Source organism: Pantherophis guttatus, chromosome 1 (assembly GCF_059756535.1).
Source record: "Pantherophis guttatus breed Tessera chromosome 1, ASM5975653v1, whole genome shotgun sequence".
Classification (NCBI taxonomy): Eukaryota; Metazoa; Chordata; class Lepidosauria; order Squamata; family Colubridae; genus Pantherophis; species Pantherophis guttatus.
Genome location: NC_142063.1, coordinates 79,511,977 through 79,656,155, shown reverse-complemented (window position 1 = coordinate 79,656,155; position 144,179 = coordinate 79,511,977). Strand labels below are relative to the sequence as shown.

The 144,179-nt window shown below is 40.6% G+C and overlaps 4 protein-coding genes across 12 annotated transcripts; 3 read left to right on the top strand and 1 right to left on the bottom strand.

Moving 5' to 3' along the window:
* Window positions 1–3,108: 3,108 nt before the first annotated feature.
* On the top strand, window positions 3,109–3,791 carry C1H11orf96 (chromosome 1 C11orf96 homolog). Its single transcript, XM_034417407.3, has one exon. It carries the CDS (start codon window positions 3,262–3,264, stop codon window positions 3,646–3,648), a length of 387 nt encoding a protein of 128 aa, XP_034273298.1. The 5' UTR covers window positions 3,109–3,261; the 3' UTR covers window positions 3,649–3,791.
* Window positions 3,792–59,617: 55,826 nt separating this feature from the next.
* Window positions 59,618–105,333, bottom strand: LOC148116464 (uncharacterized). Of its 9 annotated transcripts, none has more exons than XR_015729550.1 (5): window positions 105,144–105,330; window positions 85,207–85,274; window positions 80,452–80,832; window positions 79,344–79,411; window positions 59,618–61,012 (listed from the first exon to the last, which is right to left on the bottom strand). XR_015729550.1 is itself a non-coding variant. In XM_087876947.1 (5 exons), the coding sequence occupies exons 2-5, from the start codon at window positions 85,259–85,261 to the stop codon at window positions 69,797–69,799; spliced, it is 423 nt and encodes a 140-aa protein (XP_087733073.1). In that variant the 5' UTR covers window positions 85,262–85,274; window positions 105,144–105,280; the 3' UTR covers window positions 69,264–69,796. The 9 variants fall into 9 exon arrangements, 4 of the variants coding, with proteins under 4 accessions (XP_087733065.1, XP_087733067.1, XP_087733073.1 ...); XR_015729549.1 differs by having other exon boundaries at window positions 59,618–60,017; window positions 105,144–105,303; XR_015729548.1 differs by lacking the exon at window positions 59,618–61,012 and adding an exon at window positions 69,264–69,903 and having other exon boundaries at window positions 105,144–105,333.
* Window positions 105,239–142,664, top strand: LOC117665489 (1-aminocyclopropane-1-carboxylate synthase-like protein 1). The gene is made up of 15 exons (XM_034417408.3): window positions 105,239–106,364; window positions 109,274–109,887; window positions 114,121–114,180; window positions 115,327–115,397; window positions 115,529–115,598; window positions 118,153–118,219; window positions 126,849–126,946; window positions 127,846–127,923; window positions 134,954–135,054; window positions 136,089–136,178; window positions 137,806–137,851; window positions 137,983–138,124; window positions 138,641–138,783; window positions 139,562–139,715; window positions 140,354–142,664. The coding sequence occupies exons 1-15, from the start codon at window positions 105,707–105,709 to the stop codon at window positions 140,650–140,652; spliced, it is 2,691 nt and encodes an 896-aa protein (XP_034273299.2). The 5' UTR covers window positions 105,239–105,706; the 3' UTR covers window positions 140,653–142,664.
* LOC148116463 (uncharacterized) lies at window positions 129,371–133,370 on the top strand. The gene has a single exon (XM_087876916.1). It carries the CDS (start codon window positions 129,764–129,766, stop codon window positions 133,250–133,252), a length of 3,489 nt encoding a protein of 1,162 aa, XP_087733042.1. The 5' UTR covers window positions 129,371–129,763; the 3' UTR covers window positions 133,253–133,370.
* Window positions 142,665–144,179: the final 1,515 nt, after the last annotated feature.

Below are 144,179 nucleotides of genomic sequence, written 5' to 3'. Positions count from 1 at the left end.
GGTTACATTCCACTGGCAGAACAGAAAAAACAGAAGTGAGTTTTGGGGGAAATTATGTAACTTTCTCCAACTTGAATAATGGATTGGAGTTCAACTCCAATAATCCTTAAATCAGAGAGAGAACAGAAAAATTGGTGGGCTATTGAGAAATTCAAAAATGAATTAACAACTGGTAACTGTTTACAGAAAAATGTATATTAGTTTCCAATACACTATTTAAACATAAACCTATTCATATGCAATAAAATAAAGAAATCAATGAAAAAAAATTATAAATAAAAAAACATAATTGATTTCATTGTTTATTATAAGACATTGAGATAATTAGTAAAGGAAGCAAGAAGGTTCTGGGAGGTTTTGAATGTGAAACAGACCAATGTTTAGTTTTGGATCTTGGAGAGAAAATGGACATGGATTAAATAACAACTAAGTCACCAGTATGAAATACAATGCAATGGTTTGATCATATAGACAGAATTAATGAGAAGCAAATAGCAAAATAAATGTAGGAAGAAAAGACAATGGGACCAAAAGGAAGAGAAGAAGGAGAAAGTTTTGGTTGGATGAAACTGAGGAATTCTTCAAAAAGAGACTTGTGTGAAGTTTAAAGAATAAAAACCCTCATTTAAAGAGGTGTTGTGGATCATAGCAATAGCACTTAGACTTATACAGTATATTGCTTCATAGTTCTTTACAGCCTTCTCTAAGCAGTTTACAGAGTCAGCATATTGCCCGCAGCGATCTGGGTCTTCATTTTACCAACCTCAGAAGGATGGAAGGCTGACCCAGTCAGGATCGAACCCCTGACAGTGAGCAGAGCCAGCATGCAATACCGCATTCTAACCACTGCACCACCATGATTTGCAAGGATGGAAAGGTATGGTAGTATAACATATTATAAATCTAGCTATATTTTTTTTCTCTTTTACCTCATGATTTAATTTGTCTTTTTATTTTTACTCATTTTCTGTCTTTTGCACAATGTTTTTGAAAAGGAATCATACAGTGCATATATATGTATGTACTTAGTGCCTTGCACCACTGCTGAGCTGATTCCTGAGCAGAAAACTGCAGCATGTGAGATTTGACACTGTCTGCAGTGTCAAATCTCATCCTGTCTGAATTACCTGTTGCAGATAATCTGATTTCCCGCCAAGTCAATGGATGACAAAGGCCATTCTTCACCTGGGATTTTCAGATCATCATCATAGCATCATTTGTCTGCCATTGCTGGGTCACTATATTAGTAATGAAAACAAACTTTATGTCACTGATATGGCAGGATAAAGTTATAAATCATTAATGAGGAATGTATACCCCTTGAGGCTCCCTTTGGATGGCAATGGGCTAAGGTGGTAAATATTTGTACAACACAGTTTTTAGTTAAGGACAATGTACACTTGTCTCACTCCTGGGTTTATTTATTATTTATTTAAATAAATAAATAACTCCTGGGCTGAGAACAAGATGAAAACAACATTGTCAGACATGGCCTAAAAATGTTGCCAGCAGGGTATGCTTGTATGGTCTTTACATGCAAATATGACAGCACTGCCTGTGGTCCTGAGATTTGTGGAATACAATAGAAAACAACATGCACAGCATGTACACTTCTGAAACCAGCTTATTACAGTCAAGTAATAGTAACAGGTGTAATAGTAACATAGTTGGAAGGGATCTTGGAGGTCATCTAGTCCAACCCCCTGCTCCATATGGTTGTGTTTATTTTCACTTGAGTGCTTTTTAGTCACTTGAAATGTTTTTAACTAACCCAATTTATCTAGCTTTTCTACGATGCACCTATAAAACAGGTACTATAATGGATGTTCCTTTTCTTGCACATTGTAACAAATTACCCGAATCCCTTCTCCCATAAACTTGCCAAACTTCTTCTTCCGCAGAATGATTACGAAGCAACCATCGCCATCAACATAGACTCGCGGGACTGGCATGGGACTTCTTGCGGTCTTGTAGATGCCAGCAAAACAAAACCAGAGATGGGAGGGTGAGCCCAAAGAAACCGACACCACCTTCCTACCTTTAGACAAGGCTTAAACTTCGATTTTTCAGCGACCATGAGCAACAAATGAGAAAAATTTAAAAACAGTTTCTCTTTCACACATTTCGTAGGCTTAAATACACGGTCGTTGTTGATTGCAATCGGGGTAACAACATGAGTCGCTGGAAGGGGACGAGCGAGATTAGAAATTTGGGCTCGGGAAAATGGATGGATGGATGGATGGATAGATGGATGGATGGATGGATGGATGGATAGATAGATAGATAGATAGATAGATAGATAGATAGATAGATAGATAGATAGATAGATAGATAGATAGATTAGATAGATAGATAGATAGATAGATAGATAGATAGATAGATAGATAGATAGATAGATAGATAGATAGATAGATAGATAGATAGATGTCCCCGCCACCGAGCCAGGTTTTAAAAAGTCCCGTCCAATCGAGAGCGGCTATAGGGTGCAAAAGCAAATCGCCGCCTCGGGGGCTTCGTCAAAGTTGTTTAAATCGGTGTTAGAAGTTGGGGATCCCACCGCGCAGCTTCCAGGTTGATACGCCCGCCTAGGTTTCAGCACGAGCGTCTCCGAAGCTGCGTTTCTGGCTGCTGGAGAGGGCACCCCCACATCTCCCCCCCACCCCTCCTCGGTCTATCTCCGCCGCCTGAAAAAGGGGTGTGTGTGTGTGTGTGTGTGTGTGTGTGTGTGTAGGCGATGCAGAAGCGCACCCTCCTCTTCCTCCGACTCCACAGCGGGGGATCGCGGGGGCTGTCCCCGTTACTTTGTTATTGTTGCTTTTTTTTTTTTTAAGAGAGAGAGAGAGAGCCGTGGAGACCTCAGGCGGAAGGAAAGCAGCCTCATCGCCTTTAAATGGCATTGCGTGTCATCTGAGCATGCTCCTGAGTGGGCCGGCGAGGGGTATAAAAAAGGCTGGGACGCAACGCGGAGCTCTCAAGCAAAGAGCCGGCGCGAGCGTTCGGGAGCCTCGCGCGCGCCTTGCTCCTTTTCGGCGGAGTCCTCGGCGCTAAACCAAAACCAAAACCAAAACAAAGAGGCGGCTGAGTCCCGGGCGGCTTTTCCCGCGCAATTTCTGCTCCTTCCCGGGGAGTATACTTTCAAGCGGCACGGAGCAGCGGAGCCAGAGTCCCCTGAGGGGGAGCAGCCACAACCGGCCGGTGCCAAACGCGAGCGGGAGTTTCGCGCCTCGACCCTGCGCGGAAGGGGGGATCGAAGGCAGCAGGATGGCAGCCGCCACCGCCGCCGCCGCCAAGCCCGCCGAGTTAATGGGCATCTGCTCGAGCTACCAGGCGGTAATGCCGCACTTCTTGTGCATCGCCGAGGAATTCCCTCAACCGATCCGGCCCGCCAAGCTGGCCAAAGGCAAGTTGCGGAGACCCCGCCAGTCCCGCTTCAAGACGCAGCCGGTGACCTTCGACGAGATCCAAGAGGTGGAGGAGGAAGGGGTCTCCCCCATGGAGGAGGAGAAAGCCAAAAAGTCTTTCCTGCAGTCCCTCGAGTGCCTCCGCCGCAGCACCCAGAACCTCAGCTTGCAGAAGGAGAAGAAGCTGAGCAGCTGCAGCCGTCTGAGGAACAGCCTGGACTCCTCCGACTCCGACTCGGCCCTCTGAAGACGGGAGCTGCGCCTCGGCTGGGCTCGGTCGCGCCTCACCCACAGGCGTGGGGGGAGAAGCGGATCTGCCGCCTGGACTTGTGTGCCCGCCCCACCGCACCCCCGGCTCTCTGCTTCATACTGAAGTTGGCGGAGGAACTCTGTGGAAGGGCATCCTAAAAGGAGGGGGGCGGGAGAGAAATAAAACGGACAGTTTCTGAAAAAGACTTGGTTAGAAATAAACCTTCATTTCGGCTTTCCCTCCTCGCACAAAAATAGCCTTTGGGGCGCTCCGGTTTATTTTGTATGATAAATCTAAGTCCTTGCAAGGAGACTTGACGGGATGGAATCCCATTCCTTCCTCCACTTTCTATTTTCTTTTTTTCTTTTTCTTTTCTTCTTTATCGACAATAAGATCCAGTATGAATGTGGTAGATTCGAAGAGCAGTCTGCAAATCTGCAGCAGTCTGGAAAGAAAAATATTTTGTTTGGGGAAAAAATGCTTGTATGTTTCTAGCTTGGCTGTTTGAGGTTTTTTTTTCTTTCTTTGCAATATGAAGAAAATATTTTAAAAATTGCACATCTTTTTCTATAAACGTTGAAGGGGAAAATGAAGTTTTATGAATGCAATCAGCTGCTGAACTTTATATTTATTTTTGCATTAAACTCTAGACTGCATTAATTTAATATGTTTCTACCTGAATGCCTGTAATTATTTCCACAAAAGAGAAATAAAGCTGATATATTTGCACAATGCACTTAGACTGGTTGATGTGGATGGTGCTCCTTGGTGGTTTTCAATCATGGTATTGCATGGAAACAGTGATCTGGAGTGGAGCCAGGACACTGTAGAGTTTTATCATAAATAATTGCTATAAACATAAAAGTATGTTAAAAACAAATGTTTCTGTGTTAAACAAGTAGTTGACTGCCTATTCCATCAACTCTAAGATACTGTGTTTCTAAATCTACCATTTGTATATGGAAGGCTTTGGATATTTTAATTGTTTTTTTTTTTCAAAATAGTCTCTTAAGGCTTGGCATACCCCCCCCCCACGCACACTTCTGGCAATCAAATAGTTTTCAGAGTAGAAGTAGTGATGCTGTTTATTATGCAAGGCGCACAAGAATTTGGATGAGAAATCAGCAATATTTTATAAGAAGGGCATTTCGATCTTTTTCCCTTTCCCTAGTTACAGTATTTTATAACATGTTCAGAACTGAAGAAATACTGTTGCTAGTTTCTAGTAAGCATCAGAATATTAATAAACTCTTTGCTTATATATTATTTCATCTGCCACATAAACATCCTTGCCATAATGTATATCTACAGTATTCTACTTTATTCTGCCAGATTTGATCATCTAATTGCAAGAGGTAGTATATTTGGGGAAATTTCTGGAAAGGCCTTGGCTAATCTGGATGCTTACTGAATTAATTGAAATATCAGGGCAGATTTTTCTGGGAACAAATGTAAATTAAAAAGACTTGCTGAAACCTATAGGGTCAGCAAATCCAAATGCACTACGACTTGAACACTAAATGTGGTAAATTCGGTTGTTTATACCTTTCTTCTGCTCCAGTGTCTCTGTGTAAGAAGGATTGGTAGGCAACATTGAAAAGCACTACTGAAATGACATTTAAACTACAGCTGTGCTAATATATATATTTTTCTAATGGAATTTTTTTAAAAAAATTCCATTGATTTAATATACAGGAGGATAAGCCAGGAAAGTACTACTTTCATGATCAATAATAAAAACCTTCAATATCCAGAAAAAAAGTTTACTTAAGAGAGCATGCCAAGCTGGAAGCTACTAATCCAAGCTTAAATGGAACAATCTTATGTCTTAAGATCTTTTATATTATTTAGTAGTTAACCTAGTTAGCAGATTTTTTCCATAATTTGTACTGTAAGAAACCAGTAGAGATTATTTATTGTATTGGTTTGGAGATTCAAAGATGGCTATTTTTTGACACAATTTTATATACAGTAATGTAATATAACTGCAGCTGGGTATAATGACTGGGCCATGGGTAATATTCACAGCAAAGAATAGGCTTGAAATGCTTCCACCCTAGTGTTTCAGGAAATTTGGCTTTGCAGGGTTACTCAGAAAATGAAGCATTTATAGAGTTGGGAATTATCTCAGTTTGTTATAATCATAATCCTTAGTTTTCCAGTGTGCTCTGTACACTGGCATTGACTTTTTGCTACTGATAAAGATTATTCTTGCCTTATAAATGCCATCGTGAACTGATTAGAAAAGTCTGCACAGTGTCAGGGAGCTGTTAGAAACCAACAGACATCCTGTAAAGGAATAAGATTTACTGAATATATGCTTCAAAGTTCCAGTTTGGGAATTCGATCAGGAATGATAGATAATTTCAGCTCTTGAGATAATGCAAATTAGTCCAATAAATTGCTCCATTTTATTTAAATAAAACATTTCCCAACAGAACGGCTACTTTGAAAGCAGCTAAACTGGTTTACATTTTTTAGGAATATACTATGTATCCTTCTATTTTAGTCTTCATATAGAAAATAGCATGGATACAGCACTATAAAATAATTCCAACAACATGTAAATATTTATCCAGAATGCAGAGAACATGGCCACTGGTGAAATATACTGTGAATGATAGTTCTACATCTGAAGGATGTAGAGGATATTCCCAGTGCTTGATTTAAGTGTCAATAATACATATGAGGATTTTCAATTACAACTGAGACTGAATCCAAACCAGAGAATTTAACTGATTTGTACAGACATGAAAGTCCCAGCAAGCTCCATTTCACAATATTGCCAGAAATGACTGATTCTTAAATGTGAAATAATACTCAAAATGTAACTTGCAAATGTCAATCTACAACCAAGATGTTCAGTAATAGCTGGCAATTGTATCCAGTTGTCTTCTTTTTCTGTATTCCAAAGAGTTCACTTGAGTGTTTAAAAGGAGCCATTAAACAATTTATGTAATTGTTTAAATACAGTCTACATTGTAATGTTACTGAGTTAGGGTATATTATTCACAGATAATTCTAATGATGTTTCAGAAATAAGATGCCAGTACTAGGAGCCAATAAAGGATAGTATTTAAATGACAAATCCGTGTTACCAAGCAGCTGAGATCTAATTTGGCAGAAATGTCCAACATAAAAAGAAGCAGAAAACTTTAGACCATTTGGGAAAGTCCTCAATAGCAGATCACGAGATGACTAGAACATTGTTCAGGCATGATCTAAACTGAAGTATGTTACAATAAAAGTTCTGGTACAGCCTCCCCCACCTCCACCCAATTCCACTTAAGTGATATTAGTTTCCTTGCAATGTTTGTGCACACTCAGCATAACTGTCAGAAAAAAGAGAATCCACATACAGTGTACATGGCCATATGCCCATTGGCATCTATCTTTCAGTCTTTGTTCTAAATAACTCAGGGATTCAGAGCCCTCACATGGAGAGTATGCTGATATAGATCAGAGGACTTATTGGTAAGCATTCTGAGTCAAATTCTGGATATATTTCTTTTAAGTATAGCAAGGGAAGGACAGAAAAAGCCCAAAACAAATGTATAGTTTTGGCACAATGGCCTGCAACAGGGTTCTAGACAATAGAAATCTTTCGTATGAAGAGGACAGTCATTGGCTAAGAAGGATGTGATTTGCTTTATTAAAAGAACCCAATCTTCATGTAATTTATGACAGTGTAGAAAATAGGTTAAAATATTATTTGGCTTTGGTACAGGAATTTAATGGAATATTTCATGCAAAGTTAGGGAGGAAATTTGGCCTGTACTTAGATCAAAAATGCTACATTCTCAGCCAACCCTCTGTCACAACCCTTGTGCAGTTTTTGTTAGTCATTAGGCAAAATTATACAAATATCATTTGAAATTATTCTCTTGATGTGGTCTTGCTACCTATATACTTTTAATTTTTTTTTAAAAAAAATTAATTAGTCTATTATACCAACATTCACTAACTTCTTGTCCAAAATTTAAGTTTTGATTTTCAATTTCTTCTCTCTTGGGGAAAAATGGGAATAGTAAATATTTGAAAATAAATTAAAGCATATCTTGAATGCCTCAAAGCAGTGGTCGGTTTCTACCGGTTCGCTCCGGATCGTGGGAACCAGTAGTAGCAGTGGCAAGAGGCTCTACCCATCTGCCTGGACGTCATCACGGATGCTCTGCGCATGTGCAGAAGGGCCGCGCGCGAGTGCTCCTGGTTGTAAACCAGTAGCGAAGGTAAGTGGAACCCCTCACTGCCTCAAAGGAGTAAAGTTCCATATCCTTGACCTCAAATGTGAAATCTTTGCTCTTCTAAAAAAAAATTGCAACGTATACTTAAGATAAGTCTCTGTACTAAAGTCCTGTAAATGAATTCTCACAAAGGTACCAAAAGGGAATTCAGGAAAAAAGAAGTCAGGGAATAGTACTAATAATATATAATTACAATAATTATATTGGAATTATATTATTTTATAATTATAATTATATATTTAAGTATAATTAGATTATGTATTGTACACTATATAATATTTTTTTAAAAAGAATAGATAAGAAATTCATCTGTTATACTGTTCATGACTAGAGTCCTCGGCGGGATATCTAAAGGACAACCTCAGTATCTGGAAATCTTAAATTTATCAGACCTGAATAGTCCTGGGTTCATGGTAGATGATATGGTGAATGAATCGATCCAATAGGTAGCTGGAAAAAAAGAGGCAATATTGAGAATCATTAGGAAGAGAAGACAAAATAACTGTCAATATTAGAATGTTACAATGGCCACAAGCCATGTTGATGTCAGCAGCCATGGGAAGAAGTTGCTAAGAAACCCAAATTTGGAAGCCCTTGTATTGCAATTACTGCTGAATCTTTTATTGGACAGCTGGTTTTTAATTTTGAGAGCACAATAGGCCTGATCAAGATGCCGTTTCTTATTTGCTTACAAATTGCCATTTTCACAGTTGAAAATGATTATAGTATTTTAAATTATCATTTAACCATTGCTATGGCAATATGAAACTGGTCTTCGTTAGTAGTATATCGTCACAGTGATAATTGGATAACTATATATTTTATAGCTGATGGCAACTCCTACTCTACCTAAATAAATTGCCTCAGCTCCTGCCCATCTAGCAGTTTGAAAGTATGCAAATGTGAGTAGATTAATAGGTACCACTTTGGTGGGAAGGTAACAGTGTTCTGTGCAGGTTTGGCATATCACCATGCTGACCACATGACCACAGAAAATGTCTTCAGACAATGCTGGAGACCAAGAAATGGAGATGAGCACTGCCCCCTAGAGTCAGACACGATTGGACAGAAAATCCTTTACATTTACCTTATAGGTCTCAAAGGTCCGAGCTCCAGACCGAACTCACAAACAGGACGCCACTCACTTTGAGTTCCAAGTGGTTTATTAAGCTGGATTCTTGGCACACAGTGAGTTCCGAAAAAATAAGGACTAAAGTTTGCACTGGGAGCCTTTTGTTTGTTTGTTTTTTCATTTTTTTTTATTTTTATTTTTCATAAACATATTTAAGTATACAGTCTCTTATCCATCATTAATCATTTATCAGTCATCTTATCCTTTAACTTTCATTTTTATTTGTTCGGGGCTGCTCTTTTACCATTTCCTCTTCTTTGTTTTACCACAACCTTTCCTCTTCTTCCCTCCTCTTTCTTCTTCTGTCCCTTTCTACTTTCTTCATTCCTCCTCTCCTCCCCTTCTACTTCCCCTCCCTCCTCCCCCCGCTCCTCTCTTCTTCCTCTTTCTAACCCTCTCTCCTACTCTTCTTTCCTCTCCCTTTTCTTCCTCTCCTTTTCCCTCTCTTCTATCCCTCTCTCTCCTTTCCTCTCTCCCACTCCTTTGTTGTATCTATTTTCAATTTTAATCTAGAATGGTATTGCAGCTTTGGGTTTGGGATGCCGTTTGCAGCTGCGGGTTTGACAGGTGGTCTTCCCACCACACACCTCCTGTGCTGGGGTCCCTCCCCCAGGTATGGCAAACCCCAGGCTGGGGTTGGACAATGGGAGCCATGGTGGCGCAGTGGTTAGAATACAGCATTGCAGGCTAATTCAGCTCACAGCCAGCAGTTCGATCCTGACAGGCTCAGGCTTCCATTCTTCTGAGGTCAGTAAAATGAGGTCCCGATTGTTAGGGGCAATATGATGACTCTGTAAATTGCTTAAAGAGTGCTGTAAAGCACTTTGAAGCAGTATATAAATCTAAATGCTATTGCTATAGCTACCTTTACTTACATAAACTGTAGAAACCCAGATATAGAAACATCAACTCTTGGTGCCACCTACTAGTTCTCTATACTTTTGCAAATCAGGTATGGTATGGTAACTTTGATCCTCCAAAAGCTAATCATGACTTGACTTTCCTGGTTAGTAGTAGTGTGGGAAACCATTAGGAGAGCCCAGGACTCTAAGCTAGATAAGGATTTTGGGAGAAAATATTCTAGAAGAAAAGGCAGTGGTAAATCACTTGTATACTTCTGCTAAAAAAAGGCTACATGGATGCACTGGTGAAATCACCAGGAATCAACTCAAGGGAACCTTCATATGGTTCTCTGGTGCCTATGGTATCACCTATGATCCAGTTCCATTACTCTCTCTGACAACTAAGCTGCGTCTCTTGCTGAGAAAGAAGTTGCCCAGGAATTTTTAGATTCCTGTATTGAATATATGAGGCCAACTTTTCTGAGTTCATATGCTGGTTACCCAACTTTTTCTTTTTTTAAAGAAAAATGGAACAGATCACCTACCTTCCCTTTGTATCTATTTCTTTCATAGGTCTATCTTTCAAAAGCTAAAATGCAGAAGATACCCATACAGATAATCTAGACAAATGTTTTAGAGATGAATGCTAAAATGAATCAAGAGTCATAAGGAGATGTTTAATATTTTTCTGGATTATTACCATAATTTGTACATATTTAAAAAGATAGAGTTGTGGGCTGGGTTTTTTTGCCTTTTCTTTCTCCTCTGCAAGCTCAGATAAATTAAGCTGGATGCTGAATGCAAAAAAAAAAAGGTATGATTTTCCTTAGTAATGCATGGCTTTCCCTCAACAGAGATAGCTTTTGCCCTCCCACCTCCTAACATTAACAAAAAAATGTCCATGGGAGAGGCTGAAGATATTTGTTGAAATTTGGCTGAAAAGGATGTTTTCTTTCAGATGTTAAGCCTTATTCATACTTAAGTGAGAGTGAAAACAGATGGGAGAGAAAAACAGAGATGAGATTTGAGTGTTTCAGCTGTCTCCCAAAACTTCAGAAGTTGCCAGACTAGGAAAGGTAGATCCATATTAGGGTTATGCAGAAACCACTATAATTTTTCATCTGAAAGTCTTAAAAGTATGCAAAATAAGAAAGCACCTTTCCTTAAATCCTTAAAAGATAAGCAAGATAGTTATTTTATTTTAACGAGCTTTTATTCTCATCAGGGTTAGACAGTAACTTATCTTCTTTTCCATCTTGAACTCCAAAGATCTGATGTGTGAGTCAAAATTATCAAACAGAGGAAATATTTGCAGGGGACAAAAATCATCCTGAAATGAAGAGCTGATACATTTAGATAAATGTCACCAAGATTATGTATCATAGGAAGCCATTTTGCGATTTGTTTGGTTTTTTAGCCATGATTTTAGGTCTGACATGTGGCACAGATCCAGCTAATTGTGATTTAATCAATAATTAAGGCATGGTTTTATGGAATGTTTGAATAAAATTTGTATGTCAAGATATTTTCTCTACCATAAAAAGTTCAAACTTTTAACAATGGCTATTATAAGACTGCCAGTAGAGCTAAGTAGGAAAGTGATGAAGATAAATGGCTTGATAAACTCTTGTACTTTTAAAGGCAATTTAATATTCATAACACAGGAAGTAAATGGTGATTGCATGATCTCTTTAACAACTGGTGCTGGATTTTTACAATACACACATAATTTAATTACTTATTTTTGGGTCCACCAAATATATTAGATCATAAAATAACTAAGAGATGGATTCTCAGAACATATTAAGTCACACACACACAAGGAAACACCTAAACAAAATTAAAATTAAAACTAACATAGCATAGCCTGTTGTTCAAAGGTATTTACTGTTTTACTGTTTTTTTAAAATTGACTTCATTATGTCTATTACAAGAAGCAAACTATTGTAAGGAGCTGAGATAGCAAGACAAACTCCTTCTCCTGTTTCAGTGCATTGTGAGAAGAAAGGATTGTAACCCTTTAATAATCAAATATTGCATATTAAAATAACATTAAGAAAGAGCTATAGAACCTGGCTGAAATTTTGTTAACTCTAGGTTATGGTTAACAAAGAACCAAGAAGCCTTATTTCAGAAAATAAATACATAAATTAGCAGATAATGCTGTTTTAAAACTAATTCCAAGGAACCAAGGCAAATAATCTGGTCTGAATTCAGAAAAGCTGCTGGGATTCAATATTTTCAGGAGGATGGGAGGAAAAGAAAACCAAGATGAATGAGATTTTTAAATTACTAAGTACCTGAATAAAATTATAAATTATATATAATGAGCGATGTATGTTTATACCTGGAATTGAATTTAACCTTCTTTATCTCTTGTGGAATATATTAACTCTTCAGCTATATACAAGCAACACACAAAATCAGAACCATGGTTCATCTCATTAACCAAATTGCTTGGATTCATACATGTTAAATGATAAACTAACCAGATTTCTTCCTGCCTTGGTACCACATACACTAAATCACATTTTAATCTAGTACATAATTTAAACACAATATGCTTACACTGTGCAAGCCCAGTCTTGGTAGTACAGTACTCTAATGGCATTAACCCTAATAAATAAAAATGAGGTACACTCTGTTGACACAGCCTGTATAGTCAATTTAGTTATTGGGTTTAGCGAATTGCATGAAGTCATAATTTTGCGTTATATAGTGATAGGTAAGCATGATAGACACACTGCCAAACCAAAGCAATCTCCTGCCATTTTGCCCCTCTTCTACAGTCTCTGCCAATGGCATTGCTGTTTCTCAGGACCAACCATTCTTTGCAGGAAGGAGAATGATTTGGTCAAGAAAAGGCACATCTAATCTTGTACTTTTAATAGCACCTTGTTGCATAGGAAATGGGGCTATTTTGAACTATAGCTTCTTCAACAAATTGCAGTGATGAAAACCATCTATATTTATGCAGTGTGATAAAGCATGATGAAAAGAACACTGTGCACTCAGTTAGTCCAACTGCCTGAATTCACACAACACATAAACTAACCACAGTGATTGAATTGGCATAACCCTGACCGCCCAATTTGCCAACTACTTTTTAGTCTGGCTTGTTGACCAAATCCAATGTTCCTTTTCTCTGGCACTCTTGGAAAAAGATGACATGTATCCCATTATATATTCCTATTTTTTTTTCTGACCACTACAATTTTTTTTCTTTGCAGTTGTACTGTTACGTAATGTAACTCAGTTCTAAGGAAATGAGTATACAGTAATCTCTCCTGTTGACTGTCTGCAAGGAAGCACAGACAGTGCACTCTATTCCAGCCGGTTGTTAAAATCAGGGTGATTATTCTATCCCATATTTTATCGTCATGTTGTTATTTTTTCCCATTTTGTGAGCAGAGAGATTTCATCCTTACTAAGTGTTGTTTATCACTGCATATCAAATTTGTAAACCTCTATGATAGTTTATGTAATGCAGTAAGTAAACATCTTAAATATTTAGAATCAGTCTAGGTTTCCACTGTCAGGATAAAGATTGTAACAGCTAACTTCCATACTGAATTGCTAATAGCACAGAGCTGCTTAGTTGAGAAGCTGGCAAGATTTATCTTGTATAACACAGGAATTTGATTCGAAAATCAGACCTATATTATGCAACCCTTACATATAAGCAGTCTGGAAAGATGATCCAAATATTATTTAAATATATTGATTAAATAGAATTCAGGGCTTCTCTTGTGTAGTTTTCCATCTATGCACTCACCAAACTAACACAATATGTTTTTCTGAATCACATGTTTTATACCATGCAATGGAAAGCGGATATTTATCATGGGGTTAGGTAAGCGGATGCCCCTCTTTTATTACCAAACATGGAAGATCTTGTTTTATAAACTGATTATATTCAAAGAAAAGAGTACTCTGTAATATGGACACTCCTGAAGAATAATCCTGCCAAGCAGTAAATTGAAAAATTTGCCTTTTTAACTCATAAAATGCTTAGAGAAGTAAACTGTCTTGCTACTAAAGTTATGAGAAGATATATTCTCTTGTTAGCAGCTATGATTCTGGTAAAAATATAAAGGATGCTCCCTTTGCACCATATTTTCTTTCAAAACCTCTATATCTATTTTTTCCCTTATCCATTTTCTTTTTAGGTAATGGAAATATGCCATCCATCTCTCCATTGAACTATTCTTAGCTTGTATTTACTGGGTTTCTCTGCCTTGATATTATTATAATTTTTAAAGTCTTTAGTGGGTCAGTGAACTGGAATGTCCTTAATGTAATAAACAAAATCCTCTCCATGAAGTGAATTTGAAGCAAAGCTAACCAGAATGTTATTTTGTGAATTGTTTGACATACATTCCATGATGGCAGTGCCTGTAAATATATCAAAAGAGTCCTTTTATTTTCTTAAGGTATCCCCAAGACCTCCTTTTTTCAGTCATTGTTTTCTCCTGATGCCTGCTTGAATTAGTCTCTGCAGTTTTCTTGGCAAAGCTACTTCAAATGGTTTGCCATTGTCTTCTTCACAGGGTTGAAAGAGAATGAGTGGCCCATATCACCTAGCTAACTTTATGCCTAAGGTGGAAGTGGAACTCGTGGTCTCTTAGTTAGTAAGAGTTAGTAGTCTGATATCTTCATTGCTACAGCATAATGGCTCTTCCAGCCCAATCATACATATTATGATTAAAAGGAAAGTTGCTTTTTCCTATATTGAATATTCAAATATCCACTAGAACACAGTGCCAGGTTCCAAGTAACACCCCCAACGAAAGAAGACTGAGGCTTGAAGTTCCTCAAAATTCCATTTTATTAGAGATTTCATGTTGGCACATCTGGAGAAACCCAAATCTGAAAGTTTCCAGGTTTTCCCCACCCAAAGGAAAGTTCAAGTCTCTGGCCACCCACATGTCCATCACATGGTCCAATCATTGCACCGTCCCAACTGGAGATGCTTCCTAGTCACACCCCTCCAGGTACAGGACAAGTTGTTCTTGACTCTCTGAGAAAGGAATATTATTATGACTATATATATTACCCCTGCTCCATACAATCCCTCCGCCCAGTTTCCCAGAGCAGTAAATGTGTCAGGCCTGAAGGCCCAATGTAAAAGATAGCTTCCAGGCCTGACACACAGATGTCAAACTCACCGCATCACATTGCAGTCATGTGATGTTTCGCAATGTTTTTCTGGGGTGGGCGTAACCTGCGTGTAACGCATCCGGACCGTGGGCCGCCAGTTTGATACTCCTGCACTAGAAGAATGGAATTATATCAAACTACTTTTGTTCAAAGATCTGATGAACAATCCTTAGGACTTCAGTTAAACAGCCATGAAAAATTGGAAATGTCCAACTCTGATTTAAATCCTAAATTGCTACTTCCCCTCAAAATGGGCAGAAACTGTTTTTTTAATTGTGCTAAATCCATAAATTGGCTTGTTTGACTTTAACCTAATCGGCCCATAAGCCCTATCCCTTGTAAATTGTATTCTATAATTAATGGTTTGGTATTACATATAAAGAAAGCCACTATGGCTTCTTCAACAAGCTGTGGTTAAAGTAAACTATGTCATAGCCTGGTGACATAGTGTCAGTTCCAGGGTGACCTGGGTTATGAGAGCTTCTCTTATTCTTAAAATATAATTATACCCATCTCCTCCTTCACCTCTATTAGGATAAATTTTGTATTTAGACAAGCAGTGTGATGCTCTTTACAATGTGTATGCAGCAGGTATGTTTTGCTATTTATTTACATATTTATTTATTAAATTACCCATCTCAATTCCAAGCAACTTTGTCAATATTATTGAAAGGCAGCTGGGAAGGGTGGGATCATATACTCTCTGTTGAAGTCAACATGTAGCTCTAACTTAAAGCACAACATCCTGAGATTATAGCAGCTGAGCCAGGGGAGATGAAGGAGTCAACACCCCTTTTCCTTGGAAGAAAATGTTGCTGAAAGACAACCTTCTACTAACTGCTTTGCCATCAACTTTCAGAGTCTGTGTAACGTATAGAAAAAAAAGGAAGGGAAAATCCTCTTTTCTCAAGAAAGATTCCTAATGACTGTAGGAATGTATTCATGCAAGTTGTAAAAGTACAGAAGAGTTTTCCTAATGCATTTTTCTGGATTGTTTTCAAGTTCCCAGCCCAGCATACAGTTTTGGGATTTATTTTTTTATAGTCTCCCATCCAAGTACTACCAGATCTTTCTATATTTAGCATTTTCAAGCTAAATCAAGGCCATCCAGGTTTTGTTAAATTTCAGAGATCACCTATATGGAATTGGAGAAAGGTAAATATCCATGTTACAGTCCCAATATATATACAGCAAAAGGGGGAGTTGGCTCGATGTCACAGGTTTTATCAGAGTTTGCAGCAGGACACACAGGTAACTGATTCATTCATTCATTTATTATTTATTTATTAGTTCGATTTATATGCCGCCCTTTTCTGGAGACTCAGGGCAGCTTACAATGCATTAAGCAATAGCCTTCATATTTTTGTATATACCTGCTTAGTAGGGCTTTTTTTGCCCCCCCTAAGTGGTGTTCTTTTTTATACAAAATCAGCTTATTGCACAATCCGGGTCCTCATTTTACCTACCTCAAAAGGATGGAAGGCTGAATCAACCTTGAGCCTGGTGAGATTTGAACTTGCAGTAATTGCAGGCAGCTGGCAGCTAAGTACTACTTTAACAGCACTTAGTCCACTGTGCCACCAAAGCAGGATTCACTAACTTCTCTTTATATACATAACACATAAGCAGGGGTGGATTCTACTTACCTTTACCACAACGGGATCATGCACACGATTAATTAGGATATTAGAGTTGTGTTTATGGATTAATTAGGATATTAGAGTAGTAATCAGTACAGGAAGAGAGCTGTGTTAGTCAACAGTGGCAAAAAATCAGGACTCTGGTAGCATCTGTCCTGCATAAAGCACTTTATTAAAAGGCATAACTTTTCCCAAATTCATAAAAGCTTATGCCTTTTAATAAAATGTATTAGGAAAGATGCTGCCGGATTGCTGATAGGTTTACAGTTTTAATTATAGAAATCTGAATAGAAATAAATTCAATTGAAATTGCATGGGAAACTATAATCTGGTCAACATTTTGAAACTACTAATGCTAGTAGTATTAATAATGCTGGATTTTGTTTTCCATTATGATCATCACCACTTCAGTATATTGGCAAATTATCATCATATATCTCTCTGCCTCTGCCTCTGCCTCTGCCTCTCTCTCTCTCTCACACACACACACACAGCGTATTAGCATGTCAGGCTGTGAGAAGCCCATCTCTCTCAGAAGTCAGTATTAAGGGTTGGAAGCCAAATGGAGGAATTTCCTTGCTCCAAAAAGGGTAGGTAGTGGTGAAAGAAATTACTGTATAACAAGACTCTAAACCAAGGCAGGTAAGATCTAAGGTCAAGGTTGGATTGATTGAGAGGGTCCCATCACTTATCAATATGACTACTTTTTTCTTTGGCTGTATTCTATAGTGTCTTACAAAATTAGAGATTGTCTTACAAAGAAGAGATTGTGCTCCTATTAATTTCTGATCTCATCTTGTTTCGTCTTGTGTCGGAAATGTAGGAACTGGAAAGTGAAAAATTATTAATTTCAATTTTAAAAGATTAAACACTTTAATCAAAACTCAAATTTTTGATCTAGTTGATGATGCTATGTTCCCATACAGATGTAGTTAGACTCTTGCCCCAGTGTTCTCAAGTCTTCTGAGTTTTAATTAAGGTTGATGAGATCCAGTCACAAATCTTCACTTAGATACCGAATAACCTTTTGCCAGTCACAAGCTCTGAGACCAACATTCTTTTAAGGGCTGTTGTGAGGGCAAGATGGAGAGGATGTATATGTAAGATCCTTTGACGAAAGGCAGCACTTATCTCTTTCTAAATTCACTGAGCTCCACTGTCATAGTTGATCAAGCTCAGCCCCATATTACTGTTCTGGAGCAAAGCCGTCCTGTGTTTTGTAGAGAAAAGTTACAGCATAATGCATATTATTGCCCCGATGAAGTGGTAGATTTTATAATTCTGTGTTTATTTCTAGAATTGGTCAAAGTTTAAAGCTTCGACAAGGTAAGACCAGCCCTCTTAGTCCAGCAAGATCCAGAATTGTTAGAACTTGTTGACTGGAATACTGGAATGTACATACTTGGCAACATCTGCACAGTTATCAGACACGAGAAGATAGCTTTAGCGCCATTCTTTCTTATTAGCATTAGAATTTTAATCTGACAGAATTAATATTACTGAACTTCTCTGGAGAAAACTCTGCATTAATACAATTGCAATTATTCCAATGAATGGGAATAGGAATGCACAGATCATTTCACAGCAGAGGGGCAAATATTATTAATATCATTATTCAATAAATATGGTTATAGTTTTTACAAAGATGTTTATCACTTAGTACTTCATTTAAGTTACACTGCCTTAGCTTTCCCTCTTTTCACTGATCATTTACGATATAAATTTTGTAGGTGTCTTTCATATGATTTGTGATCTTGTGAGGAGACAGTACTGAAGTCTTACAACTTCATGACATATGTTTATTTCCAGACTGCAGCAGCCTTTAAACAGTACAAATTCCTTAAAAGCATGCCCCTGGCATCTGTTATAGTTATTCCTTGCCAGCAATTTACTTAATAAGCATTAACTGGTTAAAATGTTTCTTTCCTATCTTCCGTACTGTCATCATTCTGTTAGCAGAAGATGGGTTCCAATATCCACCATAGAGATGGCTGTGACCTACACTTCTGCTTCTGGGATTATCAATCAGCCATCAAAATACAGCTAGTTCTATAGTCCTATAGGATTAGGAAGTGTTTTCTGGTGAGACCCATCTATCAGGGCAACCTGGTCTACCCAAATATGGGATGGAACATACTGCTTCCGCTTTTGCCTTTCAGCCCCAATCCAGGACCCTGTGCAGGCAGTTGCTTTTGTAACAAACTATTTTTGTGTTGAATTTATATTTACCAACAAAGAAATAAAGGGAGAGTAGTCTAGATCTATTTCAAGCTGTTTAGCTCTCATCAGCTAGCCATACCCTTTTGGGATTTGAACCCAAAATATAGGGTTAGGATTAGGACTTTTCTAAAACACTTACCTATAAGATTCATGTAGTAACAAAGAGTGATTGGCCTGCTGGAAATTGGTTTCTGTACAGTTTTGGCAGACATGATGCACCAAGATTACTATAGCCATTCATGTATGTAAAGAGTGTGACAGTTGGCTAAACCTGCTAGTCTATCTATGAAAACTCTCCTCTGCTCTCAGTCTCAGCCCATGTTAGGGGATTTCTCAAGGTCAGAGAAACACCCACCAGTTGCTGAATCTTGACTTCTCCCACATTGGAATGTCAGGAAAGAACCACTAACAAGGTTGAATAGAATACCATATTTTTCAGAGTATAAGACACACTGGAGTATAAGACGCACCTTAGTTTTTGGAGAGGAAAATAAAAAAAAGCTGATTGGCAGGTGGATCGGCCTCCCGGAATACCCCCAATCAGCTGTTCCCAGAGGTGAATTTTAGCAACTTTGATTGTGAGTTCTGTGCCTTGCTTTTTTTTTTTTTTTGCTTTTTTTTCCTGCCTCTGAAACTTCTGAAACTTCTGAAACTCTGTTTCAGAAAAAACTTTTTTTTCCTACCTCTGAAAGCCTCCGAAACAGAGCTTCAGAAAAAAAGCCTCTGAAGCTCTGTTTGGGGGCTTCTTTTCTGAAACTTCTTTTCTGATGCTTTTTTCAGCCACTGAAACCTCCGTTTGAGAAGCTGAGCTAAATTCAGAGTATAAGACGCATCCAGATTTTCACCTTCTTTTTGGGGGGAAAAAGGTGCATCTTATTCTCTGAAAAATATGGTAGCTATGGGAGCAGAGCAAATTTATGCTGGCATCCTTAGTGCCTCTTCACAGAGTGGAGGAAAACCCATTAAACAAGTTTTCTGAATGCATCCTACACTAAGAGCATCTACACCACCGTTACGAACAACCAGGAAGAAAACCAATTGATAAAATGTGTAATCTTTATTATCATTGCACCAAGGCTTGAAGAAATAAATGGTTATCATCTCAAAGTGTCATTACAGAACGGCAAATATAATTTAATAGATATGATTAAAACATTGGTCTGATTCTTATGACTGCAATATAATAACAATAGGTAGGTCAGAGGCGTTGCACTGTATGTTAAAAGATTTCCACATCTGCAGAGAAATCCAAGGAAATGAACTTGGCAGTGGTATTGAGAGAATCAGAGTTAACATGGGTAAGAGAGAATAAAAGAAGCAACGCTGTTAGCAATTACCCAACCAAAGAGAAAATGGAGATTATGTTTTTCAAACGTAAATTGCAGCTGCTTCAAAGAGACATAAAGTAGCAGTAATGAGGGAATTTAATTATCCTGATATCTGTTGGTAGAAAAAGCAGGAGGTAGGCTAGCATGGTCCTTCCAGGAAATTCCTGACTGTCTTTCTCACAATCTTCTCTTCCAGAAGATGGAGGAATATCAAAGATCTCATGATTAGAATGTCAGGAAAGAACCACTAACAAGGTTGAATAGAATACCATATTTTTCAGAGTATAAGGCACACCGGAGTATAAGATGCACCTTAGTTTTTGGGGACAAAAATAAGAAAAAAGCTGATTGTCAGGTGGATCTGCCTCCCGGAATACCCCCAATCAGCTGTTCCCAGAGGTGAATTTTAGCAACAGGTTCCTTGGTTGTGAGTTCTGTGCCTTGCTTTTTTTTTTGCTTTTTTTAATCTTGTTAGTCTGTTATGAAGCTAGAACAGTATGGGCTGGGTGGCATGTGTATCAGGCATAGCAACAGTTCACTTGAAATAAGTAGAAATCCACGGTCTGGTTCCAGTTTCCTCATTCCCTTTTCTCTGTCAGAATCCAGTGGTTCTGGGGTATGGGTAATCATATTTTCCAGATGTGATTATTCTGGAGCAGGAAGTAATTGACTGCATTCCAGATAAGGCTGTAAAATTCTAAAATTCTGCTATTGGACCTCAGAAATTTGCATGCTACTTTTTGAAAACTAGATTTAGATATTCATCAATCAAATTGGTGTAAACTATCAAGTGGGCTAAAACAGGTTTGGTTCTAGATCTACCATGTTTGGTCTATCAAACATAGAATCTATTAAACATGAGAGCCAGTTTGGTTTAGTGATTAAGGCATCAGGCTAGAAAACGGGAGGCTTGTGAGTTCAAGTCCTGCCTTAGCCATGAAAGCCAACTGGGTGACTTTCTCTCAGTCCAACTAACCTCACAGGGTTGTTGTGAGGGAAAATAGGAGGAGGAAGGAGCATTATGTAACCTTGGGTTATTTGTAAAAATAATAAGGGTGGGAGAAACAAACAAACATAAATAAGTGGTTCAAATAATACATGGTAGCAGAGATAATTACAAAGTGAAGTTCAAAATAATCTTGATAGGCTAAAATTTAATAAATAAAATGTATTACCCAAAAAAATAACAGGCTGTGATTAAATTGAGAATAATCAGTATTCCTCCTTTAGGAAAAGAATTCAAGTATAGGTTGAAGGATTCTTGGCTTGGGAATAGCAGGTATTAAAAAAGGTTCTTGAAACTATAGTTAATTCCACCTTGAATATTAATGTATGGTGTGACTGGAAGTCATCAAACTATCCTAAAACTATTTTAGGATAGTTTATCAGCACTATAATCTTCATTGGTCAGATCACTTATTTTGATTCAGTCCAATTCAGCACCATTTTAAGAAAAAAAATATTGGATAGATGTTGAGAAGTGCAACATCTCAACGAGATGTTTACGAAAGTAAAAAGGGGGACTAGAAATAAAGTTTTACCAAGAAGGACTAAGAAGAATATATCAGTATTTTTGAGAAAAAATGTCTGAGGTGAAATAAGAGCAATGTTCAAGTACTAGAAAGCATCTCACACAGATGAAGACCAAGACTTGAGCTGTCTCATTTTGGAACATATAGGATAGTTCCATGGGAACTATTGACCAATGATAGGTTTTATCATTGGGACAGCATAGACATTCTATGAAATAATCAAACTAAGTTAACTAACAACAGACAGATTCTGGTTAAATGTTAAGAAAACTTCCTTACAGTAAAAGCAGTTTGACAGTGGAACCCAGAGAGTTAATGGGCTCTCTCCTTCACTGAATGTGTCCAAATAGAGGTTGGTCAATCATCCATTGTAGATGCTTTAATTTGGATTTTACACTGATGCTGAACAGGTAGGTGAGTTCAAAGGTCTAAATGATTTTTTTTCAACTCTGTCATTATATGAAATTAGAACTTGCATCATATAGTTCAGGGGTGTCAAACTTGCATTGTCATGGCAGTGTCATGTGATGTATCTCAACTTTTTTCCCTTCGGTAAACCGGGTGTGGGTGTGGCCAGTGTATGATGCATCCAGCCCGTGGGCCACGAGTTTGACAGCCCTGATATAGTTTGCAAAACATCATATCCTGTTTCAATTTTTCCTTAGTCAGGAGTCCAATACTGTAGTTCAGGGGTGTCAAACTAGTGGCCCATGGTCTGGATGCATCAAGCACAGGCCACACCCACCCCAGCTCCACAAAGGCAAAAAACATCACAAAACATTACATGAAGGCAACCTGACGTGGTGAGTTTGACACCTGTGCTGTAGTTCTTCTACAGTATGTGCTTCATCACCATCCCCTCCACCCTTACTATTCAGCTGGTATACCTGAAGCACATTTGAGCATCCTAGAGCACTTAGTTTAATTTAGTTTATTTGATTTGTATACCGCCCTACTCCCGAAGGACTCAGGGCGGTGAACAGCCAACAATAAAATACATAAATACACAAAATTTAAAAACCCGATAAAATCAAATTAAATTATTTGGCCCAGACAAATTAAAATACCCCAATAATTTAAAAACAGATTAAAATTTACATATTTAAAAAGGGAAGAGATTAGGCCAAGCCCGCTTGATGGAATAAAAAGGTCTTCTTAGTGCTTAGTGCTTAGTGCTTATTCATTTGTCATTACATCTCGAAGTATGCTTTTCTTGCAATTTATGTCTTGGAGTAAAACATGAAATTACCCCTTATTGCTGCCTGACTTTCAGAGTATTATGATGATCTCATTATTTCTGGATTAATCTATATATGAATTAGAAGGGGATGAATCAGTAGTATTCATGCAATAAACAATCTAGCTTTGGAAAGAGAACATAGAATTATTAACCTATTTAAGTTTAATTTAATTTAATTTAATTTAATTAATTCAATTTATATGCCGCCCCTCTCCGAAGACTCAGGGCGGCTAAGTTTATATCTTGGCACTGTTATTCAAAAAGAAAAAGAAGCTACCTGTGGTTACAAATTGATAAATTGGTCTAAGTTTAGTCATTGCTGAGCATGAAAAATCTGAGAGACAGATTGAGTAGGAAGGGTATATGTAGATCAGGATAGAAGCACATTTTCAAGGTTGAGTTATAATTGAAGGAATATGGAAGAGATAATTTGATGTGGGATCTCACAGGTCTATAACCACTTTATATGGAACTAAACTTTAAAACATTATACTCATTTGTCTGTAAATGCAGAGGTGAAAATGATGTTGGGATAATTTCTCCAGCCCAATGCATCTCTGACAGATGGATGTTCAACCTCTGATTATAAATCACTAGTGGAGAACCGACTACTTCCTGAGACTTCAGCATTTAGGAGGTTTCCTAATGTGTTTACTTGAAACCTGCCTCCTATGAGTAGTTATAGTCTAATTTATAAAAGTAACATTGACTTAGTCTGTTACACTTTTTTCAATAGTCTCTGCTCCAGAATAAACAAGTATAACCTTTTTTTTTTTTTTTTAATTTGATTTATATGCCGCCCTTCTCCGGAGACTCAGGGCGGCTTACAATGCGTTAAGCAATAGCCTTCATTCTTTTGTATATTTTATACAAAGTCAGCTTATTGCCCCCACAAACTGGGTCCTCATTTCACCTACCTTAGAAAGGATGGAAGGCTGAGTCAACCTTGAGCCTTGGAGAGATTCGAACTAGCAGAAATTGCAGGCAGCTGTGTTAATAACAGGGCGCATTAAACCACTTTACTATCAAGGCTCAAGTATAACCTTGAATGACTTAGTTTGCACCAGTGGTGAAATCCAAATTTTTTTACTACTGGTTTTGTGGGCGTGGCTTGGTGGGCGTGGCGTGGCTTGGTGGGCATGGCAGGAGAAGGATACTGCAAAATATTCATTCCCACCCCACTCCAGGGGAAGGATACTGCAAAATTCCCATTTCCTCCCCACTCCTGAGGGAAGGATATTGCAAAATCTCCATTCCTACCCTACTCTGGGGCCAGCCAGAGGTGTATTTGCTGGTTCTCCGAACTACTCAAAATTTCCGCTACTGCTTCTCCAGAACCTGTCAGGACCTTCTGGATTTCACCCCTAGTTTGCACCTTTTTTATCATCCTAACCATTCTCCACTTGATATGCAATACTATGTCCTTCTTAAATTGTGGCACACAAGACAATGCAGAATATTTCAAAGACAGCCTGACCAGAGATCTAGATGCAATGTTTCTCTAACATAGCATTGGCTTTTTTTTTTTTTTTTGCAATTTAGCAAAAAAGATTAGCAATTTTTCAGCATGCAGCTAGTTCATTTTCAGTTTGCAATCAGCTGTCCCAAAGCTGTCACCTGAGGGAGCGGGCAGGTCTAGAAATATAAATGAATGAATGAATCAATAAATAAATGTGACTTATATTAAGTGATTTACTGAAACCAAGATACTGTATAATATTCAATATCCATGAGTTCCCCTTGATTTTCCCCAAATCAATTATGCATACATTTGGAAAGATACATATTCATTCTAAAAAGCTGGAGGGTTTTCTAGTCATTTTCTACAAATTTATCCTTACATATTTTTTTAAATATTGTATATGGAACAAATTTCTGTTTTTGTGGAAGAAGTCTTAACTAATATGCTAATTGAGTGATTCTCTTAATCATATGTTAACATTTCTTCCAAGCACTGGAACTGCCTTATTTTTCTTCTTTGCCTTCCTTGCACCTTAACCTAATATTCCTTTTTCATTTAATTTTAGCCATCTTTTGCAAGCCTTTGCACATTCTAAGCTGCACTGTTCCTGATATCATCCTTGCTATATATGAGTTAGAACATTTTTTCATCATTTCAAAATGCTCCTTGTTCCTATCTCCTGTGCTTACCCTTTTAAAAAGCTCAGCTCACCAAAGTGTTCCTTGTGCAAGTACATTCATTTTCTTAGATGCCTCTCAGTTTTCTTTCATTTGTGCCCTCTAAATGTTATTTTCCCCCCTTCTTCCTCTTTGGAAAAAAACCCCTTTTCTCTGAGTTCTTTGAAACAACTTCGTGAAGGATCCATATGAAGGTTTTACAAAATTTTTAGAACGATACCATGGCCCTTCCTCCTCCCCACCGGATAATTACCCTGTTTCCCTGAAAATAAGACCCAACCAGAAAATAAGCTCTAGCATGGTTTCTCAGGATGCTTGTAATATAAGCCCTACCCCCCAAATAAGCCCCAGTTAAGATTGTCAGCCAGATGGGTGCATTTAGTACTGTACTTCCCCATAAATAAGACCTAACTGGAAAAGTAAGCCCTAATGCCTCTTTTGGAGCAAAAATTAATATAAGACCCAGGTTTATTTTCAGGGAAACATGGTATTTCCAGGGCCGGATTTTCCTATAGGCTAACTAGGCTTCAGCCTAGGGCCTCAAGATCCAGAGGGGCCTACACAGTGTGGGATTCTGGGGGTTCTAGGTGGCTCGGCCGAACCCTTTGTTAAATTGCTGGCTCCCCCGCCCCTCCGCACCACTATTTATTGCCAATAAATAGTGGTGGGCGAGGGGCGGGGGAGCCAGCAATTTAACAAAGGGTTCGGTGTTTTTTTTTGTAATTTTATTGCCCCCCCCCCCCCCAGCTTCAGCATAGGCTAATTGGCCTCCCGGCTCTCAGCTGATTTGTCTCCGCTATTTTGCTTCCTTCCAAAGAGTGCTGATTTTTTTCCCCTAGCTATACTGAGAAACGAAAGTGAAACTGCTTTGCTGTTGCTGCAAGGTTGGAAAATTAGGCAGGCAGAATTCTTTTCTTTTTCCTCACCAAAAAAGGTACGTGCAAACAATGGGAAATTTAGGGAAAAAGAGAAGAGTTAAGGATTTTAAAACACAAAAGAAAAAAAAGCTGTATTTAACTAGGGAATTGTAATAATTGAGATACTATTAATTGTATATTTCTGAAAGCAGAAATGGTTAAGTTGTGGTTTGGAGGAATATATGGGGGAAATTATTTGGTTTATTATTATTGGTAAATATAATTAATGGATTTGTAAGAAATTGGATTGCATGGAAATAATTGGAATATTCATGTTCATATTGATTAATATACAAAAAAGGTAGTTATATAACTAATTGATTTATATTAAAATGTTGAATTTATATTAAACAACTAATATTACATAATTAACCAATGTGAGGATGGATATAAAAATAGATGACAATGGGAAGGGGTATAATATAGAATAGAAGGGAAAAATTGAATTTGATTAAGATTAGAGATGAGGATGAGGGTAATATTGGTTTTTTACAAAAATAGATGAGGAATAAATATGGCAAAAAGGAAATATAGAAATTGTAAATTTAATTGAAATGACTAAACACTGTTTAAATTTGTGAACCGGCCAAATACTCTGTTCAAAGAAAATACATTGTATGTTTGTATGTGTGTTTCTAATTATTGTTATTTATTCATATTTGTTCTCTTTTATTCTTTAAAGTTTAACAATTCATTCTTTATCTTAATATCTTTATACTTGTTTGGGGTTGGCTTTCTTCCCTTTCATCTTTTTTATTGTATAGCAATCTTTCTCCTCAAACCTACCACCTCTCTTTTCTTTCCTTCTTACTTTCTCTTCCTCCCCCTCTTCTTCTCCTCCCTACTTCCTCTTCCTTTCTCCTTCTCCTCCTCTCTTCCTCCCTCTCTCTCCTACTCTAATTTCCCTTCCCTTCCTTCATCCCTCTCTATTGCTGTATCCTTTTATGCATATGGACTACTCAGAGGGCTGAAAAAGTTATTTCTGACTGGTCCTTGCACTTTTGACCAGTCCTCGAACTTACGACTGTCCTCACATTTTACGTTTTTGCCCTATCTTGTCACCATGGTGAAGAGAAGCAGTTGTGAAATGAGTGACATGGTTGTTAAGAAAGCTGCACGGGCATAAATGTGAGGATGGTCATAACTGTGAGAACCGGTCAAAAGTGCGAGGCCCAGTCAGAAATGACTTTTTTCAGCCCTCTGGGTAGTCCTTTTGTGCATATGGACTACTCAGAGAGCTGAAAAAGTTATTTCTGACTGGTCCTCGCACTTTTGACCAGTCCTCGAACTTACGACTGTCATCACATTTTACGTTTTTGCCCTATCTTGTCACCATGGTGAAGAGAAGCAGTTGTGAAATGAGTGACATGGTTGTTAAGAAAGCTGCACGGGCATAAATGTGAGGATGGTCATAACTGTGAGGACCGGTCAAAAGTGCGAGGCCCAGTCAGAAATGACTTTTTTCAGCCCTCTGAAAAAAGTCTATGCACATAGCCACGCCCACCCGGTCATATGACAAGCTACCCACGCCTACACAGTCACGTGACCAGCTAGCCACGCCCACCCAGTCACATGATTGTCAAGCCACACCCCCAACTAAGCCACGCCCACAGAACCTGTTGTTAAAAAATTGAATCCCACCACTGGTGAAAGGGCCTCATAAGTGGAATAGCCTAGGGCCTCTTTCAATCTAAATCCGGCCCTGGGTATTTCTTTCATTTAATCAGTCAGCTATTTCCAGTAAAGTCAGGACTGATGCCAGGATATCAGATAGTTTCTCCATCTTCTGCAGAATTATAAGCATCCTTCAGTTATGGGCTTGAATTATGAACAATCTGAATTAATTAATACTCCTTGAAAATTTTCCCCATGTTAGCCAACTATTCACCTGCCCAATAGTCTTTGAAAAGGATTGCTTGAAGGTCTTAATAAAAGACATGAATGCCGCTTTTTCATGTCATTCTGTAATATGACGTATAAGCATTTCAGTTGCCCTACAGATGGTTGCACTTGCCCTGACCATTCTGGAATATCAATATTCTGAGGTTCTGTGCTTGAATTCCAAATGAAGTCCCAGACCTTTTACTGCCCTGAGATGAAAGACAGGAAGGTGCTTCCTTCCCTAGATCCACAAACAAAAGTTGACTAAACAGGCATATTTCAACATGGGCTACTTCTATTCCATTGGAAGATATCAGACTATTTTAGGGCCACAATATATGCTATATATCACCTGCAGATGTGGTACATCAGTTGAGCTAAGCAGCAATGTTTGGCTTATTGAATAAACCATTATTGACGGGGTATTGATGGACAAACGAAACTATCAATAAGTATGGACACTTGGCAACCAGCAGGTACTTTCAATGTTTGTAGTATCCTGGGGTCATGTGATCACCATTTGTAACCTTCCCAGCCAGATTCCAACAAGCAAAGTCAATGAGAGAAGCTGAATTCGGTTAACTGCAGTGATTTGCTTATCAGCCATGGCAAAAAAAGTTTGTAAAATCAGATGTGACTCACTTAACCGTCTTGTTTAGCAATGGAAATTCTGATCTCGCTTGTCATCATAAGTCAAAGGCTACCTATAAATAATTACAGTCAATTGTGATGTCTTCAGTAGATCATGGTTAAGCAGTGATGTATAAATTTGGTCAATCTCTATGGAGATTCTCAATCATCCAGGTCATGGTTGTCCCAAAGGTGCTTTTCCAATGGGACTTTCTTTCTTTTTTTTTTTTTTTTTTACTTTTCTTGGGACATATGAATCAGGTCATGCAGCTCATTCTTCCACCTTCTCTCCATTTGTTGTCCATGTTGTGTGTCTTACTAAGCCTAACAGTAGAGTTAGCTCAGGAATGTAGGCTCAACCAGGATAATAAATAGATCGATGTAGGCCAGGGGTGTCAAACACGCAGCCTGCAACCAGATCTGGCTTGCAATAGGTCCAGAGTTGTCCTGCGGAGCTGTCCCGGAGATGGCAAGGGACCGGCCTGTGCTGCCCTTGCCCCACCCACCCAGTCAGCCATAAGGACCAGGCTATACCCCCCCTCCCCTCCCCAGGGCAAACAAAATCCTGATACGACCCCTGATGGGATCGAGTTTGACACTCCTGAAGTAGACAATAATGTAAAGTCCAAGGGTAATTGTAAAATGCTGTATCATTACTTCAGTTCTTAACTGACATTTAGATTGAGAAACTATGGAGGGGACAGATTTCAATACTTTCAATTTGCAACTATGGTAGATGGGGTTTTTTTTGTAATTGTATTTAATAACAAATGGGGGGAGGGAAGATATTCATTGTTTTATGCTAAGGAAAAGTGTTTTTCAACATCCCGTGGTGTATAGAAAACTGTATCTGATTTTCTTCAGGGTTGCTTCTGAGCAGTTAGGTTTCTCAAACATAAAAAAAAAAAAATTCCTAAAATAGAAAAGTAAAATTGAGTTGAAGAAGGCTATTTTTATCCTGTTCAACCTCTGTATCCTTTCTGAGAACTTTTTCCCTTACCACAGTTTTTCCCAATCTTGCAAACATGCTGGCTGCAGAATTCTGGGAGTTGAAGTCTACAAGTCTTAAAGTTGCCAAATTTGAGAAACACTGTCATACTGTAACTCTGCCTAAAGCTCATGCCAACAGCTCACTCTCTGCTGTACCCTGTGCACTACCGTGTTTCCCTGAAAATAAGACCCTGTCTTATATTTTTTTGAACCCCCAAATAAGTGCTTGGTCTTATTTTGGGGGAGGTCTTATCATTTTGGGGCGCATGGAGCAAGATGGGACTCCTCTTGCTGTCTTACCTGATTTCCAGCTCTGTGTTTAAATATTTTCATGGAGAGCTTATTTTCGGGGAGAGGTTTACTTTAGTGCATGGCCTCAAAAGCCCGATTGGTCTTATTATCAGGGGATGTCTTATTTTCAGGGAAACAGGATATTTGATTTACAATTTAAAAACAAAATAATCCCCACTTCATAATCCTAGATCATTCACATTTTCCACTTGCCTACTGCTCTTTAACTGGATACAGGCAGGACTGGATATTCAGAATGGTTGGAGCTCTAAAGCAATAGTTTTTAAAGCATTTCCCATTGCAGAAATTGCTATATTACTGTAAATTTAAATTAACTAAGTTTAAATTATGTAGCTGACTTTGGGAGATCTTAAATATGAACAAGTATTCAGCAGACAGTTCTATTTAATCTTGAAACCATTGGTACCTGGCTGATTAAATCAAAATATTCTGGACAGGAAAGACATTTTCCATACTCCCTTCCAAATGTGTCTGATTTTGATGATCTTCCATTAGTACATATGCTAATGTACTGGCACTCTTCTCAGCACATTCCATAAGCCCTGAAATCTGAGTGAAATGCAAACTTTTTTTTTCATTTCTATTCTAGCCATGTAGCGGTACATTTAAGAACAAATGGGGATATAGCATCAGCACCCTGTATGACCTGCAATAAGCAGGCCTTTCCTACAGATTGCTCTCAATTTTTTTCTCCTTTAAAACAGAGTCCAGCTGTATAGACAGTACTTAACTTTTCCAAAAATACAAGCCTCAGTATAGGCAAAACTATTATTTGAGTAACATATTGAGTATAAAGCCCTAGTAAGATCACACCTGGAATACTGCAACCAATTATGGTCACCACACGACAAAAAAAAGATTTTGAGATTTTGGAAAAAATTCAGAGAAGAGCAACTAAGATGATCAAAGGCCTGGAGACTAAAACATATGAAGAACAGTTGTAGGATTTGGGTTTGGCTAGTCTAGAGAAAAGAAGAATTAGGGGTGACATGATGGCAGTATTCCAATATATGAGGGGCTGACACAAAGAAGTGGGGGCCAATTTATTGTCCAATGCATCAGAAGGCAGGACAAAACATAATGGTTGGAAACTGATCAAAGAGAGAAGCAACCTGGAACTGAGAAGAAACTTCCTAACAGAGAGGACAATTAACCAGCTTGCCCTCAGAAATCATGGGCGCTTCATTACTGGAAGTTTTTAAGAAGAGACTGGACAGCCACTTGTCTGAAATGGTATAGGGTCTCCTGCCAGAGCAGGGGGCTGGACTAGAAGACCTCCAAGATCCCTTCCAACTCTATTCTATCCTAACAGCTGGAAAATCAAATGACTAAAAAGAGCGTTGAGAAGAGAGTTCAAGTTCCACTTTTTGCCACACAGGGTCTGTATCGCAGTCTCAGTTTCACATCTATCTGTCACTAAACTGAATTGTCAAGTTGTTTAAATTACAATGAAATTTATCCACCACATCAGGAATAGTATTGTACAGGGATAGCAGGCGTTTTGAAATCAGGGCACTATGGCACAAGCACTTATTATCAGTCATCTCAAATATCGAGCTGACAATATTATTGATTGGTTTTCTGAAGAGTAGGATTTTGATGTAGGATCAAGCATAGAACAAGATCTGACAAATTTGACTTGATTTTTGTGCGGTGCGGAATTCAGCGGTCTAGAAATATAAGTTTTAGGGAGTGTTGTGTTTGCGTGTGTGCATTTGTGCCTTTGAGTCAGTGATGACTCCTGATGATTGCCTGGGGAAGCCCTGCATTGAACACAATCTAGATATATACAATTTCATTTTTTTTAAAAAAATAAGGACAAATCTAAGATCCACTAATATAAATTTAGGGTAAAATGCAAAAGTAAAGAATTTTGTTTAGCATCAGAACTAACTGCAAACTTGCTACACAAACATCTATTTCCAATTAACCTAAAGATTTCTAAAACTTTAAGATAAATAATTAGGGTAGGATTCATTCCCCCCCCATTGTTGCTATGATGATTGATTACTGATAACTGATTGATGGCCAAAATTTATTTCTGATTTACAGCAGATTAGCTAGATTAACCACTAGATGAGAGCTTGTTTCAACCCAGCCTTGTCTGAATTATTTTCAACTTGCCTGAATCTGATTGTCTGTAAAGAATGACTATCAATAACCTCAGTGGCCCAACTAAATGGGAGTGGATTGAATACATAGATACCACGTTCATGAATTGTGAACAGCCCTGGATGGCCAAATGCAAAATAGGGTGCAGCTTAATCACAAAAGGAAAATTAAGTGGTTTATTTCCATGACAATTTTTCTCTTCCTATATGGGTATAAGACAGGGATGAAATCCAGCAGGTTCTGACAGTTTCTGGAGAACCAGTAGCGGAAATTTTGAGCAGTTTGGAGAACCAGTAGTGGAAATTTTGAGTAGTTCGGAGAACCAGCAAATACCACCTCTGGCTGGCCTCAGAGTGGGGTGGGAATGGAGATTTTGCAATATCCTTCCCCCGGGAGTGGAGAGGGAATGGGGATTTTGCAGTATCCTTCCCCTGGAGATGGGTGGGAATGGAGATTTTGCAGTATCCTTCCTCTGCCACGCCCACCAAGCCACGCCCACAGAACTGGTAGTAAAAATATGGATTTCACCACTGGTATAAGAGACTTTTCTTCTTGTGTAACTTTGCTAGCAAACTCTACCTACAGGATTTATTTTTTAACATTTCCCAGCTGAATGGTAAGCAACTCTGATACTATGGCTAGGAGAGCAACTTATAAAGATGCTCCCTAAATAGTGGAGTGGACCAAACAACACAGCAGTAATTCATTCTCAAATAAGCAATGCTTCTTCTATTGATAGTCCCTTTTCCATCTCCATCTATTTTCAACTCCTTCCAATCATACCTATTTAATGTAAGATCTAGAATTAAGCTGCCTCCATCCCTCTTCCCAGTAATACTTGGGTGGTAAATGGAATAAAGAATAAAATATAAAGACAAATGGTTTGTGTAAGCCATATTTTTAGGTTCTGGAAGGAGAATTTTATACCTGTTACTTTATTTAAGAGCCGATGGTTCTCTGTCTGCACAGTGTCTCCCAGAGATAAACTCATAAATCATTAGTTTAGCATACAGTTCCTAATAAAGGCAATCCAAAAAGGATAATAGACATGAGGTTTCTGCTCAATAACAGTACATTTAATGAGAAAAGAAAAGAAATAACCATTTATGCAGAGCTATTCTGCACCTAGCATTCCTGCAGGGTAGAGTGGGGTTGTCACACACACTGCTTCCAATCCCTGGATAAAAGAAGAAATCCAAGAAGAAGCAGCATGGAAGATTAGAGAATCCCGTTGGTTAAATCAGAGGTTAAAAACTCTGCAGGAGCCCAAACTTACACTAGGTTAAAGCTCCCTGGATCACAATTCTGATTGGTTCCAGCAAGAATGGCAGATGCCCGGATGTTTATAAACTGGTACATGTAGACGGTCTCTTAAGAAGGGCTGTTTCAGAGTATTTAGAAAAGCAAAGTATTTGATGATACTGCTGCTAGACCACAATTAATCTTAGGTTTTTGAGATGTCCTTCCCCTCCTCTCCAGTTGTCAGACGGCTGCTTCTGAAGATGGAATATCTTCCTCTTGACCCTTTTTCCCTTGGCCAGTATTATCAGATTCCATGGCTTTGTAAGATCAGCTTGTATTGAATCAGCAACAAGGTCGAGCTGTTTCAAGGGCAAGAGACTCTGTGCATAGGTCTATGTTATTACAGCTTTTTGGTAAAGCACATGGAGAGGAATCCTAAATCAAGTTTTCCTATTGCTAGTCTGCTGAGAGAAGACAGATAATGCTTCATAACTTTTAGAGAGACTAGAGTAAGGATGGTAGACTTGTGGTTTAGAGAAGCAACACTGTACCATCCTGATTGAATTCAAGATATGACACCCTCTTACATTTCTGCAAGCAAGCTTTGCAAGGGAAATAATCCATGCTGAATTCCTCAATTGAAAGTTATCATTTCCCATGCTGGCAGGTTGTTTTCATCTGATGGAGACAAATTTGTGAAAACAAGTAACCTTCTATAGCCGTGATGGCGAACCTATGGCATGCGTGCCACAGGTGGCACACGGAGCCATATCTGTGGGCAGATGAGCATTGCCCTAGCTCAGCTCTAGGTGCATGTGCGCACTGGCCAGCTGATTTTTAGGCCTTCCAGGCTCACTGGAAATCGGGAAACAGGCCGTTTCTGGCCTCCAGAGGACCTTCGGGGGGGGTAGGCCGTTTTTGCCCTCCCCAGGCTCCTAGAAAGATTCTGGAGCCTAGGGAGGGTGAAAAATGGGCCTACCGGTCCCACCGTGCCATCATGTGCCAAAAGCGGGGGGCATGCAGGGGGGGCATGGGGGGGCTGGATGCATTGAATTATGGGTGTGGGCACACAGGCATGTGATCCCCCTGCGCTCCCCCCCACTTTTGGCACGCAAAAGCAAAAAGGTTAGCCATCACTGTTCTATAGGATAATCTCATTATAAAGTTCCCTGTAAAATAAGGCCTGGGTTTAATGATATCAATTTCTGTGGTGACTCATCACTGACCAATTGAGACCACTAACTCGAAATGGGAGCTCCATGAATGGAACTAATGTGTAGTGGTTAGTGATTCAGTAGTTGATCACCTTGTATGGTGACAGATGTTACCATTCAATGTGTGTGAACTCATCCTTGGGATGTTTGTTCCCAGTAATAAGTCATTAATCCATGATGAGTCACTATGTTGTGGCTGAGACCTGATTCACATTGTTATGTTTTGAGGATGAAGTCAGTTTACAAAGTACTCAGAGCTTGTATTTCATTTGTTTCAATTTAAATGTGTATTCATGTGTGTGCACATATGTCCACGTACACTGTGGACTCCATGAATGCAAAAAACCTCTAAAACAGAATGTGAGAATTTAAATGAGCCAGCATATGCTGCAATATGGAATTAAATTCATAATGGCAATGCATTAGATACAAAATCTGAGCAAGACATGCTGTTCAGGAATAATTATCCATATTCATTTGATAACAGATGCCTCTATTTAGTGATGGAGAAGAGGAAGCTATAAAATTCAATTAGTCAGGCAGTTACATTAGAGAGCTGAGAATGGCATAGGAATCATGGAGATATGAAAGTGCATTTGATCTATAGGTGACAGAAACTTGGGGGCAACATGGAGAAGCTTTGATGGGCTGAAAGTTCTACAATAATTCATCTACGGTCTAATTAGTTTCAGCAAACACAACTGAGGACTGATGTTCTAAAGCAGTGTTGTTCAAACTTGACAACACTAAGATCTGTGGACTTCAACTCCCAGCATGCTGGCTGGGGAATTCTGGGAGTTGAAGCCCATATATCTTCAAGCTACCAAGTTTGAAAAAAAAACATAACTCTAGAACCTTGATAAAATTATGCTGAAGAAATTTCAGGTCAGAACATGTTAGCATGCAGGGATGGTATACTGTAAGTCCTTGCTCTGCCCAAAACTATCCTTTCAAGATGCAGATTCTCTCCAGCACTTAAGCATTTAGTTGAGGGCCCAAATATATATCAATTGGTCTGGCAACTTTGGCTAATTAAATTTTTATTTGTTTGCATCTTTGAGTGGATCTTGATTCCTGATGACTGCCTGGACAAGTCCCTGCAAGTTTTTTGACATTTCAGACATGTTTTACTATTTTTTATTCCTAGGGCTGAGAGAGAGAGAGAGAGACTGGTCCAAAGCCACTCTCTGATTTATAGTCCAGTGCCTTTGACCATTACACCAAACTGGCTCTCAATTAAAACTTTAGTTTACTCGTTTTTTTCCTAGGGCAATTCTCAATGTCCAATCAACCATAACACAATCCTATAAATTAGGGGTGGGCAAATGTGGCCCTTTTACAACCTGTGGACTTCAACTTCCAGAATTCCTGAGACAGCTTGGCTGTCTCAGGAATTCTGGGAGTTGAAGTTCACAGGTTGTAAAAGGGCCACATTTGCCCACCCCTGCTATAAGTCTCTTTTTTCCTGCCATGTCCTTATGTTACTCTCTGGTTAGTTGATTGATATGATTTACATGTCTGTCCAGCCTGCCGATAGCAACTCTGGGTGGCTAACATAGGGTTTAAAACATAAAACACAGTTCAATACAGAGAACTGGGGTCAAGCCAGGGGTGAAATGCTACTGGTTCAGACTGGTTCGGCTGGACCAGTAGCGATGATTGCCATTGGTTCGTCGAACTGGTAGCAATAATCCCTGGCCCTGTCCATCCCTGTCCAGCGTCTATGAGAATAATGAAGTTTTCCTGTCAGTTAGTGAAAAAGGAAGAAACAGAACCAGGAAAGTCCACCAACTTCCCTGGTTCTTCTTAACACACAACCTTAGACTGTGTCCTGTAGACCTCACTCCATTTCTAAGAGTGTGCATTAGCGTCCCTGTCCTAATGTTCCCTTTTATTTTATTCATTTCATGTATTCATAATCATGTTTATACTTGTATCTGTTATCTAATACATGCTTGATGAAATAAAAAAATAAAATAAAATAATCAAATCAAATCAAATCAAACAAACCAACCTCATCAGGTCCTTTACTCCTTCCTGTCTGCAAATTGGATTCAATCCAGCTCAGACTTTTGGAAAGGGAGAAGAACTGGAAAGGGTTTCATCCAAACTCTGTCGCAATATTTGAGTTTTTCAAAGGACTGATAACTTAATCAGGCAAAATATAATCTCATGACCTGTTTTAATATATTGAGATGTTGCGCATTCTGTCACATAGAGTTGCTGATTCAAAAGAGGGGGGGGAAAGCTAAAAAAGTTACATTGGCAGAGGTTATTATGAGGAAAAAATATCTCTGTGTTTGGCAGAAGGGCTTAAACGAATATTGTTTCCTCGATCCTGGGCCTTATGTCTTAAAAAAGCTCCGATCTACCATCATTATTGCCTGCTGATTATTTGCTTATTTCTTGCTGCTAAAAGAAAGTCAATATTGTTTAATTTCTGTGAAACGTGACTAGACATTTCCCTAGGCAAAGATCAGAGTTTTGGGAACATAATACTATTTCCTGTTATTCCTCACACATTTTATTTCTCAGTCACGACTGTAATAAAGATAGGTTTACTAGTTTCAGGCCACACAGAAACCCAGGAATTGGAGGAGGGAGGGCGTGTGTATATATATGTATGCAGTGTTGATTTCACAGCTTTTCTTGCATATTCCAAATGTTAAGATACAGAAGGGCCTGTGTGTAACAGAACCTGTACGTCACCAGTTGTTATTAAAGCTCCATGATAAAGGGGGACATGCAGCTGGTTTTCCCCAAATAAAAGAAGATTGGTGAGAGGGGATTTATAGTGACAAAGGACTGAGGATAAGAAACAGAACTTGAAAGAAGGAAATTACGGGAAGGAAAAAAAGTGGGATAAAAACCTCATTGAAGGAAGGCTAAACAATTTATTTCCTTTTCAACAGACTTTCTTACTTACTTCTTTCCTTTGTGAAACTAACTTGACACAATCATTTGTTGGTTGTCTTCCTTTAGCTGGAGGCCTCCACACTAAAGAGTTAGTAAAGTTAGTAAAGCACATCTTACTATGGAGTGATTCAATCTTGTTATCCAGCACAGACATTCTAATAATATTAGTGTTTTTTATTCCTCTATGCTTTCCGTCACACAAAACCATTCCTGTTTTGAGACCACAGTCTTAACTACCTTCACTCAAGGATAAACTATGGTCATATCTGCATTTAATGAGCAACAAAGATGATTAGGGGACTGGACTGGAGGCTAAAACATATAAAGAATGGTTGCTGGAATTGGGTATGTCTAGTTTAATGAAAAGAAGGACATGTCCTAGAAGGACTAGGACATGATAGCACTGTTCCGATATATCAAGGGTTGCCACAAAGAAGTGGAAGTCAAGGTATTGAGGGCAGGACAAGAAGCAATGGGTGGAAACTAGAACTAAGAAGAAACTTCCTGACAGTTATAACAATTAATCAATGGAACAACTTGCCTCCAGAAGTTGTGAATGCTCCAACACTGGAAGTTTTTAAGAAGAGATAGGACAACTATTTTTCTGAAATGATATAGGGTTTCCTGCCTAAGCAGGGGGTTGGACTAGAAGACCTCCAAGATCCCTTCCAACTCTGATATTCTAATGTTTAACCAATGCCACCTTGACTGTAAGTTGCCTCAAGAACATCCTGCTAGACTGAGAAACTTTGGCAATAGCTTGCAAGGAATTCAGTCCAAAATGCATACTACCACAGCAACCTATGTGTGCCTCTCTCCCTCTCTCTCTCATCTATCTATCACATGCATATTCATGTACACATAAAATACAGATGGGTGTGCACACAGCACACACAAGCTTAAATTGAATGTATGCATACTAGGTATCAAAGAGTACATGCATACAAACACAAGCAGATTTTTTTTTAAAAATCTTTTCTTACTGCCCTTTTCTCTTTCCAGTGTCTTTTAGATCTGTCCTTCTCATGTGTATTATAACTGCCCAATGACTGTGTTATTTTATAAGTAAAAGTATATTTGAAACCCACTAGCATTTTCCTTTAATATGTTCCATGATCTTCCTTCCTCTGTAATAGGAGGATTTAATCTCCAGGTCCCAAATGGCTTATAGGTTATCTGGGTGATGATGAATGAGTAAAGTGGGGCTTCCTAATTCTTGTTCAACACTTTAATACTGGGTTGACTTTAGATTTTCCTCATCATTTCTTCCATATAATTAACTTATGAATTGGATTAGTGTTGCCTATGCCAAGCTGCTCCATTTTAGATGGGTTTCCAGAAGTTATTTTAATCATGCTTATTCTCAACGGGCTTGCTTTCTCATTTTTCTTTGTAATGACTGCCCGGAAAGGAGAAGTCTTCCAGAAACAACCAGTCTTCATGTGCTTTCAGTTTTCCCCAAGGAACTGGAAGGGATGAACAGGAAGCAATAATCAGAAGAGAGGAGATTCCAGGATCTACTGTTTATTTGAACAAGTATTTCTCCATTGAGAGTGGAGACAGCAGCCAGCGTGGGTAGTGCCCATCCAATCAGCTTGAAGGACTGAGCCTGTCAATTTTTCTTAGTCCCGCCCTGTTGCCGGGCATGCCCAGTTTTTGGCTCAGTCCTTCAGCGCTGGCTGGTGTGTGGGACTTCTCTCTAGCTAAAATTCTCTCTTTATCTCTTCGTGTTAAAAATCTCCGTTTTTCCTGACCTGGACTGTTTGACTGTGCTCTGGCAATTCGATTTGAACCTTATCTGTTTTTCTCCGGCTGACTTGGACCGTCCTGACCTCGAGTTTGCGAGTCGTGAGTAAGAAAGTGGGCCCTTGTTAACTTCGTTTTTCCCCTGGCTCTGCCAGGGGCGTGGGGATTCCTGCCCTAGATTCCCCTTAAGGGAGAGCCTATTTAGACATCGGATCTTCGAGGGACAATTCCTGGCTGTTGCGCCCTCCTCTCTCTCCCTAGTAAAATCCTTCTTTCGCCCAGCGTAGTTTCGGCGGGCATTCTATCAGCGGCGCCCGCCATTTTGGGCTGCAAAGTTCCCGCCGTTGGGGGGGGGAGCACCAGATTAGCGGCCTGCAATTCTCCATTTCTGCTGGAACGAGCCTTTTACGGCCGCTCACCACAGAGGTTTAATTTGAATGTGAAGAGTGGCGGGCTGAAGTTTTTCTGCTGAGGAGCCTCGCGCCCCCGCCCCTGTAATCCGGTAGCCGGCAACTGCGGCTCCTTTTAGACTGCCTCGTGGCCGCTCTGCACAGCCTTATCAGATTGCTGGCTGCGTCCTTGCAGCTGAGGAGCTTCGCGCCCCCCCCCTGCCTAGTTTCGCTGCAGTGGCCTGAATCCGGTGGTTCTCAAGTTACGCCCAGTGGAGCTTCACGCCCCCCCCTTTACTCTGTTGCAGATAATTGGGTTTAAGCACTAGCCACCATCAATTTAGTGGAGCTTCACGCCCCCACAAGTGCTGTTACTTTCAACGGTCACAGGACTGTGGCCTTAATTTGTTTTTGCTGGATTGACGGATTGCCTCTCCTCCAGCAACGCCTTGCAAGACCCCCCCCCCACCTCACTTTCCAGTTAGTGGAGTTTTTTACGCTCCCAACTTATTCTGTCTGGCCTTGATTGTATTATTTCAGTGACTATTCTCTAGGATTATCTCCTGTGGAGTTCCTCTCGCTCCCTTCATATATTCAGAGTTGAATTATTGAGGCACAGTCTGGTGTGTGTGGGGTTACGCTTCCAACCTTGTTTTCTGCCATGCCTAAGGCCCTTTCAAAGTCTAAGCACGGCCGGAAGGCCAGTGCAGGTGAAGTTGGCCAATCAGACTCCACGTCTGTTACCCAGCAATCTACCTTGGAAGATTCCAGGTCTCGTTCCAGGTCTTCCCAACTCTCACGTTCCCATCACAAATCTTCCACACGTGGCTTGTCCTCTTCTTCTTCTAAAGTGGAACAACGTAGAGACAAAGTTTTGACCAGATTATGTGACAAGGCCTGCGCTCAGTTGCCTCCTCCCACTCTGCAACCACCTGTCCCTTCTAATCCATCCACAGCCCCTATACCTCGTTCTCCTACTCCTGACCAGCTCTCTCTCCAAGATTGTCCAGTGACTATTTCCGAGGAAGATTTGTGGGGCCCTGAGTCAGTTTCTCAACAGCCAGTCCCTGATCCGGCAACAGTACCGGGGGCTCCTTCTTCTGATCCTGTACCTGTCTCTTCCTTGAATTCAGTTGTTCCTCCTGATCAGCTGCAACAAATGATTGAGGCGGCGGTTCAACGGTCCTTGGCCACCCGTTCTGCCTCCTTCGGTCAACATGGATCGGCCAGAGACACCTCTCCTTTTTCAGCGGACCACGGTGAAGAAGGATGTTCACATTCTGTTCGATCCGCCTCCCCTACGTCATCTCACTACAGTCATCCTTCAGTCTTGATCGATGAGGGAGATCCTGATTCTGACCTATCAGAAGATGAGAACCTTCCTCCTGATCAGCCTGCTTTCACAGGCCTCTTTCCTCAGGCCTTATTCAAATCGTTGCTGTTCAAGGCTGTCAACACGGCTCGTTTATCCTCTCCAAACGCTGATCCAGTACCCCCTTCTTCCTCCTCTGCATCGTTGGACCCGATGTTCGCGGAACCAGCTAGACCTATAACTTCCGTTCCTACTCCTCCTCTCTTTCTGGATGTAGTGAAACGACAGTGGGAGTCCCCAGCTTCTGCTCCCCTCCCTTCGTCTAACGACAAAAGGAACTTTCAAGTATCCTCGGACCTCGAAGCTCTTCTTCAAATCCCTTCGGTAGATGCTCCAGTGGCAGCGCTTCTTCCTAACTCCAATGTTCCGGGCGAGCCGGACGAAGGACTCCGCCCTGATGAACGCAGATCGGATCAGGTTCTTCAAAAGGCTTTTCAAAGTTCTTCCTGGGCGATTAAAGCTACCACCACAGCATCCTTCTTCAATCGGACAACTTTGCTGTGGTTGCGTCAATTACAAGACAAGCTAGCTCCAGGAGATGCTCGTATCAGGCAAGACCTGAATAAAATTGTGGCTGCCGTGCAATTTTCAGCCGATTCTACTCTGAATGCTGCCAGGTTCTCCGCTAAATCTTTGGCTTCGGCGGTCACGGCTCGTCGTCTGCTGTACCTCCGTCACTGGCAGGCGGATGCCAGACACAAGTGGCGTTTGGCTTCGGTGCCCTTCAAGGGCACGAAACTCTTCGGAGATGCTTTAGAGCCTTTCCTCACAGAAACCAGGGACAAAAAGAAGGTTTTAGCTGCTGCTTTCCGGAGAGGAGCTCCCCGTTTCTCGCCTTATCCTTCTCGCTCCTTCTCTCGAGGTGCGGATGGGGGGTCCTCTTCCTCTTCTCCTTTTCCCACATTTAGGAGAGATGGGTCTTTCAGCAGACAGCGGGGTTCTTCCGATAGATCATTTAGAGGGCGCTCTTTTAATTTCAAGCGGCCCTTTCGAGGGGGAGGAGGTCGTTTCGCCCGTCGCCGTCGCTGATTGCCCTTTGAATCCTCCCATTGGTGGTAGATTGGGTCTCTTTGCCACTGTCTGGGAAGAATCCACTTCGGATAAGTGGGTCCACGCCACCTTAAGATCTGGGTTGGCCATTGAGTTTATTGCCCCCCCCCCTCGTGCCTTTGTTTGCTGCCCGATTTCTCGTAATCCCGCCAGGAGATCCCTCATGGATTCTTCGATTCAGCATCTCCTATCTATCAGGGCAATTCAACCTGTACCTCCGGGTCAGGAAGGATCGGGATTCTATTCAAGGGTGTTTCTGGTCCCCAAATCCTCGGGGGGGTGGCGCCCTATCCTGGACCTCAAACGTTTAAACAGATACGTTGTGTATCGAAGATTCAAAATGCAATCATTGAAGTCTATTCTAGACGGTGTGCGGAGGGGCGATCTCCTCTCTTCCATTGACCTAACAGAGGCTTACCTTCATATTCCTATCCTCCCATCCCATAGACAGTTTTTGAGATTTTGTTATAACGGAACTCACTACCAATATAGGGCCCTTCCATTTGGCCTATCTTCTGCCCCTCGCACTTTTACGAAGGTGCTGGCTGCATTGGCGGCTCGACTCCGTCTCTGTTCCGTCCGCCTAATGTGTTATTTAGATGATATCCTTCTGCTGTCCCCTTCTGTACAACAGGCTGCCCTGGATATTCGCCTGACGGTTGAGACACTAGCAGCTCACGGCTTCTCTGTTAACTTGGAGAAGAGCCACCTTTCCCCCTCCACTAGATTAGTACACTTGGGTGCCCTGATTGACTCCCTTCAGGGCAAGGTTTTTCTTTCTCCCGATAGGCAAGCTAGTCTGAGGCAGTTAATTTACCAGGTTGAAGGGAGTCGGGTGGTTTCCCCCTATGTCTTATCTCAACTCTTAGGTAAGATGATATCTGCGATAGCTATTGTGCCATGGGCCCAACTCCATGCCAGGGAACTCCAATGGTTTCTCTTACCTTTGCAGAAGGCTGGCAGAGGCACTTCATTGAAGCCGATCCCACTTCCTCCGGCGGTACGAAGATCCCTCCGGTGGTGGCGCTCCCCTGCTCTTTCGGCGGGGTGTTCCTTCCTCGAAACCTCGAGGGTAGTGGTGACGACAGATGCCAGTCTCCTGGGTTGGGGGGCCCATTGTCAGGGTCAACTGGCTCAAGGGACTTGGACAACCTCGGAAGCTCGTCATCCCATCAATTGGCTGGAATTGAAGGCGGTTTTTCTCGCTCTAAGGGCATTCCGTCACCTGGTCTCCGGAGCCCACGTCCTCGTCCTCACCGACAACGTCGCAGCAAAGGCTCATTTGAACAAACTGGGGGGCACCAGATCGAAGTCTCTTCTGACTCTGACAGTCATGTTGGGTGTATGGTCAGAGCGCCACCTGTGTTCCCTTCGGGCGGAACACATATCCGGGGTACAGAATGTTCAAGCGGACTGGTTGAGTCGCCAGCGGATAGACAATGCGGAATGGCATCTCCTTCCACTTCTCTTCCAGGAGCTGTCTCGTCGCTTCGGCCGCCCAGTAATCGACCTGTTCGCAACTCACGAGAACGCTCAACTTCCGCTGTTCCTTTCTCGGTATCCACATCCTCGAGCGGCCGGTGTCGACGCTCTTCGAACTCCATGGCCGTCGGGCCTTCTGTACGCATTTCCTCCGACGACCCTCCTTCCCAGGGTCATCCGCAAGATTCTATCCGAGCGAGCGGAAGTGATCCTTGTTGCTCCTCATTGGCCTCGGAGACCCTGGTTTGCGGACCTCGTGTCCCTATCGGTGACCCCATCGTGGCGCATTCCTCTCTCAGACAATATGCTTTCGCAGGGCGCTCTGAAGCACCCAGACCCGGCCTGGCTCAATCTAACCGCTTGGAGATTGAGCGGTGCACTTTGAGGGAGGTTCAAGTCCCGGCAGATGTTGTACATACCTTATTATCCTCCCGTCGACCTTCTACAGAACGCATTTACTCTGCCACCTGGAGGAGTTTCTGTAACTGGTGTGATCAAGTCGGTGTTATACCTCTACAACCGTCTATTATACATATTCTGATGTTTTTGCAGAAAGGCCTTTCCCAAGGCCTCTCCCCTAACACTCTCCGCCGACACATTGCAGCCTTATCTTCGGTACTCACCTGCGGCTCCTTGTCGTCTCTCGCTCATCATCCATTGATCCGTCGGTTCCTTCGGGGAGCAAAGAACTTGTGCCCCCCTGTTCTGCATCGCTACCCTACCTGGGACCTTCCTCTGGTCTTACAATCTCTTACGAGTCCTCCATACGAGCCTCTTCAGACTACCAGCCTCAGACTTCTCACCTGCAAGGTTGCTTTCCTGGTGGCCATTACTTCGGCTCGCCGCATTTCTGAGCTCGCCGCCTTGTCTACTCGTCCGGATCTTTGCGTTTTCCACACAGACCGGGTGGTGCTCCGTTTGGACCCGACCTTCGTGCCAAAGATCAACTCCGTGTTCCACCGTGCCCAGGAGCTTATCCTGCCTAATTTCTGTCCCCGGCCGACTCACCCTCGGGAACGTCGTTGGCACTCTCTCGATGTCCGACGGGCACTGCGGGTTTACCTGAAGAGGACGGCTCCCTTCCGTCGTTCGGAGTCTCTCTTTGTATCCTTCTTACCTACTTCTCAAGGCAGTAAGGTCTCGTCTTCAACCATCGGTCGTTGGATTCGCCAGACTATCGCCACGGCCTATGATGTTAGATCCCTTCCACGACCTTCAGGATTGACAGCTCACTCCACCCGCAGCGCAGCTACGACGGCAGCTTGGGCGACGCAGGCTTCGTTGCTGGAAATTTGTAGGGCTGCCACGTGGTCTTCTCCTAGCCCCTTCATCAGACACTACAAACTCGACCAGTTTGCGTCAGCTGAAGCCTCGTTTGGTCGCCGGGTTCTGCAGGGAGTTGTTGCCGGAGAGAACAATGCGGTCCAGCGTGATCCCCCCCTATCATCGGGACAGTGAACTTGGGTATGTCCCACGCTGGCTGCTGTCTCCACTCTCAATGGAGAAGGATCGTTGGTCTTACCTGATACGTTCCTTCTCGTTGAGTGGAGACAGCAGCCAGACCCTTCCCTCTTTTTTTGCACGCTGGACTTAAAAAAACTTTTCTGCATTTCTGTCTTGTTTCCTTTGTCCCACACACCGAGTCTGTCTTCCAGTCTTCGCCAAAACTGGGCATGCCCGGCAACAGGGCGGGACTAAGAAAAATTGACAGGCTCAGTCCTTCAAGCTGATTGGATGGGCACTACCCACGCTGGCTGCTGTCTCCACTCAACGAGAAGGAACGTATCAGGTAAGACCAACGATCCTTTTGTCAAGGGCATTAGTTTCCAGGGGTCTAAATTAGTTAGTCTTGTCTACAGCCTTCTTCAGTAGCTACATACCAGAGGTGGGTTTCAGCAGGTTCTGACCAGTTCTGGAGAACCGGTAGCGGAAATTTTGAGTAGTTCAGAGAACCAGTGGAAAAAATTCTGACTGGTCCGATCCCCATCTATTCTCTGCCTCCTGAGTCCCAACTGATTGGGGCGGGGGGAATGCAGTAACCTTCCCTTGGAGTAGGGTGGGAATGGAGATTTTACAGTATCCTTCCCATGCCACCCCCAACAAGCCACCCCCAACAAGCCACACCCACAGAACCAGTAGTAAAAATTTTGAAACTTGCCACTGCTACATACTACATATCAAAGTGTTATTGTGTTTTGCTATCAGGTTTCTTTGAATATGTAGGACTGCCACTATAATTTACTTAGAAGCAATCTTTAGACAAAACTTTGACCTTTACAAAGAAATATTAATAATCTGATTGTTAAGGTGATATATTCAAAGTTGGAAGATTCCTGCTTGATAGAGGACCATCCTTTGATGTTCTGAACAGGGATAAAAATGAATAAAAACATGGACAGGAGGAAAGGTTTTATATCCAGTCTTAGCTAATATCAATTTTTTCTAGGAAATGGAACAAACTTCAACTTAGAGAAACAGAGGTCTGAACTGAGCAGAGAAAAAAGGTTTGCAAGGAAATGTCATCCAAGTTTGGTGAGGTATGTCTCCTACAAATTTGATGTGAGAAAATAGTCTTTCTTGTCTGCTTATTCAGAAATAAATCTAGTACTACAAATTAAAACAAATCTTCAGTGCCCACCTCTCCTAAGAAAGCCAAACCTGGTTAATTCTTTTCAGTGAAATTTCCTATGATTTGAAAAACTGTACTATACTGTATTCAATTTTCCTTGCTCAGCAATGGGTATTTCCAATGATATGTTAGCATATTTAATGTAGAATAATTTAACAATTATAGCTGCCAGTATGAAATAGTAAGCATAAGTGATGGTTTACAAAATGTTTTGTCTGACGTACATTTGAAAAAATAAGCCAGATTGGCATAAAATTATGGCTTGATATTGCATCCACAAAGTTTTTGCTTGATCTTGCTTAAAATAGACTAGGACACTGCTTATATGTGGCTTTATAAGTAAGGCCCACTGAATTCTGTGAGACTTGTTTTTAAGTCAAAGGACTATAAGACTGCAAAATAGATCCCACCACACATCGTATTTGCTTCAGTCTAACATCTGCAGTGCACCATTGGGTTCAACAAAATCATCTCAAACAGCTAAGCTTTCAATCAGAATAGAACTGGAAGAGACCTTCGAGGACTCCTATTCCAACCTTTTGCTCAAACAGGAGATCCTATACCATTTCAGACAAGTGACTTTCCAGTCTCTTCTTAAAAACCTCCAGTGATGAAGCACCCACAACTTTTGATGGCAAGCTATTCCATTGGTTAATTGTTCTCACTGTTAGGAAGTTTCTCCTTAATTCCAGGTTGCTTCTCTCCTTGATTAGTTTCCATCCATTGCTTCTTGTCCTGACCTCTGGTGCTTTGGAAAATAACTTGATCCTCTCCTCTTTGTGGCAATCTCACAAATACTGGAAAACTGCTATAATGTCCCCCCTAGTCTTTCTTTTCTTTAGAGTAGTCAAACCCAACTCAACTTTATATGTTTAATCATCTTCAGGACTTTAATCATCTTAGTTGCTCTTCTTTGCACTTTTTCCAGAGCCTCAACATCAGCTTCCCACGCCCTGTTTTGGCCAGCAAATTGCTTCAGGAGGCATCCGTCCTGTTTCCCCTCTGCCCCCTGGAGGAGAATTTACAATGTTGATCCAACCCTCGAAGAAATCCAGTTTGACACCCCTGATCTAGCAGGAGGTTGTCTGTTTGAATGCTCGGAGAACTTTAGCTTCTTCATGTTCTACTACTTTATTTATTTTCTGGTTTATTTTGTGGTCCTACCAATTCTTGCTTGCAGGCAAATGATATTTCTTGCAAATTGTCCAATGAACCATTGTTGCAACTTTGTCATGCCATTGTTTGTAGTCAATCTGTGCAATCTTCTTGCCGCAGCTAACTAGGTGGTTCACTGTTCCTTGGGCTTCTTTGCAGAGGTGGCATTTACTTTATGTTGCTGTCTTCTCAATTATGGTTTTATATTTTATTTCCTGTCCTTGAATATAAGCCAACCAGAGTTTTTTTGAGAGTTGGGTGCTCCCCAATTATAATTAATTAATTTATTTCTGCCCATCCTATCTGACAATATTAAAAAACAGAGGAAAAAGTTGGTATAGAAAAGCAACTCATCATCAGGAATTTGGGGACATCTCTGTTATGTTTAAAGCTTTGAGGCTCTTTAAGTTAGAACCAAAACATGATGGCTAAGAGGGATGGGGAAAAACAAAGTTTCAAAGCATGTTATGAAAGGAGGGTTTCACCTTCTTTAATATTTGAACTTCAGGCACTGCCAATTTTTCATTCAGTCCCCAAGGTTGTGCCTTTAATAGCAGCTTTGTTTGCTGACTTTGGCAGATGGTTAGACTTCTCTTCTTTCTGTAAAAAGTTAGTTGGACATATTTTTTTTAACCCTAATCAGTTAGAACCCCTAATGTCACTGCACTGGCATGCATATGAGCAAATCCAATATTGCATCAGTATTAGCTTGCTTATCAGGATTGCATAGTTTAACATTGCTTAATTCCTTTTGTGGCATAAGGAAAGGGCCCTTTATTTAGCTGAAGGTATGCCAGCACTACCAAAATTAGTTGCAAAGATCCATATGGTTGCTAGGTGGCAGCAGTGAGCACCAGAAAACTACAGGCATCATGAGTTAATGATAGAATTAACACCAGTGGTTATCTCAGGTTTGGCACCCTGGATTTGGTAGCTCTAATTGCCTTCCAAGAATGCTGGATTCACAGAAGCATAGAAAAGATAAAAATGACAAAACAATTAAAACACCTGTACAGAAAGCCAAAAGTATGAATCTTATTGTTTTATTTAAAATACCTGGGGGCCACAGGTCTGCAGATTTAAGGCAGCTAGTGAAATTCTAGAATTCAAACTGAGAATATATGGCATGAATAGCTGATATAACTTTAAGGGAAACAAGAAAATGCAAAATCTAGTCAAGGGCCAGGCGAAGGAAAAAGAGACTAAATCCATTCTCCCACAATGCATGCTCTAAATGTATGGTCCCATAGGGTTTTAAAAGTGAGGGAGGATTTATCACTTCCTTCCTTACCCACACATCCACTTAGGATTGTTGTGAAACATGCCAGAAGGATCAAAATCCACACAGCGGATGAATGTTTAGGAGTGGGGTTTTGGTTTTTAAAAATGGTTTGCTCTTTGAACGTGCCATAAGTACACGAGTACACCCCCATTATTTCAAAATGTTCTGTCTGTGAGTCCAGAAGAACCATTTTGGATGGCTTTTTCATCCCAATGTTCAGAACGTCTGACCTATAATTTATGTACCAGTTCTAAAAAACAAATACATAAATGTTAACATCCATTTTCAGAATAAGTAGTGTTTCATACCAATAAATCAGGACACGATTGCTCCAAAGAGAGAAATTTTTAAAAATATTGTGCCCAATTAATGTTTTACCTACATGTATAATAATGGCCAATAATAAACATTAGCTAATGGGAGGCAGCAGATTAATAGTTACGAAGGAGATGTGTTAATGTAGACAACATTATTGGATTTGTAGGCACATTTGGACAAAATAGCCCAAATAGCTGCCCTGAATTACAAAATGACTATCTTTGGATTGTGGCCATTCACAAAATATGTATAAATCCCTCTTTAAATGCAATTAATTGTTTTCCCAGCCAAGAACCACACCTCCTATCATGAAAAATACTTGTAAATTATCACCTTGCCAAAAACTGGTTTGGCACATGGAACCGGCCTTCCACCAAGTCAGCATTATTTTAAAGATCTTTGATAACGGGATAGTTTTCAGTTTAAACTACAGTGGATTTCTAATAGCAGAGTATCTCCCCAACCCTCTTGCATACGGTCACTTAAGGCACTCGGATGCAGAAAGATTGACTGGTAAATGCCAGACAAATAAAAGCAGGTACTGGTAAATAGCAGGGTAGATACTATGGTGAGTATCCATGCTATTGTTTTAGCCCCAGAGCTATTGGCTTATAATTTTTAAAGCTTTTCATATTTGACTATTAAAAAAGGCTTTGAAAATTAAGGATTTTGAAGAGCATTTTTGAACTGCTTTCAGTTTTCTCTCAGCTGGTTATATTGCAGTGGAAAAATTTAACCTTGCAAGTTCATTGCTTTTGCAGTATTATGGACACATGTGGGGAATTCCAATGCCTTTTTTCCAGAATGCTGTACTCTGGATGGAAAGGGTTCACAATAATAGCTGTCATAATTCCTGGATATTTTGTACATTACACCATTGAGTAATGTTCTGTCCATGACTACCGGGCTCTTTCTAGGCTCGACAGAAGCTTAATGGATGCCGATGAAAATCCCAGGGGAAAAGAGAAGAAAAGTGAGGCACATACTATTATAGCATGTTCAGTTAAATTAAAGATGGTAATCTTCCTATTTTTCAAACTTGGGACTGGTTTTTAACTTCAAACATGTTGTAAGATGGAATCTGTTGTGTGCAAATTATAGTATGTTTTGGATATTAGTAAGATTGATAACACAGATATAATTCAACAAAAGCAGCTATTAGAAAAAACAAACAATTCTCCAGTGCTTGGTTACAGAGACAAACATTTCCCTTGCAGAACTGTCAATATCAGAATGGCCATTGGTCCTACCTGATACGCCCTTTCTCTCATGGATGGAAACGGCAGTCAGCGATGAGGTAGACTCCATCAGCTAGCCAATCAGGACCAAGTCTGCACTTTGCTTAGGCCCCGCCCTTCCTTCCTATCTCCAGTTTGTTGGCGAGGACCTCAATGCAGACTGTCGTGTCTCCAACTGAAACGAGAAAGAATTAGTGAACCCGACCTCCCCAATGGTAGGTGGGTCGGCCCTGGACAGGGAGGGGCTGACTGCCATTTCCATCCATGAGAGAAAGGGTGTATCAGGTAGGACCAACGCCCATTCTCCTCCTTGATGGAAACGTCAGTCAGCGATGGACATACCAAAGCTTGATGTCCGGATGGGAGGGGAGAATAGCAGCCGAACCCACCTCAGGAGGGAAGAACTTGCTGCAACACGCGCCGGCCAAAAGAAGCATCCGATGATGCATAGACATCCAGACGGTAGTGACGAATAAAAGGTGTCGGAGTAGAGCAGGTAGCAGCCTTGCAGACCTCATCCAGTGATGCTTGGGTTGCCCAGGCGGCCGAAGTGGCCGCACTCCAAGTAGAATGCGTGGTCACATTGCGAGGCACCCTCAGAGACTGCGCCTCATAGGCAGGGGAAATAGTGGCTCTGATCCAGTGCCCCAGAGTTAGAGCAGACACCTTGGACCCCATGGTGCCCGGCTGAAATGAAATGAATAAGGCATCCATGCGACGAAAGGAGGCCGTATGCGTGATGTAAACCTTCAAGGCTCTGCTCACGTCAAGAGTATGCCAACTTTTTTTGAAGTGATGGACCGGCTTCGGGCAGAAGGAAGGCAAAACGAGCTCTTGAGAGCGATGAAAAACGGAGTTAATTTTGGGAAGAAAGATTGGATCCATTCAGAGTACTACCTTGTCAAGATGGAGCACACACAACTCATGGCGGACTGACAGGGTGGTCATTTCGGAAATACGACAAGCTGAGGTGACGGCAACCAGGAACGCCACCTTAAGGGAGAGATAACGAAGAGAGACCTCCCAGAGAGGTTCGAAGGGAGCCTTGGTAAGGGCCACCAAAACCTTGATGAGGTCCCAAGTAGGGAAGTGGTGGATGACTGGCGGTCGCAGATTGGTGGCTCCTCATAAAAACTTACGCACCAAGGGATCCTTGGCAATGGTGGCGAGAGAATCACAGGCTAGGACAGAAGAAATAGCCGCCGCCTGACGCTTCAGAGTGGATGGAGCGAGACCAGCATCGAAACCCTCTTGTAGGAAGCCGATGATATGGGCCACCAAAGGCGATGTGGGAACCACCCCCCGATTGACGCACCATAGGGAAAAAACATGCCACATAGCCTCATAAATGTGGGTAGTAGACGCCCGCTGGGCGGACTGAATGATAAGAATGGCTCTAGGAGGAATGTTAGCCCTGGTCAACAACTCCCGCTCAGTCTCCAGACGGTTAATTGCAACCACTGGGGCTCGGGGTGGGTCAGGTCTCCTTGGAGGAGGCACATTTGGTCGTCGGGGATCCTCCAAGGGGGCGTTACCAACAGGGCAATCAGGTCCGAGAACCAAGGCCTCCTGGGCCAATGCGGGGCGAGTAGGATCAGTTCCGCTCTTTCCTGCAGCAATTTGCGTAGAACTTTTGCAATGAGGGGCAGGGGAGGGAAAGCATAGAGGAGCAGGCCTTTGGGCCAGGGAACTAGGAGAGCATCCACTGCTTCTGCACCTGGAGATGGGTACCTAGAAAAGAAACGTGGTACCTGATGATTGACGTGAGAGGTGAACAAATCAACTGCCGAGGATCTGAAGCGGAGAGCGAGGGTACGGAAGAGCTGCAGGTGAAGAGTCCATTCGGCGTGATCAACGCAATGACGACTGAGGGAATCTGCCATAACATTTGACTTTCCGGAGATGTGGGATGCCCGCAAGGATGCCAGGTTATCCTCCGCCCAGAGCCTTAGGCGAAGAGCCTCATAGAAAAGAGACTGATAAAAAAGATCCTCCTCCGGTAGACATTAAAAACTATAGACCAATATCTCTTCTAAATTCAGATTATAAAATTTTTACAGGAATCTTAGCAAATAGATTAAAGGGTTTTCTAAATGAATTTATACATACCGATCAAAATGGGTTTTTGCCGTCACGACAAATATGAGATAATTTGAGAGTCATGTTAAATGTACTTGAATATTATGAAGATCACCCAGGTAAACAGGTTGCATTAGTTTTTATAGATGCCCAGAAGGCATTTGATAGGGTCAATTGGGAGTTTATATTATTACAGTTAGAATACATGGGCTTTGGACAAAGATTTATAAACGCAGTTAAAGCCATTGATTCCAAACAAACGGCGAGATTACTGATAAATGGGAACTTGACGGAAGAATTTTCTATTGGCAAAGGCACAAGACAGGGTTGTCCTCTATCCCTCTTACTTTTTATATTATCGTTAGAAACACTACTGCGTAAAATAAGAAACGAGGAAAAAATAAAAGGTCTTGAAATTGGACACCAGGTATATAAAACTCAGGCCTTTGCAGATGACATGGCTTTTATTTTGGAAGATCCCATAAAATCTGGTTTATCCCTGTTAGAGACAATTGAAGAATTTGGGGTGGTAGCAGGCCTATTAATTAACAAAAAGAAAACAAATATATTAACCAAGAACATTTCAAAGGAAGATAAGAAGAGTTTACAGGAAGCAATTGGATTAAGAGTAGTCAATAAAATTAAATATTTGGGAATTTGGTTAACCGGCAGATGCTCGAGCATACAAGAGGATAATTATAATAAATTATTAACCCAAATAAGAAAAGACCTTGACAAATGGGGTAAAATTCAACTATCACTTTTGGAACAAGTAACAACAATAAAATCTTACGTTTTACCGAAGTTTAATTTTTTGTTTCAAACTGCCCCAGCGAATCTATCAAAAAAATTCTTTATGGATCTAAATCAAACAATAACCAAATTTATTTGGCAGGGGAAAAAACCCCGGATTAAAAAAAAATGATGCAGGAGATAAAAGAAAGGGGAGGCCTGGGCTTACCATGTTGGGAGAACTACTATTCAGCCGCTCTGTTAGTCTGGGTAAAAGAATGGATCACCTTAGGCAATAGCCGTCTTCTCAAGATAGAAGGCCATGATTTACAATAGGGCTGGCATATGGCACTCTGGCGGGATAACACTCCACAAAGCAAATGGTTTACCCGGCATTATATAAGGAATATCTTAATTCGAAATTGGGAGAAGATCAGTAAGAAATACTATATTAAAACACTGTGCTGGATATCACCTCCAGAAGCGTTGATATATCCAAAATTATATAACCCTGTGAAAAAATTAATGTACAAAGACTTGCTGAATGCACGAGGAGAGCTAAAGCCAAAACAGGAGTTGAATTCCCAGGGATTACAATTGGATTGGTGGACCTATCTACAGATTCAATCAAAATATAAAAAAGACAGAGATAGGAAAGGTATAAGTGTTGACTTGCAGGAGTTAGACAAAATCTTGATGGGCCAGGAAAAAGGCATGATTTCTAAAAGCTATAAACTGTTGATGAGGTTAGAGATTGGCGACGAGATAATAAAGGATACAATGATTGCCTGGGGGAAAAATCTTGGCTACTCAATTCATCTGGAAAAATGGCAAGAGATTTGGTGGGGGAATATGAAGCTAGTAGTTTCTACGGCATATAAAGAAAATATTTACAAGATGCTATATAGATGGCATCTCTCCCCCGATAGATTGGCTAAAATGTTTACTGGACAGTCCGCTGAATGCTGGAAGTGGGGGGTTTGAGCGTGGCACTTATTATCACCAATGGTGGACGTGCCCAGAAGCAGTAAAACTTTGGGGAAAAATAAAAAAGTGGCTCAACGAGATCTTAAACCAAGAGATTGAATGGCGACCAGAGACATGCTTGCTCGGCTCCAAACCGGAAAATATTAAAAAAGGTTCATGGTACCTTGCATTACATATTATCACAGCAGCGAGATTAACATATGCTCAATTCTGGAAAGATAAAAATACCCCATCAGAGGAAGCAATCATAAAGAAGATTTTGGATTGTGTGGAAGCAGATAAATTGACTAAAAAAACTGAAAGATAGAGACCAAACACAAACATGTTTATCTTGGGAAAAACTATATATTTGGCTATCAAAGAGAAAACTATAATCCCAAACTAGATTAGGAGTCATATTTATTGAAGAATTTATATTATACAAGTAAAGTGAGGTCAGATAGACCTAACTGATTTATAAATGTAAATTAAGTTGTTCTTCCTCCCCCGGAATGTAACATAGATATATTGTACAGAATACTAAGTTATTAAGGTACTACTTATAGGCATGTATGTTATTTGTTTTGTTTTGTTTGTCATTTATCTGGTGTGTTATCTTCTTTTTTAATGACAAATGTAAATAAAGATTATTTTTTTTAAAAAAAGAAAAGGGACTGAGAGTGAGTACCACTCTGTCTGTTAACGTGAGCCTTGGCGGAAGTATTGTCAGTTCGCACAAGGACATGTTGGCCTTCAAGCAAATGGTGAAAATGCCGCAATGCGAAATAAATCGCTCGTAACTCCAAGTGGTTAATATTGAACTGCTTTTCCTGCTCTGACCAGCAACCCTGGACCATGTGGGTGTCTATGTGAGCACCCCAAAGAGAAAGACTAGCGTCCGTGGTGAGCACTAACCTGGACGGCTCCCTAAATCCACTGCCCTTGGAAATGGAGGGGGAAGCCCACCATGCCAGAGAGTCCAGGACCTCAGAGGGAAGGGAAACCTTTACTAGAGAGGTAACGGAGAGGGACCGTTGAAACGGGAGTAGAAACCATTGTAACTGGCGACTATGGAGACAGGACCAGGGAACGATGCCAAAAGTGGACACCATTTTACCTAACAACCAGGAGAGGGTAAGTAAGGGAACAGAATGGTCCTTAATACACCTAGAAGCCAGGGCAGATAAGCTGGACTGGCGTGCAGGAGAGAGGAAGACCTGGGATAAGTTACTATCTATGATAGAGCCTAAGACCAGCCTCTGCCCACCAGGCAGTGCCTCAGGCAGCCACCAGAACTTCTCTCTCTCCTGATGGAGTCTACCCCATCGCTGACTGACGTTTCCATCAAGGAGAAGAAAGGCAAATTCTTCTGCTTTTATGATCTGTACATGCAGTTCTAGTGGGGGGGGGGGAGATGCATATTACCATAAAACACCTACTGGGTCTAGAAAATAGACAAAAACTCCTGATACTTTGAAACTTCTGAGGCCATCAAGCTCTCTGATTATATTCTGTGTTTTACTGACCATGTTTTTGTAATTGCCAGGACTTGCTACTAGTTCTTTTTAAATATAGCTAGCTATTTCCCCACAAGTAGGCTTGTCTTTCTGAGTTCAACAAAAGGATGTTGGAATTGTTTGCTTGTTTGGAAGGTTTTCTTCCTTTCTCTTCCCTCAAGCTAGCTCACATTAGCCAGGATGAGGTGGTCACCCCTAGTGAGAGATGCTGCATCATGGAATTGTTTGCTTGCCTTTAGACTGCATCCCTTCCTGTCCCACTGTATGGTCAGGGATGAAGATTCCATTGCTGGCTACTATCCATGACATAGAAAATGGACATCTTGTTTGATCTTCGAGCACCAACAGAGTTTGATTTAACCTGGACTTCCCACATCTTTCCATTTCAGAGGAAATAATTCAGCTAATTGAGTTGTTTTGTAACTGCTTGACACCTGGGGAGTTTAGCTGACTCAGGAAAAGCACTTCTCCACTTCAGAGACCACGTCATCTGAAGCAGCGGGTGTTTTCTAGTGTCAAGTTTGGAATTATTTGTTCTTAGAATTTCATCGACACTTCCTGCTGTTAATGTCACTTGTTAGTGCTCACCTGGTGGCTGATGCACTGTTAGGCTACACAGATGCCTGAAGAGTCAGATCTTAATGCAGGAAAATGTGGTGTCTCTCTTATAATTTTCAACTGGGAAGTTGCAACGTGATATTTGAACTCATTTGTTACTTTCAAACAAGATGTCATAAACTAAGTGAAATTAAAAACTGCCCATGTCCTCAGATCTACAGTTAAATGGACAATGATAGGAAAGGAAGAGAAAAGGCAACAGGAGGAAAGGAAGAACTAATAAGTGAAAAGTGTGTTTGGGAGAGAAACGTCTGCTTAGTAATATTGCTTAAAAGGTGCTTAAGATGCACTTGTTTATGTTAATATAATTATCCAATAGAGTAATCAGTTTTATCTCACCTTCTAAAATAGATATGTTTTGTTTCTGGTTTTAGTATTTGTTCATTCTCCCCAAAAGAGAGGTGCTTTTTTCTTCTTTCGCAAGAATAATTTATAGCAATAGTAATAGCACTTAGACTTATATCCCGCTTCATATTGCTTTACAGCTCTCTCTAAGCAGTTTACAGAGTCAACATATTGCTCCCAACCACGGGTGAAATCCAGCAGGTACTGATAGGTTCTGGAGAACCAGTAGCAGAAATGTTGAGTAGTTCAGAGAACCGACAAATACCACCTCTGGCTGGCCCCAGAGTGGGATGGGAATGGAGATTTTGCAATATCCTTCCCCTGCCACACCACACCACCAAGCCACGCCCACAGAACCATAGTAAAAAAATTTGGATTTCACCACTGCCCCCGACATTTTGTGTCCTCTTTTTACCAATCTCAGAAGGATGGAAGGCTGAGCCAAGCTTGAGCTGGTCAGGATTAAACTCCTGACTGTGAGCAGTTAGCCTGCAGTACTGCATTCTAACCACTGCGCCGCCACCAAATATTTTGTAATATTTATTAATGCGTGAATGGGTAGAGATGTAAGAAGAAAAGGGTTGCCATTAATGCTAAAGTAGCATCACATAACAGGATTCCTACTGACTTGCTTCAAGTGTCTGTTCTAATAACATGGCAAACAATTATTGGTAGATAAGTAAGCAAATATTGCTCACAGCAACTTTGATGTCTTTCCTGAATTTTAGAAAAGGCATTTCTTATTTCTTGGATTGGGACAACGTAGGATTATAGCAATCAGTCTTTGGACCATTTAACTCAGTATTATAGGCTCTGGTTTTCTGTATTTTGATTTAAATTTGGAGTTTTCAAAAAGGAACCTTCTGATTACCAAAAATACTGTAGAATGCCTAATATGCTAATATTATTAGATTCAGAATTACGTAACTCTCTAAGGTTACATCTGCACTGCCAGGTTGCCCTGACATGACTATGGTCAATCATGAGTTTCTGCAGGAAAGGAACTCTATTATGTTATTTTCTACTCATCAAGCTCACTGTGATTATGACCTGAGTTGAATTGAAAATAGACATGTCCTCATTGTACAGGCTCAAATATTCCTGTCCATTTACTGGCTATGCTTTACTTTGTTCTAGGAAACCCCTGCAGTTTGGTTAACTAAATATTGGGCAGAGGATAGCATACCCCTTACCGGGTTCAATACACCAATTTGAAACACAACATAAACTTTTTCTAATTACTGTTTTTCTTTCCATATTTTCCACTGGGCTTTTTTTAAAAAAAGTTTATCAATGCACAATTTCATAAATTTTCTGGTTATCTGAGGTAGAAAGGTAACCACAATAGAAAAATAAGGTGGAGATACATACACACATACATACATACTGTACACAGATATATACATGCATAAACATATACATACTTATGAACACACATGCACAAACAGATGTGTGCGCACGTGCACACACAATCTCCAGAAAGAGAGAAAGGAGAGTTATGAGCAACTGATTTCTTGAATGGAAAGTTTTGAGGGCTGTTTTTTTAGTGGTCGACCATAACAGCCTACATTCTAAACTGGATCCTTTGCCAAAAATTTCAGTCTGGACATAGTTTTTGTAAGCTCTTTTAGAATTAAGCCATCTTCAGCTCAAATCAGAAGCAGCTTAAAGAAACAGTTTTCTAAAACACTAAAATTTACATGTTTAGTGACTTTAGGCCAGTCATTTTCTCAAACAAACCTACTCCATAGGGATTTTATTGTGAAGATAAATTAAAAAGGGATCCCATAGAAGCTGCCCTGAGCTCTCAAGAAAAATGCAATGTAACAATCAAATCAATAACAATTACCGGTAAATGTAGAAATGTAATATATCAGAATATACCTGTAGGGAATTCATGCCTAATCTGATATAATATTAAAGTAGATATCATATATATAGCTTATTGATAATATTAACTCCTTGTGGGAAAGCTTTTTTGTTAAACTGAAGTTAAATAATTGTGTCAGTATTTTGTAGAATTGTAAATAATATTTACAGTATTTATAGACAAAAGATCAGAAAAGCAGCAGGCCCAGATGGAGTAACTCTTTCCTGCTTGAAAGCCTGTGCTGAACAATTGCCCCCCCCCCATTTGCACCATGCATAGGGCCCTGGAGATTCAAAATGTTGCAAGGTGTAGTGCATTGCCATACTGACAGCATCATCTGCTGAACTATTTCTTTGGTAGGTAACCATGATTTTCAGGTGCACCAGTACTAACCTTTCAAAGGTCTTCATAACTACAGATGTCAGAGCAACTGGTCTGTAGTCATTCAGCTCCTTGATAGAGGGTTTCTGGAGAACCAGGATGATAGTTGAACATTTGAAGCAAAAAGGGACAGCACAACTCTAGTGATGTATTAAAGATGCGGGTGAAGATGAGGGCCAATTGTTCAGCACAAGCTTTCAAGCAGGAAGAAGTTACTTCTTGTGCTTTTCTGATCTTTTGACTATGAAACAGACCTCACATGTCTTTTTCTAAGATTACCAGATGTGGGGGCCCCAGAGATGGAGATAGGTATAGGACAGGGGTGTCAAATTCAATTTCATTGAGGGCCACATCAAGGCTGTGGTTGACCTCGGGGGGCTGGGCAGGCCTGGCTGATTGGGTGAGCGTGGCCAGCTTGGCGCCACTCACTGGGCGCAGCCGACTGGGTGGGCGTGGCCGACTGGGTGGGTGTGGCCAGCTTGACACCATTCCCCAAACTGCTGGCATGTTTCCTCTTCACATTAGGTAGACTGGGCCGAAGCCATGCTGGCCTGATATTTCCTCTTCGCATTGGGTAGACTGTGCTGAAGCGACGCGGGCCGGCCCCTTACATTTTCCAGGATGGCTCTGCAGGCTGGATCCAACCACAACGTTGGCCAGATGCAGCCCACGGATCTTGTGTTTGACAACCCTGGTATAGGAGATTTGGCTACTACTGGTGTATCTGAGGAGGGGAAGGTAGCAGTAGATGACAGTGATCTCCTCTGAAGCCTAAATAAAATGAAACAATAACTACACCAAAATATCTTGATTCTTCCCCAGAACTAAACTATAGCTCTGCTCTGCTCTGCTCTGCTTTCCTATCCTATCCTATGTAGGTTACAAAGACTTAATGGGGTATATTGTGCAAAGAGCAAAACTGCAGCAAGGATGCCCATTGTGTATTTGCCACCCTCTGAGTTAAAGACAACCTTTCTGAGGATGAAAACAGTGTCGCTGAAAGGAATAAGGAAGAAAATGTCATTGCAAAGACATTTCAGTTACTGAGACTTCAAGCAAATGTTTATAGACAGAGAGACAGAAAGATAGATTTGATCTCCTGGAAGTGTAATATAATCCTTGAAGCATGACACCTCAGTTTTACTGGTATACAGATTACCAACAAAATGGGAAAGTACTTTGTACATTAAAAATATAATAAAACGACTGAATAATACAGGCTTGAGTCACATTCATGCAACATTAGAATTTCAGCACTTCTTTAGAACTCCTGTCGTTTACAAATGATTAATAGGCAACACTGTTTATAAAGTCATGTTGCTCTCAGCCTTTTGTTTCTATTGTGGGTGCAGTTGTTTGAACTGTGTTGGCAGAAAAAAAAATTGGGTATATGGATCTCAGTACATTTTGTTCCTTCAGCAAGTTTGGTTTACTCTCCTTGGTATGCTTTTAATTGTCAGCTGGGTTTATAATAATTTTCCTTCTTCTGAAGCAGGAGTACTGGCTCTGAAAAAAAGATGGAGAATGGTATTGTGTGCTGCTCATGATATATGCAGAAAGGTACTTCAGGACTTTATTGTGAATTTTATATTCCAAATTCCAGATGTGCATGGATTGCAATGAGATAGGTCACAATGACCATTAGAATCCTTTTCAGCTCTATTATTCTTGACTCTAAGATATCTGGGAGTAATTTCTTTTAGTTTTTATTGATTTATTTATATCCCACCATTATTATTTTTTATAAACAATCAAGGCAGCAAACATATATAATAATCCTTCCTCCTCCTATTTACCCCACAACCACCACCTTGTGAGATGAGTTGGGCTGAGAAAGAGAGTCACCCAGCTGACTTTCATGGCTTAGGTGAGACTTGAGCTCAGAGTCTCCTGGTTTCTAAACCACTAGACCAAACTGGTTGTCCCACTGCATAAAAGCAATAACACTGACAAAAGATAATTGATAAGATGGGGATCAGCTTCACTGGCAATTTTGAATAGACCGAAGAAGAGTAAGTGCTGGGCAAATATGACTTATTTTGCCCACATGCAAATATAAACATGTGAGGAGACCTCTGTAAATTGTCATTTGGCTCAGTGGTGGGTTTTTACTGGTTGGCCCCGATTTGGGCAAATCAGTAGTGGTGGCTGTGGGAGGCTCTGCCCACCCACCCGGATATCATCATGGATGCTCTGTGCACACGTAGAAGTGCCGTGCATGAGCGCTCCCAATTCCGAACTGGTAGCGATGGTAAGTAGAACCCACTACTGATTTGGCTATTAACACAGCCAATCTACATCTGAAATTTCTCTTACAAGCAAATAGAAACTAATTCAAAAGACATGTTGTCTATTGTGCTTTATTTTGGCTACTAAAATCACTTCTGACTGAGTTCATCAAGCTCTTCTTTTAAGGATGGCCTCCTGCTTAGGATGAAACTAAAAGAAAGGTGTACAAATATATTCACATCCATCCTCCTATGTGACAGTTCAGCATGAATCTGAATAAGAACAAAGAGAAGAGTGTTAAGAATGCATATACAACTGAAATCACTAGCTTGTGCTATAACAACTCAGCTCACAATAGATGAATTTGTTTGTTTCAACAGTTGTTTCTCTTGCAGGAGGAAGCTGTGTACTTTGCAGGAGATTTTCTTCTGTGATTTTTGTAGAACAGGAGTGAATTGCCATACTTCAACTGAGAAACACAACAAGTGAATATTCTGGATATTCTTTTCTGGCCATCCTGACCATTCAGAGCAATTCATCCCAACAGTGATTTCCATCTTGGCTGAGAAATGATTCAGCAGTTCTGCCCATGACAAAAACAAAGAGCCTGGGAGAATACAAAAACTGAAGGTGGGAGTGAAAGCAGCAGACACTGTGTTCTTTCACAATATGAGAAGAACACTGAATTATATGCAACCTGCATCTGAATCATTCCTTATGATAGCTATTAATAATCCAGGTTAGTCTTGCAGCTCAAAAGACTAACATGTCTCTATGGGGAAAAAGGGACCCATCTCTCTGAATGGAAGGTTACAGTTCAGACTAGCATACTCTTGTTCTTACAGTTGGCAAGGCTCGGGAGCCTTTGCAAGAGTGATTTTTAAAATCCTAATTGCAAGAAAGAGGCAGCCATTTCATTCAGAACCCAAGATCCTCATTAGGTAGAACATTCCACTGTCAAGGATCCAATCTGGGTCAATCACCGGGACCAAAGATTTAGTCTTCTGAGCCTTCAGACTTATGCTGGAGCTCATTCTTAGGGAACTTCTCTCTGTGCTTTGGGATATTCTATGTGTGGTATTTTTATGGTGCTTGTTGTGTGTGGTTTTTAGATGTCAGTTGGGGTGTTGATGGCTGGCTATTAAGTCATTGGCTGTTGTCCAGTAGATTACATTAGGGAGGGAAAGGAAGAAACAAGGTACAAGACCCTGGCACACCCTGTCATACATCAAAAACATTTTGGAAGCAATAGAATGCACCAACCAGAGCGCTACCATATGAGGACAAATTAGGCATTGTAAAGATCATTTGGAGGTGGGAGATACTTCCAGTGTAAATCCAATGTAAATTGAAATAATTCCAATGTAAATCCCCTGCATGTATTGCCCCTGTGACTATATAGGACACACAGTGAGGAAGCTAACCATCAGACTGCAAGAATACAAGCAAGCGGTCAGACAAGGAAACCCAAACTCATTGGTAGCTTCACATTGCAATAAACAAGGACATACATTCAATTTTGCAGCTATTAAGATTGTTGGATGAGCAGGCACAAAAAGAGCCAGGAAAGTGATTGAAGCCTGGAAAATCCCTTGTCAGTCAAAGGGATTGTTGATTTATCACCAGCTTATCAAGTACTTAAGAGGCGAGGCCTTGGCAGCATAAGGAAACAACAGCCAATGACTTAATATCCAGCCATCAACACAAACAACATCTAAAAACCACACACAACAGGCACCATATAAATACCACACACAGAATAGTCCAAAGCACACGCTCCATTAGAGAGACACTTGCTTTTTCAAGAGACAACTGGATTTTCTGGTTTTTCTTTGAAGCTGTTTTGCTTCTCATCCAAAAAGCTTCTTCAGCTCTGAGTGCATAACTAAATGTCTAAGGAGTTTCTCAGTCATCCAGGTCATAGTTGTCCCAAAGGTGTTTTTTCAAGACGCAACTAGACTTTCCAGTTTTTCTTTGAAGATGTTTCACTTCTCATCCAAGAAGCTTCTTCAGCTGATGTACATCTGATCCGAAGAAGCTTCTTGGATGAGAAACAAAACATCTTCAAAGAAAAACCAAGCCTCTTGAAAAAGCACCTTTGGGACAACCATGACCTGGATGACTGAGAATCTCCATAGATTACCAGGTTTCCTGAGGATGATTTCCAGTATGAGTCCGAAAGCTCGGAAGAGTAAACCTCTGGTCCTGGTGACTGACCCAGATTGGATCCTGCAACATTATCCTGGGACATGTATATTCACCTTCATTCCATTGTCAACTTTGTTGTGCCAATGTAGGAAGCATACTCTGTGAAGGTCTAGGCAACAGTGGGAAAACCTGAATTTATTTCTCCATTCAGATGACATTTTGGAGTTCAGATACTAGACAATGATGGCATGGAATGTACTAATTGGGCATTTGTTGATTTACGGAACAGTTTAGCAGCTCACTGAGCCAAGCATCTTGATTGAAGCACAGAATAGACAGAGAGAGAGAGAGAGACAGCAACCACTGTCCCTGCTTTGACTGCCAAAACCCAAGAAATGTTGAGGAGGGTTTGGGAGGCAGGAAAAACTCTTCCAAAACATTGAAAAATGGAAGAATGGGATAGAATGAAATGGCTAAAATGTTGAATCATCCATATATTGGTTGTCAAAGGATTGCCCTCTGTTTGAAGGGATGCCTTGTCTGGATCTGATTTAAAGAGAATCCTCATAGAGAAGAGCAAGAAACTTGATATTGCCTCTCAGCACTTAATAGACCAACTAAGTAGACAGGTCACCTGGCTTTTATTTCCTCTAGTACTATGAGCCATATTGTATTCCTGGTTTTTTTCCCCGCATTCCGAATGTGTGTCAATACACAGCATGCATCTTAGTTGGTGGGATGAGAGCAGACTAGAGTGATATTATCTAGTAAAAATCCAAGCTTGCAAAAAACCATCATAGCTTTGTAAGGGGCAAAACTAAGTTTTGATTGCCTGCCAAACTTACTGGTATTGCATTATTCTGAATGTGATTCTAAGACAAAATTATTTTCAGAGTTTACATGTATGAATGGTTGAGAATAGGCAAAATAATACTGAAAAATTATAGGTTTATTTGAGGGTTCAAGAATTAATAAGAGCGGTGTCTGATGAGCTTGTTATGGGTTGTATGTATGCAGGGGTGGGTTCTAAATTTTTTTACTACCGGTTCTGTGGGTGTGGCTTATTTTGTGGCCGTGGCTTGATGGTCATGTGACAATTATTTAGGATTTAGCAGAGGTACTGGTCTACCAAGCTTTTAACTACTTGCAGAGCTGTACTGATCTACCCATTTATTTTTGCAGGCACTGGTCTACCCATTTGTTTTCTTTTAACACTGATCAGCTGTAGGGCGGCCCTTTGAAGCCCCGGGGCAAGAGTTTAAACAGTTTTTTTCCCTCTAGCCATCAGCTGGGACTCAGGAGGCAGTAATAGATTGGGGGTGGGGGCCAAATAAAAGGTAAGAATAACGTGGGTGGGTGGGTGGGGGCGGGGGGCCAGAACTGGTTCGGTGACATCATATCGTCACCGCTACTGGCTCGGCTGAACCGGGCTGAACCCACCACTGTATGTGTGTGTGTGTGTATGTATACAGAGCATTAGCCAAGGAAATAAGGATGATGAAAGATTATGAATGTTGCGCAAACAGTTATTTTGTAAGGTCAAGCATGGATTTTGGAGAAATGGACATGAAGGGAAAGAAGTGGGAAAACAAGAAAGCAGAATGCAGGAAGAGAATCGACAGAATGTGTACTATCTGAAAAGGTATTAGAATACAGATTAACTTTCCAACAGAATGATTTGAAAGTGGAAGCCAATGAAAGGAAGCAAAAGAAAGAAGATGGAGAAGCTATTTGGTTATATAGAAGTGAAGATTGGATGTGTCAGGAGAAACATATGAGTAAGTTAAACGCCATGGGAATGGCATATTTAAGAAGTGTTAAGATATAGAGGAGATTGGGTCAAGAATGAATGAACTGAGCAGAAGGGAAAAAACAAGAAACAAGAAAGTTGTGTTGGATAGAATTGATGAGATCTTAAAAAAAAAGAAAAGAAAAAGAAAGAAAAATGAGATGTTTAAAAAGCAAAAGGCAAAAGGTGTATTCATATAGTGGGATTTATTTATTACATTTATTATAATCATGCAGGTTTGTAAGGATAAAAGCATATGGAGAGATGTATAAAAGCATATGTAAGAGCCTGGTGGTGCAGTGGACTAAACTACTGTTAAAGTAGTATTTAGCTGCCAGCTGCCTGCAATTACTGTGAGTTTAATTCTCACCAGGCTCAAGGTTGACTCAGCCTTCCATCCTTCTGAGGTAGGTAAAATGAGGACCCGGTTTGTGGGGGCAATAAGCTGACTTTGTATAAAATAGAACACCATTTAGGGGGGGCCCAAAAGCCCTACTAAGCAGGTATATACAAAAGTATGAAGGCTATTGCTTAAAAGCATTGTAAGCCGCCCTGAGTCTCCGGAGAAGGGCGGCATATAAATCAAACTAATAAAAATAAAATCAAACTAATAAATAAAATATTGCATGGTGTTGGTATAAAATATGTTTAGCTATTTTTCTTTTTGTTTTATAGATCATTACTTTTGCTTGTTATATCTTACTCTGCACTTTGCATGATAATAGTATGTGCCATCAAGTTGGTGTTGACTTTTAGTGACTGCATAGATAAGATTTTTTTCCAAGATGATCTATTCCCAATGTGGTTTTTCTTCTAACAGTGATCCCATTACTGCTGTAATTGAATCCATCTGCCTTAATGTTAGCAGACTCTTTTTCTTTTTCCTTCCACATTTCCCAGCATTATAGATTTCTCAGGAGAATTAAATCTTTTCACAATGTATCTAAAATAAGATGATTTGAGCCTGGTGTTTTGCACCTTCGGTAAGAACTCTGAATTGATTAGTCCCATGATCGATTTATTTGCTTTCTTAGTATTTCTCAGGAGTTTTTTCCTAACACCAATGTGCAGAAATATCAACACTTTCCCCACCCTATTGTTCAAACTCTATTGGAGTAGGGCAGCTAATAAATTTAAATAAACAAACAAATAAATAATAGTCCCATTTTAGGCATAAAAGTCAGAGTGTCTTGTCTTTGTTTAAGTCAGAGTGGGTCAGTCACTCTCTCCCAGCCCAGCCCAGCCCACACCACCAGTTGTTGTTGTGAAGAAAAGAAAAAGAGGAAGGACTTAGGAAGGAATATTAAGTATATTCACTGTCTGAATTACTTACGAAGTAATAAAAGCAGGATTTTAAAATTTCAAATAAATACGGTAAATAATAAGTCAATTTTATGTTCCATAGCGCATTATAGGGGAAACCATTGCTTCACGATTTCTGTAACTTGCAACATGATTGCAAGGATACAGATTTCCAGATACTGTGTGTGTGTGTGTGTGAAGGAAATGCCTCTTGTTGAAAAAGAAGTCTTCCTTCTTCCTCTCCTCCTTCTCCATGTCAGATTATCCAGTAGCTTCTCAAACTTTATTCCTTTACACATGAAGTTATTCAACATGCTGCGATGATGAATTCTCATTGCAAAAGCCAGTCAATGTTCCCATACTTAAGGTTTTTCCACAATTTCCCATTTTCAAATTTCCATTTCATATGATTAATTGGCAGTGATACAAAGAGGAAACTGCTACAAGTTTAGGTTATGAGAAATTAAGGGAGGAGAAAATAGAACGATGAAATTAAATGAGCAAATGAAGATGAAGGAAAAGCCACCATCGTTTTAATCAGGCTAGAGGGCAACAATTAATAAGAGAGCCATCCCTGGTAGACTGTTCAGGCTTCAGCCCATTAATGTATTTCTTAGTTTGGTCCAAACAGAATAAATGGTTCTTTTGATTTATTTGATCCTCTCTCAGCTTTTCCTTCCTATTTCCTTTAAGCTTCTTGCTTTGTGTTGCTTTCATTAAACATAATCCAACATTTTATTATAATCATGCAGGGAAGCCAAGACTTGTTGACTGTAAGTGAAAACAATGGCTATGCTTAGTCTTCAGACATCTGTAAGCTGTCATGTAGAAAATGGAACAGAATTCTCCCATACCGAAGAACTAGGAGCTTTGGAGTGACATTGGATCTCGACATTACCTTACAATTAAGTGGAATCTCCTATAAATATGAGCTGTTTGGGAGTGGAACAATGTGTTCTTGGAAATGAAGGGATCTCCACTGGAAGTATTTAATTCGAATCGGAGTGCTTACCTGCCCCATATTGAAGGAAAAGCTTTCTAATTTATAGTAGCACAGCTAAAAGCAGAAACAATTTACCTGCCACAGCATGATATCTTCTGGTACTAGATTGGTTATTGTGGAAAACAATGCTTTGTTTGTTAATTTCTTACCCTTACTGCGTTTGCAATGCATTCTAGCACACCGTATGGAGGCAGCTCTTGGAAATGTTGAAAGCAGTTTATTAAAGTGTGTTCTTTCTTTATAACTTTAGTACTGCTACGAATGTACAGGTGATGTTTCCATAGCAATTCCTGCATCACGTATCCATTCCGTTCAAGGGGACAGCTGCTTTCCTGTCTTGACAATCTGACCGGTACAAGCCTTTCTTTCTTTTCTTTTCTTTTCTTTTTTTTTTTCCAGAGATTTGATTACGTTTTGCAGTCGACCTGAATCAAGCGGTGCTTAAAATATTGAATGTGAGGCAGTCAATTGGAAAAATAAATGGGGCAATAAACAATCGTGAGCTGCTTTGCGCAGTTGCACTGAAGCATCTGTAGAAAAGTGCGTGATAGCATTTAAAAGCTGAAAGATGTTTAGCTGGTAGTGAATTGGAAAGAAGGATGTTAATTCTGTTTGTGGCCACTATAATAGAGTATGAAGCTTTCCAGATGATCAGCTCATTTGTTATCTAAACCTTTATCACCAAAGCCCAATGCTGTGCTTGTATATATTTTTATATTTCTATGGTGACATTCATAATGTTTCATTTACCCACAGCCAGCATGGGGAATGTTGGGCTCCTCATAAGACAGACCAATCGGTCAGTGTTTCTTTTAACTGTCTCCCAGCTTTCCCTTTGATTCTCAAAGTCTTCCTCTACACACAGTAGCAACATGTGAGTTCTGAACTGACCAAAAGGTTCCCTCCAAAGATCTAATTCATGGTTAGCTAGTTAACACAAACAATAGGAGCAACTGTACTACGGTCAGAAAAGAAATAGTGAAGACTTACACACGAACCTGGAGGGCCTGTGATTTGTAAGGAAAGATTAGCCTGGAAATAAAAAAATATCACCCATCCTGAAAGGGAAAATAGTGCTGTGCAATATCTGGACATTGGAATTTCAATCACTGCAGAAATGGGGTGAGTTATTGATGAAAAACAGGCTTTCTGTATATATTTAGAAAACAAACTTTGGCACTCCCATTCCCAAATTGGCAGTGATGCTTTTCCCTTATACTTAATAGCTAGGAGGTAATGGGAGCAAACATCATGCAATGCTAGGAAAAATTATTTCCCTGGAAAACATTAGAATAAACATGTTAAATTAGGATCATAAGCTTGAAAACATACAAACAAATATCAACAGAGCCCTTGTCTCCTGTTGCTAGTGTATAGAAGAGGTCTGCTCGCTGTATCTACAGGCAGACGCCCACAGATAGACCTATCCTCTTGAAATTTATCTTTTGAAGCTATATAAACTAGATTGAGAGTCAGTTTGGTGCATTGTTAAGACAGGGGATAGAAGCCAGGATTTCTTGCTTAAGCTGCAAAGTCAGATGAATCTTTCTAATCCAGAGATACAGCATGTTGGGAGGACTAGATGGCTCTCAAAGGTAGCCTTCTGACCTCTCAGATCATCCAATGGCTCCATTTGGCCCATTTTATTTGGGTTTGTGTATCTGCATGTGTTTAGAAAATTAAGGGTAGAAATGGGAATGGAAAGTTGTCTGGATGCAAATTGCTTCCAATCCCATCCTTAACAATGCTCCCCCGCTTCCATCTGAAATGACAGATTTAAGGCTGATGAATACATTTTTGGATGATTTTAAGAGCAGTGATGGTAGAGGTGAATTGTGTAGTTGTCTCCTATTGTTACATTCACCCTTAAAATCTCTTCAAAATACAAAGAAGAGCCAAAGTTGTTCAAGAAATTGGTAATTTGGGCTCGTGGAGTACTTTTCAAAAGTAAATATGGGAATGAGGCTCAATCCAAGCAGGTACATTCTCATGTTTTTGCTTATATTGTTACCTATATTCAACCATTTTACTACCAGCTTTTAGTACCTTGATTCAAGGTGTTGCGCAATGGCAGCTCACAAATTGCCATTTTCTGCTCTGATGAGTTTCATATATCCCTTCAGGGTTTACTTTAAATACTCTAAACAGGCTATAAATAAGGTAAGGAACAACTTCTGTGGGTAAAAATATTGATGCATTGATGTTATGTAATGAGGAAGATGATTTACCGAGTTGAATCTTGTTTGTGGGAAATGGTTGTTAAGGTTTTCTAAATTACCAGTTAACTTTTGTTAATCTTTATTAAACTGAACATCCAATTTTTACAGTTGTTGTAAAACATACTATTGAAGCTGACAGGAAGAGTTGCAGCAATAGTAGCATGATACTCAGAAGATCAGAGTGAGCTGCTGAGAAGATGCTAAGTACTGAAGTGATAATGTAACTTGTTGCCTAATTTACACAAAATCCCTAAATGTAATATAGAAATAGCACTTAGACTTATATACCGCTTCACAGTGCTTTACAACCCTCTCTATGCGGTTTACAGAGTCATTATATTGCTTCCAACAATCTGGGTCCTCATTTTACCGGCCTCAGAAGGACGGAAGGCTGACTCAAGCTTGAGCTGGTCTTCTACTTCTCAATATGTCTAGGATCCCATGTATAGGTTGGGGTAAATTGTATCAGCAGCTGATAAATAATAGTTTTCGGCTGCCTTAACTGAAAAAGTTGACAATTTAGCTGGTTAATTTGACTGGGTAGATTGCAGAATAAAACTAGTCGTCTGCTTAATTTGGTGTCCAATAATCTTCCTTAGAAAATCTCAGAACTCTGTGCTTCTTTTTGTATGCAGTCATCATGCTGGTGCTGTGCCTTCTTTAGAGCAAGTCCGATGATGCTTCCCATGACCTTATGCATAGCTGGAGAGAGAGAAAAAAACACGTTTCTGAAAAATCAACTAAAAACAGCTTGGCCTTGCAGCAAGGACCTTTTCAGTAATTGTGTTGCAAGTATTTGCGTCAAGCAGTTGGATAGCCCAGCAGAAGCTTTCTCTACCAATCCCTGTGTTGAAAAGGTACATTGAGAAATCTGATGTGGGATGATTTGTAAGAACTTCTGGCATCTCATACAAAGAGCAGTGGTGCTGTTTCTGCCCATTCCATCCTTCACCTTTTCTGACAGTGTTTATAGAATCTTTCCTCCAGTCAATAGATAACTTCTTTTTTTGTTTTCTCAATTCCCTTATTGCAAGGATACTTGGGTTGAGGTGACTCTGTCTGATTTCCAGGGGAATTCCTTGTGATTGTTTTGTTTTTGGTATGTTGGAATTTTGCCTGCTCTTTTCAATACCTCTTGAGGACCCAGATATGAGGCCAAGGAAAAGGTATCCGGTCAACACATAGGATATAAGGCTAATAACAACAGGGAATTGCAATATACGGTGTGCCTGCTTGTCCTAACATGGGAGAAACTTATTGGTCTAATACATAAGATTTATAAGCTTCCCTTTATTCAGAGGAACTTTAGTGATTTCAATCGATTTATATGGCTGCCCACTTTGCAGCAATGAATCTGGGCGGGTATGTTAAAAACTCAACAAAACAATCAAGAACAATAGCAATATCAATAGCACTTAAGACTTATATACCGCTTCATGGTGCTTTACAGCCCACTCTAAGCGGTTTACAGGGTCAGCATATTGCCCCCAACACTCTGGGTCCTCATTAAATATAAATGTAGTGGTAACTGAGGACAGTAACAGTTAGAGAAATAAACCAACCTCATCCATCTCATGGTGGGTTGTAATTCATAAAAACAAGGCAAAACAATACAACCAACTGCACTCTCTATTGGAGAGAAATGAAGTGAGTCATTTTCTCTAGCTACCTTCTAGCCATGAGTTGTTTACCTTTAGCTCCCTTAACAAAAGATATGCCAAGTCTCAGACTATTAATGCAATTTATATCGGGCCATTCTTCTGGCTTCATAACCTTCTTTTCTCTGAAAACACAGTCTTAAATGATTAACACTTTATCTTAGTTGACACTAAGTCAACTCTGTGCTCTTACTAGCTTGTTTAGCAAGATCTACTCTGATAGAAGAACAGCTCTTCTCAATCTCAGGTGGGGATTTCCTGTCGTTTTGCTTCCATCATCAGTATCTTCACCTTGAGATGCCAGAGGAAAAGCATGACAATCTCCCACCCATGGTAGCTAGAATTTTATATAAACAAAGATCCCAAGCCGGGACAAGAAGAGATGTGAGTCACGTGACTTGGGATTTCTACCTCTCTTTTTTTGGTCAAAATAAGCCTGCCAATTTTTTTTTTAATGGACATACAGAAGGGTTCCTACTTTTTAAATGGATGAAATGCCACTGAGGCTACAGTTATTTTAAAACAGAGGGATTAAGAATTATAACCATTACCACCCTCAATAATCAAACAATCCCCCAACTGTTAATTAACAGTCCAATGGCAAACCTTACCCCTGTAATTTGATTTCTAAATATTAGATTCTAGTCAATAATTTGTACAATCTATTTTGTTGTTGTGTGTCTAGAATGAACAAGCTAATCTAAAATAAAATCGATTAGCCTTAAAAATAACCACTTTACTAAGATAACCCCATTATCAATAATTACATAAGGCTTAGGAAATGCTTGGTTGTTCCTACCTTAAAGCTTCTTTCTATTTCAAGTGAACTCCGTCTCCTTGAAGGCTAAATCCAGCCCACAACTTGGAATAATAATTGGGCATCAAAGAGATGTGAGCTTTTTTTAGAATTTCCTTTTTTCTTATTCCCTCTCATCCACATTATTTTTGTTAGTTGGACTGAATAGCTTCCTCAAAGTCTGAACTGTTATGTCTCTGATTTGCCTGATACCTAAATTTATAGTCTTATTTCTCTGTTTCTTCCCTTCACCTTACTCAAAGATAATAAAAGATGGAAGTTTCTTCTCTGCATAAAGAAAATTCAGTCCTAAAGTTATAGTTCCTTTTTGTAGTATTTTGTTTTTGTTATCAAACACCCAATTTCTGAGTTGGTATTCCTTAAGCAAAATGTTACCTCCATTCAACTAAGCTGGCAAACAGCCCATCTGTAGACATCTGTGATGTTCAGTAGATATCTTTATGGTGTTGAGGAGAGAAAATTATATATTTTTGCACTGCAATTACAACACTATTTTGCCAAATCGATATAGCAGTGTATATCGGCTCTTCCTCGCTGCTCATATTCTTTTTTTTTTTGTTCTTTCCTTAGCTTGTAGCAAGCTACCATATATCCCACACAGAAGGATAAATAAATGACTGTTGCCTTATAAAGAATGACGCAGATCCATTTCCTGCTATAGCTTTTCCAGCCAAGTGCAGTCAAACATAACTTCAGATAGATATATTCTGTAATAACTGAAGCACGTATAAAGTAATTTTGCTTTTATTCCCAGTTGAGATACACCTACAGAAAGGGAGATGTATGAAAAAGAAAGTATAATGACTTGTAGAAAAGGATTGCCATCAGCTAGGAGAATGACTATAAAAAATGCTTGTTGACCAATTCAAGACATCATTTGGTTTACCAACTGGAAAGCTACAGTACTTAATGCTGATTTACTGCTGCAAAGATTGTAAAATAAATATTTATTGGCTCAGATAGAAGACGTATCAGTCTTGGGTCCCCTCCCCCAACTTTTTCCATTAACTGCATCTGGGCTAAATCCTGCCTGTGCTGATGGATTGTCATAATCTGCTTGTTATGATGCTAGCGTACTTAGAGAGTCATTTTGCTAGTCCCTTTCAGAATAAACATTATGTGAAGTGCAGAAAAGGAGTAATAAAAGTGAGTAAAATGCACAAAATAAGAGACAAAAAGAAACTATAACTAAATCTAATTTACACCATCACTATTCACTGATGAAAGTGCTCTCAAAAAGTACACTCTCTGTACCTTTTGATCCTTGAGAAGCTTCCTTGCTTCCATCATGTCTATCTACTCATTTGTACTTTGCCTTTTCTTTTTTAAACTCAATTCTCTTTTTTTCAGATCCCCATCAATTCCCTTTAGCATTCTCAGTCCCTCCCTTCATTCTTCACTCTTCCATCGTTCATTTGTTTTGTGATTCAGTCCTCATTCATTCTTTCTCTATGACAAAACCACCTCAGTATACTTTTTCTGTACTGGTCACTCACTTTTGTATTTGAACCATGTTTGTTCACCATCCATTCCTTCTTGATCCTATTCCTTGTGGTTTTACTCTCCACATTTTCTAACTCACCGATTTCCACTGCATTCAACTTTTTATGTTTTTCCCATCATACCCAGTTTTCAACGTAGTGGGCAGAATCATGATACTATACACAGTCATGTTCAGTTTTTTCAACAAATCACTTACTTTCCTTACAACATGCTACTTTGCTAGCCTTTGCTACCATTTTTCTTCCAACTTTAGTATATGCTTATTCATCCCCCCATCTTTAATAGCTATTTTCTCAAATTCTATTTTTCCCAAATTGTGGAATTTGCAAACATGGTTTCCACTTCCCAGTCAACCAGAACTACTTTGGTTCTGATTAATTTTCAGATATTTATTCCTCATTTCATCTACTAACAATTGTCTAACATTTCTTGCAAACTGTGTGGTTTCTAAGTCAAATGCCCAGCATTGGCTGCATAGAAAACTACCTGCTCATACATATTCTTGCCTGCAAGTAATATATTGTCCCTATGATGTCATCAGAAGCATTCCTTATACCGTACATTTGTTCATATCACACACCCATCTCTCACTCCTTGTTCAATGTTAAATCATTTGCTAACAATTCCATTTATCCTCAAGCTGTCTTTCTTTCCATCATCAGCTATTCTTATAGCAGTCAGCAACATCAACCAACTTCTAACTCCTAATATTTCTGTGAAACTATTCAAATTTACTTTTTCAGCAAAATCACAATAAACTTCCTTTCTCACTTTCATGAATTTTACAGTGACCTGCTGAAGAGCAAAACTTGTGCATCCATATCCTTGCCCAATATGAAACTGACTGGGTGATGGTGATCTAAGAATCATCTCATGGCGAGATGGGCAGCAAACAAATTCAATAAACAAACAAACAAACAATTGATGCTCCATTCTTGGCTTATTTGATCTATTATAGGTCATAAAGATGTGTTTTGTGTAATAGGAAAACCTTAGTTACCCCTCTAAGAGAAGGGGAAGATAATGATGCAGTTGACTAGTTCTCACATATACACTGGGTCCACACATTGGGCTAAGTCAGGAGTGAGCAGTGATCCATCTGAAAAAAATTCATTAAAAAATGCAGAACCCTGGCTATATTCACAGATGCAACCTATTTCCATCATTCTACATCATCAGTCTGCCTGCTGTGGTCTCCACTCCTCCTGTTAAATAAGGCCCCTAGCAATTAAATCATTTCTACTTCTACTAATTCCAAATTAGTTTAATCATATCTTTAGAAAATACACAATTCTGAGATTGCATAAACTATAATTTCCAAATACAGTGGTGCCTTGGTACTCAACTGCTTTGAAACTCATCGAATTTGGCATTCAACAGATAAACATTTTGTCCCAGTACTCATCGTTTATTTGGTATTCAATGCAGAAGCTTGAACTTGTCAGCGTCAGCTGGTAGGTGACTCAATAAATTATTCCTTATGAGAAAAAGTTGTTTGGTACTCATTGCACCACCCAACTGAACCAATTAATGAAAAGTACCAAGGTACCAATATAGAATACATTAAGCCCAAATAAAGAAACAGCCAAACTAGCCAGGCCATAGAGAAGACATATCAGGTGCTGACAGACAGTATGGTGCAAGTGAAAAAAATAAGTCTATTTTAGTGGATCTTCTGGTTTTTCTTTGAAGATGTTTCCCTTCTATCCAAGAAGCTTCTTCAGCGATGAAGAAGATGAAGAAGAGCTGAAGAACCATTTTGGATAAAAAATGAAACATCTTCAAAGAAAAACCAGAAAGTCCAGCTGCCTCTTGAAAAAGCACCTTTGGGATAATCATGACCTGGATTTCCTGGATCATTTAGAATCTTCAGAATGTCTTATATTAGGAGTTAGTGATGTCATACCGGCCAGGAGCAAAACCAAAGGTACATTTTGGAAGGGAGCAACTAGTCATTGGGGAAAGTGTTCTGTTGGGTGGGTCAGTACTTTTGTTAAACTGACGAAGGAGAGGCTTTTGAACAACAATAATGCATCTGTGTCTCTCTTCATTTTTCACTTTATTCTTGCAGTAAGTATTTATGAATGAACAGATGCTACAAAATTACAGATGGGCCAATGCATCTGATTCATTGTGAACCGGAACACAATGACACAATTCATTTTTGTGATGTGGTTTGCAACTTTTAAAATATATACAAATTGCTCATAAGCATATTAAATCACAGGAAATAATTGACAAAAATAACATACACTAGGGAAAGTGTATACGAACAAACTCGTATTAGGAAAAAAATATACAGAACTATGCATATCAGCAAGTATGCATAAAACATCTATGAATTTTCATGCAAGCTTTAAAGAAGACAGTGGAAACAAGGCATTATTACACTTGAATTTATAATTGGAAAAATGTGGAGTCAGGGGTGAGCTGACTGCATGGAAGTAAAATTAATCTCTATATTCTTTACCCAAAATAAATATGCCCTCTAACCCTATCCTCCATTCCCTGCCCCCGCTCCATAAGTGAGGCATTAGGAAGACATGACTTCATTATGGCACATGTAGCAAGTCATGAGACATTGTTGTTAATACTGCAGTAGCTGTTAGACTCCCTCCCTTTTTGACTGCCTTCACATCTGGATATCAACAGGAATGAAAGAAGAGTCTTAAGACTGAGCAGCCATGGCTGTGTGCATAGTCCAAGAAATACAGATGACCATTTGAAGCTAATTATAGCATTATCTTGTGCATGTTTACTCAGAAACTAGTCATAGGGTTCAAGGGCTTTATTCCTGTAAATCAACACAGGAGTTGCGCATCAGTGTTAGAACTGTGAAAAACAGGACAACTCTGTACCCATATGCTTATTGACACAAGTAAAACCTACTGAACTCCATAGGACTTAGTTTTGGGGTAAGTAATAGTAGCATGCACAAAAAAAGAGAGCCTTATTTATCTTCCATCTGTTTCATTCTTAAATTTCCCATTAAGATACCTAAACAATTATAGGGTTAAAATGAAGCAAAAGGACCTTTTCATGGATATGGAAATAGGACCACTTTAGCTTTGTGATGACAGATTCCATCCTCAGATATTTATCACAATTGGCATCACAAGTCCTTTGACCTGCAGCATGCTCTAATATGCACTGTGCTCTTCTCATCTCGACAATGAGTCATTCCAAGAACTCTTTTGGCTTTGTTGCCCAATAGGCAAAGTTCAGACAGCCTCTTAATGCTAAAGGTTTACTCCATGGAGTGTAAACTATGTAAGGAAAGCTTGGAGGTGGCTTTCTCTTTTTAGAATAGCAATAGCACTTAGATTTATATACTGCTTCACAGTGCTTTACAGCTCTCTCTTAAACCGTTTTACAGAGTCAGCATATTGCCCCCAACAATCTGGGTCTTCATTTTATTGATCTCGGAAGGATGGAAGGCTAAGTCAACCTTGAGCCTGGTGAGACCCAAACTGCCAAACTGCTGGCAGCCGGTGATCAGCAGAAGCAGTCTGCAGTACTGCATTCTAACCACTGTGCCACTGTGGCTATAACAGAAACTATCTGTCTAGTCTCTAGGTACTATATGATATCTGTTGATAGTTGGGCTCCCTTTAAACATAAGCTGCGAAACTAAGTCTTAATTCATAAGACTGAATTTTGATAATGATCAAATAGTTTTATAATCTGTCAAAATTTACCTCTAATTTGAACCCACTCCAAATTGACGAAAGTGATTTCCTTCCCCTCCTGCCAAATACCACCTATTTACAGTAGATGTATTCCTGCTAGTTGGTGGTATTTGACAGTCGGAGAAGGAAATGTAACAAGGGCACTACACCAATGTCACTATAAGCAGGACATTAGCATTTGCCGGCATTGTACCTTGGAACAGAATAGGGAATCTATAGTAGAGATAGCAAATGTTATGGAGATACAGTTTTCTGTTGGTTCAAGGAGAAGATCTATAAAATACTCTGGAACCAGTGGAGATCTTGGGCTCCCTTTTAAAGTATCTGCAGACACACAGCTGGAAATCATTTGGCTCTGATCTGACCAAATAATCTTTTGTTGATCTTACATTATAAAGCAAATTGCCTGTGGGTTACAGTATATAATGCAATGGCGATTACATTTACCACTCCAAGGATCTGTGGAGGCGTGATAGACTGAGAAGAAATGCTTCTCATACAAATATTAGGTTAGAAAACTTGCTTGCCACATATAAAAACGTGTGCATCCTTTTGTACCTATTTTTTTAAAGGGCAATCTGATTAGAAATAAGATAAGCAGAATTTAAGATGAGAAAAATAGGTAATAAATTGAAACTGATGCACTGTACACTTCATCTCTGACTTTGCTCAAATCTTTCAGTAGTAATAAAATAGAAGTTGATCTTGGATCTCCACTGCATCTTTCATGTCTTGGCAGCAGACACGTATCCACTAATCTGTCTGATTGTTGTTTGCAAAGTAGAAATCATAAACGTAGAAAAGTGATTTTGCAAAGTGGAAAGAAAGAAGAGCCAATGGAATAATTCTATTGACGTCAATTCCCTTATACCTTGTTCAGAATCTCTTTTGCTTCCCGTTCTTTCTCGTTTACATGTCTTACATCTGGCTTCTGCTTTTATTACTGCAGCTGACCCCACATTTTTGGTAGTTTCTCCATTTCCATTATAGCTCAGTACTCATTCCTTCTGTCAACAATACCTTCACCAATCTGTTCTCCAGAGCCATATGCAAGCTGATGTTTTTTATTAGCACATAATCTCCAGATCGCTCCAGACTAATTTATTGCAATAATTTTGGCATTCCACAGAGATATAGAGGTCTGCTGCAATCTGATCTATGCTAGCTTTTTCTTAGTGTGACTTTTGTCTGGCCCACACTGTTGGAGCACGTTTTGAGAGCTTTGTTCATCTTCTCATATTTTTTTCCATGCATCTTCATACAAGAGCAGAAAAGAAACAGGGAGTCTCAAAACAGCATGTGATGCTGAGAACTTTTGATCTCTCTGTCTGAACTTCTAAAAATGTGAACTCTCTCTTATGCCCTTAGCATCTATTGGGATTTGCTTTGCCTAATGTTTTAAAATTTATTTATTTATTTATTGGTTCGATTTATATGCCACCCTTCTCCGGAGACTCAGGGCAGCTTACAATGCGTTAAGCAATAGACAAAATGTGTCTTTTAATTTCAAGAGAATGATTAAAAGCCAGCATGAAATATACTACAGCACCTGCCTGCAACCTCATGCTTACAGTATTTCCAAGAATGAGTCACAGGCATTTACAGAAAATAAGAATACCTGGTGCTCCCCTACCCAGAAGATCAAACATAACCAGGGGTAGTAGGGTGCATTCTGGAGACATTCCCCTTTCTCATTTGCTTATCGCAAAGGGGTGTTTAGAGACTGGTCTTCCTCTCCATGGAAACAAAAGTACAAGAGTTTCCATTTAATAGAACTGAGGAAACATGCTGAGGAGTACTTTGAAGTCATTCCTGAAAGCATCATGATTAAGCAGGTCATTTGATACCTTATAGGCTTCTTTTGGGAGATGTGTGAGGCAACACAGCTTTTTTGCAAAAGCCTGACACCATTTTGACATGTCATAGATTGAGACCAGACTGCTGGGATGATCAGTTGTTTCCGTATGTTGATCTACTAAGATCTTCATTCTCCAGATATTCCTTGTTCCTTCAAGTTTGTGGTTCTTTATTACAGAAAAGGTCCAGTTTGTGGAGATGTCTCATCACTGAAGGGTCTCTAGGCACTTGTTTTAATGTCAGGATCAGGCTAAGATTTTTGGTATTTTTATTCACCCTAGTTTCAACCTCCTTAAGTCAATACTGTACGTTGAGGACTACCAGTATTAGGGAAGGTTAAAACTAGGATGTTTAAATCCTGAATAAACTTAGTTACAATTGAACTTAAAATTTCTGTTGCTAAGTGAGATAGTTGCTAAGTGAATTTTGCCCCATTTTACGACCTTTCTTGCCACAGTTGTTAATTGAATAACTGCAGTTGTTAACTTTGTAACATGGTTGTTTAGTGAATCTGGTTTTTGTCATGATAAAATGCCTAACTGCCATGTCTCCCTGATCCCCCGGACCCTCAAGGGTTAACTAACCACATATCCCATAATCCTTATAACCACTCCTTACCTCTTAACCCCTCCTCCTGGGTACAAAAGGTCCAACCGCATGGTCCACAGCTCATTCCAGATGTATACCTGAAAGAGAAAGGTACAAGGTCAGTGACCTCCAGTACCAACTGATCAACAATAAAACTACTGAAAAGAATTGGGCTATGTCTTTGAGTTATTGGGCTAGATCCAGTTTCTAACAAATTGGTAGCAGAGGTCGGTTGCCCATAACTCCAGACAATGACTGAACCCAACACCTACCCAGAAGAAGCAAACAGAGCACAGACCAGAGCTCTTACCAAGAAGATGGCTGAGAAGCTTCCCACCAAAGCCACAGCCATGGAGGAGACAGAAGCTGGAAGCGAGCAGGACTCCAGCCTGGACTCACAATCAGATGAAGAGGGGCCATCCAAGGAGATCACCGCCCCGGAAGAAGAAACAACACAAAAAATGAACAAATTCAAACTCTCCATCCTGAAACTGATGGAGGGAAACAGCGACAAAGAAAACCTCATCGCGGACCTTCAAAGCCTCTTCGAACAACAAGAAGCAGCGATCGAGGCGCCAAAGACAACCGAGAAAGAAAAGCCAGCAAAAAAAGGGTAAGCCACCCCAACCTGATGATCCTGAGCCGGCAGAATCCATTTCCGTGCCCACTTCCCGGCGGCCATCTTGGGACGAGCACCAGCCAATGGGAAGCCAGGATTTGAATCCCTTGGCGCGAAAATGCCCAAACCCCGAAACAGACGAGGGGAGCTCAGAAAGCGACTACGAAGAACCCAGCTCTGAGAGCGACCACGAAGAGATCGCAATAACAAAAAGAAAAACGCCTACCGATCTCGAATTGCAAAAGGCAATCGAGACCATCACCGCTGCTCTAGGCTCCGCTTTCGAGCCCCCTGCAGCACTCAAAAAATCAAAGAAAAATCCTGGAGGGCACAAGAAGGCCAGGACAACCAACAGAGACCAGGCAACCGAGTCACAGCACACAAAAAACTCCGCGCGCACCAACAACCGGCACAAAAGACCGCCCACCTGCAGGAAAAATCAACCGCAGAATTCGAACTCACCACCCGCTACACCGGCAACGCAAGGCCCGAGGCAGAGAAGAAGAACCGGCTACTCACCAACGCCACGACACCCATCAGGCCAGTCCACACGACCAGGGACCAGCGACCACGAGGGAGGGTCAGCCGCCGCCGCCGCCATCGCCGCCGAGCCGCTGGGTGCAGGGAATCCTCAACCTACGACCTCCGCTGCTGCCACGCCGCCGACCCGCGAAAGTCCTCGACTTGCGATCGCGTCGCCCCCTCACCTTCTCCCCTTCTTCGCCGGGGATCCGGCCGTCCAGCAGTGGTGTCCGGCCTCAGGGGGGATCTTCGGACCCACCGGGGGCGGGTCCAGCCTCCCACCGACAGGCCTAGGCCTAGGCCTGGGAGCTCCAGCAACAGGAACCTCACCCGATGGACTCCAGCGCGGAATGAGCTTCGCGCATGCCCAGTACCTGCCTGTAATAAGAGAAGCAAATTGCATAGATCCAAGCAAGTACAGAATGGCCACAGACATCCCAAAGACTTATTGTGAGTTTAATCACAACTTGGACCATGGACAGCTCCCCCCAGTAAGTAACCTTACTAACATTTCTGGGGCAAATTATGCCAATTTGCCAAAACTGCAGTTAGATGGGGGTAATATTATAGAATGGAGCCAACAATTAAGAGTTGCTCTCATGAGAGAGAATGCACTGTTCCTAGCTAACAAACCTCCCCAAAAGCCCTGGTCATTGGAAATTGACTGCATTCATCACAGGGCATTTTGTATCATGTTAACCTCCATTCCATCTGCCATGTATCCATCTATTGAGGACAATCTAACTGTTTATGATATTATGCAAAAACTATGTAACCTGTTTTATAGCCAAAGCAGAGCCACCACCACTAGACTATCTAGGGAGTTCCACTCCACCAAGCATAAGGCAGGGGTCCCCATGAGTGAGCACATCTTAAAGATGAATGCTGCAAGGGCAGAACTCATGCAGAGGGGGGAAATCATCACTGAAGAGAGCATGATAAGCATAATCATAAACTCTCTTGATAGCAGCTGGGACATCTTCATGACCCAACTAAATAGCCTCAACTTGCAATACCTCACACTAAGCGCACTGACCAGTCAGCTCGTTGCAGAGGACACTCTGAGGAGGGAACGCCAACTAGCCAAAGGGGACCCTAGACCCACAAAAAGGGTGGATTTCCAGGATAGGGCCAGGGATACCTCAGAATGTTATTCTTGTGGATCAAGGAACCACTTAAAGAAGGATTGCCCCAGGAACCATAGGGATAGGGGACAGCACGACAGTAGAGGGGGAAGGTCACCCGAACGCAGGCACCCAAAGGAAAGAGGGCGAGGGTGGTCACCCAACCCCAGGAAACACCACGAGCGCAGAGACCACTCCAGGGACAGTAACTCTGGCTCCATGTATGGGATCAGGCACGATGACCCAAATGACAAACATAAGGCAGAGAGAAACACATGGCTCCTGGATTCAGGGGCCACAAGTCACACTACTTGTAACCCAGAGCTGCTAGACTCACTCACAGAAATAGACTCAGAAGTAAAGGTAGCAAACCAAAGCAAGGTCAAAGTAGTGGGAAAGGGAAACGTACACATCACACAGGTAGGGGACCTAAAAGGAGTACTGTACGTACCAGAAATCCCCCACAACGTGCTAGCCATCACAAAGCTGACTCGAGACACAAATATAGAAATAAAATTTAAAGATGGAAAGGCACACTTGATCAAGCAAGGGAAAGAGATAGGAAAGGTAACCATACACGAGGGGCTTCCCTACTTCACACCCAACGCAAGGGAGGAAGAAGGCATTGATGCCAGCACGAACCACGAGGTAGATAAGTATCCAGAAACAGAGGGGGTGCAGCAGGAGGCAGGATGTAGCCATGAGAAGACAAACAAGTCTGTATCTATCGGCAAACCATTGCATGATAACTGCGCCCACCTCCTACACAGGAGACTGGGACACATAAGCTTCCCCATTGTAAAGAAAATGACGGAATGTACCGAAGGTCTCAAAGTAAAGAACTGCGAAAACTACTTAGAGTGTTCAGTTTGTAAGCGTTCCAAGATCAAGGTTAAGGCCATCCCCAGGGGATCCAAACGAACCACGGAATACCCCTTCCAATTGGTGCATATGGACTTGGTAGGGCCAATGAAACCCTCTGTAGGACATAGGAAGCGATTCTTCCTCACGATTGTAGATGACTACACCAGATACGGGTATGTCTACTCCCTCAGACACAAAAACGAAGTGTTCCAAAGGTTTAAGGAATTCCACAGAAGAGTAGATATGCAACATAACATGAGAATAAGGCAGATAATGACTGATAGGGGGTCAGAATTCATGGCCAAAGAATTCACAAGGTGGCTGAGGGAGCAGGGCATAGCGCATTACACCTCTTCACCTTTCTCTCCCTTTCAAAATGGAGTCTCAGAGAGAAAGAACGGAGTGTTGCAAACCATGATGAGATGCGCCCTGGAGGATGCTGGGATGGGGCAGCATTTCTGGTCAGAGGCAATACACTACGCTAATTACACCCTGAATAGACTGTGGTCAAGCTCTATCAATAAGACACCATACGAGATGCTATACAACAGAAAGCCCAACATTGCACATTTGCACATATTCGGCGCCCCAGCTGATGTCCACATTCCCAGACAGCTAAGAAGAAAAGGGGAAAAATTATCAAAAAGGTTAAGGTTCGTGGGTTACGAACCGGGCACAAAGGGCTACAGATTTGTCGACAACAATAACCGTTTTGTGGTTTCCAGATCAGCCAGTTTCCACGAAAACGCAAACTGGTCGAGGGTACACTCCAACGACATCCCAGCCAATAGGGTCACGTTCGAGCATGGCCAAGAGGAAAGGGAGGTCAGAGAGGTCACAGGGCACAAGACCAACCATCGCAAGACAAGCGTCAAAGGTTGGAAAGAAGGGCACCCTTCACTGAAGATAGATGACCTGACGGACAAAGAGGCAGACATCATGCAGGAGACCGAGCCAACCCCCAGCAGGCCAATCAGAGAAACCAGAAACAAGCTACCAAAGAAGTTAGAGGACTACGTTATGACCATCCACAACACCCATTTCACGCCCAGCTCATATGAAGACATCCTCGGGCTCCCCCGGGAGGAGAAAGAAAAATGGATGCTTGCCATGGAGAAGGAGATGGAAAGCCTAAAGGACCTTCAGGTATACTCACCTGCCCAAGTTCCAGAGGACAAAAAACCAATAGGAACCAAATGGGTGTTCAGGGTTAAAACATTAGAGGACAACAAGGTCCTATACAAGGCAAGACTAGTCGCGCAGGGTTTCGCCCAAAGATACCCCGAAGACTATACGGACACCTACTCGCCAACCGTCAGGGCAGAGAGCGTCAAGAGCGCCCTGGTGGTGGCCACCATCCTGGGCTTGGAGGTCTTCCAATTCGACGTACAAACAGCATACTTGCACGCCGAGCTGGATAAAGAAATATACGTCAAAGCCCCGCCTGGGTACAACAAAGACAAGAACCAAACCTGGCTGCTGAATAAAAGCCTGTACGGGCTCAAGCAGTCGGGCAAAAGGTGGTATGACTGCTTAGCCAAGGCCCTCAGATCCATGGGCTTCGAGGCCACCTCAGCTGACAAATGCTTCTTTACGAGGAGAGAAAACGACTCATTCGAAGGTGTGCTCGTTTACGTGGACGACATCTTGTACATCAGCAAGCACAAGAACAGGTGTGACAAGTTCGCCACTGACCTGGGTAGCCACTTCTCCTTAAAGTCACTTGGAAAGATTGACAGATACCTAGGGGTCCAAGTGATAAAAACCAACAAGGGCTTCCGACTCTCCCAGAGAGAAAAGATCATCGAGCTGCTGTCCAAATGCAACATGTCCGAAGCAAAACCCAGCGAGACCCCCATGCAACCCGAGTTCCTGAAGACCATGTATGAGGAATCTGAACCTTTCACAGACAACAAACTATATAGATCAACGATAGGGTCACTGCTGTACATATCCAACTGGACCAGGCCCGACATCGCCTTGGCCGTCAACCTGCTGTCCAGACATGTAAGCAAACCTACGGTAACACACTGGAACGCCATCAAAAGACTACTTAGATACTTAAAATTTAGTGCGGATGCCCTACTCTGCCTAGAACCAGAAACATCCAAGGAACCAAAGCTAACCTGCTATGCTGACGCTGACTGGGCTGGGGACATAGAGTGCAGAAAAAGCACCTCAGGCTACGTGCTACTACTCAACAATTGCCCCATCCACTGGTACACTGGAAAGCAAAAACTGGTGGCCACATCAACTACGGAAGCAGAATTTGTTTGCCTATCAAAGGCCGCAAACAATTTAGTATGGTTCGATGACCTGCTCTGCGACATCTGGGCTGAACCCTCATATCCAATAGTTATCCACGAAGACAACAAGGCAGCGATAGAAATCTCTAGGGCCGATGCCATAGGTCAGCGTTCTAGGCACATTGACATTAAATACAAACACATCAGGCAGTTTTCAGAGATAGGCTTCATTAAGGCAGTGCACTGTGACACAGAGGAGCAAACAGCAGATATTCTCACTAAACCCTTACCACATAAACAACATGCTTACCTCATGTCAAAAATGCGTGTTTGCTTATAATCCATGCCTGTACCAGTGTATTCTCTGTATGTATGCTAACACCGCCTCAGGTACCCAGTTAGGCATTTAGAGGGGGTTTTGTCATGATAAAATGCCTAACTGCCATGTCTCCCTGATCCCCCGGACCCTCAAGGGTTAACTAACCACATATCCCATAATCCTTATAACCACTCCTTACCTCTTAACCCCTCCTCCTGGGTACAAAAGGTCCAACCGCATGGTCCACAGCTCATTCCAGATGTATACCTGAAAGAGAAAGGTACAAGGTCAGTGACCTCCAGTACCAACTGATCAACAATAAAACTACTGAAAAGAATTGGGCTATGTCTTTGAGTTATTGGGCTAGATCCAGTTTCTAACAGTTTCTCCATTGACTTTGCTTGTCAGAAGGTCACAAAAGATGATCACATGATCCCGGGACATTATAACCGCCATAAATATGAACCAATTGCCAAGCATCCAAATTTTGATCAGGTGACCATGGGGATGCTGCAACAACAGTCATAAGAGTAAAAAAACAAGTCATTTTTTTCAGTGCCATTTGTAACTTCGAATGGTCAGTGAATGAATGGTTGTAAATTGAGGACTACCTGTAATTACACAATTCATTTCCTGAAATTTCATTACCTGAACCTTTTTTGTTACCTGCTCTGCAAAAAATGCTATCAATCAATCATTCAATCTATCAATTAATTGTCTATACAATTAAAAGTAAGGTGTTTCTGACTCATGTTAAACATAGCTTTCTATTAATATAAACATTTTTGCAATACATTTTCTCAAGGGCAGTATATTTTTTGTTTACTTTCTCTAGGGTACATGTCTATTTTGGATGCCTCTCAGCATTATCAACCTATCATTGCTAAATTCAAAACGTTTAAATGAGATTTCTCTTTAACAGCCAACTTCTAATAATCCCAAGACTATTTTTGGAGCAGAACAATTGAGAAGGAATAGAAAGCAGCATATTTGCATGCCAAGGGAAATTCTAATCAAAGCAAAGGAGATACACAACTGGACAAGAAAAATGGCTGAACCTGGGATCAACACTTTCCTAATTTACAGAGTTAAGATAAATTGCTGCTAGCTTTTGTTACTATATAGGGACTCTTATCTTGCAGTTGGTACTATCACCTGACATCAGCTGCTAGTTCCTTTTGAACACATCTGCACAAAATACTTGTGCCAAATATATATGATGCGTGTCAAAAGGAGGCAGGGCTTTTGCTGCATGGATGCACACACCATTTGGCTCCCCCAGCAGCACCATGGACATCCTCTCGTCTACTCAAAGAAAATTTCAGCTCTTGTATGCTAGACCTCTTTATGGTTTAGCTAAGGGCTTGAAAATGTTTTCTTAAAAAAAATGTTGAAAGGCCAAGTAGAATTCTTTTCCCAAAAAAGGCATTCTGTTTCCACCCGGTAGTTCATATCCATCTTTCTGAAATGGTTGGTTTCATGATGAAGCTTGCAAAGTTCTTGCATCTGGATTTTTTAATTTCTCGTCCTCAGTTTTTGAGCTTAAAAAAGTTGGCCATATTACATGACAGCTGTGTCTCTCTTTTTCAATTTCCTAATATCTTATTTATATCTGTAAATATTTGATTTAGAACTAATTTGCTAGGAAAAAAAAATGCTGGGCTGAGCTCCAGGCAGCTTAATTTCCTTCTTTATCTCAAAACATTCCTCAGTCTGAAAGCAGAAACTCTGGCAGATGAATATTTAGGAAAAACAGTGGTGTTGTGTTACTCACATACATACGCACACACACTCCCACACACTAAAGTTGGATTAAACTGAGTTACCCATTACTTCACTTCAATAGCGATAAGCCTCTGATGGCTATTGCTTGTGCATGCACTGGACCAAATAATATTTTTGCAAGAATTTTAATTAGGGAATATTCTCACTTAGGCCAATAGAGGAAAACCAGTAATATCAAAAATTAGTACCATAGCCTTTGAAGGCTCAGAGATAGGTTGAGTCTGGAAGCTAGATTTGGTTTTCTTGTTCAGGCTACTTCTAGGAAGCTAAGATTCCAAACCAACATGACCACATGTCATACCATATGCTTCAACTGTCCTTTTTAAGGAATAATCCCTATGATTGAATCTCTATCTGTGGTAAAACAGTGTGTTTGGGTGAGTTTGGGGAATTATTATTATAACTACTTTTTGTTTTGTTTTGTTTACAAAGCGTTGCTAATGTGCAGAAAACCATGCAGTAGCTTTTTGTATGTCACATTTATTCTGTCCTCCTAAGGCTAGAATGGGATATTCTCACTCTTTTATCATCTTCACTGCAACCCACGGTGCTAGGCAAGATTGAACCATCCAGTTAGCTTTTTAGAGGAAGGATCTGTGTCTTTCAATTCCTAATCTGTCATCCTAACTCAGCCTTTTTAATTTAATAGGGATTCATATAGTGAGATATGCAAGGCAAACTGCTTGGTTGGGAAGGACTGCTCTTTCCATTGCACCATACTCAGTGGTGGGATTCAAGTAATTTAACAACCGGTTCTCTGCCCTAATGATTTCTTCCAACAACCAGTTCACCAAACTGCTCAGAAAGTTAACAACTGGTTCTCCCGAAGTGGCGTGAACTGGCTGAATCCCACTGCTGACCATACTGTTGCTTGAATATGCACGCATATAGATCCAAACTGCAGCATAGCACACCTCTTTAATTTTTCAACAACTGCCCATCGTTATTTTCTATGGTTATGGTGCTTCCAAATCCATACCTATGTGATTAAAGGAGTTAAGATGACTGCAAATATTTTCTGGAAGTCACATAACTTTAAATATATTATATTTTGTCAGTAGGCTGGGGAGAAGAGGTGGTATCCGTTTCCCCTGAACCCCAAGGATCTCGTTAAGCAAATCTTATAAAGCTGTCATCCTCTGCTGCAAGAATATTTTGGGTGATTTTGTTATACTAGGCTAAACATAGCCAGATCCTTGAACTTTTCAACCCAGCTCATACAAGCCTCCTTGTTGCTTTTTTCTGAATTCCTTCAAGTTACCCATATCTTATCCAAACATAAGCCTCGACACAGAAGGGCAAAGGTTTCCCAGAGGACTAAACAGCACCAATGCTCTTTCTTTGGGGAAAAGCTGCCGTCACATCTCTGGTGAGAGCTTCAAACTAGGTTTGGTTGTTTTGCAATGCCATTGCTGTACATTCTGGACATTAAGTTCATGTTGTAATCTGTTAGATGTTCTTGTCAGATAGATACTTGCCAGAGCTCTGTAAAAGCATGCAGGACAGTTCTCTGCTGCTCTCTTGTACTTACTGTAAATCTTGAGAAGATCCAGTGTCTTATTTGGGGATTTGGGGAAGTGTTGGAAAGTGGTTGTCTAGGAAAATTCCTCACTACAACCAACAGTATCTCTGTAAACTAAACTTGCCCTTCACTTCTTTTAACTTAGTGATTCTAATCAGAAGAAGCTAGATTAAAGCTTTTTGTTCCTTGATGTACAATTTTCCAAGAGTTACTAGCTTCATCATCCTCTTTACATCATCATAGAAGTAATCAATCTTGTGAGCCACATTACTCTGCAGAAGTCGTATTAATTTATATGAGAAGGGAGCCCCCCTTTTTTGCTGGTTACTTACTTTTGCTGGTTACTTACTTTTTTATGGAATCAGAGGTCCAGTCACTGCAGCTATCAATATCTCCACACTTTTGCAATTTAGACTACATAAAGCGTATCATAAAGCCTATTGTGGTGAATGGTGAATTATTTCACTAGAATGTGAAATATTCATTGTGGTGAATGGTGAATTATTTCACTAGAATGGTGAAATAATAATAAAGATGATGCTGATGCGGATGGCAATTTTCAACAGTTATGCCATCAGTGCTTAGAGCTTGGTTGAGTTTTGGTGCTTCAGCTGTCTATACAAGTTTTGTAATAACTTGTGTAGTGAATATTTTGTAATTGTACATGACATGAACTTGAACTGGCAGGTAAGTAAGCCTTGAAACAGAAACTGTGCTTATTTCACTGTGATGCATGGAGATGATACTGACCTGAATGGACCAGTCAGAGTTCAACAGTTTCCTGTGTTGTAGCACTTAATAAATATGTTACGTTTCTTATTCTCCAAGTCCAGACCTGGGCATTCTATGACCAGTGGGTGACATCCATCCCTTCGGCTGTCCCTGTGTGGCCCACAAATGGTAGCTGTGGCAGTGCCATGGACATAGTGGGATCTGCAGCCCTACTGGTTTGGCCCTCCACAAGGGGTAAGGTGTACTTGTGTTCCCTTGGGAAAATTAATTGCCCACCCATCCCAGTCTGTAAAACTCTGTTCCACATGGAACAGGGCCTGGTGGCTCAGCAGGCTGATAGCATTGTGATTAACACCAGCTGTCTGCAATTACTGTAAATTCGAATCTCACCAGGCTCAAGGTTGACTCAGCCTTCCATCCTTTCCATCCCTTCCATCCTTTACCTAAGGTAGGTAAATTGAGGACCCAGTTTGTGGGGGCAATAAGCTGACTTTGTATAAATATACAAAAGTATGAAGGCTATTGCTTAACGCATTGTAAGCCGCCCTGAGTCTCCGAAGAAGGGCGGCATATAAATCAATTTTTTTTTTAAAAAAAAAAGGTGCTTGTAAATAGTTTCATATGTCAGCCAAATCACTGATGCAGATTTTAAGAGGGTGCAGGAAGCAAGGGGTGTCAGCAAAAATCCCCCTTCTTCTTTCCAAGACAGATGTCTCCTGTCTGCAGAAGAATACTGGGATACTACCCTTTGTGGACTAATTCTGTTCCTCCTGAGTCACTATAAATGGTTTGCATATTTTAAATGTGAATGTCAGTTTTTTTTGTGATCATACCAAAATACTATTTCAGTAACATTCATCTGACTCCACATTCCCACATAAGCTCCCCACCATCATGGCAAGCTACAATATCTGAGATGCTTATTGATCTCTTTCCCAGATGAGTGCCTAACCGATCCTAAGCAACATAGACAGTGTACTCCTGATTAGTTTATGTAAATAAGTAAAATATGAATTTTGCAGTAATGTTTTTCAGCAAAATGATAAAGATTCTCTTGAATCATGGTTGAGTCAAGGCTGATAATTTTATGGAAATGTCCATGTAGCTTTCTGGCAGAAATGATTTACTGTCACCTTATTCTGGGATGTTTTTAGACTGTCCAGACTAGCCTTGAGTTTTTCTGATAGTCTCTTATCAAAGTAATATCCAGGTCTGACCTTGCTTAAGTTTTTTGAAGAGCAGCCAGTCACCTAAGTATATAGGTGATCTTCTCAGTTGATCTGCACCAATTACTCAGTGAGGCTGTGTTGTGGCTTTGAAAACCAGGTCCAAAGCAGTGCTACCATTTCCCGTACTTTTTTGCTTTCCTTTATAACAACAACAGAACAGTCATCTTCTGCTAGCTTGAAAAGGAGCAGAAATTTCTATTTTTTTCAGCAACGCTAACCATAGGAAGTATGCTAGGAAAAAAATCAGTTTCTCAGCAGGCCTATCCAGTACATTCCTATTAGTGTTTTAGAATGGCTTGAATATTTTTTAAGCAAGTGTGGAATGTTCCTGCTATTTAGATTTACAAATATGGATATACATTGACTATTTCAAAATTAATCATTTGTTGTAGGGGAAGAGATGAGGTGGGAAGTAGGTGCCTTCAGGAAAAGCTTTTAACGTGCTGTCATTTGCAAAATCCTATGGGTGGTCCTGGCAACAGGTGCCACTTCCCCTTTTTTCTTCTGACTAGCTGTGCTAAAAAACATCCATCTGGGATTCCAAACAATCTGTTGAAATCCACGCTAAAAGACAGCAAGAGAAGGTTTATTTTTTCCTTGTAACACTGATTTCTTCTGCCACCGTAAAAAAAAAACAAAACTTTTTTTCTTCCTCTTTCCGTCTGTCTCCTCTTTCACCTTCCACTCATGTTATGAGAATACTCCCAAAAAATAATGATCAAGATGCATAGTTGTTGTGAATCACTTTAATAAGCAGTAATGAAGATTTTCAGTATCCATTGCCTGTAGAATGTTTTAAACAATTGACTGTGGATGGGACTATATGGACCCTTGGCTCAATTTGTGAAATTCACTTCAGGATTAGAGCTTTTGTTTACACATTCCCTTTTCCCAACTGGAAGCATATGGAATTCTGCCAACTCTTCCCCCTATGCATTTTCTTTCTTGATTGGCAGGGCAATGCTGGAAGGAGGACAAGATTGGACATATACAGTCATCTATCTAAAATTCCTTACAATGCATAGCAATAGAGCCAGTTTGGTCTAGTGATTAAGGCACCTGGCTAGAAACTAGGAGACTGTGAGTTCAAGTACTGTGTTAGCCATGAAAGCCAGCAGAGTAACTCTGGGCCAGTCGCTCATCTCAGCCCCACTTGCAGGGGTTGTTGTTGTAGGGAAAATAGGAGGAAAAAACAGTATTGTGTGCATTTGTCGTTTTGAGTTATTTGTAGAATTAATCAAAGCAGGAAATAAACAAGCAAACAAATAAGGTTTTGTCCATCTTGTACTGAAGTATACATAGTTTGAAGCTGAGACCCAGTTTTAAGTGAACTGGGAGAATGCAAATGACCAGCTGTTCGCAAGGAATATAAATTCTTCCATTCCCCACCATCCAGTCAGAGCTGAAGAAGTTTCTTGGATGAGAAGCAAAACGTTGTCAAAAAACTCCCCAGAAAGTCCAGTTGCCTCTTGAAAAAGCACCTTTGGGATTCCCAATCTTGTTCTATTTTATTATAATCTACAAATATAGGTGCATATAGACAAACCATGATATTGTTGAAGACAGCATTTTAGCTGCTATATTGTAAAGAGTAAATTATACTGTATAAGTTCCTAAATTTTTAAATAATTCCAGTATTTAACAATCTCTGGCTAAAGCACTAAGTAGAATTGATGTAAAGTAAATCAATTGTTAACTATTATAAGAACAATCATAAAATGGCAAGACACAAGACACAAGACACAATTGGCTTCTTGCAATAGTTGAAATGTTTGCTGTCTGGGTTTAATGCTACTTCTGTCTGGGAAAAAAATTTAAGCCTGAAACTTGCAAAAGCTAAAAATAAGTCTCCTTTCCTCCTGAAAAAATCAACATAAAATTGATGGTAACATTATAGCATATCTACATGTACATATTTGATGCATCTTGGTAATCACAAGTGATAGTAAGACTAACAACAGAAAGGGTCAAGGAAAATCATTAATAAAATATATACAGTCATGCAAAGAAAACCTTAAAGAGAAAATTCTTTTATCCAATGAAAAAATAACTGTTCTAAGATTTGCTTAGTTAAAAAAAAAAGTGAAGATGGAATTAAATGCATACAGTATTTCAACCAGACACATGTAGTTAGTGCCATATCAGTATTTCCTGAAGCTGTATGTCTAACACTATTAATTTAGCTATTCTAAATGTTACCTAGTTATTAACATAGTTTAACAAGAAAAAACTTCCTTCCACCAAATACAGTATGGAAAAGACAGAACATATTCCTGGATTTTAATAGATATTGTATGTAAGAAGAAAATGAATAGTATTCTCCAGTAATACCCTTCTGATTTGGCAAAGATAAGATATTTGAATGTGCTAAATACTTCTTAGTAGTGACTACAGCAGTGAGTAAATATATTGCATATTCTCTATTAGAAACATATTCCATATTGGATATATATTATTGCATACTTGAATGGTATAAGGAAGAAATTTTAAAAAAACTGTTGATTTGATTTAGCTAACCATCTGATGTTTTGAAATGTCCCTTAGTCCATTCATGGCCAAGAGATAAGATTATAAAAAGCCATTCTCATCATTATCAAAATGACCTTTTGCTTCCATAGTTTAGCCCATTTCTTCTACTTTAGTCAACATAAATTCAAATGCCCAATTTTCATCAACAAAAGCAAGGCTCATTTAAGAGCTTCCACTTTTAGCTGATTAAATTGCCTCCAATTTACTGGAAACTGGAGCTTATCTATACAGAAAAATGTATTTTGGACCCATTATATTCGGCTTTAAGTTATCAAATTATATTGGGCCAAAGTTTGGAAAGAAATTATGATGAAATGATTCACTTTTGAAACATGAAACAAATTTTCTGAATTAAACTGATGGAAGCAACATTTGGAAAATCAAAGTCAACACTTAATAATTCTTTTTCTCAGAATGCTGTGATGGCAAATGGCTTTCAGGCTGATTTTAGCACAAATGGCTTTCAGACTAATCATCCCAAATCAGGATCAATAGACTTATTTAAAGCTTACTCATTCTTACACCTGTCTGTCATCAAAAAGCTACCATATCTAAAGAGAAAGGGGGGAGGGAGAGATCTGACAAAATAGAAGTTCTATAAATTTTTTAGTGAACATATGAAGATTTACATGACCACCAAACTCACTGAAGATGATTCTGGACAGATTACAAAAGTATAAACAGAGAGCAAACCTCAAGATGCCATCTAGGATAATGAAACATCTGCAAGAAAATAACTCAGAGAGCACCAAGGACTCTACAGTTGAATCCTGAGCTACAAATATTCTCTTCTATTAGAAATGAAACTATTCACTTAGGGCTTTCAAACTCCAGTCCCGGTGGTAATCTGGAATGATATTGGCTACAGAGTGCTGGTCATGCAGTTTCTTTTCCAAAACTAGATTAAAGTGGACTCTGAAAGTGGGCTAAGATAAATCCTAAGAAACAGATAGAAAAAGTAATGGCTGTTCGCATCCGGGCTATCATTTGCCCAAATACAACGTATTTAAAACTAGCATCAATGAAAGGTTCAGCATGTTATTTCTCCTTTTTAAAGATCTCTGCTTAAAGTTCAACTGATGGCAGAACAAGATGCACAGTTAAATCTCTGAGGAAACCATAGAAATTTGATAAAGTCAAGGTTACATTTTCCAAGGATGCTTAGAATTTATACTGTAGAAGGAACAGTAGGTCAAGAGAGTACATTTGCACCAGCAGCACGGCAAAATAATATATTGAGATTGTGAAACCAGACAGGATAAAAGAAACAAAAAACTAGATCTGCTGGGCAATGTTGAGACTAGTAAACATAGTGTACCAATATAGTAACTGCCTATGCAGAAAGTTGGGAAAGCAGCACTTGTTTTGTTTTTATTATTGCCTTTGGATTTTAGCAAACGTAATGTGCACTTTACTTACAGCTTTAAGTTTACGAAGATTCAATGCAAACGAAATTATTATTTATTTATTTATTAATTAAATTTCTATACCGCCCTTCTCCAAAAAGGACTCAGGGCGGTGCATAGCCAAAGTAAAAACAGAGCATACAAAATTTAAAAACAGTATTAAAATAATTAAATATTTTGGCCGTAAATTAAAACAACCCAATTTAAAATCAATTTAAAATTAAACTCAAGCCAGCCCAGCTAGTTGAAATAAATAGGTTTTCAGGGCCCGACGAAAAATCCGGAGGTCTGTTATTGTACGTAACTCTGGGGGAAGGTTGTTCCAGAGGGTGGGCGCCGTCACAGAGAAGGCTCTCCCCCTGGGGGTCGCCAGCCGACATTGTCTGGCGGACGGCACCCTGAGGAGGCCCACTCTGTGCGAGCGTACTGGCCGGTGGGAGGCTATTGGTGGCAGAAGGTGGTCTCGTAAGTACCCCGGCCCTAAGCCATGGAGCGCTTTAAAGGTGGTCACCAACACCTTGAAGCGCACCCGGAAGACCACCGGGAGCCAGTGCAGCTCGCACAGGAGAGGTGTCACATGGGAGCGCCTCATCGCCCCCATAATCCCCCATGCGGCCGTGTTCTGGACCAGCTGGAGCCTCCGGGTGCACCCCAGGGGGAGCCCCATGTAGAGAGCGTTGCAGTAGTCCAGGCGGGAAGTGACTAGTGCCTGAGTGACTGTGCGTAGAGAATCCCGATCTAGAAAGGGACGCAACTGGTGTATCAGGCGAACCTGATAAAAAGCCCCCCTGGCCACGGCCGTCAAATGGTCTTCTAAAGACCATAGCCGTGCGTCCAGGAGGACGCCCAAGTTACAAGCCCTCTCCGTGGGGGCGAGGAGAAATAACTCTTGACTGTACTTATTCTATCTATGAGCACTGCTATCCAGCTCCTTGCTGGGCAAATGGAAGACAAATGGGCAAATGGAAGACAAATGCTTCCATTTCAGTCAGCTACTGTGTGATGTGATACGAATAATGTCCCCTCCAGTCCCAGGCACTTTGTCCAAGGCTTCTGAAGGGACCCAAACTAGCTAATCTCTGGATGTTTGTTTGTTTGTTTTACAAATTCACCATGGAAACTCACCATGGGGTTCACTGGTTGAACTGAAACAATTATCCTTTCTTCCTTTTCTTCTTCGAACAAGGTGTAATTGACAAGAGTTCTGTCAGGTATCTCTAAGAGGCAGGAAGAATGATTAAATGGTGGGACATTCTAAACTGGTCTACATAAGGATACACCAGGCAGAAAAGTACTAAGGGAAGTCAACAGAAGACAAAAGTTATCTCAATGGAAGTCAAATCCTCTAAGAATCACCAATGGAAAGCAAAGCAAATGGAGATGGCTTTCCTGGCACAAATGGTGCTGGTAGTGGGGTCAACATGCAAGGAAATGCAAACATAGTTGAGTAGATGTGTATGGTACACCTGGTTCAGTCACAATGTTAGGTATCTCTGTGGCCAAAGTGGAAGAAGGAGTTAATCTAGAAAGGGATTTTTAAGGCTGACCTCACTACCAGCAGATTTATGCAGAGATGTCAAAGTGGCAAGAGATCTCAAAGTTGTAGTGTGGCAAACCTCTTAGATTTTTACCATGAGGACATTGGGTTTTAGAAAAATTAACAAGCATCCTTGTGCTTTTCCCCCCCGTTGTTTATTACCAGATATAGGCAAGTTTTCTTAGTTTCATTTTCAGAGAAGTAGAGCAATTTAGGAAGTATTCTGCTAAGGCAGTTAAGAATAATGTCTTCTTTCCCATGCCCTCTTCTCTATAGCTGTAAATACATAGGAATGTGGCAGTGATTTACAGCTACTCGTGCCAATTTATCTAAGTTAACTTGTTTCACTATGTGTAGTGTAGTTAGCTTAAGCTTGTGGCTATTTAGGGGTAGAGTTTTTTCTTCAATTTATCTTCAATTGTCTCCTGACTTATCAGAGAGCAAAGGTATTAAATTACACTGGTAATTTCTGGTCTTCTCTCTTCAGCCTCCATTGGTGTCCATCCCTCTTTTACCATGGCTTTCTCAATACATTATCCAAAAGCACTTCAAGAGTCTTGCCTCTGGTTCTCCTGGAATCATCAGGCATTCAGCACTTTAAACAGGCTGGAGTCCATTTTAATTTGCCAGCCATCATTTTTTCCTCTCTTTCTTCAAATCTAGCCAGATCCCCACTTTTCTATGAGAAAGTTTCTGCCTGTGAGAAAAAAAAAATGTTATTTTCTCTTCTCCCAGACATCCTTTACAGAAAAGAACAACAGGCTTGTCTGGGAGTTCACATCACAGGATGGCAGGTACTACTTTAACTGCTTTATGCATTATCTTCTGTTTTACCTTTTTTCTTTTGATTTCTTTGGCTCACTACTTGGAAGAGATATTAAAGTGTCGTGATGTGTCTATACTTACAAAGATCAGAATCGTGCAATTCACGGTATTCACGGTAAGACTGGATGGAAACAAAAGTTAGACTTTGAAGAAGCAGATAAGAAGAGCATTGATGCCTTTGAACCAGGGGTGAAATGCTCTCAGTTCAGACTGGCTTGGGCGAGTAGGTAGCGATGGCAGCGAGCAGTTGGTAGAACCGGTAGCAAAAATCCCTGCCCCGCCCCCCCATGCCCAGCTGAGCCGCGCGATCATCAGAGGCTTTTTTTCTTTTAAATGCCTCTGATGATCCCAGCTGAGTTGCCTGCTAAACTGAGCTGGGATCGTCAGAGCCTTTTGAAAGCATTTCTTTACATGGTTTTACATGTAAAAAATGGTTTTAAAAGTAAAAAATTGGTCACGCCCACCCCCAGTCAAATTACACCCCCCCACACAGAACCGTAGTAACAAATTTTAGTTTTTATTATTATTTCAAATTTATTTCAAATATTTCACCACTGCTTTGAACTTTGGTGTTCAAGAAGACTCTTGAGAAAATGGGCAGCCAAGGAAACAGACTGATGGATCATCAAACAAATCAACCTAGAGTTCTCAATCAAAATACAAATGACCAGGCTGAAATTATTATACTTCAGGCACATTTATGCAGAAATCTAGCTCTCTGGATAAGGCTCTAATGCTGGGAAAGGTGGAAGGAAAGAGAAAAAGAGGATGACCAATAACACTGTGGATGAATTAGTTATGTGGCAACAAAAGCACCATTGGAAGATCTGAAGAACCAGGTTAGAGATAGAATAACATGGAGAAAATCTAACTATATGCTTGCTAGAAGCTGAAAATGACTTGATGGCACACCATCAATCAATTAATATAATCTTATTTTCTGAATTTTGCATAATGTTGCTTACTGTGGAAGAGAATTGTGTGATGGGTAGATATGGATATAATGAGCTTGCCTTTAAGGTGGGAAAGCAGAATGAAAAGTTTTCCAGGGAAGAAATTGCACACTGATGATGGCGCCACTATAAACGGAGCCAACTACTGCGGCAGAATGAAGAGCTGGTGAGTAGACCACCTCTTCCTAATTCCTCTCTGACAAGGACTTGGGATCATCCACAAGCGCTCCAGACAGCTGGTCCTTGTGAGGGGACTGCAAGACAGCAGATTTAGAGCTCTGGGAGATGAGGAAATAGCTATCATGCTCAAACCATGGTCAACACTTTTAAAAGGACACAGGGTTCACATTTATTTTATTTAAATTTCACATTTCTGAGCCATTCATCTCCTTCAAAGAAGGACTCTGAGTTGTGTACAATAAAGTATCAAAATGTAAAACAGCATACTATAAAATTAAAAGCCAGTGCGCCAGGACTGGACAGAATACCTGCGCAGGAGCTACTGACCTGGGACCAGCCTTCTCTAGCAGCATATTACAACTTGCTGCTAGCCGCTGGCAACCTGCCAAAATATCTAGCCTGCTCGCGAGTGGTGTTTCTGGCCAAGACGGAAAAGCCATCAACTCTTGGGGACTACAGGCCTATCTCGATTGCCTCAACCATCCTACGGGCATTTCACAAGATCATGGCCCTGCGCTTCTGAGATACGCTTCAGCTCTCTCCCTTCCAACATGCGTTCCTCCATAGAGATGGCTGCCTCGAGGCAATGACCTTGCTACATACCATCTTTAAAATTTTTAAAATCTTTTAAAATTTTAGAATTAATTTTAAAAAATTTAAAAAAATTCAGGGAAGCAAAAATAATTACACTGTTAAAATGCGTCCTTTTTCCTATCACTTTCATAAATTGCTTCACACACACACACACACACAACAAATGGGTAATTAGAACTTTGGTTTTGGAAAGTTATGAACAGACTAAGTGTTAAGATGAAATACGATTCTGAATTCATTAAAATACAGAGGTATCTTGGTATTCATCATGAATTGGTTCTGGAAGGCACGATGAGTACAGAAAAAGATGAGTACCAAACAAGTTTTTCTCATAAGGAATAGTGTAGTGAGTCACAAGGCAGTTGACCCTGACAAGTTCTAATTTGTGTGTTGAGTACCAAACAAAAAATGAGTACTAGGACAAAATTTTTGTGTCAAAATGCGTTGAGTACCAAATTGGATGAGTTTCCAAGCAGTGGAGTACCAAGGTAACATTGTATTATATAGGATGGGACTTTGAAGGTTGGACACTAGAGGAACAAAAAGGAACCAAAGATTATAATTAATCTTTTAATTGACTCTGTAGCTCAGAATTGCTCTGAACTGTGAGATGAGCGGCAAATAAATTTGATAAATAAATAGACAAATTAAAACAGAAAAACACTTCTTTTCTACTTACTTTTTGTAGAAGGAGTGGCAGAACCACAGCCTGGAATCCCTATGTAACCACAAGTGAAATAAGTCCAACCTCTCCTTGAATTCTATTGACCCTTATCTAACTCCAAGCAGGTGCTAATGTTAGTTGAGAATATTCATATACACGAGTAGCAATAAATCAGTTTTATTGGATCTTCATGTGTTCACCTGATCTTTAATGCCCGAGATTTTTCTATTTTCTTTTGTATATCTTCTATTTTTCCTTTTTTTTCTTTAGTTTGTATTAATTCTTTGCCATTGTAGTTATAATTTTTAATAACTTTACTATTAAAAAAAGAAAAGCCCAATGAAGGAGGAACAGCTTCTTTCTTTGTTATCTTATGCTTAATTCTCTGCTGGAAATTCCTATTTCAGATGCTTTTAGGTTTCATGGTAGTAAAAGAATAGACATCTTTGCAAAGACATTAGTGAGACAATCACTGGAATTATCATCAACACCAAGCATGAGCACCCTAATCTCACTTGAAGTTGGCCTTGGTGCAATTATTCATCATGTCTATCTTCCCCCATCAGCTGATTAGTCAGTGGCTCAGTTGCACAACCAGAGAAGGGTCTGCCTCTTCCTCTTCCCTGGGAGTGTTAATTGGCCAGATGTCTTCCTTTACGCTTATTTGAACTTGGGAGAAGTTCAAATAAGTGTGGGAGGACCAACAGAGTCTACCCCTGGCAGAGTCCCGAAGATGTAGGTTCCCCATTCCTGCTCTGATTGGCAGATATTTTCCTTACAGGCTGGTGAAAGGGATGATCCAAAGCCCAACGAGGAAAAACAACTGCGATGTGTGTAAAGGATGGTAAACTCACAATTCTGGACACTACTATCTGACAGTGAAGCAGAAGCAACGGAAGCAGGAAAGGGTTTGGCCACAGGGGCAAGCAAATATTATGCTAACTTTGCTTTGTGCCAATTCTAGATTGAGTGGACATCACTTCAAGTAAATTGTGGAAAAATGACGCAGTGAGAAATGGAAGCATGATCATTATGTTATGGGTACACCATGTATTGCTGTAGGCAATACAAGTCAGTCTTGCGTTATCCAAATAAATTGGACAACGTCTTCTAGGTGGCAGAACTCCAGACAATTAGTAAATGGCAGACCAAACTACTAAAGAGACAGGACAGTTTCTCTTTACTGGCATTTAATGGTTATCTAGATTTTTGCTCCCCAGATCTGATACCCTTAAACATTTGTAGACTTTAACCATCAGGTTAGCCCCCTCCCCTCAAAAAATCCCCACATAGATCTGTATCATGTTTGAATATGCCTCATCAAATCGTCTCAAGTTAATCTGCAAATCTTTGATTTATTGGTTTCATCTTGTGAAATGAGTTGTCTTTATTGACATCATTTTTATGGTGGGGGGGGGGGGAAAGCCCTATCCACTTTGGGAAACCAAACACCAAATCCTGGAACTCTGGAGACTGTACTTGTCACGCACAGTTTCCCATCTTTATTGTACCTCTAAATTTAGCTTGAGAAGTCAGTGTGGTTGCCTTTTCCTGATTAGAAATTGAGGCTTTAGTTCCATCTACAGGCAAGATTCTTGCACAACTGGTGCTGCTTTCTGACTGCCTATTTTCTTTCATTGAGGTTTGCAAACTTTCATGCAACATGAAATGTTTCATTAAAGCATAAGGGAAAGACAAATTAAATCTTCAGAACTCACCCCCTCCCCCATCAATCTCTTTACACACACATGATTTTGATATTTCAGATTGATCCAATAATCACACTGTTTTTCTGCACTAGTTAATCACATGCTGACCAGATTGTGGTCAAGGCATAGGAGCTTGACAAAACACAGTTTTGTTGCTTGGTCCCTTTCCTCTAGAAATCAGTATTTTGGACTTTACAATTTGTATTTTACCATTTAGTTTCTTCTTCTGAAGAATTTCCTGAGAAATATCTGTGTATTGCAAAAAAAAAAAAAAAAAAAGCAGCAGCAGCAGCAAATATAGAATAGGTTCACACAACTGTGCTAAAACCATATAGGTAATCCTCAATTTATGACCACAATTAAGCCCACAATTCCTGTTGCTAAGCAGAATATTTCTTAAGTAAATGTTGCCCCATTTTATGACCTTTCTTGCCACAGTTGTTAAGTGAATAACTGCAGATGTTAAATTAGTAACACGGTTGTTAAGTGAATCTGACTTCCCCATTAGCTTTGCTTGTCAGAAGGTCACAAAAGGTGACCACATGACCCCAGGACACTGCAAATGTCATAAATATGAGTCAGTTGCCAAACATTTGAATTTTGATCACATGACCATGGGGATGATGCAATGGTCGTAAGGGTGAAAAAAGATCGTAAGTCACTTTTTTCAGTGCCGTTGTAACTTCAAACTACAACACTAGATGAAGTGTTGTAATTTGAGGACTGCCTACATTTTATTGTGTTTAGTTTAGTTTAGTTTAGTTTATTTGATTTGTATACCGCCCTACTCCCGAAGGACTCAGGGCGGTGAACAGCCAACAATAAAATACATAAATACACAAAATTTAAAAACCCGATAAAATCAAATTAAATTATTTGGCCCAGACAAATTAAAATACCCCAATAATTTAAAAACAGATTAAAATTTACATATTTAAAAAGGGAAGAGATTAGGCCAAGCCCGCTTGATGGAATATTTATCCAATAAGATACAACCAACATGATTTCAGGTAGTTTATTATATAAAACAGTGCAATTGTACAATGTACAATGACAGAAAAGTAGTAAATACCGTGTTTCCCCAAAAATAAGACCCTGTCGTATATTTTTTTGAACCCCCAAATAAGCGCTTGGCCTTATTTTCGGGGAGATCTTATTATTTTGGGGCGCAAGGAGCAAGACAGGGATCCTCTTGCAATCTTACCTGATTTCCAGCTCTGTCTCCCTAACCCTAATCAGAGGAAATGGCAGGGACCGACTGTGCATGCGGTTAAATATTTTCAGGGAGGGCTTATTTTCAGGGGGACTTATTTTAGTGCATGCGCTCAAAAGCCCGATTGGGCTTATTATCAGGGGATGTCTTATTTTACGGGAAACAGAGTATAATATTCACCAATTACTCCCCAAAGGCCCTCCTGAACAAGTCTGTCATTAATTTTTTCTTGAAGGCCAAAAATGAGGATTGCAATCTAAGATTGAGAGGGAAAGTGTTCCCCAACATGAGGTCTACCACAGAGAAACATTACTTGAGAGGCAACCCTTCACTGCATGGGAGACATTAAAAGACAGTAGAAAGTCCTCATTGGGCAAGTTGGGCAGGTCACCTTTATACAGAGAAGGAGGTCCAATTAATATTTCAAGACCAAGCTTAATAAGTCAAGACAATCACTTTCAATTGCACCCAGAAACTTATTAATAATCAATATAGCAATAGCACTTAAGACTTATATACTGCTTCTCAGCCCTCTCTAAGTGGTTTACAGAGTCAGCATATTGCCCCCAACTATTTGGATCCTCATTTTACCAACCTTGGAAGGCTGAGTCAGTCTTGAGCCAGTCAGGATCAAACTCCTGGAGTGAGTAGTGAGGTAGCCTGCAGTACTGCATTCTAACCACTGCGCCACCATGGCTGGGCACTTTAATATATCTTAAAGTTACATAGGTGTTACATGATTATTGCAGCTTTGACAAATATACAGGCTACCAACTGAGTTTGCACCAAATGCAATCTCTGTACTTTGGACCAATTGTGATTTCAAGGTGCCCTCCATAGTCACCCCCATAAAGAGAATATCGCAGCAAGCTAAAGGTCTGGTGAAAAGCCACCTATCCAGAGCCTCCACCTGCATTTTAAGCAGCAGCCCTGAATCTAACAGAACTACCCCATCCACAGACCTGCTCTTTATAGTGGCAGCGCTCTCTCTTCAAGTTATCATTAGTGAAAAATACCCTTTCTGCACAAACAACAACTCTGTTTTGCTTGAGTTCAATTTCAACCTGGCATCGTCCCATTCTAGACCCGGATAGTTTCCAGGCCCCTGTCCAAAACTTCCACTGTATCTCTGGCTCAACTCAGGATGGTGATGAATAGCTGAATGTCATCACGATAATACTGGTATTTCATCCTGAACCAAAAGACGATCTTTTCCAGCAGCTTCATATAGGTATTAAACAGGAGAGGTGAGAGCATCAAATCCTTTGGGATCCCACAAATGAGGACCTCAATGGCTAACCTCTTGTTCTTCCTGCTACTGATTGTTCCCAACCCAGGGGTGAAATCCAGCAGGTTCTGACAGGTTCTGGAGAACCAGTAGTGGAAATTTTGAGTAGTTTGGAGAACCAGCAAATGCCACCTCTGGCTTGCCCCAGAATGGGGAGGGAATGGAGATTTTGCAATATCTTTCCCCCAGGAATGGGGTGGGAATGGAGATTTTGCAGTATCCTTCCCCTACCATGCCCACCAAGCCACACCACGCCCACAGAACGGGTAGTAAAAAAATTTGGATTCCACCACTGTCCCAACCCCTCAGGAAAGAGCAAAAACCAGTGAAACATTGTGACCCCACGGCCATAGGATGCTATAATTGGAGTAATCGAATGTTGCTGAGAACTCTAAGAGAACAAGGAGTTGTGTGCTCCCCTTATCCAGATCCAGATTTACCCTTTGTTTCCCTCCACCCCAAATCTACTTTCCATTGCTTCATCTCCTGGAAGACTTCTATAAATTAAGGAGCTCCCTGGGATCAGCAAAGAACAAGAGGCTGTTCAGGGGCAATCTTGTTGCGACCTCCCTATTTCAAATGACAGATAGATCCTTGGCAGAATTGCCTATCCAATGATTAGGAAATTTCCCAAGTCCTTTGGAAGCACCCATTTCTATTAACTAGAATACAACTGAAGTTTTGTTGATAACACCCTTGACTTGGTTCACATAATACACTAATCCATAAATTAAGTTGGTTTTGTTTATGTATGTATGTATGTATGTATGTATGTATATATATATATATATGAATAACTCTACAATGCTGTTTTCTTTCTGTATTCATGTTATGCTTTGAGAACTGTATGCAATGAAATTTCACTTTAATGTATGCCAATTAGTGTACATTCAAAGTGACAATAAACTATTCTATTCTATTCCTATTCTAATTCTATTGTATTCTACAATATGTGTAAGTTTAAAATATGAAACTCCATGCCCTCAGTTAATTTCCTTTTTTAAAAAATCAGAGTTGGCAAAGGGGCATTGTCTCCCATGCAAGCTAATAGAAGTAGAAAAGTATTTACAGTATAAGGACCAGAACTGCTAATATGTTAAAGTACATATGTGACTGTGTGTGGGATAGAGTAGCTGAAAAACAGCTGTATTCCCATAGAAAAAAACTGTTTTCTTTGGAGCCAGCTTCTTTGGAGAAGCTATTCAGGAATACTTTAATTCTGTATTTGCCAAGCAAATTTAGCCAATTGTGGTTTATCCATAAACAAACCATAGTTAGCATGATGCATGAATCAGCCTGAGCCATTTTTTAAAAAACTGATTCACGCATAACTAAGCGACAAATTTTAAATTATGGTTTACTGAATAAGCCACAATTGGCTAATCTCACGCATAGTGCTAAATGCCATGCTGCTTGATTTACATATTTTCTGATTGACTGCAGGGATCACACATTACACTAATCTGAACCACATAATCCATAGTATGGTTAGTGTAACATGCAAATCCCAAATTCACATAAAGCCTTATGTGTATGTCTTAGCATGTTATATCAAACCAACCGCTGGGTTTGCAAATCTTGGTTTACGTTTTTTGCAAGTTATTGTAAACTCAACCAGTTGTGGTTAATTCATTAAACGATGGATAACCAAATAATGCACTCAGTGTCTTTATATTCTGCCTAAATCACTGCCAGGACAGGTTAAAGTAAACACAGCCTTAAGTGGAGCTGGACACCCAGTGACTGCATCTATACAATCTTCTTGTTTTCTTTAAGCTCCTGAGGACTACACGGGAGCTTTTCCAAAAGAAAAAAAAAAAAGTGTTCAGTCGCTCTAAGAAGAAGAAGAAAAGAACAATATCACCTCTCTAGCAATTGTACTACACTTTCAGAGACTTAAACCAACTGCGTTCAACGTATTGCAGCTAGTTAACAACGGACCCTCAATTCCTCCCCCGCGCTCTACTTACGCGGAAATCGTTCTCTCGCCTCTGGCTCCAGCTATTTAAAAGGGGTGGCCCGCGGAGGCGTGGCCTCCACAGGCCCCGCCCCAATGCATTCTTGCGCTTCTGCCTCGTTTAGCCCAGCCCGGCCGGGTTGCGGATCGTGTGATTGACACGGACCAAAGTTATCCCGGAATAAAGGAAGCACGCATGTGCCATCACACCGGATGTGAACATGCGTACTTGCGCCCCCAGCTTGCTTTACCCGGGATCTCGCTTTGTTAAAAAAAAAAAAAAAAAAGCTGGAATCCGTGCCGAGCCGTGCCAATTTATCCGATCCGTTCTGCGGCTTCTAGAGCTGCAAAAAGGGATAGGGGGAAAAAAAAAAGGCCATCTTTCTCACCCTTTCCCTTTCCCAATAAACGGAAGCCTTAGGTTTCCCAGGACCAATCAATTGAACCGAGCCAAGCCCGTTCCAGTCCCGGGAATAGCCGCTTCATGGCTTTTCGTGCCTCCGCTCGGGCGCCTTTGAGTTTGGATCCTTAACCGGGAGGTGGGCGCGGCGGGGAGATCGGAAGCTCGGGAAAAGCATGGATTTTCGAGGCAAGAAGTACGAGCGGGGCACTAACTGGTCGGATCCCGAGGTAGTGGAGCTTCTGCAACTGTGGGCTGACGACTCCGTGCAGGCGGAGCTGGAGAGCTGCCTGCGGAACCAGCACGTCTTCAACCGGATCGCCGAAGTGCTGCGCGAGAAGGGCATCCACCGCACCGGCGATCAGTGCCGGGAGAAGATCAAGAAAATGAAGCTCGAGTACCGTCGCATCAAGGACAACAACAAGGCTCCGCGCGGGGGCAGGACGTGGAAGTTCTACGAGGTGATGGACCGCGTCCTGGCCAGCCGCCCTCCGCTCGTCTACAGCGCCACCGGCAACGGCAACGGCAGCTACGTGTTGACGCAGCAAGGGCTCCCGGGTGGGGTGGTGGAGAGCTACCATCCCCACTTGGGCCCTTCTTCGGCGCTGACCTTCCCACCCTCTCAGCCCCCCGAGCAGATGGAGATCAAATGCGAGGAGGTGGATTCAGAGGACCAGTGCTTGATGCCTGAGCCTCTGCCTTCTCTCACTACTTACCAGCCTGGGGGCTCTGCTGAGGAGCAGGAGATAGACAGGGCCTTCCTGGAGAGGTCCCAGCCTGACTCACCCATCTCCAGGGTGGAGATCCCCATTGAGACCACTGTCTCCCTCTCAGGTAGGAATGCCACATCGATTCAGGCCATCCTGCAGAGCCTCTTATCCTGCTGCTGAAAAAAGGCTGAGCAGAGGCCACAGTCCCTGGTTCTTTCGAAGCACGCTGGGTGGCTGGGAACCCTACAGCTCCTGGATGGGTTTCCCCTCAGAGATGCTTGTCATTATGAAAGGTTTCTCCAGGTTTCCTATCTTCTTGCAACCTGAATTGCTTTTGCCCTGAGGAGAATAGCTGGATCTTTTTGCAGGACCTAACTGGACATCCTGTTAAATGGGCATCTGCCAAAACAGCATGGGTGTTGGGAAGTAGTTAAACAGCACACAGTAAGTTGTAATCTTCTCTTCCAGAATCCTGCAATAAAGACTAAAACAAAACAAAACAAAAAACCCAAGAGAGGAACAGTATTGCCCCCGCCACTAATCTTTTTTCCCTCCCCAATACTTCCTCCTTAAAGTTCTGTCATTTTTAGGGAACATTTCTCACTTCCGTTCTCTCCTTCAATTGAATGCTGGGGAAAAGAGAAATGGGATCACAGCAGTAGTGGGTTTCAATTTAGTTTGCTACCGGTTTGCTCGTGTGCGCACATGCGCAGAAGCGTCCAGGCGGGTGGGCGGAGCCTCCCAGCCCTGCCGCTACTGGTTTGCCTGAACTGGTAGCAACCCACCACTGGATCACAGTGCAAGAAGTGAAGTTGGTCTGCTAACTGAGCAGTGCCCTGAAGCAGGGTGGATTTGATTTAAATCAAGTCGATTTAAATCACAATTTAAATCACTAATAAAAAGGCTTGATTTAAATAAACTCGATTTAAATCATAATTTTTAAAGTGCAACTGTCATCTCTGTCCCGCAGCAGCTCCTCCTCTGACCCACTGTTGGGGAGGAAAATAGGGGAAAAATATCTGCCTACCAAAACAATGGGATAAAGGAATATCCCTGAACTTTTTTATATTTTTAAATCTATCCAAATATTTTAAATCAACATAACTGAAGCATGCTTGGAAACTGATCTTTGTAGTGTTTGATGTACAAACAGTAGCTTTAACCCCATGACAGACAATATTTAAAACAGGTTTAAATGAATTCAGGACAGAAGTAAATGGCTTTGGATCTCATAAAGACCAATTAGTTCTGATTACAAGTCAAAAGTACCCTGAAGGTTTAAACTCCACCAAGCAAATATACACTAGTTAGTTACTTAAACACCTTCAAGTCTTCATAAGCAGTCACAAAGTGAGTTTCTGCTATTGTTCTCTCCATTCATTTTTTCCAGGACCACAAGATCACCTGAACAGGTTTGTTAAAGCAGAAGAAACTTGTAGTAATACCTTTGACTATGGATTGGTGAAGTTCTGTTATTATTTTTAGGCCAAGAGGAAACAGCATTCTTGGAAACTTTCTTTTAGCAATCTCAGTGTATGATTGATTGGTGATGGAATAATTTAAGAAATGGACTATTTTTGGTTGGGAGCAAAACACTGGGATTCATAAAAGAAGATGATTACTTGGCAAATATTGTCTTTTTCATCAGTTTTGGTCTCTCAGAAGTCATTGGGTCTTAGAATCTTGTAGATGACAGATATTTCAAATAGAACTGTCCATTTGACAGTGTCTTAGGAAATCACCTGTATCTTTCTGAGGTCTCAAAATACTTTAACCAGGGTATAATCTAGGATTCTCTCTGTGTTTCTATATAATAGCTTATGATAGCAGAGATTTTAATGGAGAAAGCAAACAATTCTCAGTGCTTCTTTAAGTTTTTTGTTTTGTTTTGTTACTGGCACTTATATTCTGTAGAAATATATGTGGCAATACAGATTCAGCCGATCATATTAGCATACTTGTTTAGCAGTAAACAAACTTTTTAATTGATTAACTTTATTAAAATGTTTATAACCTGAACTGTATCAATATATATATAGTGATAGATAGATAGATCGATAGATCGATAGATCGATAGATCGATAGATCGATAGATAGATAGATAGATAGATACACACACATATAGATATAGATAGATATAACATAAGACATCAAAAATAAAAACAGTGCTGTCACTGAGACCTCACAAACTGGACTGTATACTATAAAATGTTCACAGGAGCTAGAAACCTCCCCCCTTCCTCATACAATATGCTGTTTTTTTATATTCAGTCAGATGTATAGAGGGAATGATGGGCAGTGTGCTTCTGTGCAGTATATCCAGAGTAACACATTCAGACATAACTATACATTGGGCTCTACCCCCCATTTCAGCAGAAAATGTAAATGAAGCTGGAAGAAAAACTTTAATGAAGTAATCTATAGGATGAACTCCCATGTGGTGATGGAAGTTATTTAGCTGAAGCAGATGAATTAGCTTAGATTTATTTTTAATAAACCCTTATGAATAAACTGTTATCAGACCCTAATCCTTTACTTGGAACCACTTATAATTATGACTGGAGGTTTGGTAAGACTAGGATATCTCTCAACTTTTGCATGTAGCCATTTTGCCTATTGAATTAATGTGGAACTGTACAATAGCCTTGGTCTAAGGAGAAATGCTGGATGGGATGATGGCTAGATATGCATTATACCCTAAGCCAAAATGGGATTTTTTTTCTCATTTATTGTTTAGTGTATTCAGCAAAGCCAGCTACTATAAAATATTATATACTTTATAATATAGTACACTGGGGATTCAGCTGCATTCTTGTGTCTGTGTAACATACATTATCTATTATATAAAGAAAAATGTGCATTGCTCAATATTCTTTGTTGTATGCAACTCATGTAAACTGAAATGTAACTCATTTACTCAGTTTGTCAGGAGTCAGATTAAAAGACGATAGCAGATAATCATTTAAGCAACTTTGACCTTTGCACAAAAAAAGAATTGTTAGGGTTATTTATTCTTAATCTGCTTACTCTTAGGTTTCAGGGAACCTAATGCAGTTTCTTCATCCCGGATCCAAAGTCTAGGGGCATGGCCTGGTTTTTCTACTTTGCACCGCTTGAGGAAGAAAAGGAAAGGCCAGCGGTTAAAAGATCCTATGGATGCCCTGCTGTTGAAGACTTTAACCGCCCAGCGGGAAATGGAGGAGCGCTTTCTGCAGATGGAGGAACGCCGCCTTCAGCGAGATGTGGAAGTGGAGGAGCGCCGAATCCAACTGGAGCAGCGACGCTTTGAATTGGAACGGGATCATGACTTCCGTATGTTCAATGTCTTTGCCCAAATGCTGAACGTCTTAAAGCAGGGCAATCAGGGCTCTTGTGCAACTGGAGTAGCTTCAAATGTAGACCTTCACCAAACATTCTCCAATTCCACAGAAATAGGAGAACGGCTGTCAGAAGAAGCCAAGGCCCTCCAGTTAGGGCAAACCAGATTGGATAGCGCAACTAAGGGGTTGCATTCCTGCCACCATGCTGATTTTCAAAACAGCTCTTACCTCTCTGTCCGAGGTAATATGGCTGTTGCTTCGATGTTCTCAGAGGAGGTGTACCAGCTCTACCATGATGACAAGTATGATGAGGACAAAAACCCCAGTGTGAGTAAAAAGTCTTGTCGTTACTTGTCTCTAAATAAGCTCCATCACTGGAGGTTTTTAAGAAGAGATTGGACAACCATTTAACTGGAATGGCATAGAGACTCCTGCTTGAACAGAGGGGTGGACTAGAAGACTCTGTTCAAACTCTGTTATTCTGTTATTCTTTATCCTGATTTTCAATGACTATTATTTATTCTTTCTTCAAGAAAGAAAAGCTTTAACAAAGATGTTATGTCTTAGTTCTTCAGTGGGGAATTTAAATGACTGAATTAGGCTTATTTGAGATGTTGAGAGCATTTTATGGAATATATGTCCAATGCAGAAGGAAATAAGGAAGGAAATTTGTTCATTCATGAACTATCTTGGTATATTATATAGGACAGAAAGGAAGATAATTGCTATTCTCTAAACCTACCAAGACATTTATTTATTGAGTTGACAACTATCTTGGACTAAACTTTTTTTTAAAAAAAAAAACTTAACAAAAAGATGAACTTTAGGCAGTAGCCACACTAGGGGTGAAATGGTTTAATAATTTTCTCTATAACTTCCATGTAAATTTCCTTGCCTCATCAGGCAGAAATGAATATTAAATGAAAAGATCTTGCATTATTTATTTTAAAATGGCTTGATTTTAGAGTTAATTCTCCTAAATATGGCAAATAAGAACATTTTAAACCATAAAGACTAATGCTATTTTTTAATGCCAAGAAAGAATGCCAACCACACAAAGTCATTGTGATTGGGTCCTATTTTTAAGAGAGAGTGACCCTGAGTACCATATTTTTCAGAGTATAAGACACACCTTAGTTTTTGGGGAGGAAAATAAGAAAAAAGCTGATTGGCAGGTGGATTGGCCTCCAGGAATACCCCCAATCAGCTATTCCCAGAGGTGAATTTTAGCAACAGGTTCCTTGGTTGTGAGCTCTGTGCCTTTTTTTTTTTTTTTTTGCTTTTTTTTCTGCCTCTGAAACTTCTGAAACTGTTTCAGAAAAAAAAAAATCCTACCTCCAAAACTGAGCTTCAGAAAAAAAGCCATTGAAGCTCTGTTTGGGGGCTTCTTTTCTGAAGCTTCTTTTCTGATGCTTTTTTCAGCCTCCGTTTGAGAAGCTGGGCGAGGCTACATTTGGAGTATAAGACGCACCCAGATTTTCACCCTCTTTTTTGGGGGGGAAAGGTATGTCTTATACTCTGAAAAATACAGTACTTTACTTGGCATGTGCTTCTAAATTTGTAGTGCAGATGATTTACATAGATGGCTAAATATTTTAAATCAAAGAAGAGCGGTTATGTTCTATTTCATTTTCATCAATGGATTCAAGGTAGATTTTCAGGTAGTTTCCCATCCAGACCCAAGCTAGACTATGACCTGTTAGCTTAAGTTAGTTGAAAGTTGGGACACCAGAGATTTCTCAATTATAGCTCCCAGTATCTATTAATATGGACATGCTTTCTGAGATGTTGAGAATTTTAGTATAGTAGCATTTGCAGGACCATACATTCCCCGTCTGTAAACAAAATAATTTGCCAGAAATACCTATTTTTATGATGGTTTAGAATTTTTTGTTCCATTTCACCCTTCATTGCTGACATTACGTTCTTAACACTGATTATAGTGAGTTTTATCCTTCTGCCAAATTTAAAAACTAGGGTCAGTGTAGATTCTATAGTGATTTTCACAGTAGTTCTTAGCTTTTTCTCCAAAGCAACATTAGTAGAGTTTTCTGCAGATTAACTTTTATTTTACATGCTTAATACGTGACTCTTCCATCCTAAAGAACTTCCAGAGCTGCTTACTGTAAAAAGACACGCTTTGCTCCGATGATAAACATTAAAACAGCAGGGCATCCAAATGGAAGCAGCATTAATACTACTATCCATCAATAAAACCAGCTATGCTAGCTCTAATCAGCATGATGTTTTTATATTATATAAACCTCAAATAGCTATCTTCATTTCAAACTTCATTCAAAATGTGAGTTTTTTTAAAAAAACCCAACCTAATTACATTTTTTTTAGCTAAGAAGCCCATTACAAGAATGCTAATCTTTTAGTTCATTCTCCCATAGCAATCAGTATAGACTGTGTAATATAGCTGAACTGTTGAACTGATTTGGTTTGGATTCAAACCCTCTCTTAGCCATTAATTTTAGGGTTTTTTAAAAATACTGTTGCTCATTTAAGTTAGCTTACTGGACTTTTGATGAAGATTTTGAAGAGTACTGGGCCTAAAACAGAGCTTTGGGGTATGTCACTGCATACTTCCCTCCATGTAGATGCAGTTCCATTGAGGAGTACACATTGAGTGCGGTTGGTCAGCCAGTTATGAATCCATCTGGTGGTGATGCTGTCTAATCCACATTTTTCTATTTTATCAAGTAGTAGGTTATGGTCTACTTTATCAAATGCCTTACTGAAGTCCAAGGAAATTATATTGACAGCATTCCTCTGGTCCACTAATTTTGTCACTTTGTCAAAGAATACAATAAGATTAGTCTGGCATGATCTGTTTTTGACAAACCCATGTTGGCTTTTGGTTATTACTTTGTTTCTAGGTATTCGCTGATTCGTTGCTTGATTATCTTTTCCAGAATCTTCCCTGGTATTGAGGTCAGGCTGATAGGTCTGTAGTTTCCTGGATCTATTTTTTTTCCTTTTTTGAAGATGAGAACTACATCAGCTCTTTTCCAGTCCTCTGGCAGTTCCCTGGTGCCCCAGGTTCTTTGAAAGATATAGTTCAGTGGTTCTGAGAACTCGTCTGCCAGTTTCTTCAGAACCTTGGGGTATAATCCATCTGGTCCTGGTGATTTGAACTTGTCTAGTGTAGACAGGTGCTCACTTACCATTTTCTTCCCTATTTTAACTTGTGTTCCTAATCTGTTTTTTGTGGTGCTGTTTTTGATAGGTTGAATTATTTTTTTCCTTCGTGTAAAGACAGATGCAAAAAACTAGTTAAGTAGTTCTGCTTTCTCCCTGTTGCTTGTCACATTCTTGCCACTTTCTCCCAGCCAATTGTTTCCTTGATTTTTTTTTCTTGTTTTTAACATGTTGGAAGAAGCTTTTTTTTTTTGTTATTTTTTACTTTTGTCACAATCCTTTGTTCATTTCCTCACTTCATCTTTGTAGGCTCAGGCTATTTGCTGATATTCTGCCTTAGTTTTGTGCCCCTCTTTCCACTTTTTATACTTGTCCTTTTTGTCTTGCAATTTGTCAGAAGGTTCTTTATGCAGCCATTCTGATTTCTTTTGAGAGCTGTTATTTTTCTTCTTCACTGGTATTGTGCTAGACTGGGCTTTTATAATCTCACTTTTCAAAATTTCCCAAGCTTCTTGAGTTGTTCTCCCCTTGAGGATTCTCATCCATGGAACCTTCCCAAGCTTTCTCTAAGTTTATTGAAATTAGCTCTCTTAAAGTCCAAGACTCTAGTTTGACTTTGTTCTATTGCTTGTGCTTGCATAATGTTGAATTCCAATATTGCATGATCACTGCCTCACCCCCAGGTTCCTGTAGCTTCAATACCTTCTATCATTTCATATCTGTTAGTGAGAATTAAGTCCAATATGGCTGATCCCCTTGTTCCCTTCTCTACTTTTTGGGAAACAAAGTTGTCTGCTAAGTTTGTTAGGAACCTGTTGGATCTTCCACTTTGTGCAGAGTTTGTCTCTCAATTGATGTCATTACTATTGTGATGTGTTTGCTACATACTTTAGTTAACTGACTTCCAAAAAGTTCATCTATTTTCTCTGTTTGGTTGGATGGCCTATAGTAGAGACCTATGGCAATGTCACCCCCCCTCCCTTTAATATTGACCCAAATGCATTCAAGATAATTTTTGTCATTGTTGTGCTCTATTTCTGTAGAGATGTAGTTAATTTCTTATATATAGTGCAATTCCACCTCCTCTTTTATTTGGTCTATTTCTTATAAATAATTTAAATCCCTCTAGCTGTATGTTCCATTTGTGGGTTTCATCCCACCAAGTTTCTGTAATGACAGCAATATAATATCTTTACAAGTCTTCCACACGCACACAAAAAATCCACACAAAATGAAACATAACAACCTCTTGACTCATATGTAGTATCTTCTATCATAATCCTCTTTCCAGAATCTTTATTGGCTCTAGTAATGCTAAAGTTTTATAGAACACAATTTTGAGGTAGCTAATAGGATAGCAAATAATAGGATAGCAAATTTCATTGTTTTTAATGAAACATTTATCTGTATTCCCAGGGCATCATTAATTTGGCTGTCAGCGAGAACAAACTCTGCTTTGATCTAATATCCAAAAAGGTAAGAATATTGTAAATACCCATCATTCTTAAGTAATAGTGATCATCAGGTGATGTCATTTTATGATAATATTTACAAAGTAAATAATTTCCCAGATGAGTCACGTAAGGTTTATATTGTTTTTTCTCTTTTATTACCTATTTTTATTACCAACTTTGTTCTCTTCCTAAATAACCGAATGCTTCTTCCTTCATCATGGACTGTGGGCATTTGAGAAATCTGTTTAGGGAGATTTGTTGGGTCACTAATACATGAATTACAATACCAATCTAGTTTTTAATCCATGAACCTCAGCCAAATGGTTTCATGTTAAATGGATAAATACTTTTAGTCCCTTATTCCAGTGGTGAAATCCACATTTTTTTACTACCAGTTCTGTGGGCGTGGCTTGGTGGGCATGGTGTGGCTTGGTGAGCGTGGCAGGGGAAGGATACTGCAAAATCTTCATTCCCACCCTACTCCAGGGGAAGGATACTGCAAAATCTCCATTTCCTCCCCACTCCTGGAAGAAGGATATTGCAAAATCTCCATTCACATCCCATTCTGGGGCCAGCCAGAGGTGGTATTTGCCGGTTCTCTGAACTACTCAAAATTTCCACTACCGCTTCTCCGAACTGCTCAAAATTCCTGCTACCGGTTCTCCAGAACCTATCAGAACTTGCTGGATTTCACCCCTGCCTTATTCCCTATCCCAGGTCTTTTATGGAAGAAGAGGAGAGGGGAGCAGTAGCCAAAATCTGGTAGATTGTGATAGGAAGCAAAGCAACTGCTTTCTTTTAAATTGATGGCAATGCAGTTTAAGCACAGTATATGTATGCGTTTTATACATATTTTGTGAAAATTACTAAATAATAGTGAACTAAATCACTCAATAAAAACATAGGCCTATTTCATACTATTCAAAGTCATGGGTTGTACACTTGTAGTTTCTTAGACAAGCAACTCTTGATTGAGTTCATCCAACTAAACCAAAAAGAAAGGACTCACAATGTGCATACCCAACTTCACTGTGTGTGGTTCATTTGCAAGATACCTTCCAAGTGAAGAAGGAAATTATCAACCTTCATAGCTTTTACTTGCTAATTTCCAGACCGTTTCCTGGCAATATGCGTAATAATTTTGTCCTCTCCTTCTCATTGCTGATAGCTGACCCAAAGTGCCACGAACCTCACAGATCCTTCCCTGCTGCAGTACCCTGATTGGAAGGGCCATATGTTGTAAGTAGCCTTGGTCATGAATCTTCACCCTCTTTTGTCAGAAAGTCTGAATCTGTGTTTTCCATGATACAGCCTAGAGAGGAATGAAGATACCATTTGGAAAACTCTAATTGCTTTTGTATCTTCTTCAGTGTACGAGAAGAAGTGGCTCGATTTTTGACCTATTACAGCAAAGCCCCTGCACCTCTCAAAACAGAAAATGTAAGTCAACCTACTTTGGGGTTTGTCTGATTTTTTTTTTCTCCCTGCAAGTGACTACCATTATGTGTCAGAAAGTCTTCAGGGTACTCCTTGCTTAACAACCGGTCTGTCAAGGTTCTGACTAAAGAATAAATGAATGTCATTTAGCAACTGTTCAAAAAGACCCACCAAAAAGTATTTACAAACCAGATTTGAATTCTGACATCCACCCCCATGGTCATGGTATTGCATTTTGGATATTTGGCAGCTGGCCCACATTTATGGCCGTTTGCAGTGTGCTGCGATCACATGGCTGCGATTTACAATGTTCCAGTTTCCAGCAAAAATGTCCATTGTGAACAATGGGGTTGCTTAATGACCACAGTGTTTGCTTAATAACCGTGGCTTTACTTTACGGTTGCTGCATTTGCATAAAATTTGCTGCAAAAAGATATCGTAAAATTGGATTGGTAATATGATGACCCACTTAACAACCAGCACAATTTCTGACCATAATTCTGGCATCAACTATGGTTATAAGTCAAGAACTATGTTAGGAGTGTGTAGAAAGCAAGTGGATGGTACTAGGAAAAGAAGTTGCAGAGTGATAAAGACAGCAGAAAGTATACTTTTGTGTCACAGGTTTTCTAATCTCTCATCCCTGCCCTCCCAATTTCTCAACACATGTATCTATTGTAGCAATGCAAAAAGAAAATAAATGTTTTTTTTCCTTGGGGTGGACAAGCTTAATGTATTCTTGAGTGAGGAGCTGCCAACACAACATATGTGCACACTTTAAACCCAAGAATACATTAAGGCAGAAGCTCATCCACCCCAAAGATAAAATAGCCAGACACAAACTGAGCAATGTGGTATAAGCAGTGCAATGCAGCGAGATATGTTCAGATCTATAATTGGGGAAACAAGCCAAGCACTTTTTTTTTTTAATTTGATTTATATGCCGCCCTTCTCCGGAGACTCAGGCGGCTTACAATGCGTTAAGCAATAGCCTTCATACTTTTGTATATTTATACAAAGTCAGCTTATTGCCCCCACAATCTGGGTCCTCAATTTACCTACCTTAGAAAGGATGGAAGGCTGAGTCAACCTTGAGCCTGGTAAGATTCGAACCTGCAGTAATTGCAGGCAGCTGTGTTAATAACAGGGTGCTTTAAACCACTGTATTAGTACCACTGTACTACCAAGGCTAGTACACTTCACAAACACATGGCATAACAGAGGAAAACAAGTCCATCAGGACAGGATTCAGCAGTTCATCTGCATCTGAAAGACAAAGGTCACTTTTTTGAAGACAGCAAAGTTCACATTCTGGACAGATAGAACCACTGGATTGAAAGAGGGGTCAAAGAAGCCATCTATGTTAAAAGCGAACAGCCCTGTTTCAACAGAGAGGGAAGAATACAACACCACCTATCTCCTGTTTACAACAGAGTCCTTTCAGCAGTCCCAAGAAGGTTCCACACTCATTTGTACTCTGATTCAGAGGTTACTCTGAGGATAAACCCTCAAGTGACCTCAACAACTCTCAGAGAGCTAATGGCCAACTCTCAGAATGCTAACAACCAGATGACTGCAAATATATAAATCTTTACATTCCCCACCGTTCAGTTAGAACTGAAGAAGCTTTTGGATGAGAAGTGAAATGTTTTCAAGGGGGAAAAAACCCCCCCAAGAAAATCCAGTTGCCTTTTGGAAAAGCATCTTTGAGACACAAATAGGAGGAGTTGCTGTAGCCTCAGAAGTCTGAGCCTCAGGAGGTGGTTTCCTTTCTTGAGACCGCTACTTGCCTACGTGCTAGGGGACATCAGTTCATTTGATAATTTAGCTTAGAATGAGAGGAATATGCGCTCTGCAGTGCAATGCAGAGTGTCTTTCAGATACAAAATCCTGTCCTGATGGGTTTATTCTCCTTTGTTGTGCTACAGAGTGACCTTTGTCTATCCATGGATGTACTCTGAAGTGAATCACAAATTCGTAGTAGAAAACTTTATGGGAAAGAAGGACTATCCTTCAAGTTTATTTATTTGTTTATTTAACATATTTATATTGCTCTCCACCTACCAACGTGACATCAAGATGGTGCTGTGCAATTCTCAGCACCCAGTGGAATACCTGCTGCCCAGTGGTTAAGGGAACCCTAGGAGGGCTGGTAACACTACCACAGAAGAGTTCAGTTGTCACTCCTTATTTGTTCCTCCTCAACCAGATCAAATAAACCAGGATAAGAGCATCTATGGAGATTTTCAGTCATCCAGATCATGGTTGTCCCTAAGGTGCTTTTTTCAAAAAGCAGCCGGACTTTGTTTTTCCTTGAAGATGTTTCGCTTCTCATCCAAGAAGCTTTTTCAATTCTGACATCAAGAAGCTTCTTGGATGAGAAGTGAAACATCTTCAAGTAAAAACAAAGTCCGGTTGCCTTTTCAAAAAGCAGTTTTGGGATAAGAGGGGGTTATGGTAGAGAAAGAAGAGAATGGATAATCCTTGGTGCTAGAAATCTTATTGGAAAGAATAGTCTCTCTAGAAAATAATATCTGTCTGAATATCTTTTCTCTAGGTGATTCTGCAGAATGGCTGTGGATCTTTGTTTTCTACTTTAGCTAACGTTCTGTGTGATTCAGGAGGTAAGTGAGCTGGAGCAATTTAAAATACAAATTTGTTAGATGGTAGCAAAGCAGGAATTTTTGCAGAAGAGGAATGAAATTGTTTAGGTTTCATGGGTGAACATGTGTGTACATGTGATACAGAACATATGTTCTGTACTAACATAGTACAGAATGCCTGTACTAAATAACTCACATTCATCAGGGTGGATCTGGAGAAGGCTTTTGATTAATTAGTTGCCGTCGTTGGTACATTAAAGTTTTTTTTTAACCTGCTTGATTATGACAGTTTATTCCATAAACACTGTTACTGTATATCAGGGGTGTCAAACACAATTTCTTTGAGGCCCGCATCAGGGTTGAGTTTGACCTCAGGGGGCCAGGTTGGGCATGGTCAGCTCGACGTCACTCATGTCGGGGGTACCTGTGGTGGCCCAAGCGCTCTGCCAGCGAAAACAGGCTCCTGAGCTCCATTTTCAGCTGCAATGGCCTCCTGCAACTCTCTGCCAGCAAAAACAGAGCTCAGGAGGGCTCTGGGCAGTCCTCCAGAGCTTGTTTTTTTTTTTTTTTTTTTGGAATTTTTTTTTAAAAAAAACAAAACATAAAACATAAATCCATCATCAATTATAATTACAAAGACTGTGTCGGTTGGTTACAAGTCTTTTGTGCATCTTCACCATATTCATAACTTACTGATTATCTAATTTCTCATATTATCAATCATATATATATCTTTGTATTATTATCCTCATTAATCATTTATTTAACTATGGCTATTTCTTCCCTCATTTCATAGAAAATATTTTCAAATTTAAGTTAATTTATATTATATCATTCATTTCCTCATCCTAGATCGATCCAATAATCATACATCTTTATATTGTTTATTATATATTTCTACAGTTCTTGTATTATAAAGATTTCCTTGATCCAGTTGTGTCATTGTCCAGATGTGGGCTGCTTCAGTCGGATCTGTTGCTGGCTGAGCCATAGTTTTTTTTGACCACGCCCCTTGCTGCTCCCTTTGGGGTCCAGTTTAGGCTCAGTCAGTCTGAGAGTAACATCTCCTACAGATCTGGCTCTCAGCCCAGGTCTGTTCGATTGCATTTAAATTGTAAGTTTTTTTGACTTTTTAATTTCTTATTTCTTTCTTTTATTTTACTGTTTAAATTTTTCTTGTATTTTTCCCAAGGGTACCGGTCTACTATGCTAGTTCAATTTTTTTTGGGAATTTTTGTAGCCTACCGGTATACCTTGTATTGGAGCAGCCTGTTCTATCAGGCTTTCAATAGCTCCAGGCGGTGGCCATTTTGGAAGCCTCTTTTGCGCGTCTTTTTAAAACTGTTTTCCTTTGGTGGGTTTTTTTTAACTCTATGCCACCAACAACAGCGCAGGGGGTTTAAACCATTTTATCACCAACGTTTATAGCAAATTTCTGGGGAAAACCCCAGAATCGCTAAAATCGGCCGCTGCCACCGCCCTCAGCTCCGGAACCGCTAATCAGCTGTAGGGCGGTCCTTTGAAGCGCTGCGGCACTTCGGAGAGCATATTATTGCCGCTTTGCCACCGACGAGTCCATAGGAGGCTTTTTTCAACGTTTTGAGCCTCAATCCTCCTATACCACCAACGGAGCTTATACAGGAGAGCTGTAAGGTTTCCTTACACTCTCCATGTGGCAATATTACAGCCTAGGATTTTTGTGGCTGTAAAGGCGTTTAACGGGCTGTTTCTAGGTTCTCCTAGACAGTCACCTCTAGAGCAACGTATATTCTGCTCACGTGTTACCTGGCAGCCAGTGAGGAAACGCAAAAACCTTTGCTTTTGTTTATCTTACCACGTGGCGAAAGTGAAACTAAATCTTTACATTAGTCGACATCTTGGTCGCAGTGAGTATACTATTGCAATGGCAGAGCGTTCTTCCCAAGGGGAGGGAAATACCATGTCTCCAGGAAAAAAAGCAGATTTCAAACGCAAGCACTCTTCTAAAGCAGAAGAAAAAGACTTGCAACAGAGGCATAAGCTCCCCCCTTCCCTGTTGTTGAAGTTCACCAGGCTTGATCTTCAGAAGGTGAGAGTGGTGTTCTTATACAGGAAGAACAGGGCACTCTGCAAAATCCATTTGCAAGTCAAATAATTTCTCCGGCTTCTGATTCTGGCAGAAATGTGACACCAGCTCATGCTACAAGGGAGTTGCCCTTGCAAGATCAGACCCCAGAGGACCCTTTTAAAAATCTGCCTGAAATCTTAAAGATCTTAATTGATCGGGCCATTGCTTCTCAAGTGGCGGATGCCTATAAGAGACATCATTCTGGCTCAATAATTTCTGAGCATTCCACTCATGCTAGAGTCTCTCCTGCAGTTATCCTTACTGGCTCTCATTCCCCTACAGCTTCTAGGGCTAGTGAATCTTTTGCATTGGAGATGGATCACCATTCTGATTTATCAGATGATGAGGGCGTAATTCAAGATCAACCTGCCTTTACAGGTTTATTTCCTCCAAACAAATTTAAGTCTCTGTTACATAAGGCACGCATTACTGCAGCTCTAGACAATGATGATTACATTAAGGAAATGCAAGAAGATAGCCAGGGTCATGAAAAAGGACTTTTTTCTGAACCTACTTCTGAACAATTCTTTGTTCCAATCCCTCAATTATTCACAGACCTGGTTAAGAAACAATGGTCTAGCCCTGTAACCATGGCCTCTGCCCTTGCCCAAGATAGGAAATATTATACGGTTGCACCCAAATTTGCTCAACTGTTGCAAGTCCCCCCAGTGGACAGCCCTGTAGCAGCTCTTTCGTCTCCCTCCTCATATGTGACGGGATACTTCCAAGGGTCTACGACCAGAGGATAAAAAATTAGACTTCCTGTGCAAGAAGAATCACCAGGCTGCAGCATGGGCAATTTAATTGGCTGCCTCAGCCTCTTTTTTCAGCCGATCAACCATCCTTTGGCTTCAGCAATTGCAAGCAAGAGTGCCCCCTAGTGAGGTTCGCCTCCATCAGGATATTAATAAAATCATAGCTGCTACTCAATTCTCAGCTGATGCCACTCTAAATTCGGTCAAATTTGCCTTTAGAGCCCTAGCCTCTACTGTATCAGCCCGCAGGATGATCTGGCTCCGTCAGTGGCTAGCAGATCTTTGGGCCAAATGGCGTTTGGCTGCAGCTCCATATTCTGCAGTGAAATTATTTGGTGAGTCACTTGAGCCTCTCCTTATTGAAACACGGGACAAGCGTAAGGTTCTACGTTCAACATCTACGCGTGTTGACAGACGATCTTCTCCTTATTACAGGAGGGCATCCTTTCATCCCTATTACCATGGAAGTACCTTCCAACAGGGTTTCCCTCAGGGATCAAGCCGGTCTTCGGACTGTCAGTCCTTTTGGGATGGGGCAGACAATTCACACAGTCCAAGCAGCTTTTTCGTGGCTCCGGCTATCGCCAGTCCCACAACCGTAAGTGATTCATCACCAAATCCTCCCATTGGAGGCCGCCTGGCTCTCTTCGCAGACAGGTGGAAAGCCTCTACCCCAGATCTCTGGGTCCTATCTATAGTAACATTTGGCCTCCCCCTGGAATTTCTCTCCACACCTCCGACCCGTTTCATCCAATGCCCACCTTACAGCAGCGAGTCCAGACACCTCCTGATGAACCAAGCTGTTCAGCATCTCCTGCATATACACGCCATAGAGGAGGTCCCTCAAAGCAAATGGAAGCAAGGATTTTATTCTATCCTGTTTGTGGTTCCGAAACGGTCGGGGGGGTGGAGGGCAATACTAGATTTAAAGTCTCTCAATTCTTACATAGTGTATCGCAGATTCAAAATGTGTTCACTAACCTCTATTCTTCAGGGGATTTGTCCCAACGACTTTCTAATTTCCATAGATCTCACGGAGGCCTACCTTCACATTCCCATACTGCCAAAGCATCGGCAATATCTCTGCTTCAGCTACGCAGGAAAACATCTACAGTACCGGGCCCTTCCCTTCGGACGGCATCGGCACCGAGGGTCTTCACAAAGGTACTGGCAGTAGTACCAGCTCACCTGAGGCAACAACCGGTAAGGCTCCAGGCTTACCTGGACGATATTTTGATTCTAGCTCCCTCTCACGACCAAGCCTTACATGATCTAAACATCACAATTCGAACCTTGAACGAACGCAGTTTCCTAGTCAACTACAAGAAGAGCCAATTAGTACCAGTCCACAGACTCGTCCACCTCAGTGCCATTATAGATACACATCAAGGCGCAGTCTACCTGTCCTTGGAACGTCGAGCCGACATCAAAGACATGATAGCTCACATTCACAAAAACCCTTCTGTTCCATTGGCCACCTTGTCAAAACTTCTAGGCAAAATGATCTCCTGCATTCAGATCGTCCCCTGGGCACGCCTTCACGCCCGACACTTGCAGTGGTTTCTACTGCCTTTCCAACGGAAGCGACAAGCTAACACCATGGCCACTGTCAGAGTCCCACTATCAGTCAGGCGATCACTACACTGGTGGACATTGCCTTCTCTAGACAAGGGATGTCTTTTCATGGACCAAAACAGGATCACCCTCACGACAGACGCCAGTCTCCATGGCTGGGGAGCGCATCTAGAATCGCATGTGGCTCAGGGTCGTTGGTCTCCATCAGACCTGACCAACCCCATAAATTGGCTAGAACTGAAGGCCATCCACCTGGTTCTCACACAATTTCAACAGTTTGTTCAAAACCATCATGTTCTGGTGCTGACAGACAACATAGCTGCAAAAGCACATGACAATCGTCAAGTGGGGACTTGCTCGAGACGTCTCATGGAGGAAGCCTTTCGTCTAGGCAAGTGGGCCGAACAACATCTCCTCTCCATCCGAGCAGATCACATAGCAGGGACGGAGAACATCCAAGCAGATTTCCTCAGCAGGACCCAGATAGACAATGCCGAGTGGCAGCTACATCCAGACATTTTCCAAGCGATATGCAACAAGTTCGGGTTTCCGCACATAGACCTCTTCGCAACGAAACTGAACACTCAACTTCCTCGCTTCTTTTCAAAGTTCCCGACTCCGGGAGCGGAAGGGATCAGTGTTCTCCGACTCACATGGCCTCCTGATCTTCACTATGCCTTCCCACCTCTGCCTCTGATCCAAGCTCTGCTTCGGAAGGTGGTTGCCGACAGGGCGGAAATAATCCTGATAGCTCCGCACTGGCCACGGCGCCTGTGGTTTGCGGATCTGGTCACTCTCTCCATATCACACCATTGGAGGATTCCATCAGACCAGATCGTCCTGCGGCAGGGAGTCTTGATCCATCCAGAACCTCAGTGGCTCCAACTGACTGCTTGGCACTTGAAAGGGCCCTCCTAAAGCGGGACATGTATTCAGATAGGGTGATTCCTACTGTACAGGCTTGTAGACGCAGGTCCACGGTTAGGCTTTACAATATCACCTGGGTAGCCTTTGTAAGATGGTGTAGATCCCACCAGGTCAATCCTCTTTTAGCCTCCCCTCCACAGGTCCTAGAATTCCTGCAGGATGGCTTGGATCACGGTCTGGCCCACAGCACCCTTAGAAGGCATGTGGCGGCACTGTCTACGGCCTTATCCAGGCCCTCTGAACAGCCACTCACTCACCACCCTGTTATTAGAAAATTTCTGAGAGGTGTCAGGCTCTTACGGCCTTCCTCGATTCATAGGTATCCCACTTGGGATTTACCCAGAGTTCTTGACGCCTTGACGGTATCTCCCTTCGAGCCCCTCCGCACGGTCCACCTTCGTTTCCTCACCCTTAAGGTAGCATTCTTAGTGGCCATAACTTCAGCTTGCTGTATTTCAGAGCTGGCAGCTCTCTCTGTTAGAGAAGATCTCTGCATTTTCAGATCTGACACTGTCGTCTTAAGACTGGATCCCTCTTTTATTCCCAAAGTTAATTTACTCTTTCATAGGACTCAGGACATTATTCTCCCCAATTTTTGTCCTAGACCTTCCCATAGCTTGAAAGGGAGGTGGCACACCTTAGATGTGTGGAGGGCTCTAAAAATATACATTACACAAACTGCCCCTTTCAGAAAATCCGAGGCTTTGTTTGTCTCCTTCTTGCCAAGTTCCTTAGGGAATAAGGTTTCCTCTGCAACGGTTGGTCGTTGGATCAGAGCATGTATTGCCTCCGCATATCAGGCCCAGGTGGTTCCTATTCCTAGTCAAATTACTGCTCACTCCACCCAGAGTGCGGCTACATCGGCAGCCTGGGCAACTCAGGCTTCCCTCGAGGAGGTCTGCAGGGAGGCCACCTGGTCCACCCCCTTGCCATTTATTAGACAAGGGGGTTACAAGTTAGATGTCTTTGTTTCTGCGGAAGCGGCATTTGGCAGGAGGGTTTTGCAACAGGTGCACCGGACAGGGATCTCACCAGGCCCTTCGTCATCCCACCCTTAGGACTGCCAAAACTTTGGACGATGACACAACTGGATCAAGGAAATTAGGCATTGGTCTTACCTTGAAGGCCAAATTTCTTGATAGTTGTGTCATCGTCCAGCCCCTCCTTCTGTCTCAGGGCCTGTACAGTTTGTTTCTTTAATGTTAAAAGAGTTTATTTTCCAGTTGTCCCGTTGGACCAGTTTCTATTTCTGATTATGGTGGTTCCTGTTAGAGATCTTTCCTGTGGCCTTCTTCACCAAACTGGACCCGAAAGGGAGGAGCGAGGGGCGTGGTCAAAAAAACTATGGCTCAGCCAGCAACAGATTCGACTGAAGCAGCCCACATCTGGACGATGACACAACTATCAAGAAATTTGGCCTTCAAGATAAGACCAATACCTAGTCTCAACCATATTTCATTTCCATGTTTTTTTATCTAGCCATTGATAAAATAGATCCCATATCTTATAATATTGTTTATCTTCTTGTTCTCTAATTTCAAATGTCAATTTGCTCATTTCAGCACATTCTATTATTTTCTTAATAACTTCATCTTGCGTTGGTATTTTCTCATTTTTCCAGTTTTTAGCAAACACAATTCTAGCCACTGTTAATACATTCACGATCAGATATCTCAATTCTCTATTGTATATTTCTGGTACAATCCCTAATAAAAAAATCTCTGGTTTTTTTCCAACCATGTGTGGATTTTAGTCCAGTATCTTTTGGCTTCCACACACGTCCACCACATATGGTAATATGAGCCCGGTATCTGATGACATTTCCAACACTTTTCGGATTTATTCTTGAACATTCTGGCTATTCTCATTGGGGGTAGATGCCACAGAACTCGGTTTTTGCTGGCAGAGGCACTGCGGGCCGGTCCTTTGCTGTTTCCAGGGCATCCCCGTGGGCCAGATCTAAGCACCCCGCGGGCAGGATCTGGCCTCTGGGCTTTGAATTTGACACCCCTGCTGTATGTGATGATACCACAAACTACACAGATATTTATTTATCGTATTTGTATACTGACAATGATTTATGAGCCAAAAGAAGATGAACTCTGAGGAAAAAGAATATCTGTGTAGGCATACCTCTATATATTATATAATGGAACTCATTTTTTTTCTTTTTTCTTAGTAAATTCTGCTTTACTTCATATGTACAACATTCATACATTTGACCTAGTATGTGCACTCATCCAAGAATACAGTGGAAAACAACAAAAACAAAACCCCCACAGAATTCCCATCTTTAAATAGATATATCTTTAAATGGATAAATATGAGTATAGGGCTTCAGAAAATTTAATTCTTTTTGTCTTTATCAATTCAGTTTTCTTTCCATTTGGATTCTATTCTACTTTAAATGTTCTCTAGGAGTGATGAGCTAGGAAATCACAAGAGAGTTTTTGTAATGGGGCAGGGGTTAAATCCAAAAGGAGAAAGGTGTACAGTATATTTTCATGAACTGCATTGAGTGCTCATTTCCTTCTCAGGAAGAGATTCTTGGGATAGACCTATTTTTCTCTCTGCTGAGATGAATGATCTGTGTTACCTTTTTCACTGGAAAAAGTTTGAGGCTGTTCTATTAGTCCTTTTTCTCATATGCTGCTGCTTGAATTGCGCTAGCATAGCATTCCACAAGCTAATGCCCATGATGATGGAGTGTGATGGGAATTACAGTTGACACAATTTTTCTCGGGAAGCTGGGTAAGACTTCATTTTACAGGGATGGGCAAACTAGGCAGCCATCATCTTCCCATCATCTCCAAAGCTTTTCCAATAAAACCACCTAACTTGTACTTTTCCAGCTGAAAATAAAATTGCTTGCCCTGTCTTAGCTCTTTAAAAACTATTGTTAATTTGACTGAATTCTCAAGTAGTTTTTTAATTTAAAAAAATCCTTTTCCATTCCATTGACGGATGTACATTGTGTCTTTGAGGTGTGGAAATGACATTAAAACCCATCAGAACTGCAGACCACAAAATCAAAATTAACTAAATTAACATATAGTTCGAAGTCCCAAAGGTGCTTTTTCAAGAGGCAACTGGATTTTCTGGTTTTTCTTTGAAGACGTTTCACTTCTCATCCAAGAGTTGAAGAAGTCAACTATGACCTGGATGACTGAGTATCGCCATAGACATACCGTATATATCAAATCTTATAGATAATAGAACTGATCCTCAGTAATATAAGGAATGCCAGTAGCAGCAGTAGGTTATTGCTTTATTCTTTTTATTTCAGAAGCGTTCCTGATTGCTACTCCTTTCTATGGAGGAATCATCAAAGATGTGCACATGTATGGCAGGGTCAAGCTGGTTTATGCCTATTTAGATAGCCAGGTAAGTAAGCATATGAATGATTACCATATTCTGGAATCTCTTGGCATTCCATTCAGCTTTCTGGCTATATCACTTGATCATAGGAACAATAAACTTGTAACCAGTTGGGTTGGCCCTCACGTCAACCAAATATTCTCTATTGGGTTGGATTAGCAGAATATTAATGGTAATGTTGCGTGATATAAAAGTAGATAGGAGAGTAAATAGATCATAGGGACTTGGAGATACAAACATTTGGGAATCTGGATAAAAAGAATGCTTGTGCTTAGATTAGCATTCCAACATTTTTTATGATTTGCTGAAATATCTTTCTTGAAATACAGTGCAGATTCCAAGTTCTGTGAATGTCTGAATGATGCCACCTTGGTTATTAATATTCCTCATTATTTATTTATTTATTTATTTATTTATTTATTTATTTATTTATTTATTTATTTATTTATTTATTTATTTTATTGAATTTCTATACCGCCATACTCCCGAAGGACTCAGGGCGGTGAACAGCCACAGAATAAAACACATAAATACAAAAATTTAAAATAGAATAAAAATGAATTAAATAATTTGGCTGAGACAAATTTAAAATACCCCATAATTTAAAAACAAATTAAAATTTACATTTAAAAAGGGGAGAAGATTTAGGCCAGGCCAGCTTGATGAAATAAGAAAGTCTTAAGCGCGTGACGGAAGGTGCGCAGATCCAGGATCCTCCGTATCTCCGGGGGGAGCTCGTTCCAGATCGTAGGTGCCCCCACAGAGAAGGCTCTCCCCCTGGGGGCCGCCAGTCGACATTGTTTGGCTGACGGCACCCGCGCATCAGATCCAGCACATGCAACAATTAGTGTTGCACGCGCTGGATCTGAAAGCCACTATTCAATCTCTTGTTTGGTATATTTCAGGTCACTGGCAGTTGCACTCGTCCATTCCAGCTTACAGTGGATAAGCTAAAGAAAGCCTTGCAGGATGCACAATCAGAGGTGAACTTTGCTGATTCAATTCTTACCAGATTATTCCAGTGGCAAGCTAGTCTGCCAGCCTTAACTATTTTTCTAAACATTGGTTGTAAAGTGCAATATGAGCTCATCTGGAGCAACTTTCCTTGTTCTGTGTTTAAACCCTTTAGAATGAATAAACCTTTTAAAAAAGTTATTACCTTCAACCAGTAATTTCCCTAAGCCTGTTTAACTTTGAATGAAATGAAGGTCAGAGTGCTACCTACAAGTGCCCTCTTACTAATCTAACTTCCAAATGAATATATGACAAAGAAATTTGCTTTACCAAAGATTTCTATCATTTGTGTTTCTAACATAATTGTTTTTCCACTAGAAAATGAAGGAATTGTTGTTCACTAGAAAGATACTTTTTTCCTTCGGTATGGATCATTTACTTAGAGAGTTTTAAATTACCTGTATTATTTTATTACCCTTTCTGACTTTTGTGTTTGGTGTGTTTATCAATTAAATGTATTTTTAATGTTCTGTTTTAATAATTATTTTTAAAAAAGAGTAGGCTAGAATGAACTACAAATAGTCTGCAGCTCTAAAATACTTGTGAGAACTCATCATACCCAGTTGATTTTATTAACTGGGATGGGGCAGGCATCAGGGACATTGGAAAGATGTAGCTTCTAGAAGAGTAGACTCTCTGACCTCATCTTATAGCAACTTTCTTTGCACTATTTTTCCAAAGCACTCCTAAGGAAGGGTGGAGCTACTTTTCTTTGAGATTAATACATAGGGAGGAGGGGGAGGATTTAAATCCATCAGGATTATGCATAAAAAGAAAATTCCCACACTGTAGAATGCGCTGTTCTCCTGTGTGCTGCTTGGAGAGTCCAAGCAATGGGTTATCTTTAGTCTGGTTGGCCAGAGACTGAGTTGAATTATTTTTTATTTATATGCCGCCCTTCTCCGGAGACTCAGGGCGGCTTACAATGCGTTAAGCAATAGCCTTCATACTTTTGTATATTTATACAAAGTCAGTTTATTGCCCCCACAATCTGGGTCCTCAATTTACCTACCTTAGAAAGGATGGAAGGCTGAGTCAACCTTGAGCCTGGTGAGATTTGAACTTGCAGTAATTGCAGGCAGCTGGTGAATTTGCTTAGCCACGCCTCTTCCTCCTGTGAGCTTCAGTGTTTTAACTCAGTCAGCCTAAAGAGACTTGCTTCTATTTCTCTCCATTGCTTGGACTTTCCAAATCTAATTCAAATAGCTACAAAATTCCATCTTTTTCACCAATTGCCTCAAATTTGATTCTACCATTTCTAAAACTATCCCCAGCGCTGTGCGGCAGCTGGCAGCTGCTCCGTAGAGCCAATTAGTTCCGGAGCAAACATTCACTCCGGAGCCGATCACCATTGCCGCTATAGCAAGCGCAGCGGCAGCGCTTCACTTTGGCCTCAATTTCGGCCCCCTTGAGGAGGATCAGCGGCAGGAAACAGCGGACCGCCGCTCCGGAGGATCGTTTGGGTCTCTCCTTTCGTCGGTACGGCAAGTAAGGAGCCACGTGAGTTTGGTGATCGGCTCCAGTGCTCATAAACCGCATTGCTGGTTTAGCGCTTGAAATTGGATAGTGGCTTGGGGACTGTAATGTCTGTCCCATGTCATTTTGTTTACTGCTGATTCATTGTGGTTGCGCAAGGGGCTGTTTTGATCAGTTTCGTACCTAATCTTATTACAGCAGTTGCAATTGCGCTTACAAACTAGTGTCGGTTTGGCGCCTTAATTGCTAGAATTGGAGTGAAGAGAAATATTTTAATTCAAAAAACTGCAATTCAAGTGTCTTCTATAATTGAATCTGCTTATTCATTCCAAGATGGCGGATCGCAGCTCTTCTCACTCCAAAGATACTGCAGCCTCATCTTCTGCCTCTAGAAAAACTATGACTTCTGATCAAAGTAAGACAATCAGTGCACCGTTTGGGCCTTCCACTGGATCCAAGGCTTCTACTTCAACAGCTGCTGATAAAGATGCAGAGCGAAGGCAAAAAGCTTTAGAAAAACAATTTGCCAAGGCCCGAAAGCGGGCAGAAGCCTCTGCAGGCCCAGGCCCCCACTCAGGCCATTCAGAGGCTAATATTTCCCTGGCTCAAGGCTTGTCCTCTTCAGGATCACCTGAGGACAGAATATCTTGGTCTCCAGACCCTCCTATACATCCTCCAGCTCAATTGCTTAATTATACAGAGGATGCTATTCCCTTATCTAGTCAGGGCACCTCAGAGCAAGTGGCCACTTCAGCCCCTAGGAAGGCAGCTCCCTCAGCCACATTCACTCCTACAGCGGCAGGGCTCCACCCTGAGGAGAACCAAAATCCTGTCCTTTCTCAGGAGCTCTGCAACATCCTTACCCAGACCATTGCCCAGGGCATTGATTCAGCCCTGCTCAGGAGGGGCATACCTGCATCCGCTCCCAGTGGCACCACACCCAACGTGCCCCAGGGCCAGCCAGAAAGGGTTTATTCCCAGGTTCCTCATTCACCTCAAGAGTATCAGGGCAGCGAGGTGTCTTACACTCGGGAGGAGGAAGACTTTGGGGAGCATGAGCTATCTGAGGATGAAGATAGATCACCTGACAAGCCAGCATTCGCTGGTCTTTTCAATCCCAACATGTTTAAGACCTTATTATATAAGGCCAAAACCACTGCCAATTTGGGGGTTGCAGCTGAGGCATCTGATCGCTCTGCTGAGCAGGATCCCAGTGCCCATTTATTCACTGAACCAGTCACTACTCAAGAGGTTGTTCCTTCTCCCAAATTATTTGTAGACATTATCCGGAAACAGTGGAACCAACCTAGGTCCTTGTCTAATCCCAGTGGTTTAGACAAGAAGATGTATACCGTAGAGCAGGAAGTGGAGGACATGCTTAAATTACCAGCAATAGATGCTCCCTTCACCAATCTGGCCTCATCTAACATTCTCCCCTCAGACTCAGCAGAAGGGCTGAAAACCGAGGATAGGAAAGCGGAGATGTCAGTTTGTAAGACACATCAAGCTGCTGCCTGGGCAATTAGATCAGCCACAGCAGCTTCCTTTTTTAACAGAACATCTGTCCTTTGGCTACGCCAAATGCAGGCACGTGCACCCCCAGGGGATGTCAGATTACATCAGGACATCAACAAATTGATAGCTGCAGAAGAATATTCTTCTGATGCAACACTTAATGCAGCAAAATTTGCTTCCAAAGCATTGGCATCCAAAGTTACTTCTAGATGCTCACTATGGCTTCGCCATTGGCAAGCCGATATGAAATCCAAGTGGAAGTTGGCGTCTGCTCCCTTCCAAGGTAGCAATCTCTTCAGTGAAGTTCTAGACACCATACTAGTGGAGACCAAAGACAAACGGAAAATGCTTCCCCTTCCACATAGGAGGACTGACAGGAGATACTCTCCCTTCTATCACAGGCAGTTCTTTCATGGGTCTGAAGGCGGTTACCCCGCCCCAACCTACCAGAGGACATACCCCCCCACCACTGATCGCTCCCAGGATAGAGCCTTATTCAGGGACAGGCCCAGACAGTCTCAGTCTAGGAGACCCTTTCAGGGAGCCAGTGGTAGACCAGTTAGGGGTTCCCATTGGAGGCTGCCTCACAATGTTCGTGACCCAATGGGAACTGACCACGGCCGATGCCTGGGCTCTGCAAACAGTCAGGCTTGGCCTCACCTTGGAATTTTCTTCCACCCCCCACCCCCCAAGGAGGTTCATCTCTTGCACGCTACACAGAGATACCACCAAGAGGTCTCTGATGGAAGCCGAGATCCACCACCTGTTGTCCATACAGGCCATAGAACCAGTGCCTGTCCAACAGTGGGGTCTAAGCTTCTATTCGATTCTCTTTCTGATCCAGAAGAAATCAGGGGGCAGCAGGGGTATATTAGATCTAAAACAACTCAATATGCACATAAAATACAAGCGCTTCAAGATGCAATCCCTAACCTCAATACTGAATTGCATCAGACAGGGAGATATCCTAACATCAATAGATCTCAAAGAAGTCTACCTGCATATCCCAATTCGGATCTCGCACAGGAAATATCTCAGATTCTGCTACTCAGGACAACACTTTCAATACAGAGCCCTTCCCTTCGGTCTCTCCTCTGTCCCCAGGATCTTTACCAAGCTCCTAGATGTTGTGGCAGCTCGTCTTCGAACTCGCCCCATCAGGCTTCAATGCTATTTAGACGACATTTTGATTCAATCATCATCCCTCAGGCAAGCAATACAGGATCTGTTAGAGACAATCCACACTCTTCAGATACACGGCTTTTCAGTAAATCTGTAAAAGAGCCAGTTAATTCTCTCCCACAGTATCCTCCACTTAGGGACATGCATAGACTCACTCAGTTGTCAGGTCTTCCTGTCACCAGAACGTCAGGCCAGCATACGGGCCATAATACAGCAGGTCAGGTCATCCCGGTCAGTGTCCCTGGCAGTATTGTCCCAGCTGTTAGGGAAGATGATCTCCTGCCTCACCATAGTTCCTTGGGCAAGGCTCCATTCTCAAACCCTGCAATGGTTCCTCTTACCAAGCCAACGAACAGGCAACAGCCATTCCACGACAAGAGTCAGAGTGCCACCGAAGGTCCTCCGATCCCTAGATTGGTGGATGTCGCCTTCCCTAGAGAAAGGCTGTCTTTTCAAAGATCCTCCACGACTAACACTGACTTTGGATGCCAGTCTATTCGACTGGGGGGCACACCTGGGTTCCCAGATGGCTCAAGGCAGATGGTCCCCACAGGAACTGTTACACAACATCAACTGGCTGGAGCTGAGAGCTGCCCACCTAGCTCTGCGCCATTTCCATCGCTCATTGACGAACCATCACGTGTTGCTGTTGACCGACAATGTCACCACCAAGGCGCACATGAACAGACAACGGGGCACCCGATCCAAAGATCTGATGTCCGAAGCGGCGAGCCTCGGCCTCTGGGCGGAGTCTCATCTACTTTCCCTTCAGGCAGAACATATTTCCGGAACGAACAACGAACAGGCGGACTGGTTGAGCAGAACAACCATCAACCAGTCCGAATGGTGTCTCCACCCAGACCTGTTCCACCAACTGATGACCAGGTTCGGCCAACCATGTATGGATCTATTTGCCACTCCAAGGAACACTCAGCTACCACGGTTCTTTTCCCACTTTCCAACGCCAGGGATCGAAGCAACCAAAGCCCTCCGGGTGCCCTGGCCTCAGGGACTCCTATATGCCTTTCCTCCGACCCCTCTCCTGAGGGTCTGGATGAGGAAATTCTACTAATGGCACCGCACTGGCCCAGACGGGTGTGGTTTACGGACCTAGTGTCACTGTAGGTATCATGCCCCTGGAGGATCCCGCCAGACAGGATTTCCCTCAGCCAGGGGGTCGTACATCATCCCGAGCCACAATGGCTCCAACTGGCCGTCTGGCACTTGAGAGAGAAAACCTGAAGAAATCCAGATTCTCAAGTGAAGTCATTTCTATCATTTAGGCTTCTCGCCGCCCGTCTACCACCAGGATCTATGAAGCTACATGATCATCATTTTCCGCTGGTGTCGCAAATTGCACATAACACCTACGTTAGCCTCTATCCCGGACGTTTTGAGTTTCCTCCAGTCAGGCTTTAAGCAGGGACTTTCTACCAACACACTTCGCAGGCAGGTAGCTGCCCTGGCGACTATCTTCCATTGCGAGGGCACAATCATCCTCTCTCAACATCCGAGGGTGAGAAGTTTTCTGAAAGGAGTCTCCAACTTCCGTCCTCCTACTGTACATAGGTACCCATCTTGAGATTTGCCTCTCATCCTGCAAGCGCTCACGTCTTCGCCTTTCGAGCCATTAGGGTCCGCCAGTCTTAGGATACTTACCTTCAAAGTCTCCTTTCTGATCGCAATCACATCAGCTAGAAGAATTTCCGAGATGGCAGCTCTATTGGTACGCAAGGACTTATGCCTCTTTTACTCCGACAGAGTAGTTCTCCGATTGGACCTGACCTTCGTGCCCAAAATCAATTCCTGGTTCCACAGGGCACAGGAGGTCGTTTTACCAAACTTTTGCCCTGAACCTGCACATCCCAGGAAACGACGTTGGCACACTCTCGACATTCGTAGGGCGCTCCGCAAGTATATAGACAGGACTGCATTATTCAGGAGATCTGAATCACTGTTTGTATCATTCCAGCCCAATTCCTTGGGAAAGAAAGTGACTCCATCAACAATTGCGAGGTGCTCAAGGCTTGCATCGCAATGGCTTAGGAGCACCAAGCTAGACCACTTCGGGGACACATTACTGCGCATTCAATACGCATTGCCGCCACCACGGCAGCTTGGGCTACACAAGCTTCCATACTAGAAATTTGCAGGGTAGCCACTTGGGTCTCTCCCACTACATTTATCAGGAATTACAAATTGGACACGTTTGTCTCGGCCGAGGCATCATTTGGCAGAAGAGTCCTGCAGCAGGTTCTATCCAGCAAAAAGCCCCTGGACCGCTCGGACTCCCGCCCTAGGGATATTTAGCTTAGGTATATTCCATTGCTTGGACTCTCCAAGCAGCACACAGGAGAAGGAACATTGGAATTTACCCGAATGTTCGTTCTATGTGTGCTGCAGGAGAGTCTAATCCCTCCCTAGTTCTTGTAGCGGTCCAGCCTCCAGCTCAGGGGATCTAATTCCATCATCATGGCTACGTCATCTCCAGATCCTCTTCGTTGAAACACTGAAGCTCACAGGAGGAAGAGGCGTAGCTAAGCAAATTCAACTCAGTCTCTGGCCAACCAGACCAAAGATAACCCATTACTTGGACTCTCCTGCAGCGCACATAGAACGAACATTCAGATAAGTTCCAATGTTCCATTTAAAGAGTGAAATCAAACTGCGTGTTTCAGCCACTTAATAATAAAAAAAGTTGGTTTTTACAATCAACCTCCTGCAGAATAAGTGGGTTTCCTGACAGGCTGTATTTGATATATTGATCTGTTTAGCTCCCATATACACATATATTTGCACTTTTAAATGTTCTTGTTTCTTTTATAGGGCATCAAAGTAAGGGGTTTAATTCTCCTGAATCCACAAAATCCCTTGGGGGATATCTATTCTCTCTCAGAGTTACAGGACTACTTGGAATTTGCAAAAAGGTGTGACAATCTTACATGTTTTAGAGAATCTGATGGGTCAAAATTTCAATATGATATGTCCCCAGTTAGCATCAAACATTTCCTCATATTATAAACAGTTATGTTATGGATTTTGAAAGTATTTAGAAACCTTTCTGTTACTTGCTGGCCAGAACCAGGAATGCAAATATCATAAATCATAATTTTCAAGTGGAAGCAGTTTATGTGAGAGAAGGTGATACAAAAATAATAGTATCCTAAGCTCTCCCAAGAGTTTCTCGGTCCTGAGATTCACTGGCCTTTACTGTAGATTGATGCAAATTTAGACTATGATCAGCTTTTACTTGAATTTGATGAACAGGAAGAATAGAATTAATTATTGTAACATTGCATTCACAGATAACCTCAAGGGTTTTGTGTGGATTTTGAACAGCATGGAAAAGGAAACAGGCCTGTTTAATTATTATGGTGTGCCTGCCATGAAGTGAAAAATTTGGCACCATCTTGAAACAGCCACCTCAGTAGGACTAGAACCATTGAAGAGCAATATCTCGTTTCCATGGGAGAGAAAGAGAGACTAAAAAATGAAGTAAAAAATGTGCTGGAAGAGGGCAACAAATATGAATTCAAGGAAGTAGAAGATACTCAGTTATCAGACAATGATAAGGCTGAAAGACGTTTAGTCATCGAGGCTGGGATTTCTAATTTCCTTCCATTTAATTAATTTCATTACATTACTTCTCTATAAACTTTTAGTGGGAGAGTTAAGCCAGACTCTAATCAGTGGGCTGCTTTGTGTATTAAAGCATTTATGGGAAGATTGTAGTACTGTATCTATTGAGGTTGTGTTGTAATTTCTAGCAATGAGTGTATTCTTGATTAGCTGATGCTTGAACTCCATTCTTATTCTCAAACATTCTTAGAATCATGGATGTTCTTTTCTAGTCAATCATTATAGTAACTGTTTGTGAAAGAATGCAAACTTCTTGCCTATTTCATGAGAGCCAGATATTTTCCTTCCAACTGCTGAAGTCTTCTCTTTTCCTCTGTTCTAGACATGAGCTGCACGTGATTGTTGATGAGGTCTATATGCTGTCAGTTTTTGATGATTCTGCCACATTTCACAGTGTCCTGGAAATAGACAGGTAAGGTCTATTTTACAGCTTCACTCATCTAGTAGCAAAGGTCACCAACGCTAACAAATCATTACAGAGTTAAAGCCTTATGCATTTAATAAAATAAATAAAAAAATAATGCAATCTGTGAAGGAAGGAGTGCCCTTTCCAGCTCAGAAGTGGAAATTGTTTTTTTGAAGTAAAATATTCTATATTCCCTAAATGAGAACAGTAGTTTTGTGTGTGTTTCTGCATCAGCATATCTTGTGGTTTCAGAAGGTGTCTTTGTAATGCAATTTTTTTTCTCATTTTAGAAAGCACTACTGAGAGAATACCTCTTTCACTTCCCACTTTATATTGTTCTCACATTTTTCTAGCAGCCACAGTGGCTCACCTCAGAAGCTAAGCATGGTCAGCTCTGATTAATACTTTTTTTTTTAAATTTGATTTATATGCCGCCCTTCTCCGGAGACTCAGGGCGGCTTACAATGTGCTCAGCAATAGCCTTCATCCTTTTGTATATTTATACAAAGTCAGCTTATTGCCCCCACAACTGGGTCCTCAATTTACCTACCTTAGAAAGGATGGAAGGCTGAGTCAACCTTGAGCCTTGGCGAGATTCGAACCTGCAGTAATTGCAGGCAGCTGGTCTTAATAACCAGCTTAATAACAGGGTGCCTTAGACCACTGTACTACCAAGGCTCTTTGATGAGGCACACACAGTTGTCTGGGAAGAAGGCAATGGCAGACAAATTCTGTAATGTGGTTAAGAAAATTGTATGCAGGCAAAGAGGTTGAGCTCCCCTTTACTTCCTGAAACACATTTGGGAAAACATAGCTTTTAGGAAGGAAGGAAGAAGATCTTGGGCCCTTTTTGGGGGAAGGGGTTGGACTGCTAAGCTACAATAGATGGAATTTATGAAACTGCTGTTGATGAATGGATCAAGTAATGGGAAAATTTAATCATTTGTATCTTGACATAGTCCTGACAGAAACTTTATCTTCGAAGCGTCTGCTTTCGCTTCCAGTAAAGAGTGGGGTGGAGGGGTATTGTTGACATTTAAAAGTTCGGTTTCTCCACTTTTTCCCATATGACCCTATGGGACAAAGTTTCTATTAACAATATCAATAATTATTAATCATGTTCTTTGTTGTTTTGGCATTCTGGGTTAATGGTCAAGAACAACCTTTCCTAATTTAATGCCTTGAGATGTGCTTTACTTTTTTTTTTATTTATTTATTTATTTATATGCCGCCCTTCTCCGGAGACTCAGGGCGGCTTATAATGCGTTAAGCAATAGCCTTCATACTTTTGTATATTTTATACAAAGTCAGCTTATTGCCCCCACAATCCGGGTCCTCATTTTACCCACCTTAGAAAGGAGGGAAGGCTGAATCAACCTTGAGCCTGGTGAGATTTGAACTTGCAGTAATTGCAGGCAGCTGATGTTAATAACAGTGCTTTAGTCTGCTGCGCCACCAGGGCTCTTATAACTCCCATGACTCCAAATGGGAAGTTTGGAAGTCCCATGACTTCTCTGGGAATTTTGGGAGTGGTAGTCAAATATATTTAGAAAGCACCAGAGTGGAAAAGGTTGATCAAGAAGTCTCAATTATTAATTGAAAATATTCATATAAATATTCTTCTTACATACAGATTGCCTGATCCACAAAGGACCCATGTGTTGTGGGGGGTTAGTAAGGTAAGTATTATTCTACTATTATTTAGGTGATGCTCCCTTAAATTCTTAGACTATGAATGTTGGTTGAATCAAAATATTTACAGTACTTATATTATGGAAGCTGGATTGGTAATGCTTCTCTTCATTTACAGGATTTTGCTATGTCTGGAATCCGGCTTGCTGCCTTGTACACACCAAACCAAGATGTTATCAAAGCTGTGTCTTGTTTTGGTTACTTTCATTGTATCTGTGGGCCTATACAATACCAAATTGCCCAGCTACTCAGAGACAGAGGTGAGTAACATGAGATCATCTATATTCATTGCTCCTCTTGAGGAGAGACTTTTGCTACGGGTGTTCCTATTTTATTTTATTTTTATAAATATATATCTATATATTATTTTTATAAATATATATCTGCCACATAATTTTGAGTTGTATCCTAGAATTTCAGGATGTATTTTGAAGGTGATTGCCAGTTTGACAAATTTGGGATTTAAAAAAAAAACAACCTTAAACCTATGTGTGGTCACACTCAAGCACATCAAATATATAGCCTTGGAAATTCTTGACCATTGTTTTCGCTATGGCCTAATTTACATATACACATTCTTGTCCAGTGACAAATGATGTCTACAAATGAATGATCACATATCAAATGCAGCAGGTGGAACATGAATGTTGCCTTATTTTACATAAAGGGCAGTATTCTCAATGGAGTCCATCCATCCATTGATCTATCAGGCTTTTAAAAATTAAGTAATAATGCATATTTATGTCTTTGCTAAGTGTCTTTCTACTCTTGGCTAGATTGGATCAACCAAGTATACTTACGCACCAACCATGAGAGACTGAAAGCTGCACACACTTTTATAACAGATGAACTCAAGACCCTTGGCATTCCCTTCCTCAACCGCAGTGCAGGTTTTTTTATATGGATGGACTTTCGAAAGGTCAGTGGTCTTTAGATGCCCTGTATCTATTTGCCAGAAGAAAAACAGATGGTTCTTTTTACAAGTAGGGTATGAAGGCAACTGATCTTCTCTATAGTTTGTATCTAGAATTTCAAATTCCACTTAGTTTATCTTGACAAAAAAACCCCCAAAAATATCTTTACAATCTAGTTTGATTGATCTTTGTGAGAAACAGAATGGATAGATTGGATAGACCAGAAATTCTCTTCTTGGTCTCAGGAAAGGACTAACAGAAATCAAGTCAATATCTTTTTTTTTTTTTTAATGGGAAAAAATAATGGTAGCTCAAATACACATATTTAAAAATGTAGGATTTAAGTATCTGACACATTTGGAGAGCCCAAGTTTGGGAGGGCTGAAATATATGCAGCATTGTGAGTGTGTTTTATGTGTACATGCATTACGTACATACCGGTATTTGCATCTTCACATATACACACATCATAAACATCTTTTTTGATTGCTGTTTGGATATGAGATTTTACTTTTTTGCTCAGTTCTCAGTCTATCCTTAGTCTTTAGGGTAGAGATAGGGAAACTGTGGTCTACAAAGATTGCTGAACTACAGACCTCATCATGTCTCATCATTGGCTGGGGCTGCTAGGAGTTATAATTTTGCCACATCTGATGACACAGATTGTCTATCCATCCTGTGGGTTAAATTTTCTGCAGTTTGAGAGAGAATGATGCAATTACTTTTTATAGGACTATAAAACTGGCTTTTTTATTCGTTTACTCTCTTCTCAACTGATTCCAGTATTTAAGAAAAAGAACATTTGAAGAGGAGATGCTACTGTGGAAACGCTTCCTGGACAAAAAGATCTTACTCTCTCCTGGTATCTCATTTGAGTGCAATGAGCCTGGCTGGTTTCGCATTATCTTTGCTGATAAGATAAATCGACTGCGGCTTGGTTAGTGTTGTCCTCATCTATATTGTATCCAAGTTTAGCCCAATAGACGATCCAACTTCTACCACTTAAGATAGGATGTTGCAGTCCTGGGCAAATGGAATTAACAATCAAATGCTAGATAGGATTAGATGTGCACACAATTGATGGACAGTATTCAAGTTGGTTGGCCAAATGTTGTGTATACCATTCTTTCCTCCTTAGTTTTACCATCCTAGCTCTTCTTTGCATTCTGATTTTATTGTCATTATTTAAACCAATTGAAGACAGATGGACATTCTAGAACCAGAGAAGTAGAAGTAAGTGACCCTCAAGTCATGGACACTTCTTTGGGAAGTAATAATCCTATTTTATTTAGCTGGTTTGAATACATTTTGAAACACTTAAGTGAACTGAAAAATCCTGGAATGGTTCATTTGTAAGTATATACTAGAAAAGAAAGAGTTGGTGGCCGGTGTAGATTTTCATGGTATCCAGTGTAAGTTCATTGTCTGGGTTATTGATTTAGCTCAAAGGAAAAATCTGATGGTGGCTATGTTTTTACTCTTATTAAGGTATTTTCAAATATCTGCATCCAATTTTTATTTCATCCTATCTATTTCCCGTACTTACTTCCCACCCACCCCCACCCATTTTTCCAGGGATGCAGAGAATCTGTGAAGTACTAGAAGAACAAGAACGTGAAATCCTGAATGAAGACAAAGATCCGTTGTGTCTGTCTGAATCAGAAGGCACAGTAGACAGCACAGATGAAGTGATCTTTGTGTCTCACCACCAGGAACCAACTTCCTCCGGGAGTTCCTCCCTTGGCGATCTAATTGGTCTCCTTCAGCAACAAATGCGCTCATCTGATTGGTTGCAGAAAAATACAGTGGAGCAGTTTGCACAAGAGAAACCAGAAGTCTATGATGTTTTCAGCAAGTTAGTGGGGAAGAAATAGCATTGGTGCATTCTTCCAGAGGCTATCAATCAATTTTGTCTTTTAAATTACTTATTGATATTTTTTTCTATCTACTAGGAAACCATTTATTTCTTTTCAGCCTTCTCATAATTATGATGGATAGGGCGCAACTAGCAAGGGGTTGGCATTTCTGCAATCTCTAACTTTTGTATTATCTTTTTTTTTTAAATGAGTAGACTTGTCTCTTAAGCAATTTCATATTTTTCGGAAGGGTTTTTTTTTCATCTTAACAGATTGTTTTCAAAGAATTGTCATGCCTTTCGCTGAAACCCAGAATGCAGCTAACTTGGATCTAAATTACACATTTTGCAAAATAATTTTTTAAAAAATTAGAAACAGGTTTAAATGTATTCTTACACAGGTAAAGAAAGTCATGGATCTCATTGTGAGGAGATTTATTAATTAAGTCGAGGATTCTCAAGGCCAGAAGACATGTCACATTTCCTGTCTCTTCACTGTTGAAGGGATCAGGAGGAGACCCTAGAGCAGTGGTTCTCAACCTTCCTAATACCGCAACCCTTTAATACAGTTCCTCATGTTGTGGTGACCCCCAACCATAAAATTATTCCTAAAACCATTGAAAATATTATTATTATTGTTATTACTATTATTATTTATTGAATTTGTATACCGCCCTACTCCCGAAGGACTCAGGGTGGTGAACAGCCAAAAGATAAAATACATATAATACAAATGTTAAAAAACCATTAAAATACAATTAAATAAATATGTGTTTTCTGATGGTCTTAGGTGATCCCTGTGAAAGGGTCGTTCGACCCCCAAAGGGGTTGCGACCCACAGGTTGAGAACCACTGCCCTAGAGCCATCTCCTCCCTGTAGTTCTTCTCCTGTCAGACATGAATTGTTATGGCTGACATTAATTAACTACAATGAATTGTACAAAATACTATCTTTTAACTAGGATTTAAAGTGTAGTTAAGAATGTTTTTCAGTTAGGGAGTATGCATTCTTTGTCTTTGGGATCAAGAAGGCATGAAACTGATGTAGAACTATTAACAGAAGGGGAGGGCAAAAAGCACTTTTTTAGTTAAAAATACGTAATGTATGTTTAACGAATCTATTTTATGCGGTGGGTTGGCTATACAAACAAAAAGAAAGCAAAAAAAGTATCACATCAGCAAAAATCATTAACTTTTTGCTGAAAGGTAGCAAAGTATTGCTAGACTCCAGAAGTTGCAGAAATGGATCTTAGCACACACACGTTTATTGGCTACAAATCACCACATCTAATTTAAAGCAAGTATGCAGAAGCTGTGGCCTTCCAATCTTGGGTGCCCCTTCCAAAGTTTTAAATATTAATGGTAAATTAAAGCATTCACACACACAAGGGAAATGGGACGTGAGGTTCTGAATCCATTCAGGATTATTAGCAGGCTGACATTGTTACATTTATATTGATCTGGAAATCTTCACAGTTAACACAAAATCTTAAATTCTGTAATAGTTTAAGGCATTCCACCTTGAGATTACTATGTTCTAAATCTGTTTCTTTTTATAGCTTGGATTCATATCTGAAATAAAAAAATCCATTGTTTTCTCATCAGTCCTGAAACAAAATAACATCATTCACACTTAGAAATGCTGTTCTATAATAAATTTTGCTATAAATTGATTGTTTAAAACTTCTATGGTAGGATTGTCACGTGAATAGGCAAAATCCTAATTTAGATAGCTGCATTGTAGAAAAGTGGAAAATGTACCATCACATGAAAAGAAACGGACCTTAAATAAGGATTTGCAAATTAATACTTATTGAAGAATACTGGTTGTTTCTTAAATTGTTTTTAGAATAAATTAAGATGATTTTTATCCAACAGCAGGAAGAGAAAGAGAAAATAATCTAAGATTCAATTGTTTGTCTTAGCACTTTGATAGTAAATGACAATGATGATGGGTCAGTGTGCCTTATCAGGATTGTTTCATAAATTTTTAAAATTTCTTTCCTAAAAATAATAAAAAAGAAATTGCTATTTGTTTTTCAATGTGTAATTGAATTGACAGAATGTTCTGACCATCATTACCAACCCATTCTATAATTCATTATTATAATGATGAATATAATAACTATATAAGTTATATAGTTATTATTTAATAACTATATAATAACTATATTCCGGTACTTTCTGCTCTCTTGACATCTCCAAAGTTCTCAATTCATACCCTTCCACTTCCCAAACTCTCGTCTAAATTTTCCTCGGGCTGTACTGCTGCTTTTTCCCTATATCATTGCTCTGTTCACTGCTCCTTCATCCCTGACCTCTCTCCATTGTGTCACCTAGGGCTCCTGACCTCCCAACTTTCCTCCCCAATAGCAGGCATGCACTATCAATCTTTCTAAAGTTAGGTCATGAGTAAGGGTCCTTTGCAACCTGTTGATTCAAGCATAGTCTATAGGTTAATTGCCTGCTAGTTAGCAATCTCCTGAATTTTTCCATAATAGTAAAACCTGCTTTGCAGGCAGACTGATTGAACTTTATCATGTTGGGTTACACATTTGAAAAGAAAGTTATTCATTATGGCCATAATAAAAAAAGTTCATTATGGGTACAGGCTATTTTAGACAAAATAATAAAGATATAATATTTCCCTAGTTTATAAGGTCCAGATTTTTTTTCAGTAGGTTTTGTTTTTCAAACTTTTTTTGGTCCTAAGCTGCAGGGAACAGTTATTCATAGTAAAGGACATGAGCAAAACAAAGCATAACAATCCCATGCTGTATAAACTTAGGAGGCAAATGCTTTTTTTAGTTGTTCTGTATATTCCCTGCTCTTCTTCATCAGATTCTGAATGTGCAGGACATGCACGCATTCCTATTCTAGCCAAGTCATCCTCATGACCTTTATTTTCCTCTTCTGAACAAGATGCAGAATATGTATGATGGGGTAAAGATAGATACTGTGATTAGCTGTGGTAACAAACATTTTTTCATTGTTTCCTACTTAGAATATGTAGCATCAAAACAAGTCCGCAGAAATATTCACAAGGTTTTCTAGAGAAGTGTTGGCAGACAACCAAGTCCCACTATTTAAACTCTCGTTTTAGAAAACAAAAACATTGGATATTTGATGATACTGGATCAAAGGTATAGAACTATTGCTATCTGTGACTTGGTGGCCCTTACAAGTAAAATGCTTGCATATTATATAAAATTAGCATCTGGCTTCAGTCCAGGTATAATAATGTTTATGTAATATGACTCCATTCTGTTACTTTAAGTGCACGTAGTATCTGCAGCCAAATTTACAGTGTGCTATTTCTGATACAGAACTGATGTCTCTTGGGATGTGCCATTTCAGAATGTACATTAGGGAACTGTATTTATAAGCACACTACAATCAAAGTCACCCTTGTGATAAGTAATCTTTTTGAGCCTAATTTTGATTAGAATGTATATATACAATTGTCTTCTGTGAGGGGACTACATCATATCAGAAATTGCACTTGCAGGTTGATTTCTCATTGAAGATTCCTCTAATAATTTCCCT

Excerpts from the sequence above, each read along its gene's own strand:
- C1H11orf96 (XM_034417407.3), top strand. The coding sequence starts at position 3,262 with ATGGCAGCCGCCACCGCCGCCGCCGCCAAGCCCGCCGAGTTAATGGGC.
- LOC148116464 (XM_087876935.1), bottom strand. The coding sequence starts at position 85,399 with ATGGAGAAACTGTTAGAAACTGGATCTAGCCCAATAACTCAAAGACAT. Across the intron at positions 80,833-85,206 it reads CCAGGAGGAGGGGTTAAGAG|GCAGGTACTGGGCATGCGCG; the intron begins GTAAGGAGTGGT and ends CTCTTATTACAG. Across the intron at positions 79,412-80,639 it reads CCGGCGAAGAAGGGGAGAAG|GTATACATCTGGAATGAGCT; the intron begins GTGAGGGGGCGA and ends TTTCTCTTTCAG.
- LOC117665489 (XM_034417408.3), top strand. The coding sequence starts at position 105,707 with ATGGATTTTCGAGGCAAGAAGTACGAGCGGGGCACTAACTGGTCGGAT. Across the intron at positions 109,888-114,120 it reads ATGAGGACAAAAACCCCAGT|GGCATCATTAATTTGGCTGT; the intron begins GTGAGTAAAAAG and ends CTGTATTCCCAG. Across the intron at positions 115,398-115,528 it reads GATTGGAAGGGCCATATGTT|TGTACGAGAAGAAGTGGCTC; the intron begins GTAAGTAGCCTT and ends TATCTTCTTCAG.
- LOC148116463 (XM_087876916.1), top strand. The coding sequence starts at position 129,764 with ATGGCGGATCGCAGCTCTTCTCACTCCAAAGATACTGCAGCCTCATCT.